This window comes from Bemisia tabaci, chromosome 3 (genome assembly GCF_918797505.1).
Source record: "Bemisia tabaci chromosome 3, PGI_BMITA_v3".
Classification (NCBI taxonomy): Eukaryota; Metazoa; Arthropoda; class Insecta; order Hemiptera; family Aleyrodidae; genus Bemisia; species Bemisia tabaci.
In genome coordinates, this window is record NC_092795.1 from 58,814,069 (window position 1) to 58,958,247 (window position 144,179).

The following is a 144,179-nucleotide window of genomic DNA, read 5'->3' on the forward strand; positions in this document are numbered from 1 at the left end:
CTCTTTCTGACTCTTTCTCCCTCCTTCGTTTTTATTTTTTATGAGTCTTTCAAATTTTGTGAAGGGTATCCCAGTGATGTCAAGTGAAATTTGTAGCCTTTTTCCATTTATCTTCTATGAGAATAAACTTGTAAATGATACTTCGTCGAGGTCAGATTTTATATCAGGATTGAGGTTAACGTTTTCAGCATGAGCAATGGGAGTGAAATTCGAAAATAGGAGGGACATTAAGGCGGTAGCCCTCCTTGTCCTCCTCAGTGACTATTTTTTTATCTCAGTAATTTTTAAAACTGTTCTTGCAGTAAAATTTTGACACCTAGCTTATCTGTTAATGCCCCTCTCACTCCTCCCTCAGCTAATAATACGCCGTCTCATGGTGATTTTGACTCGTCTATCTCGACGATGTATCCTAAATATTCAAGTTTCTCTTGCTCTTCAATTTCTCATTTCTTTCAATTCTTTCTATATTTTCTAAAATTTTATCAAAGTGCACATCTTTGATTAATGCGAATTCTCTTATACCAGTAATCTTTGTGCCACCTTTTTATTTGATAAATCAGAAGATAAAAAAAGGCCTGACTGTTTCATTGCATTGAAGTTACTTTAGATTTTTTCTTTGATTTTTTTCCTTAGTATGTTTTTTCATCTTCAATGTACACAATTTTTTGACAATCATAAAATTAATTTTGATAATTATCATTCTAATTCACCGAAAAAAAAGAAGTTATGGTCTATATAGACAAATAACTCCGTTCCGGGCTCAGGAGCTGAATGTTCCGGGTGTTGGATCCGTAGCTTCGACTGCTCCGGGTGGTAAGCCCGGAACCCTCAGTCTCTGAGTTCGGAACTCGAACGGTATGTCTATACAGCCCGTAAGTACGGCTTCCACGGCCGTGGTTTTTTTTGCGGTGTCGTAACATTACTTTTAAAGAATGATTGAGAGGAATAATTCGTATACTTCAAAATTTTCAGATATTTACAAAGTTCATACGAGGGCTTAGGTGGGATCGTCGTTCCGTATTGAACCTACCTCAGTTAGAATGGAGGAAAACATTTTAATCAAGATCTCAAGTTCTTTCAAAATACCATGAATACACATTTCCCGAAACGTAACATCAAAGATTTGAAATTAAAAGCAAATTATTAGTTTTTTCGATTACCTCAAATGTTGGAATGACCTTATACGAGCACTTCAATTTTTGCGCTTCGAAAAATGTTTACTAAAGTATATTGGTATTGTTCGTGGGTGTATAAACAGATACCGGATGAACTTATTGAATCTATGTATACTAAGAATTGCTAAAAGTTTGATTTTTGCTGTCATTTACACAATGAAGTTTTTTTGTGAGGTATCAGCCATGGGAAAATCCACACAAAAAAAAGTTCGTGGCCGATACCTAAAAAAAAAAAAACTACATTCTAAGAATTTCCTATATTTTGAACTATTATGGAAAAATGTTAGCGGTCGTGGCAACATCAGTATCAAACTTTTTTCATGAGAGCGTGAAAAATAAATTTAAAAAAGCGCTCGACGCCATCGAAGCTGGGTTTTTTCCTTTCCCATCGTCCGCAATTCTCATCAGCACTATAAATACGCGACTTCGTAGTTGAAAATTTTGCTTTTAGGGTTTAGCTGTTCTACAAGGCATACCGCAAAAGCCGTTTTATTTCCACCATGCGGGTACTTTTTGTTATGTGCAGCATCTACCTGATAGGTGCTGTGGTCAGTGATACACCTAATCGTGACTCTCCTATTAGATCGCCCTCGTCAAGATCTCCTTCAAAGCTCGACTCAAAATCTACAAAACGCTCTCGTAAGTTTCCTGTAAACGCTTATATTAACCATCGGTGAAGAAGCAGACTCCAGTTGTCTACCGTGGGAAAAGTGTACATATAAATCTCATAGTTTACTATAATTTTCACCAAGCGGGCTCTATCATCTCTTGCTAGGTTTCAAATCCGGTTAAAATATGACATTCGCTCTGAGGACCCATTATACCTAAAAATAAGATTCTACTTTAGTTCCAAAGTGTTTCACAAGAGCAAAAAATGGCATTGATATGATAGATAGTTACGTCCTAAAATTCCCCATCACGGTGTTTTTTCGCTTCGTTGAATTGTTCGTCAGGAGTGGTGAAACTGCCCTAATTTATGAGATTTACTCAAATCTGCTAAGCTTTAACAGAAACCACAAAAAATTGAAATGTAAGGAAATGAGACTAAAAACTGTAATGTACAAATTTTGAGATAACGCTGAGCTTAACGCTCCCCCTCCTCTTGTAACATAAATTGTCGCACAATCGAATTCAGATATTTTAAAAGAACCCTACCTTTCTCCCCTACCTGAAATGTTTCGCTGTAGAACGTCACTTTCCATTGACGCGACGTTAGAAAGGATAAAAAAGGAAGTTTTTACAGGGGACATTAGAGGTTCCTATCTGTTTTCAGCTCAATATGGTGGCCCAATTTGAGTTGATATTTGTAATTAAACAATTTTAAGGAATGTCACTTTAGCACGGTGAGGAGGAAGAGACTTACATTTAAATGGCGTTCAATTTCATCTATACCCTCCGTATCCAATTTTGAAAACAATTTCAATTAAGAGCCCCTCCTCATTTTCCCTGTAATAAAATTGATCTTAATGCAAACCTTGCCCAATCAACGTTTGTCCATTACATCAAGGAGTCCGAGACGATTATTCAAACTTTGCAGGCGTTAAAGTTTTTCAAGCTTTGATCGTGGGCGTAACTAGGGAGGTACAGGGGGCCCTGGCCCTCTAGAAATGATGATGGCATCATCTGGCCCCCCTAGAAATGATGATGGTATAATCTGGCCCCAGATATTCTGTCTGTTGGAAAGAAATATTCGTCATAACGATGACTCCTCGTAACTCATTGTAACAATTTTTTTTTTTTTTTTTTTTTAAAGTTTTTATTTTGTAAACTTCCAAAGGAATTATATACAATATCTTTACAATAAGGTAAATCAGTATACAGGAAACAACAGAGAAGTTTCTTACTTCTTGAATGAGAAGGCTTCTTGAATGAGAAGGTGTAACAATTTAAAAGTATTTTGAGCTGACAGTACCTAAACAGCGTAATTCATGATCAGAACTTAATGCGCCCAGGAAGCCATAAAATGTTTTACCCTTTAGACCTGTTGGTAACAGGCCAGGCCCTCCCAGCAAAGTAATCTGGCTACCCTATAGCTTAAATATTTTAGAGACGTGACTTTCAGGAATCTATAAGCAATTTTGCATTTTTTACAGTTTCTTCAAAGAACAGCAACCGCTTCATGTCAGTGGTGTCGGGAGTGTCGAAGGGTAAGTTTTCTTTTTTTCATAATCTTTCTCTTTTAATATCTTTTCTTTTTTTCTTGGTGAGAAAGAAGATTGAAGAGTTCTTCCAAAATGTCTCTGATTTTTAAGCGATTCAATGAGTAAGTACGGCCAGGCCACTTCTTCAAATCAATTCATTATACTATTGACGTCGGTTCACCAATTTAATCACAGCTAAAATGTCATATTTTATTGCACATTTCAAGTATTCGGTCTCTGCAGGAATACATCTAGACCGTGAGGCTAGCTTTCTTTTTTAGAATGGGTTCAAAGTGTATCTGGATTGAATATAAAGTAATTTTCAATAATTTAAACAATGTTAATACGAGACCCAAATTCTCTCTTCGATCAAGATTAAACGCGATGGTGTCGCCACTTCAGTGGTTTGAGAGAATGGCGCAGGGTCGGACTGGCTCGCATCTGAGGGCGTAGACCCTTGGCTGGTTAAAGGGGCGTAATGTGATATTTCCTGATGGGGCATCTCCTTCGTGGAGAGGGGTTCAGAATATTTTGGAAAAGCAGCACAAGTTTACGCTATTTTCAGGTTCAAAGTTTATTAATCGTACAGAGTAAAAATTGTAAAATTGAACGTATTGAAGAGACCGACAGACTTCTTAAATAATAGAAAACAAAAAAAATTAAAGCCACTGGACGCATCCAATTACCATTATTTTCACAAGAACTGTGTCAGTGCTGCGGTTTACACGAGCTTAAGACGTGGGTCTAAAAATCCATCCTAAAAAAGAATCAGACAAGAACCTGAAAAAAGAAGAACGAACGAGTATCAGCACAGCCGACGACAAGAAAGACGTATTCGGGCCTCTTTTCAACTTTTCTCCCGAATCTGAGCGACACCTCATTGGCAGCATATAGCAGGGCATTGAGAACTCACGCTTCGCGTCATCGCGCCTTCAATTTTTCTGATGCAGCACGGACGTCCATCAAGTACGAATAGTTGTATCTCTGCGCCGTCGTTGACGCGCATCTTTTCCCTCGCTTTATTTCCATATTGTGTTTGTTTCCGTTTGTCTTATTCGTAATGGTGCTTCAAGCACTACGTGAATAACACAGCCGAAGGTAGGAGAGATGTGTTCGGGCCTCTTTTTTAACTTTTCTCCCGAATCTGAGCGACACCGCATTGGCAGCATATAGCAGAGCATTGAGAACTCACGCTTCGCGTCATCGCGCCTTCAATTTTTCAGATGCAGCACGGACGTCCATCAAGCACGAATAGTTGTATCTCTGCGCCGTCGTTAACGCGCATCCTTTCCCTCGCTCTATTTCCACGTTGTGTTTGTTTCCGTTTGTCTTATTTGTAAAGTTGCTTTAAACTAGAGCAGATCATTGCGAGTTCACGACTCACGCCATCGCATCTTACATTTTTCATATGCAATGTGGACATCCATCTTGCGAGAATAGTTGATTCGCGTTTACACTTTAGATGTCTCTTACTTTTGAATTTCGAAATAAATTAGATTAAGTTTGCCCGAGATATGTTATGATATGTCCAAATCAATAGTCATTTTGAAAAGGAAGAAATATGTTTAATGGTCTCTCATGAGGTTTATAAAGTGTGCGTATGCCTAAAATTCGAACCGACTATCGTTTCTACGGGAGTTACACATAGAGAATGAAGGAGGGGGATGATAAAGTGCCTGTATGTCAACAAAAAGGCGACAATTTCACATATAAGTGTTTAAGATTCAGCAAGTAGCTCTTGGACCTCTGTTCACCACTATGCGTAAAAGCACCTCTCTTCACCCCTAACTTTCTCTTCTTCCGTTCATTTAAGAAATTTTCCGCATAAATTCTCGGTCGTAATTTTTTTTTCTCTTCTTATTATGCTATCTGTCAGAGGGGCGCGTTTTAGGCGCGCCAAGGGGGCGTATCTGCCAATGGCAGATTGGCCTTATGGCCAGTCCGAGCCTGGAATGGCGGGATGTTTAAAATATTGGTAAACGTGATTGTGGAGATCAAACAAGATAAATTCGTCGTTTTTCAGATCTAACGGACCACGATAAAATATTGAAATGTTCAAGATAACTGCACCTCTCATTTTTAAAAGCGAGAATAATCTAGGTCTTCTAGGCGTCACTGTTGAAGCTACAACTTGTTGCTGATGATGGGGACGTCGTATCAAGCATAGATTTCCTGAGAAAGACATCTATATTATTATTATAAGCTCTCAAGCCTCCTAAATTTTCATTTCTAGTAACGCTTGTATTGATTTGTAGTCATGTTTCTGATATCGATATTATGATTTGTTCCAGGAATGAGATCTCTTTCAAAAAGTAATAAATGGTTCGGCTTTAATTCGTTCAAAGAAAATCCTTCGAGAGTCGTTCGAAAAGCACTAAGAGGTATTCACGATTCACCTATAATTATTTTATTCTTACGTCATGTAAAGATGTTGCTTTCTCTAAAATTCTGTCGGGAATTCATGTATTCATTGAATAAGAATAGACAGGAAAGAACACGCGGGGACGATGCTGAAAAAACACACAATAATTATTACAAATCACGGGACGTTTTGAACAGTCGAAACCGCGTGACCGCGTGACGTTTTGACTGCGTGACGTTTTGACCGCGTGTTTTTTCCTGTCTATTTTTATTCTATGTCTTGGGCTGCCATAGTATACATTTATCTGTATTCATTGATTTTATTTATTTTTTTTTTATTTTGACATTCCTCCGGTTTCATAGGCTGGTTCAAAATCCAGGGGATCTCAATGGGTTAGAAAGTTATTTTAAGGTGCATGAGATGCATCTTAAGTCATTTTAAGAGCAGCGGCAATTCTTGAAATTTGAAAACTGAGTTTTTCCTCCATTCAAGTGCATATAACACACTCGATTCTCATGCTTGCAATGGATTTAAATGGTGGAGAAACAGTGTTGTCAACTCTCAAAAATCGCCACCTCGTGAGGGAACAGTAGGCGGGCTCAGTTACACCTGGATATGATAAAGTCCGGCCGCAATATTAAACACTGGGGTTTTATTATGCCATTGAAATGTTGGAGAAAGCTAATGAGACGTACGAGGATACGGAGACTACGTAAAATTATTTGCTATTACGCCTTTAATTCTCTCCCTAAGAACAAAACGGTTACTTAAAAAAGTAGAAATATAAAAGTAAAAGAGAATAAAAAATGTGAGGGAAAGTAAGAGAAACTAGGAGTAAAATCATTCTGCAGCTGGTTCCTTTGTTTAAATCGATCTCATCGAACGGGATAACTGAGAGGGAACCAATTTATTGTATACTCGATTCTTTCCCGTGTTAATTAGGGTTTTTTCTTTTTTATTTTCTGTTGAATTTAGAAGTGGATAACATCATTATTAAAGATTAATAGCAGTGAAGATTCTTGCAGGAAATTTGGCCTTATTGGCCCAAAACAAACAAATTTTGTGGGAATGAGAGAATACGCAGTGAGAGAAAAAAAAATAATAACTGACCTTTTGTGTTACTATGGGAAGTAGAATACAAACTAACTCAAGCGTCCGGATAATATCTTTTGGTTAGATTTTACCTCAGTTAGATTTTCTTTCGGTTATATTGACCAAATCTTTGGGTGGAAACTTTGCAACCTCGTTAAAAATTAGGCACAAACCGCCAGGATCAAACCTAGATCGCGTGAATGATATTCCAACGCGCTATGCATTCGCGAGCAGTAGCGTGGCGTGAATTGCGATATATCGATTACTATGTCATTTAAACCTATCAAAAAGAATCGATAAACAGGGTGTTCTCAGCGAACACCTTAATAATCGATTCTTTACCATAGGTTCAAAAGGCATAACAATCGATAGATCGCAATTCACGCCACGCCACAATTCGCGAGTCGCAACTTCTGAGTTACACCAAGAGGAACAAAAGTACATTAGCTTATTAGGACATTTTCTTCATCTCCAGACGACTCAGAGTAACCTACGATCTCGGTCTATACATCCAAAATTTATGTCGATTAACCAAGCAAGCACCTACGATTGGTTGATCTGACCGAATAAAAGTAACTTAAGGTACCCCAAAGTAACAGTTAACATGGCAATTTTTAAATGTTTAGGACACACAAATGTATGAAAATTAATATTCTAATACGAAACTTTTTTTTATGAAAAATGTAGAAGAATTATACAACGAGCAGACCTTATGTTTTTTAAAGAAAACTTGGTTACTCCGAGCCAAACTTGATAGAATCAGTTGTTGCTCACATGTATGCTATCTTTGTCGTACTTGAGTGTGCTGAGTCTATAAATGTAAATTAATGCAAGCATTCATAGGTACATACCTCTTCTTTAAATACAGGCTATATAAACTTACATGATAGATGTCAAACCTTTTTTTCAGTTTATTGCTTGATTTATTTTTTCCATGAAAATTTGTTCGTTTTATAGGTGACCATTTGGATAGAAGTCCAAGTCAAATGAGTTTTTCCTCAGATATCTCCCAGGGATCGTCTCCCAGTCGTGCTGAAACACAGCGTCAGTTATTGCGCACCGGTAAGTTCATCCATTTTGCAATGACGAACCACTCTTTCTGGCTCATTTTAGAAACAACATATTTGTCATTGGTTTCCCCATGCAGAAAGGTACTTTTGTGGAAGTGCCAGAGATTATAGTGGCTCCTTATTGCAAAATTAAATCCAGTTCATCTATTTTGCGTAGGCAATCATGTAGGTCCATCTGTCCATTTGAGTATGTGCCCAAACAGTGATAATCACTTACCTCCCATGAATTAGAGGCTTTACACGGATTCTTAATCGTTGGAATATTTACGCAGTAACAGTTTTAAAGCGAGGACAAACTTAATTTTGATCGTAAGGAGGATACCAGAACGCCACTCAAAGATGCCTGAAAATCAACGACTTAAACTTTTTAGGAATTGAAAGGAAGTAACACGAAGGAAAGAAGAAAGGTAGCAATTAAACGTGAGAAAGGGAAGGACACAATGTACGAATGAATTTGTACTAAAAGAACCTGTGAAGTACGCACATTCCATGCACATAGTCTCTTTTAATTTAATTCATTTTCCCATAATCCCGTTTAGCATAAATACTTTTAAAAATACTCGTATATCTGCAGAGAGATGAAAAGTGCAAACAAGTTGGATTTTGCAATCGCTAGCGATGGCAATATTCGTCATGGGAACGTTAGCTTCTGGGATATGAAAATGTTAAGGTACAGTTCGTTTGTAGTATCTTCTGAATTGAAGGGGCTATGTAATTTTGTGTTGACATCTCTTTTTTAACATTTTTAATCATTTTCTTTGCATACAAGAAAGCTGTTATGTACCAATTATTTATTTTCGTTGGATTATATATGGTTTTAGGAAGTTAACGCATTTAAGTTTCAGGTTCGCTTTTTCGGCGTAAAGTATACATAAGGTATCCCAAAAAACTTGTTCTGTAACTTCGAAAGTAAGATAGATACAGACATGATCTTGATCTCATTTTAAAGATCAACTCAATACCCATCGATTAAAACCAAGATCAGCTCAATCGGATAAAAATTGACCGAGTTATGGCAATTTGAAATCAGCGAGGAAAGTTTACGCCTACGGTTTTTAAGGAAGATTCTTCATCGCCGTAAATCGAAAAGTCGGCCTATAAAGTGATGCTTATTGTGTTTTTTTATTTTCGAGGTGTCATTTATCAACATTTTGTACCATCAAACACAACAGTTGACAGTGCGTATTATTGCAAAGTACTAAAGGAGTTGAGAATGCACATTTCCCGGAAACGGTCGGACTTGAAAGCTTCGTGGATACTCCATCAAGACAATGCGCGGCCTCACACATCGAGCTTAACACGTGAATTTATGAGTAAAAATGGAGTTGAAACAATCCCTCATCCCCCTTATAGCCCTGACTTGGCTCCATGTGATTTTTGGATGTTTCCTACGCTTAAAAAGGAGCTTCGCGGACGAAGATTCGTATCGAAGACCGAAATCCAGAATGCAATTCAAAACTTCTTCAACTCCATCCCAGAGGAAGAATTCAGGAAAACAATGTTGGATAAGTGGCAAGAGCGCATGAAAAAGTGCATCCGGTTTGATGGACGGTACTTTGAAAAGCAAAAGGAAGTTATGGAAGATTCGGAGGAAAGTGGATACGAATATTTACTTTTTGAATCCTGGTAAGCGAAAAATCTTCCTAAAAACCGTAGGGGTAAACTTTCCTCACTAATTTCAAATTGTCATAACTCGGTCAATTTTTATTCGATTGAGCTGATCTTGGTTTTAATCGATAGGTATTGAGTTGATCTTTAAAATGAGACCAAAATCATGTCTGTATCTATCTTACTTTTGAAGTTACAGAACCAGTCCCGGTACTTTTGGGACACCCTACGTATGATATTTTTACTCTACACATATGCCCGAATACGCATCGTAAGGGACCTATGTGCTTCCTAAGTTGCCAAGTATTAATTATTGTTAGATGATTGGTCTAAAACATTCAATACAACCAGTAAAAATTAGCTGTCCCCTACGAGATTCGAACCCCCGCTCGCACAAAAAGTAACGCTCTCCCAGAATCAGAACAGTAGCGTAGCTAACTGAGCTACCTCACCGCTCGGATGAAGATGGAGAAAAAGAGAACAGTTAAGTGATCTCGGACGCTGAGCGGGGCTTCACAAAAGACGTCCTTGAGATTTCAACAGTTCGGCCACTGGCGTCCTAAGAGACAACGGATTAACCGTATTACTCTGTGAGACATTGTTTACCTATGCTGTCATATGTCACAAGGTTCATCACACCATGCATTTGCGATCGCGGCAGTAAGCTGAGGCAATATTTCTGTATTCATGGATTAAATCCATCAATCGAGTTCTGATTTTGGCTCATATATCCGTAACGGGTCCTCCAGAGCAATTTTCCACCTTGTACGATGGTTATTATTTCTTTACATCTATGTTTAAAATTTGAGGTGGGATAATGGCGGCTTCTCAAGAGCAACGAGGTAGGCGATCTTTTGCACCAACGAACAGAAAACTGATGGCGAAAAATAGCCAATGAAAACCTCCCAAAAAAAAGAATTTGCCTAAAAACGGAACTTCGTGGTTCTGCGCAGATTTACCAGTCAGACACGACATCTCAAAGTGGAAAAAAACTCGCTGAAAGCGAATTTTAGCAATCAACACAACTTGACGTAGAGACATGATTGGCTAAAAAATACAACGGTTTTTGATACATCGGAAAATCAACCAAAAATCGGAGACTGGGCGAAACGCTCAAGGTCGCAGAGGTATAGGGAATCCCATAGCGAAAGCAACGGAACGATTGTAATATCATGGGGAACTCCGTTCCCATGACAATACCATCATGCAATGCACGTGTAAGGTTCGTAAAACGCATGTAATCGGACACTTTAATAGGGTATGCTTTACAGGAAGATCTTTGAAAGACGGGAAGGGATGAAAAACGAAAGCACAGATAGAGCGGTGCTCAATTGTGTATTCAACATGATAAAAAAAACGGTTTGCAAAGTCTTGGAAACGCATATCCTGCAGTACGATCTGATCTGACTGTGATTCATAAATTGCTGTATCTGAATCATGCAGGCACTCATATCGACGGTGTAAGGCGGCAAACACATAACTCGGTTTGGGACGTCGCAGACTTCCTGTCATAATTTATTTTTTAAACGAAAACTACTCAACGGCAATTCTTTGAAACTGCCGTGATTTTTCTTCTTTGTGCGAAGAAAATTCAGCAAAAACTTCAAGGAATGATGTCAATTTGTCCTCCTTTAGCAAATAATATGGAGGCGGAGATTTTCAGACACCGCAAACGAGATATGTGATTACGGACTTACGCCGTCGATATGTCTTTGATTTCGATGGAACACTTACAAGGGGAGGCTACCGATTGTCCACCTCAGATCGGGTTCAAATTTGGCAGAGAGGTATAGAATAGGTTAATATAAGAAACCGTATTTTTTCTTAGGTGCCAATGCCCAGCCGTTTTTGAGTTATGAATTTTTGAAGTTGCCGTTTTTTCGTGTTAGCGACGCGCTCAAGTTGAGCCTACTGTGCGCGCATCTTTTAATGCGATCCGAGTGTCCCGACGTTCAAGTGAGACAGTTGCCCAAGCGGTAGCGCGCTCGCCTACGGTGCTGCAGATTCAGGGTTCGATACTACTTCCGTGAATTACATTTTTGCAATTGATTATTTTGTTTTTTAATCGCTTCATCACAACAAATTGTAAGTCACCTTGTAGAAGTTGTGGTGCTGATTATATTTTTTCCTTTTTTGTTACACACTCATTAAAAAAATAAAAAATACATAAAATTTAATTAGAATCATAACGTCTACAAGGTGACTTACAATTTGTTGTGATGAAGCGATTAAAAACAAAACAAGTTGGATTTTGCAATCGCTAGCGATGGCAATATTCGTCATGGGAACGTTAGCTTCTGGGATATGAAAATGTTAAGGTACAGTTCGTTTGTAGTATCTTCTGAATTGAAGGGGCTATGTAATTTTGTGTTGACATCTCTTTTTTAACATTTTTAATTATTTTCTTTGCATACAAGAAAGCTGTTATGTACCAATTATTTATTTTCGTTGGATTATATATGGTTTTCGGAAGTTAACGCATTTAAGTTTCAGGTTCGCTTTTTCGGCGTAAAGTATACATAAGGTGTCCCAAAAGCACCGGGACTTGTTCTGTAACTTCGAAAGTAAGATAGATACAGACATGATCTTGATTTCATTTTAAAGATCAACTCAATACCTATCGATTAAAACCAAAATCAGCTCAATCGGATAAAAATTGACCGAGTTATGGCAATTTGAAATCAGCGAGGAAAGTTTACGCCTACGGTTTTTAAGGAAGATTCTTCATCGCCGTAAATCGAAAAGTCGGCCTATAAAGTGATGCTTATTGTGTTATTTTATTTTCGAGGTGTCATTTAAGTATCAACATTTTGTACCACCAAACACAACAGTTGAGAGTGCGTATTATTGCAAAGTGCTAAAGGAGTTGAGAATGCACATTTCCCGGAAACGGTCGGACTTGAAAGCTTCGTGGATACTCCATCAAGACAAGCGCGGCCTCACACATCGAGCTTAACACGTGAATTTATGAGTAAAAATGGAGTTGAAACAATCCCTCATCCCCCTTATAGCCCTGACTTGGCTCCATGTGATTTTTGGATGTTTCCTACGCTTAAAAAGGAGCTTCGCGGACGAAGATTCGTATCGAAGACCGAAATCCAGAATGCAATTCAAAACTTCTTCAACTCCATCCCAGAGGAAGAATTCAGGAAAACAATGTTGGATAAGTGGCAAGAGCGCATGAAAAAGTGCATCCGGTTTGATGGACGGTACTTTGAAAAGCAAAAGGAAGTTATGGAAGATTCGGAGGAAAGTGGATACGAATATTAACTTTTTGAATCCTGGTAAGCGAAAAATCTTCCTAAAAACCGTAGGGGTAAACTTTCCTCACTAATTTCAAATTGTCATGACTCGGTCAATTTTTATTCGATTGAGCTGATCTTGGTTTTAATCGATAGGTATTGAGTTGATCTTTAAAATGAGACCAAAATCATGTCTGTATCTATCTTACTTTTGAAGTTACAGAACCAGTCCCGGTACTTTTGGGACACCCTACGTATGATATTTTTACTCTACACATATGCCCGAATACGCATCATAAGGGACCTATGTGCTTCCTAAGTTGCCAAGTATTAATTATTGTTAGATGATTGGTCTAAAACATTCAATACAACCAGTAAAAATTAACTGTCGTCTACGAGATTCGAACCCCCGCTCGCAACAAAAAGGATATGAAAGCAACACTGACTTGACGTTTCAATCAACCGAGCTATCTCGACGCTCCTTCACGGACGGAGGAAAGATAACAGTTAAGTGATCTCGGACGCTGAGCGGGGCTTCACAAAAGACGACCTTGACATCCGGCCACTGCTGCTAAGAGACAGCGGATTAAGAGCATTTCTCTGTGAGACATTGTTTGCCTATGCTTTCATGTGTCACAAGGTTCATCTCAGGTTGCATTTGCTATCGCGGCAGTAAACTGAGGCAATATTTCTGTATTCATGGATTAAATCCATCAATCGAGTTCTGATTTTGGCTCATATATCCGTAACGGGTCCTTCAGAACAATTTTCCGCCTTGTACGATGGTTATTATTTCTTTATATCTATGTTTAAAATTTGAGGTGGGATAATGGCGGCTTCTCAAGAGCAACGAGGTAGGCGATCTTTTGCACCAACGAACAGAAAACTGATGGCGAAAAATAGCCAATGAAAACCTCCCAAAAAAAAGAATTTGCCTAAAAACGGAACTTCGTGGTTCTGCGCAGATTTACCAGTCAGACACGACATCTCGAGGTGGAAAAAAACTCGCTGAAAGCGAATTTTAGAAATCAACACAACTTGACGTAGAGACATGATTGGCTAAAAAATACAACGGTTTTTGATACATCGGAAAATCAACCAAAAATCGGAGACTGGGCGAAACGCTCAAGGTCGCAGAGGTATAGGGAATCCCATAGCGAAAGCAACGGAACGATTGTAATATCATGGGGAACTCCGTTCCCATGACAATAATCAATTGCAAAAATGTAATTCACGGAAGTAGTATCGAACCCTGAATCTGCAGCACCGTAGGCGAGCGCGCTACCGCTTGGGCAACTGTCTCACTTGAACGTCGGGACACTCGGATCGCATTAAAAGATGCGCGCACAGTAGGCTCAACTTGAGCGCGTCGCTGACACGAAAAAACGGCAACTTCAAAAATTCATAACTCAAAAACGGCTGGGCATTGGCACCTAAAAAAAAATACGGTTTCTTATATTAACCTATTCTACCTCTCTGCCAAATTTGAACCCGATCTGAGGTGGACAATCGGTAGCCTCCCCTTGTTAGTAGTGACGAAGAATTACTCACAAGGCGAGTAGTACCTCCAGCTTACAAATGATCGTATGTCTTTGGAACTTTTTTAGGAAGATGGCAATCATGTTATCATCAACTTTTCTCCTTTATTACTATACACCTTTTTGAGTAGGAAATGTGTACAGAATGTTGGGAAGCACGAATGTAAATCTTGCACAAAAGACAGACAAACAAACTCAGCAATAACTTTCTACGATCTAAAAGTTTCCTAGTTGTAAGTGAAATTTGAGTTTTTGAGAGATTGTCACCTTGAGTATGCACATCCTCTCATATGCCTAGTCATGACAGGGCATGCAGGAGTATTCAGAGTTCAAAAATGGTCCTTTTCATAAAACTATTGCTCACTTTTGAAATCTTGGCCCAAAAAATAAATGGAGGAAAAAAGAAAATTCAAAGGAATTGATCGCTTCCCCGAAAGTACTTTCCATACACGTGGCTGTGCAGTCTAAGGTGCTTTTAATATGAAGTTAAAAAACCACCTTAATGATAGCTTCTACCAGGCCTCCAACTGCATTCGTTAGAAAGGTGACAAAATTAAAACCAGTGCTATGCTTAAAATTGCGTCACATTCTCCTCCGTGTCTTGATAATCAAGCGTATTCATACCAAAAGAAACTACGTACAAACAAATTAAACTACAACAAACTATACACGTAGCATTTGTAATTCCTTCGCATTTAATTCGTTTGTAATTACTATCTTTTAGCAAAAATGCGTCAAGTTGGATCTAATTTGTATAGTAGAAACAAGCAGTGAGCTCCAACACAATGTGTTGATAAGGCGCGTCATTAACTCGCACATATCAACCCCTTTAGGTTTCATTTACAGAGATTTCAAAAAAGGCAAGCAGCACAACAAGAGAATTCACGATCCAACACTGCAAGGTCAACGACGCACCTTGACGAGACCGTGTATTGTGAATCTAGAAAGCTATTCGAACAAATTTAAGTTTTTTGATCTGCCTCAAGCAAAATCTTATCAGATTCTTGAAGAAAAGTGCTACGGAAAAATTTAAGCGAAGAAAGGAAAAATTCTGTCGAACTCCTAAAAGATAAAGTCGATTTAAAGGTATTTTGGGGCTAAAATACCCAAATCACCGGTATTATAAATCCCGTTATATTATTGAAAAGAAATTGACTCGATATAAATGCAATTGTATTAAATATGTCTTGATTTTGTTATTTTAAACGTCTTTTCATGCAAAGAAGCTCAACCATGTCCATGCTTTATTCATCCATGAATTGAAAGTAAGCAATCCACATCCCGAAAATCTACCGATTTGCCGTAAAAAATCGCAGAAACTTGATATACCAGGTCGATGTACCCACTCTTTGAATTTACCAATCAATTTAGTGAGTGCACGTATGTGAAAGTCAAAATGCTATAGTCATTTTGGGTGCATTCATTTTTCATGAAACAATTGTAAGTAATTTCAATCACGAAAAACCATAAATTTTCCGTATAAAATCGAAAAAATCAAAATATGTCGACTCCCTGACGTGAAAATTAAATTCTACGTATGAAAATACTTATGTATCGATATGCTGAACAGAATGCCCGCCTCTCCTCGTAATTTACAAACCTACTACTATTTACTTACCTACTTACTACGTAATTATATATTTTTCTTATTAAAAACTAAGAAAAAAATATAATTACGCAGTAATTATAAATAAATACCAAAATAATTATCAATAGATGTCAAAGACTGACTGAAAACTTTTATTAACCTCTTATGTGAAAATATACATTTTATCAGCTGACACTGACAATGTTGTCAGATGAACAGCACTATCAGAGCACGGGTACCAACTTTTGCAAAGTATAACCGAGGTTACAGATCTGTCAAAGCAACGTTTTGAACAAAACGGAGGAGTTAAATTCTCATTCCGAGAGTGCCGACCTGCTCAACCATCCTCGAATCAGTTCGCTTGATTCTGCTTATATATGCATATTTTAAATCAGCGCGTCGCATTCTTAGGCTTTTTTTAAAAAAACCAAGTAACGCAGACTCTTGGTATTCACTGCACATAAACTAGAGACCCCCAGAATGAGAAACAACTTTAAATCATAATTATTGACGGATAAATAAACTTTTTACACGCTTTGGAAAATCTGAGAAGTTCGCGGTAGTCACTTTTCGGTAAGGAACTAAGGGACTCGGTTATTGTATCGAGCAGGGTTCGAAACGATCGCAAAGGCGGTATACTACGTATACGCGCCAAAAAACAAAGCAACGTAAACTTTGAATGTTATCTGAATTACTATTATAATGGTGATTCTTGATATTTTCTGTATCCCTGCTTTCAGCCTACTCCGAATTTACCAAAGAATGCAACGAGAAATGCTCATTAGAATGGGGTTACCATTATCAATCTGACCATGAATCATACACAGATCTGGTGTTTTCGGAAGGAACAGTAATTCCCATTACGAAAGGAACAACAGTCAAAACATCCCAGGTTAGATCAGGTTTGACCGGTCTGCTCCAATCTGCTGGAGAGGTGATGCGTCTAATGAAACCTGCATACACGTGTTTCTGCATGACAACGAGTTCATTCCAAGCCGTCCTCCGAACTGCGTTAAAGACACATCCTGATGAATTTGAAAAATCGAGGAAAGAAGTGAAAAAGGATCCTGAGGGGGCGAGCAAAGTCCTGGACAAGATATACCCTGAGGGTAAGAAAGGAAAAAATTTCCAACACGTTGATCATGAAACTCTTGTCAGAGTAATTGTAGATGAGATGTCAGCTCATATTCAGGATTCTGAATTCCACGACTCGGACTTCGAGGGGCGTATCGCTAAATTGGGCTGGTGTGACGCGGACGTCGATCACGGCTTAAAGCGTTCCTCTTCAAGAACTCCACCTCCTTCCCCGCCCCGCCCTCTTTAAACCGTAAGAGCTCCTCCACCGATGACTTTTCAGCGGAAACTTAAAGAAGAGTCAACTAAATGTGAAATTCTTATTATCATATATATTCGTAAAAAGAAAAAGAAATGGAATAATTTGCGCATTAAATATCACAGTACCCCATGCAAAGTAGAAATCTACCTTACTCACCCCTAAAAAAAAAAAAAAAAAAAAAAAAAAAAAAAAAAAAAAAAAAAAAAAAATCGAGTCAGTAGGATTTCAAATAGCGTATACACGCGGAAGCCAGAATGTTCCTTACCATATTTCATTTTGACTGGTGTTCCTCGTGTTTTGAAATGTACTAAAGGAAACTAAAACTGGTACACCTTGGAACTTAATGCACTCACAAAATTTAATGCCAGAATGTTGCTTTCTTCTGTGTCAATAACCGTAATGGAGCACTAGACAAGGTACGAATTTCAGCATTCTGATTCATGTTTCTTAACCAAAATTTCACGTAAAACACGATGCGCACAACGAAAAATACCGAAATCAACTCCTTACGAAGATACTTAATGATTCCTGATGCGTAAATTCAAACCACCCGCTCATAGAAAACTCAATACTCTACGTGATTCACATCGCGCGCTAAACGTTATCATGACAGTATCTGCGATTTAAAAATGTGGCAACCGCAATTTTAACGCTTTGGCTCAGCTATAGCAAATTGCTCATAATTTGAACAACACATGGTGGGAAATGAACATTGCTCAATTGAGAAGCTTGCTGGAACCGTTGTAGTGCGCGATTTGACTCACGTAGAGCTTTGAGTTTCTTGTGAGCGGGCAGTTCAAATTCCTCGTAACCAATGTGAAATAAAAACGTTGATATCTTCGTTAGGAGTTAGTTTCAGTAATATCCATTTCGCTAATCGTGTTCTACGTGAAATTCTGGTTAAGAAACATATATCAGATTGCTTAAATTCGTACCTTGTCTAGTGGTCCATTAGTAGAGGAAATTCGACAACGTCTGATGCATTTAGGATGATCCGTTTTATCCTCCCGATTGGACTTATTCATTTTGAGCATAAATACGTCCAATCGCCCCTAATGTTCGAGAGTTATTCCCCAAGAACGACTCCACACGCGGATTGCTGAAAACATCGGTAGCCATATCCAGCATTGTCTCTGAGATATGGCGTTCCTTTACGATTGTTTCCCACCAATAACAGAAATAAGAAATATAACCCACGTGTTAAACATTACCTATTGATAACCCAGAGTGAAAAATATACCTAACTCACAGTTGCTCTTGTAAAAGATCGAGTTATGGTCTACTAAAGTATGGCATGTCCCTAACAAAACCATTCAGTGGTTTTCTCATCTCAATATGTGATGTAGACGTCTCCGCAATTGCATTTATCCACCTAGAATTATGACTCCAGAGAATTTAGTTCTCAAAGAGATCGTTTTAAAATGTAAATATTATAGTCCTTAGAGTTGTACTAACTTTTCTAGAATGGTCTAATCCACAGTTTTCATTTTTATATTGTATAAATAAATTAATTTTGCATTCGTTTACAACTTTGCATTATTTTCTTCCTGGATGCTTCTGCAGTATCTATTTCCCTTCTTCTTTCCTCTCTTGGATTTGCTATTTGGAACGCACTGCTCTAAACTAAACTTTTGCGAGAAGTACAGTTTTGTAGATTTTCCTGCTCAAAATCCACTCTTGAGCTTGGCAGACAGTTCTTAACGTTAATTCCATGTACCTAGGTCACTTTTGTAACTTTATCGAGGGCTACTTCTGCCATGAGTCACACTCAGGACATGTTTAGCATTGCTATGCAAATGGGCCAATTCCGTGAGATGTCATGAACCTGGGGCATCCATCGCGCCACACGACACTTCCAGGACTTTATGTCCACCTTCATTCTTAAAAACATTTCATTCATGAATCAAGTCATGAAAGAGTTAGTTAGTTAGTTTAATTTCAAGACATTCAGCGTCTCAGGCTATAAACGTCTTTACAGATAATTTTGGAAATGGGAGTATAAACGAAAATTTCAGACTCTAAGAGCAGATGAAAACATGTGTTCATGTGTACACTGTACGAATATGGTAAGATGAAAACCGAAGCGGGAGCCTAGGAAACGCTCCAATGCCAAATTAAACAGTTTTCAGTAACAGATGCTGTCAAAATTGAAAGTCCTCTTTAACTAGTTATTCCGTGCGCCTTCAATCTTGCAGGATACTGTGCAACGCCTCTGACGCGAAATAGTTGCTTAAAGCGTTACGGCGCGGCAGGCAACCAGCGTGACACGCGCATAGGCGCCTACAAACCTAACAAAAATCATACGGCCGGGCTACACTGAGCGATAAAAACTTAAACACCGGCTATAGTTCCTGTCGCCGGGCTTTACACTTTATCGCCTGGCTGTTGCTTTTTCGCCATCGGCTATAAAAGGCAATAGTCCAGTCAATCTAGCATTTTTCTGGGAAAATCCATATATAGAAGGTTTTTTTGCGGAAACATGTTGCATTAGGCTACCAGAACAACATATCAAAAGTTTACCAAAATCGGCCGTCCGCTAAGGCCGCCATCTTGAAAAAAGGGGGGGGGCGGGGGGCCAAAATACGCCGCCGGCGACCGGTTTTTAGCTTATATCTTGAAAAATATCGATCCCACGGAAAAATGTTACTGAACCTTTTAAAAATATCATAAAATTGCCTATTAGAAACACTATACATTTATCAAGTTGCGACTTCTGGTTCGTGAGATATGGCGGTAGTTTCCTGCGGCTAGGAAAGTCAAATCTTGCGAGAAATCACGTTTTTTCAACAAAATCCGTAATTATCTTAAAAACGGCGAGTCTGAGGCAAGAAACTGTTCTCACCGGAATGAAAGAGCATAAAATTTACATGCTAAAAATGCTTATGAATTCATTAGGGGGTCCGCCCCCGGAGCGCTATGCGGTCCGAACCAACGGCGGCTACTACGCGGTGAGGCTCGGCTTGGCCGCGCCATGAATTGTTGCGGTCCAAGATGAAACGGCTTCACTTTTTTGGTAGATTTACCGCGAGGGTAAGTCATATTATCCATTTAAATATGTGCTAATTTCCTTTCATCGTGAACCCCCCCCCCCCCCTCCCCCTTTACGTCATGCATGTTGTATAGTTAATAAATGTCAACGGTCGCGCTTGAAGATAATGTTATTATTTTATGCTTTCTTATTCAAATTAAATTTGTCAAACAACAAATCTTCTTTTTTCAAAGTAACTAAAAGGAAATGAATTAATACAAAATCTAGAAAGAGGGAGTTTAAATTCATCCTCTGCTTCCTCTTCGATCAGTGTTTCTGCTTGATTGCTGCATCCCAAGCCGGAACAATGTAGACAAATGTCACTGCATGGTAGACCAGCTCTCTTACAAGAGCAGCGGTTACTACAGCCTTTCGAACATGTACATGAGATGATTTGTAAAAGTTCTTTGGGGGGGGGGGGGGGTCAGGCGGGTTGAGCATAGGCACAAGGAGAAGCCTGAGTTCCGAAGATTTCCACCCCCATTCCTTGGGATTCCGTTTTCTTCCTCTCCAGAGTTGAACTTGATAATATACACGTAAGAAGTGTTGTTTGCACGCATCTGAAGTTGGAGGCAACGTTTGCAGTTTCACCTCAGTTTTTGCCTTGCCAAAGCACGATTAAAACATCGAAATCTGCATTTGTTCAAAGCAGTGACTGATTTTTCAGCACCATACAGCAAAAGAACGAGTTGCTCACCCGCTTGATAAAGCTCATCTTGAGTGCAGTCGGTTTCATCAAATTTCTCAGCAATACAAGAGACTTCGCCACATTTTTCCAACAGTTTAATAAATTTGCCTTTGCCCTTGCCACGAAATGCTGAAGTAGTATCACATCCACTGACAACATGGATAAACAGAATGCTCTTCTTCAAATTTACATTCGATGTTCGCAATTGATTTGAGCTAAAAATTTGGGCTGCATATTAGCCCTTACCTGGTTTGAGTAATAGGACGTCGCTTGATGCAGGTGTCAAAGCTGTCATTAGAACAAGGAGGTCAATGTCTTCACCAACGATTAGAGTACCTATATTGAGAGAGTATGGCCACCGGTGTTACCACCTCTGATTGGCTCAGCCATCTTAGGCTGAATGGAGCCCTTAGGACCCAAAAATGGCGGACGCCATAAATTAATGTGATGCAAAATGACTCAAATTGTAGTTTTCTTTGCTTACCGTAACGAGAAATTTACCCAAATGCACTATTGCGATTCTTTACATATTTTTAAGGCTAATCGTGTGCAATTTTTGAGAAAAATTATCTTAGATGTAGTAAGGTTGGCAGCAAGTGCGGTTGGTGAAAACCGTCAAAAGTTGGCAATGACCCCCCTCCTATCCACAAAAACCAAAACAAAGCACCGCCATTTTTGGGTCCTAAAAGTCTCTCCATGGGGCCCAGTGGCCACACTCTCTTAATATAGGTACTCTACCAACGATAAAAACTTGTTTCTTCGTTCCTCTCGGCAGACTGATAGCTTCATTTACGATGAGAGTATCCGCATCGTCCTCTGCTTGAGATACTTTAACTTGACTCCCTGTAGTAAAGTGTTTCGATAGCAAGCAAATCAAACGCGCCTCATTTTTTTCATTATAGATAGAAGCAAGTCCTGGGCCACGGATAGAGGAGTGTCCTCAAAAAAAATTAAGGCAGGACATTTCTTAAAGCTATAACGTCGTCACCTTTCAACGCTTTTTGTAGAATCTGTTGCGCTTTTTGTTCGTATCCATCAAAAACAATTGAACCTTCAAGACCATCATGCTTTTCAACATATAGGTATTAATAAACGATTCCACCGCTTAAGGTAATAAACGAAGAAATGCTTGTCTTATTCCTATTTCTATATTTTGTATTAATTCATTTCCTTTTAGTTACTTTGAAAAAAGAAGATTTGTTGTTTGACAAATTTAATTTGAATAAGAAAGCATAAAATAATAACATTATCTTCAAGCGCGACCGTTGACATTTATTAACTATACAACATGCATGACGTAAAGGGGGAGGGGGGGGGGGGTTCACGATGAAAGGAAATTAGCACATATTTAAATGGATAATATGACTTACCCTCGCGGTAAATCTACCAAAAAAGTGAAGCCGTTTCATCTTGGACCGCAACAATTCATGGCGCGGCCAAGCCGAGCCTCACCGCGTAGTAGCCGCCGTTGGTTCGGACCGCATAGCGCTCCGGGGGCGGACCCCCTAATGAATTCATAAGCATTTTTAGCATGTAAATTTTATGCTCTTTCATTCCGGTGAGAACAGTTTTTTGCCTCAGACTCGCCGTTTTTAAGATAATTACAGATTTTGTTGAAAAAACGTGATTTCTCGCAAGATTTGACTTTCCTAGCCGCAGGAAACTACCGCCATATCTCACGAACCAGAAGTCGCAACTTGATAAATGTATAGTGTTTCTAATAGGCAATTTTATGATATTTTTAAAAGGTTCAGTGACATTTTTCCGTAGGATCGATATTTTTCAAGATATAAGCTAAAAACCGGTCGCCGGCGGCGTATTTTGGCCCCCCGCCCCCCTTTTTTCAAGATGGCGGCCTTAGCGGACGGCCGATTTTGGTAAACTTTTGATATGTTGTTCTGGTAGCCTAATGCAACATGTTTCCGCAAAAAAACCTTCTATATATGGATTTTCCCAGATGACCCTTATTTAGAGCTAAATTGACTGGACTAACCCACTTGAGGATAATTTGAACTCACTGTACTCATTCTTGCGGGACACGCAATAATTCATGCTTTCTTACACGTCTTTGACGTCAGACTTGAGCATGTCCCCGTCAGTGACTTCATCCAATGGCGCATCTCTATGAAAACATGGCGGACGAACTACAGAAGCCACGCAGCATGCAAAATTGATGTTTTTCAATTTCAGTCGAACCTAAAATGTCATGTCAACGACTCATCTGGCATCAAAGCTCTGACAAATGTGGCAGTCTTCAGCAAGCTTTCACAGAAAAAAAGAATGCGTTCCAATTTTTTACCTTTTTAGGCCTCATGACAGATTTTGTAAATTGAAATTTTTTGTTAAAATTTAAAAAAAAAGTTCATCCGGCAAACGAGCGTAGTCAGTACGAGTTCATAGCTCTGCCGAGTGAAATGAGGTTTTCATCCATGCAGTCATGAGGCTCATCTTGGCGTCTTTGTGTTTCTCTGTGATTGTTGTTGCCGTAACTCCAGTTCAAAACGGTAAACCATTCTACTTAACCTCAAGTGGCTGAATATTTCAGAAAATTAGTAATGAATCGAAAGGAAAGGAAATACTGAAAAGTTTTACTCGGATAAAGACAATTTCCAGATCTCCTGTCCTCTAACATTCTTTGAAGTTTCAAATTGAAGAAAAATATGGATTTATCATTTAGAACCTTATGAATTCTTTGGAGGAAGTTTACCTCACTCATTTTTCTTCAATAATTATATGATGAACTTAGAATTTTTGAATTTCAAACGGTATCTGTTTATTTAGCCACGGCTCATTTAGCCACGTGGCGAACTGCAACAAAAATTGTTGCGAATTGCCACAAACTCTAAGTGCTGTGTGGCTAAATGAAACAAGAAAAATTGGTGTGGCAAAATGCAACAAAAATTGTTGCAGTTAGCCACAGTCTTTGGAATGGCCCATCAAATTTAGCGAAAAAATTGTTATTTATCTTCCCATTTTTATTTTACTGCAGTGTAAGTGATTTTATTAAGAGTCTGGAATAGATTAAAAAGTATAAATAACAAATTTTTATTTTAATAATTTTACCATCCTCCACTAGTGACCAATGCAATACTGATTCTACTTTACGCTAAAATACATGAAAATTTACTAATTGGAAAGTATTCGGAGGAATTATTGACCACATGCGTGCAGCTCGCCTTCCTTAGGTTAGGTTAGGTAAGGTTAGGTTAAGTTAGGTTAGGTTAGGTTAGGTAAGGTTAGGTTCGGTTAGGTTAGGTAAGGTTAGGTTCGGTTAGGTTAGGTTAGGTCAAATTCGTTTTGATTAGGTTCGGTAACGCTGCAATGTAGATACGTGGTTTTGTCCTTTGGCCATGTGGCTAACTGCAACATAATTTGTTGCACTTTGCCACGTTTGCCACACTAATTTGTATTGTTTCGTTTAGCCACATAGCACTTAGAATCTGTGGCAAGATGCAACATTTTTTGTTGCATCTAGCCACGTGGCTAAATGAGCTGTGGCTAAATGAAACGTAATCTTTCAAACCATCCGAGAATTTTGTACGGTCGGACAACCAAATGTGTATTTTTTATTTACTGATATTACGATTGATTCCTTAGTGCATGTCACATCAACCGTCGATGACTCCACAAGAGTATCACTTACATATACCTTATTGGGTTGGTCTTTTGTCTACATTATTACCCCTTCATAAACTTTCTCTCATCGTGGAGGAGACTATACAGGGTGGGCCAGAAGTTCCAGGACGGTCGGCTAACTTTTTAACCGTTCGAGATAGAAAAATGAAACTTTGGGAATGTTCCTATCTCAAAGGGGACCATCTTATGGGGGAGTCAAAATTTTGGTCCCCCCTAAGGGAGGGGGCGGGAGGCCCCCAACTTTTTTTTTTCAAATGGCAACCCCTATCTTGTGATACCTCATTCGAAAGACCATAAAAAACTAAGAATTTTGGCGCAAACTGCAGATCAATATCTTAATTTTTGACCGAGTTATGATAGGATCAAAGGTCAAATTTGACCTATTTTCAAAAAATCACAACTCCGGTTCAAATTATCGTAAAGAAAAAAATAAAATGGGAAATTTTACTGATTGTGTTCGCTTTTTTGTAAAAATTGCAGAAATCACTTCGAACTAATTTTAAGGGGGGGATTCGGACCCCCAAATACGTCAATTCAAAGGTCATTCAATTTTCCCGCGAAATAAGCCAATTTCCCCTAGATTTGCCTCCACATTATCTCAGTAAGGTCAAAATCAGTTCAACATTACGTTGGGCAAGTCCCCAAATTTCAGGAAAAGTTAAAAAAAACCAATTTAAACGGTCAAATTTAATTACCTACCTTAAATTGCGTTTTGATCGTTGAACTTAAATGAAGCCTAAAAAAAAACGCGCCTGACAACGGTGGTTATCATTTTCGGGAAACGAAAAAACGCGTTTACGGTTTCCTTGGTAACCTTTGTTTGCTATCAGCTGATGTTTTATTTCCATTTCCCAGCCAAGTCGACGGAGTTTATACTTCCTTTCTTCACTAAACACATTTACTAACACCTGAGCGCTTTTCTAATACGACAGTATTAGAACTTTCCCGCTTGTTTTAGCGTTACACTTGGTAAAAGATTTTATACACTATCGTATAAAACTCATTGAAACTGTTTTTTTAGGGCACAGAGCGTTTAATTTTTGCATTGAAATGCAGGTATTGCATGTTTCATTTTTCATTTAACTGTTTTTTTTTTAGCAATTTATTCCACAATAACAGACCGAGTTCTCCTCGCAAACATTTAAATCGATCTCTGGATCGATTTAAATGTTTGCGAGGCAACATGTTTGAGCACAACAAAGCCTCTTTCTTTCCGTTTCGACGGTGTCACATTTTCTTTCGTTATTAAAAAGCCCTCTCAATTTTTGTACGTTCACTTAAGTGTACAACTCATTTTATTTTCTTTCCGTTTTATTATTTAAAAATCTGTTTTATTGACAAAGCTATCTTTTCTTTTAGGTAAAAATGGAGGTAAAGCAGGTGTTGGAGAAAGAATTGGACAAGTAGTAGATTGTAAGTTTTTAGCCAAGTAGAACGTTTCTCTTTCGTTATCACTTCATTAGATATAAAACCATCTGTCGCGTTATTAAATGCAATTTTCGTGTCTAATAATTGCAGAATTTACAAATTAACGAATACTTTTTTGAAGTCACATGCTATACTAACTAATCCATTAAATTTTCCGTTCCATCTTTTTCTCCGGTTAATTGAGAAAAAATTGTGACCTTAAAAAAATAAACAAATTATAAATAAAATAAAATTACCAAACTAGCGGGTGCGTTATCTGAACTATCCATTATCAGAAATTTTACTCAAAAGAATATACTATGTTTTGAACATACCACGATCACGATTTATAACTCAATCGAAATATTCCCAATTGAATGTTATACAGCTGAGTACTGAAAACTCGTAAAAGAAAATTCGGAACAAAACTGGCGATCGTAAATTATTCATCTTGTAACAATTTAACTGGACGAGGATTTATTTGGAAACTGTTCCAACTCTCATGATTCAAAGTTTCTGAATCATCTCTCTCCCATGTATAATTACATTTTCACGAATCTGCAAATAAAATTATAGGTACAATGCGTTCCTCGGTCAAAGCTGTTGGGAATAAAGAAAACTTACTAATATTTTCCAATAATAATTTTGTGTCGAACAACAAGTACTCCTCGGTGCCTCTGAAAATGGAGAATAGGCTGAAATTGCATACCTTGAAATCGTCAAAGTCGGATTTCACACGTTTCTGTCGTTTCCCATTAGTGTCGAAAAAACATTTTAATCCACGGGGATGCGGTATTCAGCAATGTCAGCAGCCATTTTAAAAAGCTCTGTAGACATCTCAGGGACAAGAGACCATCCACTGGTCTCATAGCAACAGGCAGAAGCTTTTACTTTCGGGGATTCAACATTTCCTTATGGACAAATGAAAGGAAGCAACCGTTATCTTACCAATTAGGCGGATGATGGGCCTCGGGTGACGTCATAAGCCAAACAAGTTTCCCAAACGTCGGTTCCTTTTGCGAAACAAAACTCCCAACACGTTGTTTACCATCGACCTAGTAGGAAGGTGGACAGTTGAATGTTGAAGTCTAAAGCTTCTATCAGGATACCAATGGAGGGTCTCTCGCCTCTGAGACATCTTTTGGCCCAAATATAGCCCACTACTTCAATAGCAATTGAAACTTTGTTACAGGGTCAAAAAACCAGGGTCAAAAAATCAAGGACGCCAATATCATGGACCGAGGTAAATTCTAGTTAATATTCGTGAGTCTAATTTTCCACTCTTTTATGAGTTCATAAATGTATACCTACTATAATAGTAATAGAAAGGTCGAAATTGTAAGGGAGAAAAAGTATCGAGATGTAAGATAGTTTGGAACATGCTGAAGAACGGTCATCATATACTGTACTTTAAAAATAAAATAAGGAAGATCGATACATATATAATCTCCACGAATCCAAGATTTTCATGATTAATAAACTCCCCTGCTTTCAGTACATTTTTGAAAAATGCAACTGGAAGTGAAGAAATTTTAAAACCAGATCGCAAGGTACCTGTTTTCAAATTGGCTTTATAGACCAACGGACAATGCTATCTAATATTTTATAACTTCTACTCAACGGTAACATTCACACTGGTGTAAATGATACATTTTTATAACACTGATCATTTGTTAGCTATTCTGTGGGTGAAATGCATACATATTGTCTAAATACTGTTAGGATTCGATGGCTAAGACATTATAAAATGGGAATTGCAAGGCGGGCATTTGACGACCCGGTACAAACTAATGAGTATCCCGGTACACTATTTGAAGGCAAATCATACATTTTAAAGAGTGGTGATTCGACGGTTGCCATTTATTGTGTCAGAGCAATATATCGCACGTCGCTCTGACACAAAAAATGGCAATCGTTGAATCACCTTGACCATGAAATGAAGCAACATATGGCCAATTTTTGCGTTTAATCGGAAGGACCAGCAAAATTTTTATTCAGAAATACCCAACAAACTCCTGATAAAAATACAGTTTGCGAGTGGAAGTTTCGCAACGTTGAAATGTGCTTAATGTTCTTTTGTCTGGCAATATAAGACCATAAATTTATGCGCTCCTATTTTGAGCGCCTGACACAAAATAGCTCTAGAACTTTAATGGTATGACTCCAAGTGACATATGATGCTGTGATTTTTACCAAAAATCGTCGACGGCCTTTAATTTGTTAATTGTTCATACAAAGGAAATGTGTCATTTAATAATAATCTTTCTAGTTTCACTATAAGCTTTACCAATCATATTCAAGCTTTTCAAATTTCCTCCAATTTCTTTTCTTGTGCAGTTGTGTTGTTGTTGTGTGTTGTGTTTTGTTCAGTGTTGTTGTTAGGTATAACGTTTCTACAGATCTGGGTGTTCCCTTGGAAATTTGAAAACCACCTGGTGTGACACACAAAAAAAAAAATCCAAAATAAAAGTTCCCATAATTTATGAATTTTCAATGAAATTAGATAAATCAAATCGGTAAAGGGTGTGTTTCAACCATATTTTCAGCTTTAAAACAAGCCCCAAAGTTTGCAAATCAGTTGGGGTATCAGTGAGAAAATTCGAATTAGCGGGAAAACCTACTATTGCCGCATATCGCCTTCTTGCAGGCGCACTAAGCGGGTCGGGCCCAATTTTCCAAAAATCTTTCCTTCAAAAATGAGTGTAATAAAAACAAAAAAAGTTGGACTCGTTTTGATCCTCATGAGCTCAGTTTCAATTACGTGAATGTAATGGTTTGGCATTTCCTGTTTCCTTGTTCAGTTACCCTGATAAAATCCGAACTGATATATTTAACTTGTTTTACCTTTATTAGAAACCCCCTAAAATGATTAATAAATGCTGAAGTCCTTACTTTAATTCTCATTTCAGTTAAAGATCAAATTCCAGGCAGGCCCAAAAAAACAGAGACTGAACAACAAACAGGTAAGAATTAATCAATGTACAAATTGAGTGGAATTCTAGATCCGCAGGGGGATGACATTTTTTGGTGATTTGATGCCGTTGGATGGAGGGAGAGATGAAGCAGATGAAAAAAATAAAGAGAAAATATTCTATGTAAAATGGTCTACCATCAGAGGCACGTTTCTGCGGCTCGTGTAACTTACTCATTAGACGAATACTCTTGTGTGTAGTTACTGATACCTCCTTGTTTTCGATAATGATGAAATGTATTTCCTCTTAGAACGAGGAGAACGAGGAGGCAGAAACGGCCCCAGAGGAAGGACCTATGAAAGACCTAACCCTGATGCGAGAGTGAGATCAGGATCAAGTCCTAAAAAGGATTACTTCCTGACATTTTTCCACGTTCCATCCGAATCTATATTTTCTTAAAATAGTATCCAAAATCTCATGTAGCAAAAATGCGCTTTCATAATTCTAAAAATAGCAGAAAGTGTTTAAGATCTTGACACAAGGTCTTTGAGCATTGATTCTCACTGCTGTTAAATTGAGGGGCTTGGAGCACAAGGCGCATACGTGCAGTTTTCGACAAAATTGAGATATTGGTGATTTCAACTGGATCTATCTTTGGAATAAACTCTGTGAGAAATTCACCGGTGAAATTCATTTTTTAAACATCCAAATGTGAAACTGAACTTTTTTCCGCCATAAGGCTTCAAATAATTTAGAAAATTTAAGCACGTTTTTCTCGAAACAGCACAAACTGCACTTATGCGCCTTGTCCTCCAAGCTCCTCAAGTGATGGATCATTCTGAGACTGCAAGTACATCATGTAAGTGAGATGGCATTTGAAAATTCTGTATTTGGGGTCAACAGAAGGGTGAAATCATGACTGCACTGGTAAAAATTGGCAGTAGAATCTGTGTTCCAAAATACCATAGACCTACAGCCGACTGTAAGATTTCCAATAGCTTCTATAGCCGGCTACACAATTTCGTATAGCCTTTTATAGCCGACGACGATTAAGCAACAGCCAGGCGATAAAGTGTATGCTAAACGTTACTAATTACGGATGCTAGGATTTAGTGAGTTTTTGGACCACTGCTCTCTTTTTGGGCCGTAGTATCTTGTCATGTAAGAGGGTTTCCGATTGGCTGTCATTTTGGTATGATGAGTGGCAGTGAAGGCCAAGATACACCAGCGAATTACAAACGCTCGTTGAATCGACTGAGTGGTGTCCAGCGACCCACCAATCATGACGTCTCGAGACCTTAATCATTAGGTTCTCCGTGTTCTTCTCCTCTTTAACGGCGACACGTCATTTCTGCAGCCTGTATCTCCGCTCTTATTGCATCGATTTTCGTAAAACTTGGTAACAGAGGATATTTTGCGACGAGAAACTCTCATTATAGTCCAACTTCCGAAATTTTCAAATTCCAAGACTGTGGATGAGGCCCAAATTGCTATTTTAGCCTCTGAAATTGATATATTTATTTTTGTTAAACTTGGTCCCGTTGTCTCAAGTAGCCTACGAGTTGTGCTTAAACTCTCTCATTGCATGGGTCAGATTAATGTTCACTTTATTTGCGGCTGACCGTAAATCAACAAAACGCAAGCTGCGATGACAGAAGTTGCTTTGAACTACGAAAAATATCGATAAATTTTAATCGATTTTTAAAAAAAAAATGTTGTCTATATCTTGCGTTTTCCCGATTATAATGTTGAAGGAAGGAGAAACTTTAAATTATTGTCAATAAATTTTACTCGGCGTCTTTTATTTGGGATATCATTTTATTTTAGGCGACGAACGTTATATTTTTAGCTCATATTTACATGGAAATGTTATTGGTGGGATGAATATAACTCACAATTATTTTAAGGCGTTTCTACGATTCGTCCAGTGAGTAAAACCCAGGATAAGCCTGAATGTGACTATGCAGATATATGCTTATGACGCACTCTTCCAACACCTCGCTTTTTCGCCATTTACCAGCTTGTTTTTCCTTTTTTTGCAGGATCAAAGCACCCTCGTGTTTCGTGCATCCAGCACTGTGCTAGTCTTTTCGGTTTCGTCTTCGAATCGTTTTCAGCGGACAAGATTCTGAGATTTTCTGAGGGTACGGTCATTCCTGTTACCAAAGGGATAGAAGTCGAGGGGACCCAAGCAAACCAGGAATATCATTCAAGTTTGGTCAACGGGCACAAACGCATACCTGCGCATTGTAAATGCGAAGCAACGGAGGGATTCTCCCGTTTTTTGGAAGACCACGAATTGGATATCGAAATCTTTAATCATTTCAAAAAATTTAACAAGATACAGGATGCTGTGAATTATATATACGACGGCACCGTCAAGGTGAACGAAAAGCACGGGGCAAAGTCTTTCACTTACGTTGGTCATCAAGGCTTGATGACGTTGATACTTGCTGAGATGCAAAAAGCGAAAGTGTACGATCCTGATCGATGGATGTACCCTGAGAGATCCGCAATAAATATAGCGTAATACTTGATCGGTCTCTATTCGAACGGGTTTGAGGATCAAAAATATTCACCCAAGTCTCTCACGAAATACCTGTTTGAAAGAATTTACTGCTAGAGCTACAGGTTCAAATGAAGTCAAGTTAACAATTTAAACACTCAAAATTTTGCTAAATGTGTCAAATTCATCACATTCAAAATATTGGGAGTGACTCCGCTTGTCCTCGATGCTTAGTCCTCTAAATGTATGTTGCTCATTAGGATTTCGCTTATTCATCTAATATATCGACGGTGTAATTCGGCAATCACATAACTCGGTTTGTGACGTCGCAGACTTTCTGTCATACTTTATTTTTTCAACGGAAAACTACTCAACGGCAATTCTTTAAAACTGCCGTGATTTTTCTTCGCTGAGCGAAGAAAATTCTGCAAAAACTTCAAGGAATGATGTCAATTTGTTCTCCTTTATTAAAATAACATAGAGGTGGAGATTTTCAGACACTGCAAACGAGTTATGTGATTACCGACTCACACCGTCGATATGTTCTTCTTTGCCTGAGCGTCCTGATAAGAGTGAATCATGTGAAGAAAATCATATTGTGGAATTTCAGGATTTTACTTTGATATTTTGGATATTTTTCAATCCTTTTGGTCAGTCATTGTCAATACTATATCGTGAAGCGCCTACTGTCTCATAACCAAAGAGGCGTAGCCATGTTTCCCTCCTTTAGTTTAGCTTTTACTCTCGGTTTTTGAGTATTTTTTACCATGACGCATATTCATGGTATCACAATCTCTTTTGAAAATGTTTTTTCATCAATGCTTGTTTTCGTTTTGATATTTTTTATGAATATTTTTCGTGCCGATTTAAATATTGATGGCTAAAGTGCGAAACTTCGTATCTCTATCGCGGTGTTTCAAAATTTTCGCTCTTATTGAAATTTTTAAAAGAGAAACAAGCCAAATTTGTAGCTTTCTACAGACAGAAAAGAAAAATCAAGGAAGTTTTCAAGAAATCGCGTTGACTCGCTTTCCAAATAAAAAGCAGGGTCTGATAGAAAGTCTGCAACGTTGCATACAGATATACGTGGCTCCGCTCTGTGGCTATCGATATGTAGACTCAAATTGACAACAAAGGCGCAAACTCAATCCTCCGTTCGAAGTTTTTAAAATCGGATGTTACTTTACATTTGATGGTAAAAGCATGAAAATATAGCTCGAATAATGTTGCCCATTTAATGTTTTACCTTATTTACCCATGTTTTAATTCTCTCCCTATTAATTTGAAGGTACTTATCATTAATCGAAAAATTAGTTCTTTTGGCGTGTCACCTTCGCGTAAAAAATTCATACATCTCAACTTTAGGAAAAATTCTAAATTATGAGGTTTTAAAGCATTAAATTGCTTGATATCCAGCATTTGATGAATTCATTTGATCTCTGAGATAATCAACAGCCTAGGATTTTATATTCGACTGTATTAGTTAGTAAGATTCTGTAGCATAGTAAAAGTTGAATTTGATAGTGTCTTCTCCTCCCACCAAAAGCGTTGTCTTTGGTTCTTATATAACATCAACGTGCAGTCGTTTGTATATCTATGATCAGTGTGTTGTATATCCTATTCACCGAACCTGCACGACGTCAAATCGATTAAAATGGTTGTGTGTGTCCATTTAATTGTCTTACTTTGTTAACAGTTATTTTCCATTTTCCTCGTTTAATCGCTTAATATTTCCAATTCACTCGCTGAGAGCTCAGCTCTGAATCAAAAAGAACTTACTAAACTATCGGTTTGTCAAACTGAGGTTTTTTATGCGTGTGGTGATTTTAAGGTCATTCCTGGTGTGATCTTGTTCAATGTGATCTCAAAGAATAAAATCAAAGAATGAATATGTTGAATTCACGGTGAAAAGCAGCTTGAATCATTAACTGGAAATGAATTCTCTCGGCATAAGAGCAAAATTCATCCAAAGATCAGTAAAGGCGCAGCCCAGGATTTGTTCCTCTTTTTGTCTCCCTCCAATCGAATTTCGAGACTTTTGATCTAACACAGTATGACACTCTTCTCTTTTTTAAACCCCGCACTCTCAAAAAGGGGCCCCACTCTCACGTGCACTTTGACATTTGACAGACAGTCTGATGTCAACATTTTTTGCAGAGAACGTTCTACCTCGAATTTTGAATTACCACCGTGAACGCAAGTGCGCATATAAACAAAACGGCAGAGTGTCTCGGTTCGCAGACACCAATTTTCATATTTTCCTCGCACCGATACGAAGGGAAAAAGTCACGCAATATTCGTCAACCATCGCGCAGCTTTTTGCATTTGAGGGGATTGGAGGACAAGGCGCATAAGTACAAGTTTTGAAAACATTGAGATACTAATGATTTTAAGTTAGACCAGTCTCAATGCATATCGTTTGAAAAATTCGCTCCCAAATTCCAATTTCCAATTTTAAAGCATCTTAATGGACTTTTTACGAGGATCCATGTAATTTGAACAGTTCAAACGCGTATTCCTCGAAATTGTAAAAACTGCACCTATGGGCCATGTCCTCCAAGCCTCTCATTTGATGATTGACAGTTCAAATTCAATCTCGACGTGCAAAAAAGGAATAATTCATAACGGTGTTAATTGAAATCATAAAATTTCAATCTCATTAGAGGCCCTTCATAAAATGCGCGTAACGCTGCGCTTACTCACCCTTGTAGAGGGGGAGGCTTGAGCATGCGTCAGGGAGGTTTCAGACAGGGAGGTTTCAGACTACGTTATATAACGCTGGAATGGAAGCGTAGCGCCGATTTATCCTAATTTTAAGACAAAATATCAACATCGTGTCCAAATATTTTACCTATAAAATTCATTTAAAAACGCTAATATGAAAGATAGGTTCAAACTGGGTGTCACGTTATTCCATACGCCGATGTAGACCTGCGTTATGGGTAATCCACGAGAGGAAAGGAGGGGGGAATCCAATTTTCAATGTTACATATTTTAATAAACGGCCCCTAACGCCGATAGAGAACAAAAATTGAACGCAAATCATTTATGAGACACATTTTTTCTGGGTACTTTAGTAAAAATTTGCGATGACATACTCTTACCTACAATTCTCGATATGGATTATTTACATTAACTCAGGTTGGGCAAGAAGTGGAAATTCAGTTTCATGAACTGAACTCACCTCCCTCTGAAAATCACGTTCCTCGAAAAGTCTTATTCAACCAATGCGTACTGAGTGAGATGAATGTTCGTTCTTCGATCGGACAATAATCTGCAGGTTTGTTGCCTTTGCAGCGGAATGGGTCAGTTGCGCTGGTCATAGAATCTCGTTTTGATGCTTGATTTTTGTAAATTAGCGAAAAATAGTAAGATGTGTCCAACAGCAACTTTCTACGTTCAATATTAACCGAGATATCGCGCCTTAAAAAATTCGGTTTATGACGTCATCCACCGCGGTAAAGACACCCTTGGTATCTTCCATATTGCTTCAGTCCGAGACACCGCAATCACACGCTGAATGTGGGAGCTGAATGTTGCTTGAATGTGGAAGTCATCGGCCCGATGCCTGAATTTTGCGCGTGACGCGCAAAATTCAGCAACGATTCTCAGCAACCATCGGACCAATTTTGAATTTGTCTGAACTACTCGAGTAGATTTGATACACATCTGGATGAAAATAACTCGAATTTGCTAAATTTCAGCCGTTGGGCGATGACTGTTGACTTCCACATGCAGGTGCTAAATTCAGCGTCTGATTGCGGCAACAGTCACGTTTAGTAACCGCAGTGCAAATGTGTGTCCCACTGGTTAATGAAAACAAGGTGAAAGAAACCAAAGGTGTCACTACCGTAGTAGATGACTTCATAAACCGAATTTTTGAAAGCGCGATATCTCGGTTAAGATTCAACGTAAAAAGTGCTAATTGGATAGGTCTGATTAGTGTTAGCTAATCTAAAAATATTAAGTATAGAAGCACGATCCTGTGACCAGTGCAACTGATCCATTGACGGTGAACTTAAAATTGACGAAACCTACCAATAAGTAACATCGTTTATCAGTCCAATCGCGATGAAAATGTGTTTTTACGAATATGTAACTATTTTCGCTCACCAGTGTATTCGTTGCCTACACGCCGAAATTGAAGGCGACTCTGAAGAAACCAATAAGTACCTGCTAATAGGTTACGCATTGTGTATTGGTTGGTTGTATCAAAGTTAAAGGAGAGGAACGATACAAATGTATGATTCTCACATAGATAACTATTTTCGCTTACCGGTGGGCTTATAGCTTGTGTGGCAAAATTTAATGGGAGCTTTTAACCTTGAAAACCCCCTATTTTATTGCGAAACCTAATCTCTAAATTACTTAGTCTTACTACTAGGACTTAAGTCGGGAAAATTATATACCGTAAAATTAAGCTGAACAGGCTCGAGTCATCCTCAGTTCTTCGACGCACAGTGGATCGAGTCAATGAGAGAGGTCAGACAAAATTTGGAAACTTTAAAAGCTTATAATTCCGTTCATACAAAACTTTGAGATCTTAAAAGTGATTCTATTGGTTTCCTCGTGCAATTTTCTCTCAGAGCCACCTCACCTCCTTAAATTTAAAATGTGACGAATTAAACGTCTAAATTTGCAGTTTCAGTCACAAAATTCACGTCCGACTTCTCCCACTGATTCGATCCACTTTGGGACGGTGCGAATCAGCAAAGTAATGACAAAGTCAACATCCTTGTCTCAACTCGCAAACCTGTCAACACAATTCAGGCCCTGGTTTTCGCCGAGACTTTTCTTTTTTATTCTCTCTCTCTCGTTATCCATCGCGCAATGTGAGTCATTAAAAATAAATTTTAATTTTGGGGCTCAAAGAGGGGCGAGGAGGGGGGGGGGTCACCTTATTTTTTCGACAAATACCAATCAACCAGCACACCATTAGAAACAAAATAAAGAAAATCAGCGAAAAGATTTTCAATTAGAGGTCTCCTTCTATCACGATGCGAAGTTGTTTCATAAAATTCAACCGGCCGTCATTTTTAAATAGTGATGGCTAGAGACTTGCAACGGCAAAAATCCTCTTTTTAGTATATACTCTTTTTAATGATCTACAATCGCGTGACGATACTTCACGCATTACGTCAAACACAGTGTGGTCAGCTCAGCAGCCGTCGGCGGGAAACCTACAGCGCCTACAAGACTGCGTGAATACTTCACGCATTGCGACAAACACAGTGCGGTCAGCAGCCGTCGCGTCGGCGTGAAACGCATGGTGCCTACAAGAATGCATGAATACTTCACGCACCACGTCAAACACAGTGCGGTCAGCAGCGGTCGACGTGAAACGCATAGCGTCCACAAGACTGCAGGAATAGTTCACGCATTGTGCCAAATACAGCGCGGTTAGCGCGGCGCGGCGGCGGAAATTAAAATTATTAAATCACATTTATGTTTGTTCTTTCATAATTTTTCCGTTCATTTCTTATAAATGGAAGGCCTTGTTCACATAGAGATAAGTTTACAAAATTTAACTTTCGCGCAAAGTTCCGTGAAATTTTGCGAACGGCTTTCAAAAAAAAATATGCCCAACACGAGTAAATGCGTCTTATGCACTCCCTACCCCCTCCGGCACCTTCACTTGATTGTTTTTATTGATGTTTCAAAACGAATGAGAAGGGGGCGGCAAAATACATGCGGTCCATGGGCGGGCGGCAAGTAGGTAAAACCGGCCCTGGGGAGAGCTGGCGCCATGTTCTGGCGTCGACGAGTTTCGAGCCCGGTGTGCGCCGAGCTTCGGTCACTTTTTCGATACATTTTCGATCCGGATTGGCGATGTAGAATACGTAGTAATTCCTATTCTCTTTGTTTACCTGCGTCAGATGGCCGGGTCCCCTTGAATCGAAAAAGTGACCCGGCGTGACTCAGGACTCTCGGAATTCGACACTGGAAAATGCTGAAAACTGGCGCCAGCTTTCCAATTTACACTACGACTCTATGCACTCTATGCTCATGTAACAAAATCAGCACTGCTTTCACTTTTTTTCAGTGGATTAAAGTAGAGGAAATTATTTTTCGACAACTAATAATTTAAAAGGCAGCACAATAGAAAGAGAGTCAAAACGTTGAAAGAAAAATTACGAAATTATTGTTATTTTGCCCAAACTAGTCTCCAAAAATACCATGAGAAAATTGAGCTCTGGGACTCACTTTTTCTTCTCAATGTGTTAATGTTATTGGTGTCATAAGGTGGACGATACCCAGATATAGCGCTAAGTGGGAGTGTCGAAAACCCTGAAGAAAGGAAAATTTTAGAATAAACATACACATGATATTTGTCAACTTTTACTTTGAAAGATCGATTATCGATAATTCCCCATTTGAAGCTATAGTGAAGAATCGATCATTAAGGTGTTCGCTGCGAACACCCTGTTTATCGATACATTTCCATAGGTTTAAATGGCCAATCAATCGATGAATTGCAAAACACGCCACGCCACTGATGATCAGATGATCTACTATAAATTGAAGGTAGAAAAACAGTTTAGGGCACCTTGAGGGGCCCCATTTTTAAGACAGGCTCGAAAATGTTGGCCCTGCACAAAAGATAGTTTTTCAAAGATAGAATCACTGCCAGATTTCATTTCTCTATATTTTGCCGTTCAAAACTTAAGGGGGAAAGGGCGCCCTGTATAATCATGTCATGGACTCAGTACGTAAAAAAGTCAAAGTTTCAACAACACTGGCCACATTTTTTATATACTACAAAATAGCCTCGCACATCTTATCTTGAAAAAAATTTTCGCGCACCGCTGAAACTTGTTCACGCTCCGATACATGTATACAGCATGATTTCATACGTCATAGTGCGAACGGAACATGAAACCTACGTGAAATCGAATAAACGACCAAAAAAATTACACGAAACTTGTCATAGTCGTATAAAAGCAGTTTCGAGCCCGTCGTAATATTTGCAAAAAACATTGCCTCCTCTAATAAAAACCATGCAAATATTCAAATTTTCCTGAGCACTTAGGCAACGTACAGCAAAAATGACATGCATTCTAGGAGGTTTTCCACGCTCACCTCTTTTCCCTCTCAATGGAACCAACCATGTATAAAATGTAAATTTCTTGTCTGAAGGTTCACTAGCACTGAGAGTAAACTGTGACGGCAGAAGAGATTTGTTACATTCACTTCGCTCTTTCATTTCATCGCCAAATTATGCGGGTCGTTGTTTTTCGGTGTCTTTCCGTCATCAGTGTCGTTGTCTATTTGGAGACATCTAAACATAATGGTAATGTAATAATCCGACTAATTTCCTCTAAGTTACCTTCAACTCATTACCATTAACATACAACTTTGTACATTCATGCGACCTTCTATAATACAACAATTCTTAGTTCCATCAGTTTTGATTGAGGGTTTTAAATGAAAAAATGATCAAGGAAAAATGAATATGCTAGTTCGGTTCTTACTATATCACCTGGCCTTTAGATTATCGAACTAGCGATATGATCTTCGCGAAACCAATTTAGCTTTATTGATTTGTCATGCATCATGCTAATACAATCGGATCGTGTGACCTAAGGATCTCTTCACTGGTACATTTACAATGAATTAAAAAGATATTAAGTAAATTAAAGGAGCTATTATTTATTAATTAGTAATTTTATTTTCAAACCAAAAAAAATTACGTATAAAAATATCATTTTGTAACAATTACATACAACATAATTTTTAAATCAAGGCCCTGGCATTCTTGTAGAAATTAATACAAAGTTACGATTTAAATTTCAAATTCAGTTCATTAGTATTCAACCTACCTATTTAGTTATGATGATAATCCAATTTTACTACTACAGTATACCTTCATTTTTGTTGGTAGTATATACACCAGTGATTTATGTTTTCTTCATTTTCTTTCACCGATAGCATCCTTGCCTGATACAGTCGTCAGGTTCAATGATCACTTAGATGAATATTCACGAACACAGTTTGGTTGTTCACCTGTTTGGCTTTTGTGCTTTTTTTATTTTTAGATTGATAATTAACAGAAATTTTACGTTATTTGTTTTTGATTTCGTTCTGTTAATATTTTGGGAAAGGACTCTTGCCCGAAATAGCTGATTCGCCAGAGATTTGAAATTGGTGTGTATTCGTAAATCAGCAAATAGCCCGTCTGAGCTAACCCGTAGGATTTTTATTTTTTTTTAATGCTTATTGAGACCTCAAATTAAATATATAATCAAAATACAAAGTTAGGTCTGTAATGAAGCCTTACAAAGAGTAAATACTGGAACTAGATACAAGACAGAGTTAACATCAGGGAAAAGAGGACTGAGATATTACGAGAAGTATACTTCAAAACTTGGTGATGCTGAATCATGAAGCTAGGGAGGTTGAGGTCACTGCTCCTTCAGTTTCAACTCCATTCCTAACTAATATTCTTACTCGTATAGACAATAATGAAGAAGCTAGAACTCAGAAATTTGAATGATTCATCCGACGGAATACTATATCAAGAGCACCAATTATTAAGGGAATTTCAGCAATAATCTTGTGCCGGCTGTACTTCACAGCTGTTGCAAGCTGGTACTTTCAAAAATTCCATTTCATTTTGGTCGATATCATTGAAACCCTGTAGAAACTGCTCTCTCTAAATTCTACAACCTTCTGTGCGCTGTAAAATTGTCGAATTGTCTCTGTCCTAGGGGGCGGCGGCAGTTTTGTTTCGGCGGGAATACCAGGTCAGAAAGAAGAAGGCGGTGTGACGACATACAATATTAGTACGTTTATCATTGTTTTTACACATATTATTTTTCTTTTTTCTTTCAACAAAAAAGAGCACTCTCCGAGTTCTGCCGATGACGTGCCCAATAGCGGGTATCGGCAGCCATCCAAAGTCTATATTTATTTTTTCGTATTTTCCGAAGAAAATACACAATTGTTTAGTTATTCAGTGTATAATTTTTTTTTTTTTTTTTTTTTTTTTTTTTTTTTTTTTTTAGTATTAAGTGACCTTTTACAAGAAAATATACACTTTGTCTCTAAATTTGAATAAGGTAGAAAATACAAACGACCGAGTAGTTTGTAACTTATCTAAATATGTGAGTGTTAAAAAGTATTAAAATTAATGGTTCAAACCAAGGGGTTGGCCAGTTCCCACGGTTTCACCCATTTGAGGCGCCTGTACTCATTTGAGTTATCTAGTAATAATAATGCCTCTGTATTGGGGTGGTGATGGAGTCTTCTCTCATACTTTGTTGCAACTTTAGTTATAAATTGAGAGACAGTTTCCATCCCCAAGTCTCTATGGATATCAGAATTTCGCTCGTACCATCGTGCTCCAACTATTTGTCTCAAAGCACGATTTTGGACTCTTTGTAAAATTTCTATATTGGACCGTGCTGCACACCCCCAGATTTGAGCTCCATATGCCCATGTGGGTCGTACAATTTGTTTATATAATAGAAGCTTATTACTAATACTTAACTTAGATTTTTTACGTATTAACCAGTATATAATTTACAAAAAAAAAAAAAAAAAAAAAAAAAAAAAAAACTCAGAGTTTATGGATCAAGTCATCGAAAGCTCAAATTAACAATACTATAAAATATCAAATGTACATTGAGAAATGAGGAAATGAATGAAAAAATGAGGAAAAACGTAATTTGAGAAAAAAATTTAAAGTGTTAATCGAGTGGCGATTTAACTTCTCATAGTGCCCATCCTACTGAGTTCACCGTGACGTTCTCTCATACTTTCCGGGCCGAAACGCTACTTCAAAGACCTAGTCCTCTGGGAATTTCGAAAATGTTCCTAGTTTTGGAATTGATCCTACTCTGATGAGCCGAACGGTTGCGACACGTCGCGATTTCCGTTTCCCGAAAACGCCACGTCGAAGCAAGTTGCGATAGTGTTTTTGCTTCTACTGAAATTTCTCGAAACTATGATCATCCAGATGTAAAAAAATGGAGAATTTCAGATCTGGGACTATTGACGCGAGAGTCACCTTGAGACTTGTTTGTCGGTGATGGAACCACAAAAACGCGCACCTCGGTAGCGCTGTTTAAAACATTTCGCTCTTACTTTTGATATATTGCAGAATTCAATGGCTTTTTTACGATAAAATCTTTAGGGGATGTCCTGTACCGAGTGAGAAAAAGATCACGCACAGTTTCGTTTCATAGAGACGGGTAGCTAACTTGCAAAAAAGTATTCAGTGCTAGGAAATGTGCACTGTCGCAAAGCGAGATACGTTTCTCGTAGTTCCATCACATAGTTTCATTCCGAAAATTAGAGACGAATCTCCTCTGTTTCTGTGACGTCAAATATTCATTAAATTCGCTAGCAGAGAAAATTCGCGTGCAGATTAAAATGAAAGCACTCCCGGGATGGAGCCCTAAATTTCCCGAAGCAACGGAGAAGCCAACTGGGGATAAAAAATACCGATATCAAGTTTTTCATTTTAAAAAATTTCCATTGGTTTTAAGAGCATTGGGTTAAAGATTCAGTCGTGGTTTTGATTTCTGAATATGTTCTGAGCTTTCGAAATGAATTTATCTCAAATTTGGCAACGTCGCCACCATTTTTTACACTTTTGTGCTTTTCCCAAAGTCAATTTTTGTTTTCAATCTGTGACTCGCAAGCAAACGGTAATTTTCTAAAATATGTTCAGTGATATATTTTTGCCAAATGATATAGAAATAACTTCTCTCAGCTGTATTATAATTATACAGGGTGATCCAAAAGTCCCTTCCACCCCGTCTAACTTTTTACCTAATTGAGGTAAAGATTTGAAACTTGGGGGATATTCCGAGGTCAAAGGGAGCTACTTTTTGGCCCCCCTAAAATTTTCAGGGGGGCCCCCCTTGGGGGGAGCAACGGCCCCCAACTTTTAATTTTCAAATGAGAAGACCCCCTTTGTGATAGCTCGTTCGAAAGAGCATAAAAAAGAAAACTTTTCGCGCAAACCCGAAGTCAATATCTCAAACCGTTTCAAAATGGCGGCCGGTTAAAGTTCAAAATGGCCGAAAATTCACACCGGTTATTTGTCGATGGATTTGCGCGAAAATCGGTATGTAGGGGTATTTTGACACGAGAAAAATGAATTTGACGGTAGATTTTCAAAAAAACCGAAATTTCCAAAATGGCCGCCGGTTAAAGTTCAAAATGACAAAAAATTGATTTTTTTAGAAATCTAAGTTCAAATTTGTTTATCTTATGCCAAAATACTCTCAAAGTCCAAGTTTTAGGCAAATTCATCAGCAAAAAACCGAGGTGACAATTTTCGGCCATTTTAAACTTTAACCGGCGGCCATTTTGGAAATTTCGGTTTTTTTGAAAATCTACCGTCAAATTCGTTTTCCTCGTGTCAAAATACCCCTACATACCGATTTTCGCGCAAATCCATCGACAATTTAGGTACGAGTTAGGACGAATTAGGTAAAAAGTTAGAGGGGGTGGAAGGGACTTTTGGATCACCCTGTATCATTTTATTTTTTGTCAACCTCCAGGGCATTTTTGTCCGACCTGGGCACCTTTTATCAAGATTCTGCGCTGCCTATTGTATAAAATTCATTCTTCGAATTCAAAATTCGGATTCGCATAATGATGACTAATAACCGAAGTTTTGATCAATATATTTCGAATATATGGAGTAAGCACTTTGGCAAACATACGTGAGCCATTATGCACAAAAAAACCAGCGTCTGTCACAGCACTGTACCCTTCGATCAACAGTCTACGCCAAGATGTCTTAAATTATGCTTAGTGCCTTCTTTCATCAATGTCTCATTGAATATATTAAGTGCTAAGGTGTTCCAATCTGTTCTCATTCCTTTTATCAGGAGATACCATATCTTATTCTTCTCCAGCTAGGATGAGCCGCTTGAGTAACTGTTTGCAATTTTTTGGTAAATACTTCGTATTTTAGAACGAACAAGTGTGACAATCAGTTTAACCTTGTTCTCTTTATTTATAAGGCGAAATTTATGGGGAAGACCTGATAAGGGAACTGGAGCCCGAAGGATGGCAAGAATACGGTGCAAAAAAGTGGGGTAAGACGTCTGTTTAGTGAATTCCTATACAAAGAACCGTTAGTGCTCCTAAGTATTAAACTTGGATATGACGTTACACATCAAGTATAGATGAATCTGTGATATAAGGAATTGTGAATATGTTTTATTTTTCTCCGTTATCAATGAGATGCGATTTCATTTTTAGGATATACTTGCTGTGTTTGTCATTTGCTCTGTCATCATTACTTTTGAAAAATCATAATATATTTTAACTGTGCGCAAATTTTTGCATTTTTTTTGGCAATGAGCGCTAGTTCTAAATCTAAGTCTTGGATCTCGATGATAACTAGCTTTCATATATATCACAGTCAAATGAAGTTGTCTGCAAAATCATAAAAAAACCCATGATCGTTTCCAAAAACAATTATAGGAATTTTTTTTAAGAAGAGGTAATACTTTGCCATTCATTTAAAAAAGAAAAAAAAACCTTTAATACATTTCAACGGGTTTACCCTTATAGTGTATATGCTATAACCCTTTAATGCATGAGCTAATCGCCGATTTTGAAGTGAAAAATAGTTGACGGTATTTTTCGATTCTGGAGAAAGACGTGATTGAATATATTTGATTTTTTTTTGAAATATTGGAAATTCGAATCCTAATCTTCCCTCTAATAAAATACGTTTTTTGCTTTGGTGCAATTTAATACTACAAAGTAATAAGTAATAAAAAAACCATATGTTGCTTTCATGTAACAGTATGCGACCAAGAGACTGACTTTTTATATTTTCCAATGCCTTTCTGCTATGAGGGTTGAACAATGTCTGCACATCAAAGCGGCAACCAAGGATAATTGGCAACTGGCACGAAACGTATCTTCTTATAAGTGGATTATCCAATCCCTCCATTTTAAAGCTCAAAGTGCCTTCCTAACGGTTGGATTTTTTTTTCACAGCCAAAGGCAGAGAAAAAGTTGGCGGATTCGCAAATACAGGCCTCAAATGTAAGTTTTATTACCATAAATTTTCTTATTTTTTACAAAAATGCTTTGCAATGTAAGTCGTTAATTAGCTACATCACCAAACACATCATATCTGTGACGGACAGATCATACTTTTTTGTAAGACTCTCACACATATATTTCGAATTAGAGTTCGCCCATCATATCACACTTTATCATTTACGATCATAAGGGTAGCGTGTCACGCTAATCGTGGCACGACACGAACCCGTGAAGTGGCGCACTGGAAAAAGAACACATTGGAGTCCAGACTCTTGAAAACATCGACGAGAAAAAATACTCTTATGATTCAATCGGATTTTTACTTAAATCAAGAATCAAACCTCTTAATTTGAGCGGATTTCTTTTTTGATTTAAGCAAAAATCTGATTGAATCAAGAGTATTTTTTCTTGTCAATGTTTTCAAGAGTCTGGACTCTAGATCCAATGTGTTTTTTTTCCAGTGCGATAATGGGCCTGTTGCAAACTTTTGCTAGAGCAAAAATAAGAGTTGTTTCTTATAGATAATGCATCAAAAATCACGATGAGCGCATCGGCAAAGTCTGAAATGCACTCATAACTTCACAATCTGCGTAAGAAATTTGCGTTTTTTTAAGCTTCCCGCTTCAAAAACGATACTACGGCATAGGTGAACATTTTGCTAGAGGAGTCGCTCCATCGTCGGCGATATTCATCATGGCCGACGCTTGCACGCAGTTCCGCGCGTAATTCAAGGAGAGTTCAAGGTCAATCAATTCGGGCGTGGAAAATATGAACGTTAACACACCGATTGTTATCTGGTCTAATCCAGTTCAGGTGTTATCTCGTCCCATCAAACGTGTTTTGGCGGATTGGCGTCGGCTATGATGATTATTGCCGACGATGGAACGACTCCTCTTACAAAATGTCCACCTGTGCCGTAGTATCGTTTTTGAAGCGGGAAGCTCAAAAAACCGCAAATTTCTTACGCAGTTTGTGAAGTTATGAGTGCATTTCAGAGTTTGCCGATGCGCTCATCGTGATTTTTGAGGCATTATCTATAAGAAACAACGCTTAGTTTTGCTCTAGCAAAGTTTGCAACAGGCCCATTGATTATTCACGCTTCGTCACTGGCACAAACCGGTGTTTCATCCCCTTTCCGCTTCCTTCCTGTGTCCGCTTTCCATCACATTTACCTTATTAGATACTGGTAAAAGTAAGCACCTGTTTACCATGTGTCGTCCATCCCAGTTCGTACCTAGTTGCCTATCTGTCTTGCATTTGCAATGGCCATTAATAAATCCGAGGGTCAAAATGTTGATCAAATCGGGCTTTGAATGATACATCAAACCCTTTCCGCCCTGGTAAAAATTGGCAGTAGAATCTGTGTTCCAAAATACGATAGACCTACAGCCGGCTGTAAGATTCCCAATAGCTTCTACAGCCGGCAACACAACTTCTTATAGCCTTTTATAGCCGATGGCCACTAAGCAACAGCCTGGCGATAAAGTGTATGCTGAACGTTACTAATTACGGATGCTAGGACTTAGTGAGTTTTTGGACCACCGCTCTCTTTTTGGGCCGTTGTTTCTCGATTTATTTTGCGAGGAAAGCTCCGTACTTTTGAAGGACGCCTGCTATTCCTAATATGTTGGAGCGCCTTCAATTTCGTATGATACTGTGCAATACCTTTGGTGTGAAATAGTTGCTCCAAGCGCCGTGGTACGCTGCGGCGCGGCGGGTGGGCAGCCAGCGCGAAACGCGCATTGGCGCCTACAAATCTAACAGGGATACTTCACGCATTGCGCAATGCGTGAAGTATCCCTGTTAGGTTTGTAGGCGCCAGTGCGCCGCCGCTCCGCTTTGTGTTGGGCTCTAATATCTAATCTCGTGGAGTCAGCGTTGTTCAACTCATGACTGTTTGCACACTCTGTATGGATTATTCTCATTTTAATTGATGAAAAAAAATATGTATTAAAGGAAAATATAATATGCGTTTTGTAAATATTAAGGTGATTCCGTACAAACTCAAGGATTTACAAAGCACACGAATTTCTACACAATTTCTATAGCCTTTTATAGCCGATGGCGAAAAAGCAACAGCCAGGCGATAAAGTGTAAAGCCTGGTGATAGGAACTATAGCCCGGCTGTATAATTTTTTATCGCTTCGTGTAGCCCGGCCGTATGATTTTTTCCACTTTCTACAGCCAGCTATATGATTTTCTATCGCCTTTTTCAGTCGGCTAAAAGAACTCCTATGGTATTTTGAAACGCAGCTCCTATCGCCAATTTTTACCAGGACGCCGCGGGCAACTTTACATTGAATTATCAGGAAGTAAAGCAAAATATAATTTAAAAGCTCACAAATTGGAGAGAAATAATTCGAATATTACGTGGTTGATACATTTTGGAGTTTTGCATGACTTTTTTTATTTATAAATTTATATTCCATATTTGTGTTAAAAACGCGAAGCGCATGAGGGGGGGGGGGGAGGAGGTCGCAAATCGGCCGAGTGGCTTAGCCCCCTAGTTTCAAAAAAATTCAGCGTTGCTTACCCTGCTTTTCTTAGCAATATTTATTTTTCTATAAGTCTACAATTATAAGTAAAGGCTACATCAATCGACGTTTGGCAGCACGGTAACCGCATACTCCAATTCTGAAAATACTAAGAGATATTAAAATATAGTGAAACTTTTTTAAGGTCGAATTGATCCGACTATCTCTTCTGGGGGAGTTATGGGACCCGCCCATGAGCTTTAGATGTAGGTCTACAAAAACCTCATTAAAAAGGAATCATACATAAACCTGAAATAAAAAGAAAGAAGGTCTACAAAAACCTTCTTAATAAAGGAATCAGACATGAATCTGAAAGGAAAAGAAAGAATCGAGCACCAACACAGCCAAAGACAGGAAAGACGTATTCGGGTCTTTTTTAAAACTTTTCTCCCGAATCTGAGCGACACCTCATCGGCAGCATATAGCGGAGCATTACGAGTGCACGCCTCACGCCATGGCGCCTTCAATTTTGCAGATGCAACACGGACATCCATCGAGTACGAATAGTTGTATCCCTGCACCGTGATCAATGCGCGTCTTTTCTTTTGCCCTTTCATATTGTGTCGGTTCCGTTTGTCTTGTTTGTAGTGGTGCTTCAAAGGTTACGTGAGTAACAAAGACAAAGATAAGAAAAACGTAATAGGGCCTCGTTGTTTAAGATGTCTCCCGAATCTGATCGACACCTCTTTGACAGGACAGAACGGAACATTGCAAGTTTTTAATTCGCGTTCACGCGCCTTAAATTTTGCAGATGCATTACGCACATCCGTGAAGCACGAAAAGTTGTATCTCTGCGCCTTCATTAACGCGCGTCCTTTCCCTCGCTCTTTTTCGATATTGTGGTTGTTTTCGTTCGATGCATCAAAGGCTACATGATTGACACAGCTGAAGATAGGAGAGACGTAATCGGGCCTCGTATTTTTAAATTTATTCCCTGAATCTCAATCTGAGGTACCCCTTTGGCTGTGTAGAGAGGAGCTCTACTCATTCACGCCTCAGGCCATCGCACGTTTAATTTTGCAGATGAAACACAGACATGCGTCAAGCAAGAATACTGCCGTGCTGAAGAAGGGCGTCGTATGAACTTCTAGATGTTGCCAGATTTTCTCGGTTAAAATACGAATTTTCATATTTAAAAGTTCACAACTCTCCCCAACAATAAAAATTGTATCGGAGAAAATTTGGCAATTTTTGGATGCTCATACGGCGTTTTTCCTCAGCACGGCAGAGCAGTTTTTTCTCTGTCATCAACGTGTCTCGAGGTGCCTATTGATTTTGAAATTTGAGAAAAATCAAGGTGCCAATATATAGGTTTGCTTACAATATGCAATGATGCGTCCGAATCAATTATTCCTCAGAAAAAAAGTAAAAAGCGCCCTGAAGGGTGCACTTCTAAGAGTTGGTATTTTGGCGAGAGGTGTGTCGTGTCAAGCAATGTTTTTTTTTTTTTTTTTTTTTTTTTTTTGACAACTACCCCTAGAAATCGCAAGCCGGATTGAATTCACCCGACCATATTTTCTGGGGGAGTTACATATTGTATGTTGGATGAGAGGGCAAAAAAGCGTCAGTGTGGTACCAGAAAGGTGGAAATTTAAAAAAAAAATAAAAAATATTTATATCCCTTATATAAATAGAAAGAACAGAAGAACTTAGATAATACCTACTCCAAAAAGTATCAAAATCAATGTGCTTACGCACGGATCAGTTTGAGCCAACTTCTATATTTGCGCATAAAAAAGGTCTTGGGCATTGAAGGGTTAAGGCTTTTTACCGTTTTTACGGTATGCAAAATTGAGCGAATTGCGGCTTTTCGCAGATAGGAGTTGGGCGGAGAACTGTTACCCCTCACGGAGAGATTTCTCAAGGACTACAATGAAACTGTTTGGCTAATTTAGAAAAATAATAAAGGACTTTAATCGACCGGAGGCAAAATTCTCGGTTTCTCTTTGACGTGTACTTATTACTTGCAGATCGGAACCAAGTTATGACGAGATCAAAACGAGAAAATATATTTGAAGTTCTATTTCTCCCTGAGAGAAACACAGTGTTGGACATGAAACTCGACGTATATTTTCTAAAACGTTTGAACTTATTTTTCTGCACCACCTTTACTTTTTTTTGCTCCGTTGCTTGCGATAGAGTTCGAAAATAAATCACCTGGAAACGTCAAGTCTAAGATTCTTGAAGTTTGGAATTTTTGGCATAGCTTTTGGAAAGCCAAAGGGGCAGCATTATTTTTATACTTTCAACCACTCAATTACTCAAAAGAAAACGTAAAAATCTGAGCTCTGCAAAAAATTGTCTACAAAAGCAACAGCAATCCATTGATGGGTGTACGCATCCCAAATGTCTTGACTTGTCAATTATTAATTCAAGAATAGAGTACGGACAGTGGGAGTTATTAGCGAATTAAATTATCCTTTTCAGTGAAAGTATAACATTGCAGATAACTGACCGTTAATTTCATCCGTACGCTGTTACCAAAAATTAATTTATTCTTTCCGATTCTTTTGCTATTATTGTCACATTCTTTATTTTCTAGCTTTTGGTATTTACAGGGCTTAGGAACAACGATAAAGTTAATAGAGTGTTGAATTCTAACGCGGTGAAGACAGTCACAGGATACGGGCAGCAAGCGATCGAAAAAACAAAAGAAGGTGAGTTTAATTTCTCTAAAACCATTATTTTTATGTGATTTCTCAGCTGCGCGAACAAGTGTTGCCTCCAAAATAGATGAGCCGACTGAATGTATGACCTCATTCTACGGCCAAGAATATACTCGTAGATTTTATAATATGAGGAAATTACTTCAAAAATTTACCCCAGGAATGAACAATGAAGAAAACACTAGTGACGAATTATTACCATAAAAAATACAGTCCCCCGTCAAAAAAAGTCAAAACCCCGCGTGTAATCGGAATGGCACGTGGTACTCAAATACTCGATTTTCTAAACTGAAAACGGCCGAAAGTCCATTAAGGCACCTTTCATCACTTAAGGTTTGAAAAAGGAGAGACGTCCGATTTTATTATTTCCTTTCTTAAGTAATACATTCAATTGGCTGAGCAGATTCTCAATGATATCACAAAAAAGAGATTCTTGAGGGCTGGGGGGACAAGGAGGGGTGGAGTCGGCGGGCCAGTATTCTCCAAAACCTTAGTTTTAGGACATCCTCAGTGACTTGCTAATGGTTAAAATAAAAACCCGAACACAAGAACAATTCGGCATGCTTATATCGGGATACCCTCTGTCCCTAACTTCCTTTATTTCTTTTCAAAACTTCGTGCTCCTTTCCACAAAGAAGAGTACTTTTCTCAAAATAGGGTCACGCAAAATATCGAGCTATATTATCAAATGATTTGCATTCACACATTATTAAGTTTCACCATAGTTGATACATAAAAATAATGTATGAAGTTCATATTTTTCAGGTCTCAATAGGTGGCGCCACAGTTCAGACGACGAATCATCAGGTCAAGAGGAGGAACGTGTTAGCAGACATAAACGTAAGTCATGTTTTATTATATTAAACACTTGAGCAGAAATTCTGCTGATAATTGTTTTCCCTGAAAAAGTGCATTTATTAGGCATTTATACATGCAAGTTTTAAAGGAAAAAATCATGAATGCATGAAGACACTTTACAAGAAACTATGTGTGGTAAGATGATTATTCACCCTGAAAAAATTACAATGTGACAGGAAAATGCCACGTGGGAAACCCAGGAATGAAGTTTCGTATCTTACCTTCAATGTGTAAAATCCGTAGAAACACACCTTTTACAATCAGGCAGAAACTATACACGGAATTAAATACTCCGTGCGCACCATTCCTATGGAGCCATTTTCATTTTTCGTGATTTCCGTATGCGTGAAATTTCATTATTTTATAGATTACGCACACTGAATAAAAATAATTTCGGTAATCTATAGCATAAGCTCTCAAGCCTCGTAAATTTTCATTTCTAGTAACGCTTAGTTGTAGCGTTCTACTACGCTTATTTTCAAGACTTTTACGTCTATCGACGGGAGATTGTCTCAAGACGGGCCCGCTATAATTAGATTTTGGGAAGAAGACCCAAGTTTTTGTATATTACGTTGTAAAGTTGCGAATTCCTCTATTTAATCAATGTACATTTTTATTCTGTCGTGTGTTCATGTCACACTTCGTTCAACACTGGGCCAATATCCATGATTTTTGCGGCTGTCGACAGAAGATAAACTCTAGATGAGCACACATTATTCAGATTTTGGAAATGTGACCCAGGTTAATCAAGAAATGAGGCAATTGGCAAACTTTTAAATTCCTGGCAATGAAAAATGGCGGGAATTTCAAAGTTGACAGAAAATTGAACTGAACAAGAGATGTCGATCCTAAGAGAGCGCGAAGCGCCCTCCAGGGGCTGGGCTGCATGGCGCCCCCGCCCCCCCCCCCACACACACACAAACCTATTCAGTTCGGTTCGCTCAATAGGCGCTGTGCTCCTCAGGTGAGAAAACTGAGCCTTCAGTCGGAAGAACCAACTGCCTCAGTTCAAAGAATGAATAAATTTTAGTGAATACGTAACATGTTTCATTTTCTCTCTTTTTGAGTGTGTGTGTGCGTGTTTATGAAGGTGTATGAGTCCGTGGGAGGAGGAGGGTAGGGGGTGTCGTGCTAGATACTTTGAAAATTTCCAAGGAAACTCTAGATCCGCGGGAACGTTTTGCTAAACAACGCGACTGTACAAGAAAAATTAGTAAGAGATTAGTGGCACTGGAGGAAAGTATTGGATGACACATTTTCTGTGTTGTTCCGCTTATCTGCCTTTAAAAACAGTTAATAAGTAATGCGGATTTGGTTTTGGAACATGTTTTGTGTGAACTAAAGTTTGTCAGCTCGTTAATTTGCGGACCTTCAGCTTGTAGAGCTTTCAGTCACCAACCGAGGTTTAGTTCTGTAAACTGAATTCAATTTCTGTCAAATTGTAATTCATTCTTTACTTGTGCTTCTAAACATTCAATGCATTCCGTTTTCTTTTCATATGTTCGTATCAGGAAGACATCGAGATCATGGCAAACATCGCCACCATCACCACCATCATCACAGAGAGGGAAAAATGAAACCAGGTAACTCCTTTGCAGTACCTATTTCCTCTGTTACAATCATATTAAAACACATTTCCAATTTTCGAAAAATGAGTAAAACCTAATTAAACTATGGTTTTAAATCTTGGACGCAATGCTACATAAGCGTGTTTTAATGGCAGACCTAGTTTTTGTCAATTTTTTATTCGTATTATTATTAGTATTGAGGAAATAACTGGCTATGGTAAAAGGGGATTTCACACGGAAAAAAATAGATTGCTGATGTAACAATAAAGTTGTCAAAAAATATGTCCAACATGTTTCAAATGTACAATTTACAATAGTGGAAAGCTAATTTAACCTCGGGGGTGGTTGAATTAGCATTTTTTTATTGTAAAATCTACATTGAAAGAATTCGGACACTTGTTTTTAACAATTTCATTGTTAAATCGGCAATTTAATTTTTTCCGCACTCGGCGAGTAAATTTTTCAAGGTACACGATTACTCTCTTGAATTGTCGTAAATAAAATATCAGTAATATAATTAAAAACCAAATTTCACATTCAAAATATATTATCACCATTTCGAGTTTCTGGAAATTGGCGGTCATTAGAGCTTAAAAATTGTCCTAATTTTTTTCAATTTTGTTTGATAAGTAGAAGTTACTAATGTTCCGGACCAATTCGTCGTCTCCCGGACGAAGAGACGTAACTCCATTCCAAGGTTGCTAGATTGACTCAAATAATTTATTTATTTGACCAAAATGTACGTGTCCGGTTTTCATCCAAAAGTTGTATGATTTTTGCATTAAATGTGGAGAAAAATCCGTAAAATTATCAGTTGAAAATGCCCAAGATTCTCCTCGTTCATAGCAATAAACGACGGGAAATGTGGCAACATTGAAATGAAGTTACGTTCTTTCGCGAGGGGAACGGCGAATTTTGATACGCACGTTTCTCTCTTACTCGTTTGAATTCTTTCCAGAGGATTATCAAGGAGCGTGCGTCAAGCACTGCGCGAACATTTACGGCTTCTTGTTCGAATCTTATTCGGAGGACGGAGTCCCGCGATTCTCTAACGGAGGCATTTTTCCCATCACCCGGGGCAAGGCTGAATTGAAGGAGCATATCAAAGAAAATAGCCGAGAGCGGCGCTCCACTTATGTGTGCGATTGTAAGCCGACGAGCGATTTCGAAATGATGGTCAAAACAGCGTATCCGGAGGTAGAGAACTTATTCGAGAACTTCATGAAGCAGCAACTCTCCGATCCCGCCGGAGCGGTTCATTCCGCGTCTCGAATTTTTGAAAAATTGAACTGGGATTGGAAGGAGTTACAAAAGGAGGAGGGAATTCAGAAGCCGTTCAATAGATATTTCTATACTGATCATAGGCATCTGCTTAACTTGGCATTTCAGGAAATGGTACAATTTACAGAGCCCGCGAAAGCGCAAAAAACGGAGGAGGCAAAGCAGAGGGAGAGGTCCGCGCGTCATCGTCAAGGCCCTCGGGCGGATAGAGCGACGACCGGCGGAGCAGCCTAGGGACAGTCATGAACACACAGTTCAAAATTCCAGTGTTTTTGGTTATTTCTTTTGGTCGGATCTACCGAAGCGATTTGCTCAATCAACCGGCTTTCCGGTTAGATCAACTGAAACGTTTGGTTGGTCTAACGGAAACTTTATGTTACTTCGAGATTTATCTTAATCGGGGGGATGGTTAGCGGAGCGGTCAGGGGGCGTGCCCCTTGTCAGGTTGAAAAGAGTGTGCTCACGTGTTCCTCACTTAAGGCCTAGATACACACGGCGATTATTCGCCGCGATTGAAAGACGAAAGCCATTGGAGAACCTTGATTTCGATATATTGACGTCAATGGATCGAAATCAAGGCTCTCCATTGGCTTCCGTCTTTCAATCGCGGCGAGTAATCGCCGTGTGTAACTAGGCCTTTACGTCCAACGTCTGTTACTTACGTGCGAGCCGGTGCACATAAAGTAAACTATGATCACCGGGTTCAATCCTTGTCATCTGTGTCCAGTGTCCACGGATTTTGAAGTTTTCAACCGACAAACAACCCAATGAATCCACTCCGTCGTCACTTTGATGGTCATGAATGGAAGCATTGGCGTCTTCGGTTAAGTTTCGCGACATAAAACTAAAGAGTCTATTGGGACCGCGCGCAGAGAAATTATGTTTTTCGATTAACTGCGAAAGTCATGCAGGGCTTGCTGTCCCTTTGCTAGCTTCCTTCGATTTAAAATCAAGACAATTGGAAAGTTATCTTGAGTTTACCTCATATAGGTAATTGAGGTTTTGATGGATCTTCAGAAAGGGTAAACGAATTGAAGTACCGACCTCAAGAAATGTTCTTTCTAAATTAATTGACTACATAAGTTGCCGCATAGAGGTGTAATGAGGTGCAACTATTTCTGGCTCATTTTAACAAATGTGTGCTACCAATTTCCCCATGCAGGTAAGCGATTTTGTGGATGAGCCAGAAATTTTATATCTTTATTGCAAAATATAGTCAAATTATAAATGTCACGTCCATTTCGAGTTGAGTTTCCCCGTGCCTTGGATGAGTTACTTAGGTGGGTGTTTAATGCCCAATTGCCCATATGTAGCTTGAGAGCGCCCAAAAAATACTGCTCAAATATTAAATAGAATGCAAATTAAAAAAAAAAAAAAAAAAAAAACTTTTCACTTTAAATATTGTAATGTAATTTTCTACCATATTTACATTCTATAAATAACGTGTTTATATTTATTTTTTTGAGAACGCTCGACAAATACTGCTCAAATGTTAAATAGAACGCAGATGGAAAAAAAACATTTTTCACTTTAAATATTTTAATGTAATTTTCTACCATATTTATATTCTGTAAATAACGTATTTGTATTTATTTTTTCGTAATGTATCTATATATAAAACATGTTTTGCTTATGAACATTGTTTTTTTATTTCCGAAGATGCTAGTTTTTTTTACAATTGATTTTGCATTACAATGTTGGTCAGTAAGCTACTCTTCTTTTTGCTTTGAAAATCATTAAATTTGACATGGAACCACCTTTATATTTACAAAACACACATTAACTTTTCCTTGAATACATATTTTTTCCCCCATCAATTTAAATGAGAATAATCCATGCAGAGTGTGCAAACATTTCAAAATTATGAGTTGAAAAACGCTAGCTCCGCGATTTCATATATTAGAGCCTAACACAAAGCGGAGCGGCGACGCACTGGCGCCTACAAACCTAACAGGGATACTTCACGCATTGCGCAATGCGTGAAGTATCCCTGTTAGGTTTGTAGGCGCTAGTGCGCGTTTAGCGCTGGCCGCCCTCCGCGCAGCAGCGTGCGGCGCTTCAAGCAATTATTTCACGACAGAGATGTTGCACAGCGTCATACGATATTAAAGGCGCTCCAACATATCGACGGTGAAACTACCAAACCACGTATCTCGTTTGCGGTGTTTAAAAATCTACGCTCGCATTTTATTTTTTTAAAGTAGACCAAATCAATATCATTCCTTAAAATTTTCACAGAATTTTCTCCGCACGAAGAGGAAAAATCACAGAAATTTTCAAGACTGGATGATAAGTAGTTTTTCATTTAAAAAATAAAGTATGACAGGAAGTCTGCGACGTCACAAACCGAGATACGTGATTTGGTAGTTTCACCGTCGATATTAAGAATGCGCGGCACGCCGACGCCGTCACGGAGTTATCGTACACAGGATACATTTAAGAGCCTTCAGCTGAGGCAAATCAAAAGGTTTATTTGGTTTAGGTATAACAAGATGGGATTTTCTTGAAAGATAATTAAGTCGTGTTGCATCAAAGATGTGTAGAGAGTTTTAGTGAATTTCCCCTCATGAAATTGACGCTCCCCCATGTTTACCAAAATTATCAATTATATATTTCCCTTTGTTGGACCAAAGAAACAAAAATACAAGCAAACCTTCATTCTTCCAAGACATTATGAGCAATTGTTTGGACCGATTAACTTTGGATCTCAATTGGTACGTGGACCAAAACTCCCCTGCCGTAAAAACTCCTGGACGTAAACTATCGCAGCGGACAAAAAATCGTTGACGAAATGTCCTATAACCCATAAAGTGTGACCCTACACTACAACTGGACTGAAAAGTCCAACTCACTACTCACATATGATTTTTCACGTTTCTCGACCCTTCTTTGACTCCTGTATTTTATCAAACGTATCTCCAGGAGTTTCACAAATTTTATTTTTTCCTTAATTGTGTGTACAAAATTAACAACAGATAAACAGTTTTTGCGATGAAACCTCCTGTACGTCCCTCAACTGCGCAATTATTCAAGGTTTCAAAAGTGAAAAAAAAGAGTTTTTGACCTGAAAAAAATTGTATCAATAATGCCTCAATGTGGAAATATATTTTGGATTCTTAGCTGAGCCGTAGTTTAAGGTCAATCTATTCTGGTAATCAGTGCAATTGCAAAAGCGATGATAGCATTTCAAGGACTAGCATATTTCTCCGAAGCTAATAAATAATCAAGGAATTTGAGCAATACTTGGAAAATGTAAAACATTTCGATATCCTTACACATTTGCCATTTTTCTTGGGCTAGACAAACGGAGTCACGCAGAAAAATCGAATTAACTTCTCGGCTAAAATTAATTTAATACTCTTGACTCTTTTTTGGATAAGCGACGTATGTGCCAACAGTTTTCCTATTTAGATGGGTGGTTTTAAGGGTGAGTCAGAAACGGTAGTCTGCTATCGCTCAATGCAGTCCACACTGTCTCAAGTTCACCCCATAACGGCAGCAATGCGTTTTTGGGACAATGTTCATCAATCATCCTCAGTATTGACGCTATTATGTTCATAATTCTCTCAATCGCTTATCCTTCCCTCATGGACTCGTTGCAATTTATTGCTCAGGAGCCTCAGGGATTTTCTTGTTCCCGGCAACAAAACCCTGCTCTATCTCGTACAATGTCTTATTCTGAGTCTCTGGCAGGACCAATATCCCGAATAACGCTCCTGCGAAGGCAAATAATGCAAACCGCAGCAACAGACCCCAAATACAGAACGTTTCGACGTAGACCCATAAATTTTGAGACTGACAAAGGTGCAGAAGGTCCCGACTAAGAACGAGGCTCCCGTCATGGCACCCCTAACTTGGAGGGGAAACATTTCACCAGGCATGATCCACGGGAGGAAATTCATACCCATCGCACTGGCCACGATAGCAATCACCGTGAGCGTCACGGGTATCCACTGGAGGGGCTTCTCCGCCAAGTCGCGATACGCGTACTCGTAAACCGTCGATCCGAGGAGTGAAGCGGCCATTATGAAGCCAGAAAAGGCCGTGGTGAATTTTCGTGGGACCGAGACCAAGAAATAGGCGCCCAACGTACAGTTGGTCGTGAATCTCGCCACGGCCAAGAGGACGGTGAAAATCAACGGGTCGACCGTCAGCCCGAAAGCTTTGACGAAGTCGACGGTGTAGTATAAGACGTCGAATACCCCGGCAGCGTTGGTTATGAAGTGGAATATGGATAGGATTAGAAACGGTTTCCAGACCGTTGGCTCCAGGAACGCTCTGAGGTGGAATTTTCCGCTTCGGGTCCTTGTCGAGAGGGTCAGGAGGTCGAGCTCGTGGAGGATGTTCTCGTGGGAGCGGCCTAATTTTCGCAGACTCTTGGTGGAGGCCTCGATTTGGCCTGTTTTGAAGAGCCACGCGGGGGACTCGGGCGCGAAGCACTGGATGACGAAGAAACCGAAGCTGCTCAGGCTGAAGATGGTGGCTGCCATCTGCCACGGCAGGTAGCCTCCCACGAGGTAGACGAGAGCTACACCGAGCGAGAAGAAAGGCGCCGTCAGCGAGAGGAAGCAGCTTCTTTGCCGTTTTGTGCAGATCTCTGCGAGGTATACAACTGACGTCACTTCCAAACCTTAAACAGGAACATTAACGAAAGCTCGTATTATTATCGATGATCGAAGTGCGAATTCGTTCTCTGTTGTGACATTCAGGGTGTCTAATGGTCCCCAAAAGTCCCCACTATCCCCGATTTTGGAAAGGTGTCCCCGATATCCCCGAAATTACCCGATTTTCTTGTTCCGGTCCCAAAAAACTGACAAAAATCGTTCTGAAGGTTAGATACACACGGCGATTAATCGCCGCGAGTGAAAGACGAAAGCCAATGGAGAGCCTTGATTTCGATCCATTGACGTCGATTTATCGAAATCAAGGCTCTCCATTGGCTTTTGTCTTTCACTCGCGGCGATTAATCGCCATGTGTATCTAGGCCTTAAACACCGGCATTTCCAAATTTTCCCGCCAGCCGCGGCGGCGCGGTATAACCAGGAGTAAAAAAACTGAATGTTGCTTGGTTTTTCGTAAGTTTTCATCGGTTCAACATGACTTGTAAAATTAGTCGTATAAAGTACGCCTTTTAACGCTCTAACTAGCTCCCTTTTTCTTACGATTTATAGGCGAAAAAAGTCCCAGATTTTCTTTAAGAAACACCCCTAAAAGTCCGCGATTTTGGTTTTTTTTAACTGGTAGACACACTGACATTGCTGATTTCCTGTCATATTTTACGAAGCGCTCAGCCGATAGGGAGCCCTTTTTAATTTCGACCTGTCAATAGAATTCTATAATACTGCCGTGCTATGGAAATACGCCGTGTGAACATTCGAGAGTTGCCAAATCTCCTCTCGTGAAATGTTCATTTTTGGAGAGTTACGAATATTTTACCTCGAAGTTTTCAGATAATTTAGATCTAATTCTAAAGAAAATTCTCTGGAAACTTTAACGGAATGTATTCAGGAGTTTTTCTGAAAATTCGTATTTAACCTACGGAAATTTGATAACTGACGAAGGTTCACAAGGCGTTTTTCCATAGTGTGGCAGAATATTAGTGGCAATGCGTTCAAATGGTGCACCGGCTCAACGACAAGATGGAGAAAAGGGGCATCACATTTTCAGAATAGTTTTATCTGCTACACTTTTATTTCATGCCTCTGATATCAAAGAGCGGAGGACCATAATCGTTTTCTCTATAATTTACTTTTTTAATGGTAGCGTACTTTTCTCAAGATTGATAGTTGACATTTTGGTGTAGTGAGTTTTTTTACTCAACGTTGCTCCTCTTTCTCGGGGAACTTACAAACGCACCCTCGTAGACGGCAGCTAAGTGCTTCTAGGAACGTACCATGCGTACGTCGTTTTCATGCATGTTTTTACTTGATTTTTCCTCTCCATTCTCAGAATACATTTCAAGCTTTGTAGACGGTTTTTTTCTCTTCGACGCAATAAAAGAGGAGTGGAAAGTTTTAAGCATCGCAATGGAAATATGAGGCGTTGCGTTGGATGCAGAAAGGGCATTTCTTGGTTGCGGTGTTTCAGAATCGCCAACGCTAATTTTTATTTTAGATAGGAAACTATTGGGTGAATTTTCTGAAACGTTACGTTTTCAGCATTGTAAAATCACAAAGGATATTCAGTGATAGTAACGAAAAATTACATACATTTGGTTTAAATATAATGAATGAAACGTTAGCAGTGATTTTTAGACACTACATGCAATCATAAGAAATACCTCGTCTGCACCTAGCGCTTCGTATATGATTTTGCCCTGGTAAAAATTGGCAGTAGAATCTGTGTTCCAAAATACCATAGACCTACAGCCGGCTGTAAGATTTCCAATAGCTTCTATAGCCGGCAACGCAATTTCTTATAGCCTTTTATAGCCGATGGCGACTAAGCAACAGCCTGGCGATAAAGTGTATGCTAAACGTTACTAATTACGGATGCTAGGACTTAGTGAGTTTTTGGACTACCGCTTCCTTTTTGGCCGCAGTATCTTGATTTAATTTGCAAGGAAAGCTCCGTACTTTTGAGGGATGCCTGCCATTCCTAATATGTTGGAGCGTCTTCAATTTCGTATGATACTGTGCAATACCTCTGGTGTGAAATAGTTGCTTCAAGCGCCGCGGTAAGCTACGGCGCGGCGCGGCGAGCGGGCAGCCAGCGCTGAACGCGCATTGGCGCCTACAAACCTAACAGGGATGCTTCACGCATTGCGCAATGCGTGAAGTATCCCTGTTAGGTTTGTAGGCGCCAGTGCGCCGCCGCTCCGCTTTATGTTAGGCTCGAATATTTAATCTCGCGGAGTCAGCGTTTTTCAACTCATGACTTTGAAATGTTTGCACACTCTGTATGGATTATTCTCATTTTAATTGATGAAAAAAAAAATGTAGTAAAGGAAAATATAATGTGCGTTTTGTAAATATTAAGGTGATTCCGTACAAACTTAAGGATTTACAAAGCACAAGAATTTCTACGCAATTTCTTATAGCCTTTTATAGCCGATGGCGAAAAAGCAACAGCCGAGCGATAAAGTGTAAAGCCCGGCGGCAGGAACTATAGCCCGGCTGTTTAATTTTTTATCGCTTCGTGTAGCCCGGCCGTATGATTTTTTCCACTTTCTACAGCCAGCTATATGATTTTCTATCGCCCTCTTCAGTCGGCTATAAGAACTCCTACGGTATTTTGAAACGCAGCTCCTATTGCTAATTTTTACCAGGCTGCACTTTGATCATTGATATGTGATTGTGCATACTCGTAGGCAAAAAACTTTATGCTCTGCTCCATTTCGAAGCGTTCCTGGCCATCTGAAAATTTTGCCGGCTCAAAAAGAGGTCCTCGAATGCCTTCTCCCGTGAACGGTATGATATAACATGCTAGAAAAAAATATGTGATTATGGTGGCTCTAGTTTTTCAACATTGAGCCATTCACTCACTGCAGGGTTTTCAATCGATTTATAGTTCTATTTGAGATGAAGTAGCGTTCTTTAGTCCATAATTTTCTTAAAACCCCCCAGGGTTGGTCAAATCTCCGTCCCTACTCGGCCCACAATTTGATTCTGCCATAAGAGTGTCCACTCAATGATATGAAAGACACTATAATATTTATGGACTAATTTTAAGTTCAGTTTATATTTGGCGATAGAAAGTTGCCAACTGATATGTGGACCACATTTTTCAATGAAAATATACTACATCTGGCTCATCTATGAAAACCGTTATCTGCATGCGGAGAAAGTAATGGCTCGAATGATATCTCCAAAATGTTCCGTATTGAAAAATGGAGCCTATACATTATGCCACGTGCTACTTATCTACATTGACCGATTCCTATCTACCTGCTTCTAAAAGTCCTATGCCTTACACTGTTTATACTGCAGTAGATATTCCTATCTTTTACCTACTGTAAAGTGGATGATATCAAAACATCGAGAGTAAAAACGGGAGATAATACATCTCGATGGTAAGTAGGCGCTTAAGTTGTTTGTTGCCACTTATAGCATCTCTTCGTCCTATTCATAACTGCTTTTCCACAATCAATATCACGATTCAGTAGCGTGTGCAGTCTATTTTATAAAATTTGAAAGATGCTTGAGATAAGGCGTGTGTGGATTGACATGTTTCTCACCTATAGCGATTGCACAGATGCACCGTCCTATGTAAATGTGGTAGACCTCCTCTGCGAAAGCAACAACGCAAAAACCAAGACCCATGCTCAGAAAAAAGCTGAGGAGCCCTTTTTTTCTTCCAAATGCATCGAGGACTGGTCCAGCAAGCAAAGCGGATATAGGCGCCAACAAAATTCCAAGACTTGCTGCAAAATAAGGCAATCGCATTGACATCATCGTTTCTTGTAGCCTCATCAGCTTTACACGTAAAATAAAGTCAAAGTGAAGATTCCATTTTTCACCGATTGAGACCATCAAGGGAAACTCTGAAAATCGAAGACGCGCTAGTGAGTGGCGTCGTTTTATATCGTGTGTCATATCTTTATGGTATTTCCATAAATATTGAGTACATCAAAAATTCTTGTTTAAACGAGATTCTGACTTTTGTGCAAAAAGACTCATTCAGATTATGTATACGTTGTGCTAATAATTTATATTAGCATGAAAAGATCAATACATTACTCAAATGTATAATTTGTTTACAAGATCACTTCTTTCCCTTCAGGTATTTAAGAAATGATGCGTTTCAGGCTACCCATAAGCCCATTTCCGAGAATCGCAAACTGGAAATGGGCTCCAAGGCAGCCCGAAACGCGTTTCGAGTCAAATTATTGAAGGGAGAGAAGTGAGTTTCACCGGAAAAAAACACATTGGATGTAGAGTCCAGATTCTTAAAAACATCGACAAGAAAAAGTACTCTTGATTCAATCAGAATCTTGCTTAAATCAAGAACCAAGCCTCTTAATTAAAGCGGATTTCGTTTTGATTCAAGCAAAAATCCGATTGAATCAAGAGTATTTTTTCTTGTCAATGTTTTCAAGAGTCTGGACTCTAGATCCAATGTGTTTTTTTCCAGTGTTGTCAAAAATTAATTTTTAATCATACATCCATTCAGATTTTTAAAAAAGTCGAAGCTTCGAGTTATTAAATGTGGTTCAAAATATAATCAAGGAGGAAGGAGCCAGAGAAAAGCACGGATTTTTATGGGAGAGACAAGGATAAAACACCCTTATCCGTCTCTCACCTTTCTTATCTCTCAAGAGTAGAGTGGGAAGTGTAAGCTGTACCAATCCACGTGGCCTCGTCCGTGGTGACGGGTATGTGACTGTCCTCCTTCTTCAACTGGTGCAGGAGCACAGCAGAATGGGCCTCGGCTACTCCAGTATACAAAAACACCATCAGCGGCCCACTTGCAGCAAATAGCTGAAATACACACGTTATAATTTTAAGAATTCATTTGTCAAGGCCCCTTAGAAATTTTAAATTATTGATTGATTTATTTATTTTCAATGAAATGGTCTCGTCATATGATACATACATATAAGTCGCTTTACAGCACTCCCTCGCGCTCTACGACTCCTAACCTCCACTGCTCTCTTTCAAACCAAAAACCTTGGGGGATTGAGCACCTTAACATTCCCGCTTCAATCCCTCCCCTTCAACCTTTCATTGGGCGCCCTCTGCGTCCTCTCCCAGGAGGAATCCAGTCAAGGACCTTTTTCGGCAATCTGTCTCCTGCCATTCTCTGGACATGACCATACCAAATGAGTTGTTTTGTCATAATGTCATGCACGATGGTCTGTTTGGCATCCATGATCTCCCGTACTGTCTCATTCCTGACGCGATCCTTTCTGGAAACACCAGCGGATCTACGCCAGAAGTCCATCTCGGTTGCCTCTAAAACCTCCCGGGTCCTCATATGATTACTACCTCCGGGTCCATATTACCATATTACCTCCGGGTCGTCATATGATACTTCGTCTAAAACAAGGATACTATTTACATTGTGGGGAAAACGCCTGTGGCGAATGGTAGACCCTCACGAGGCTCATACAATTTGCAATGTTTCAGAATGAGGCTTAAAGTCTACTTATATATGAATCAGTTAGTCTCAAAATGGAACAGGTCCATTTTTCGATGAGTCTTAGTTAGTATGTCCTTTGATGCAAGTCATGGCTCATGCAAAAATGGACTTGTTTCCGTTTGAAAATAGCAGATTCATATATCCTTGAGGATTCCTGCCAATAAATTATCTCTGTTTTAAAACTTTGGACGATGATTTTCGGCACTGACATTTCACAATGATTAAACTACAGATTGAAATTTCGATTTTCTCAAAATGAGTCACCTAAATGCTAAAATTTGAAATACTGCGATCTTATCAAGAATGTATCGTGCGAAAACTTGAAATCCAATTTAAGGTCAATGAAGTATTTTGTAAGGAGCACCATGTCCCCGCCTCACGGAGGAAAGAACAGCCAAATTTAGTAATTTACATCTACCTCAAAATCTTTTAAACCTTTTGGGCCCCTGAAAGCGCTCGTAGATTCTAATGAAAACCGAAAGGGGGAAAAAAACCTTGATGTAGTCCAAAGTTTGAATGGGTAATTATACCTACTTTGATTTTGCGAGCGATATATTTGAAATGTTTCTGGTCGAAAGGATAATGTTGGGGTATGGAATACTCACTGTTCGAAACCAACAGCGCCATGAAAGTTTTTCACTTTCATCTTCATCGGAGCTTTGTATTTTTGCACAAGCAACTTCAGTATCAACCACAAACGCCATTTTGCGAGACAACGGAATGAATCAAGCGCTAATGTCACAACTACAAAGTCATATTGACCACCGATTGTTGTCACTTTGAGGATGCAACTGGGACGATTCTCAGTGTCACTAACTCATTTCTCATTGAGATCGAGTTAATTAACACGTGACATGATTAAAACGCCCGGTATGAGTAGCTTACTCTTACGAAGCATGAGAAGGTTGTACACGTAGTGAGTGATAGTATGAGATTAACTGAAGTATATACCCAGAGCTTCATGAGGACTTTATTCTACGTAACTCCGCAATTCATTTATTCAAAAGAAGTCAAAAATTAAAATAGATAAATTCTAAATTGTTATCCGTGTGGACTAGACCACTCCACTAAATTTACGAGTCTCAGGATAGTCCCTCTAAATAGTGATTTCCTTGAAGGGTAGTTGGGTCGAAATTGCAATGATTTGGTCCATCTTATTCGAAGGGGCAAGAAATGTTCAATGGGCAACACTTTATTATGACCACATTCATAATTCCTTTCCCATGAGCACTTTTTTTTTTTTTTTTTTTTTTTTTTTTTTTTTTTTTTTTTTTAAAAAAATGAGGGATCACCTTTTTTAGGAGAAACTTTTTATTTACGTGTAAGTAGAGGTAAAGTTAAAAATAGAGGGGAAAAAACACTAAAAAATTTCCCGAACTGTGTTTAACTGTGTGAACTGTGTGTGTTGTGGTGATGGCGTGGAGTCCACACCATTTCGCGGGAAACAAAGTCCCAAAAATTTTCAATTACAGTCAAAATTTTTTTGCTCTTATGAATACCAGTTCAAGCTGCCTGAGCCGAAACCTCTCCTCCCCCCTCAGTCTCGCACTGGTGCTCATTAGAGCAAAACATTTTTTGACTCTAATTGAAATTTTTTTGGAATTTCTTGGTCTAGTTTTTCCCGCAAAATGGTATGGACCCAGCACCATTTCTATACCCTGTTAAAAATAGACTTGTATTCAGGCAGTGAGGACAGAGACGCATTAGAGCAGGCAAAATATTTCAAGCCTCAAATAAAAATACAAAGAAAGAGCTTTTGTCGGGCAATTTTTTACCCTCCGGGAGAATATAAAGATTTATCCTGTGGAATTAATATTCCAAATTTTATCGACGGTCAGATTTAAGGACCGTAAAATTCACAAAACGCTCGATTAAAAACTTTTTTGATTTACATTTTTTTTTTTAACTTTTCTGACTCTTTTGCTTTAAAAAACCCCTCAACGTTCAAAAGAATTAGAGGAAATTATTTGTTCCTCAGCAATATCTGCGTCATCAAATTATTTTAGGTTAAATTATATTATATTAGTAAGTCAGAAATCGGAACCGCCAATACCTTGCAAAGCACTAATAAATAGAGTATTTTTACTTTGAAAAATCCCCAAGTTCAAGGAAAGCAATCAGGTTTTTGTGTCATCACTATACCTTCCTGGCCCATGTGAGAAGAATCCTGATTGACATTTATAAGGAACTATCGTAGTGACCATTTGAATCATTGATATTACGCTGAGGTAAGTATTATGAGCAATTCATTATTGTGATGATTAGAATGAAATCTTTAATGTGATGAAACTATGCAGGATTATTTAGGTGCGTTACATCTACGCAGGCATCCTCCGTCAACTAAAAAAAATGTTGACTTTTTTGTTGACCCGCATTATCTGAGTAGTTGACGTGTGGCACGTGCTGATTTATTTTTCCAGCCAAGCTTTTAAAATGTCACATTTTGTGCTCTAAAATTAGGAGATACCTCTTCCGATAATAATCACATAAGTGTATCGCATGCATTTGTGGAAAATATATTATTTTTGAAATATTCAGAGAGCAAAACTAATGATTTTTGTTCCACGTACAAAATCTTTCTTCTTTTTTGGTGAGTGTGTGTGTATCGCTCTAGGTTGTTTTAAAATTCCAAGTACAAAATAAGTATTTACTTTTTTCTCTCCCAGTGATGCTTTTAGTATAAAATTCCTCCACCACAGTAGACTCTGGATTATCCGGCCTCGTATTATCCCGACTCTGGATTATCCGGATCGATTTTGCAACCATGTAACTACGTACTCATTCCGATAAGTGAGCGGATCCGCGGGGAAGCGGTCGCAAGGCATATTGGCGCCTGCAAGGCTGAAAGAATACTTCACGCATTGCGCCAAACAGTGAGGTCGGCGTGGAACCCATTAGCGCCTACTAGATTGCATAAATACTTCTCGCATTACGCCAAACGCAGTACAGTCGGTTAATTAGCCTGAAACGCACATTAGCGGCTACAAGACCGTATGAATACTTCACGCATTGCGCGCTTTAATCGTTTTATTGTAATTTATCGTTGTCGGCTAACATTGCCAATCACCATCGAGTCGTTCAATTTGGCGTTAACCTTTTAAATTCGTGTTGGTATGTACATGATGTATTCATAATAAGAATACTGTGGTGTTGGTTGGTGGTGTTTGTGTTCACTATTATTATCCGGATTTTTTTTCATCCGGATCGGGCCCGGCACCAATTAATCCGGATAATCTAGAGTCTACTGTACTTTCATTTCTCTTAAGTTTTCCGGCTTTCCGATTCTTAATTCCTCTAAGTATATCTCTCGTTTTGTTCGTTAATAAAGAAAAAAAAAACTATGAGAACCTATTAAAACTATAGAAAAGGTATGCCATGGCTGTATAGCGAAAGAAAGACAAATTTGAAATGTGTGAGTAGAAAAGTAGCAGACTTTGAATAACATACAAACAAAGGTATTACTTGCATCGCAAGAGGCCATCGAAGAGTTTTAGAATTTTAGAATATCCACGTAGGAATTTATGACAAGAACGCAAAACAAAACAATCACTAAGATGGCTTTTATTATACTTGCATCACAAACATATCTAAAATCATGAAAACAAAAAGAGAAAACTATTATTTCTCGCTCTATAGCAGTATGTAAGTAACGTAACATTCTTAGATACCCCAAGCCAAATTGACGTTTCTTGTGTCAACGGGGCATCGGGTCAAAAGGGAAGGGAACCAGATATGAAAGTTTTTATTTCAAGGGTATCAGTTTTTTAAGAAAGATGTTCAGGATGATAGAGATCCCACAGGTTTTAGTTTATAAATCGAAAATAGTGCGCCTGCGAACTTTCGCCACTCTTGCGATCAACCAAAAATTGAAAAATAAAAAAAAAATAAAATAAATTGCGGGTGAGAGGCCCTTGTCGGACATAAAAATGAATGAGGTTCAGAATAAAGATTTTTTAGGTTCGATATAGACTCTACAGGTTTTACTTTATAAGTAGAAGATAAGACCTCCAGCGAACTTACGTCATCCTTGATATCGTCTGAAATGATCCACACAAAAAATACAGACACCAAAAAGTTCCAAGTGCGAGGCTCTGCGTCGAATACAAAAAATTAAAGGTAAATGAGTTTGACTTTTTGGTATGAAGAAACTGCGTCAAACTTCGCATTGCAATGGAAACTTAAAAGGAGGAGGAGAGGTCTGATTGAAAGGTCGTGATTTTTTCACACGCGAGTTTCACGCGGCAGGCTAAGAACACCTCATGCAACTTCTGCAGCAGTTGCCTCTTATAGGCAAAAAACATCTCACTGTCATAGGCTGATTTTTTCAGCAAATGCATGCGCTTGGGCACTCGTTTTTTGACTGAACTTTTCTGCTGTTTTTAACCTTGATCATGCTCAACTAAAAGCTTAGTTTTTTTTAAACTTTATTTATATAACAGGACTACAAATTGTATTAACTGTTTTTACATCATAGAAATTAACTGTTTTTACATGATTAGAAATTAACTGTTTTTACAATATTAGAAATTAACTGTTTTTACAATATTAGAAAATTAACTGTTTTTACATTATTAGAAATAAAAGCTTAGTGGCATCACGAACGCTGATGGACGAATGGACGAAATGTGCAAGTAACCACTATTTAGAGATGTTTTTAGAAACACCGCAAGTAGTATTAGTTTTCTTTTACAGATGCATGGGCGAAAATAGGATACCGGGGGGGGGGGAGGGAGGCTACCCCCACCAATCTACTCGCCTCTACTCTCTTATTAAATGTGAGGGGTTTTGCTACATAGATGCATGACAAATCCTTCATTTTGGAAATTGGAAGTGGACCAATTTTGCGGTGAGGACAGCTCATAATTGGACGTATTTCTGTCAAACGAAATTATGTGCATTAAGACATGAGCCCTGAGACCTATAAGAATATGTGCATAACAGGGCTCACGTCATAATGCACATAGTTCCGTTTGATAGAAATACGCCCAATTGCTCCTGCGGCGACTCAATTTTTCAACATTTTCCAGTCAGGCTCCTCGAACCCTCCTGCAAAGCTAGGAGAATTACTACGGAGGCTGTGTTTGGATAAAATAAATTGATGCGGAAAATGGCTCTGTCATATCGTTGGACGTTCAATTTTTTAGCGCAAAACGAGTGTTTTACGTGCAAGTGAGTTTTAAAAAAAATGTACCGAAAACAAGTGTTATACATGAGAGACTTTGTGCTGACAATTTAAGTTTGAGGACCCATACAACCCCTTACACTTTTAAAAAAGATATGAAATATGACGAAAAAAGGCGGGGACGAGGCTGAAAAGACACAATAATTGGCGAGACAATTAGGGCCTCGTCCCCACCTTTTCTTGTCCTATTTTATACAGGGTTGTTCAGAAGTCACGCACCACTGGCCATAAAGATTGACTCGCGGTTTGTGACGTTTTTCCTCATATCGAGGGGAAAACTTTTTTAGGTACTCCAGTTTTTGACTCCCTCATGGGGAGGGGGCGGGGGGCAACTAAAAATTTCAAATGGCCGCCACCCCCCCCCCCCATGGCCAGTGGTGCGTGACTTTTGAATAACCCTGTATCTATCTATATTCTCGGGCTGTCATAGTGTACAGTAATCTATATATGAGGACATATATGTAACAAAGGCGGTCTCTGACATCCGCCATTTTGAGGGCAAACGCTTTTCTCGAAATCTAGAGCCTCCAAGAATGCCTGTGCAAAGTTTCAGACTTCCAGCACAATTTTTCGGCGAGATATGAACTGAAAAACATGTTATTTGTAAAAAAAGCGGATGTGAGAATCCACTGTTTTCCCCGGCCGCCGCGGCAGGACACTGTGGAGATTCGAACCCACTTGCGATAACTGCCCGCCCACCGTCCATGGGCTGTAGCTGACACTCAAATTATACGTATCGGGACCGTCTCGCCAGAATTTTTGAATTTTTAACTGATTTTAGAATTTTTTCCTTGTTTTTGTTGCAAAAGTTACAAACGGTATAGTTTCTTGTTCAATTTTGTTAAATGACTCAGCATTGACTTGCTTTTGGTTCATTTCAATCGTTTCACCAGCCTCATCCGTCCTGAAAACTTTGTTTCATGCATAAAAAAGTGTTAGCAGTAAAAATAGCGGATGTCACATTTTTTTCAAATCGCTGTTACTCCTTCAATTTTTCACTTACATATATCGTAAAACGTGTGTTTTTTACCGGAAGAGTTGCTCTTCATGAAAATCTTTACAAGAATCCTCTCGGTTCTACGGGCGGAAAAGTGCAAAGCTTCAAAAAGTTCAAACGCGATTTTCTCACAATGTGAAAACTCGACATCCACTATTGTTACAGATAAGTCCTCATATGTTTAAAAACAGCGGATGTGTCCCCAGCTATCTCGCACTTAAAATCAGCTCAAACGCATTTTCACTCAGCTTTCAATGATCGCTCTAATGGAAATTTTACAGTTTCACACCGTACGTTCATACCCATGATGATCCCCACGGATGGATTTCCAAAACGCAATCTCGCACTTAACGAAGACTCAACTTTTTTCTGTTTCAAGGATCTTTTTTTTGGCTTGCTCTCTCTTCCCCACACATTGAGTAAAATCTGTAAATGCGTGCTTTGAGTTCAACGCAGTGAAATATGTTCTGAGCCTGCGTCACTATACGCTATGTGCGTCACTTTTAGATTGTTGGATTGTAACTTCAAGCATCGCTCAGAACTCGATCCATTACCTCTCATGAACAAGACGCATCCCTAAAAAAACCATTTTTTACTAGGTTTTTATAAACCCTTGGTTTATAAATAACGCACACGGTCATATTTTAGAGGCCCCACCGTAACGAAAAAAAAATCTAGACTGTTGCTACACAAAACATGCAAGCGCTGTCATTTCTGGATACTTTCTCTCGGGATTCCTCAAATCAAATTGTCTCTCAAAAATCTTTTTAAAGAATTTTCGATCTTTTCTTGACCGGATCGTAAACATAGGCAAGAGTATACAGCAGTTTTTGGAAATAACCAGGTCATCACTTTTTTTAGGAGGATAGGCATATAGGTATTTTTAGTACAAATAATGGTTTTGATGGGTATTCCAATAGACATACACTGAAAAAAACAATTCGGTTATTCAATCGAACGTTCGGTGTTCCATATCATCCCAAATATTCGGTTTGTCAAACTGAACTTTCGGTTCGTGGAACCAAACGTTCGGCACATATGACCAAACTTAGTTCGCCAGTTGACTTTACCGCACAAGTTCGGCTACACGAACTGAATTAGTTGGGATGATATGGAGCACCGAACTTCGATACATACGATCGAACTTTGGTACATACGACTTAACTTTTTTTTCCAGTGATTTCAAGGAAGCAGACCTCTCTAAGATGCATTAAGAGGCTACTCTCTCGCAAAAGTTAGCCGTTATGCAAACCGAATGTTCAACTCTACCAATTATCTTCTTCGCGCAATTCTCGCGCAAAATGCAGCAACGATTCTCAGCCACCATCGGAAAATGTCTGATTTGCCTCAACTATTCGAATAGATTTGATATACACTTCTGAATGAAAGTAACTCGAATTTGCGAAATTTCAGCTGTTGAGCGATGACTGTTGACTTCCATATTCAGCTGCCAAATTCAGCCTGTGATTCCCGGTATCACTTTTCTGGAATCTTTACCAGCTCTTTGTCTACCATCCTCTGCTCTTTGGGCAAGAACCCTCGCTCGATCTCATAGAGCGTCTTGTTCTGGGTCTCGGGGAGCACGAACATCCCAAAGAAGACCCCCGAAACGCCAAAGGCGGCAAAAAGCCACATGAGTCCCCAAATCTTGAGAGCCGCGATGCAGACCGCGTAGACCTTGATGGCGAAGAACATGAGAACGGCCCCGACGAGGAAGGCGGCGCTGGACATGGCACCGCGCACGCGCAGCGGGAACACCTCGCCGGCCATGATCCACGGAAGACACGTGATCCCGATAGAGCACGCTGCAATCGACACCAGGAGCAAGGCTATCGGGAACCACGAGAGCGGCTTGTCCTCGACGTCGCGGTACACGTACGCGTAGGCCCCCGCCAAACCGAACGTGACGGCCACCCAGAAACTTGAAAATGCCGTCGCGGACTTCCTGGAAGCGGACGCCGTGAAGTAGACCCCGATGGTCGAGGTCGTCACGAATTTGATGATAGACATGAGAATGGACACATTCAAGGGATCGTAGCCCGTGCCGAGGGCTTGGACAAAGTCCACAGTGTAATAGAGTATGTCGAACACCCCCGTTCCACTTTGTATGAAGTGGAAGAGGCACAAGATGAGGAAGGGTTTGTAGACTGTGGGGTGGAAAAACGAGGCGAGGGTGAATTTGTCGGTGTTTTTGGTGGTTGTTTTGAGGATTTCGAGTTCCCGTTGGATGTCGGTGGGAGAGCGGCCGAGGCGCTCGAGACTCGCGATGGAGGCGTCGACCCGACCGGCGTTGTAGAGCCAGGACGGAGACTCGGGGGTGAAGGCCTGCAGGATGAAGTAGCCGAAGCAGACGAGGCTGAAGATGGCCGACGCGATGGGGTACGGCAGGTAGCCGAGAGTGTTGGAAAGCACGATTCCGAGGGAGAAGCAGGCGGTCACCAAGGAGAAAAAGATGCTGCGCTGGCGTTTCGTTGAGATCTCGGCCAGATACACGACCGGCACCGCCTCTAGACCTGAAATACAGATTTTCAATATTTTTGGTCGGATATATGAGACCGTAAAGAGTCAAAAAACTGAGTTGTGAAAATCAAAGTTTATGGAGTAAAACAACTTTGGTTCATTTGGAGCAGTAAAGTTTTCATTGCGGGCAATGGAAAATTTGCATGCAAATTTTTTATTGCTTCATCTGAAAGTGCTTACAGAGCTGATTTCACAGTATTTTTTATAATTTTTTTCTGATAGGGAAATAGTAAAAAAATAGATTTAAAAGTGAGAAAATGCACCGCCTAGTGACGTTATCTGGCAGCATTTTCCATTTAAACACATGTATTTTAGCAGATTAGATAATTTTTTCATATCTTCTCCAATAATTGTTCAATTCATGAACCAAGGGTATCCTTGTGTTCAGTTCACTCAGTAGTTGCCACTTAAACACGAATTTCATCAAATTTAGACAACTGCAAATTCTCTATTGAACGTATTTCTGCCGAATAGAACCAGAGACACAGTGAGAAAGAAGGGGTGTGCAGGGTGTGCTCGTTGGTCGAGGGCCGTAGAGAATGAATGGGAATTATAAAGCGCCAGTGACGTCAGCGGCAACGAAGCGCTTCGTTGACGCTCTTGGGCGGCATTAACTCATGAGCCCTGCCCACGACGCTCTTTTCCCATACCCACGGCTCATGAGTGTCGCATTCAGTTTACACAAAGTTCCGTTTGCAAGAATGTAAAATCCCACTTTTCCATTTCTCTAAAGGGAATCACGCCCACTTAACGTAGTTTCGTATGCAGCTTTCTAGAGCACATCCCACCTTCCTACTCGTGTATGGTTCCGTTTGGCAGAAATACGTCCAATTGAATTTTACATTCAAGTAAACCAAACTTCAGTTCACGGGACCGAAGTTTTTTTTAAATATAAACTAAGACTCGTATTCTTCACGCAAGACTTCAGGTCTCTGGACTATAGTTCGGTCCCTCGGACTTATAACTTCGGATACATAGACAGAAAACTTTGGAGTTCCATATAAACTGAGGTTCAATTTATGTAACTAAGTGGTTTTTCTTTGTGTTCACTCACAAGTATTAAGGGCACTGAAGATGCGCAAATCTACTGTGCAATACGGCAACCGAGGCGGTGCGACGCAACTATTCGTTGTAGAAACTTGATACGATTTATTCTTGATGGCACGTTGTGCCACTTTCTGCCACCGACTTCCTGCTTTAAGAGCATATTGTCGCAAAATTAAAAATATTATGTTTTATGTGTTATATTTATAAAATAGCAATATTTTTTGTTCAACTTTCTATATTTTTTCTAAAAAAAAAGTGATTTTGTGTTTTAATTTTCAGGCTAAAATGCAATTCCACGCTCTTGAAATGGCACGAAAACAAATTGAACTGCTTGTAATTTATTTTTTGGAACATCAGAGAGCGTTTTTTCCATAATCAAACTTCGTTGCATTCTGATCAGCGATTACAACAATGCAGTTTTGAGTTTACGTTGGAAGGTCGATTTAAATCAACAATTTCATCGGAGAGAATTTCGTTTTGGGTATACACTGTGGATGGCATAGTCTCTCATCCCTGGTAAAAATTGGCGATAAGAGCTGCGTTTCAAAATACCATAGGAATTCTTAAAGCCGGCTAAAGAAGGCTACAGAAAATCATATAGCTGGCTGTAGAATGCGGAGAAAATCATACGGCCGGGCTATACGAAGCGATAAAAAATTATGCAGCCGGGCTATGTTTCCTATCGCCGGGCTTAACACTTTATCGCCTGGCTGTTGCTTTTTCGCCATCGATTATTAAAGGCTATAAGAAATTGTGTATAAATTCGTGTGCTTTGGAAATCATTAAGTTTGATACGGAACCACCTTAATATGTACAAAACACACGTTATATTTTCCTTTAATACGTATTTTTTTTCATCAATTAAAACGAGAATAATCCATACAGGATGTGCAAACATTTCAAAATCATGAGTTGAATAACGCTGACTCCGCCAGATAAAATATTAGAGCCTAACACAAAGCGGAGCGGACGACGCACTGGCGCCTACAAACCTAACAGGGATACTTCAAGCATTGCGCAACGCGTGAAATTATTTCAAATTCTTCTATAAAATTATCCATTTGCAAGACAATCTAAGCTTGAGCACACTAAAACTATGCGATCAAAATTGCAACAGAACCAAAAGGAAACCCGACACGACCGACGTGGATGGCTAAATCAGTATTCATCATCCATCAGAATGCTAAGGCGCAACGATACAACTATTCGCATACTCCGGAACGGGTTAGGTATCACGCCAATATTGAAGGCGCTTTCAAAACGTTATCGGTTCAAAACGATACATCGTGTCGTATTAAATTCGGAGCATGAGATAAATGAAATGACTGATCTCGCCAGTTTGTGCGGCAGATATGCACACATCTCCTTGTTTTAATTTTTGGTCGATAGTTTTTCTGCCGTGCTAAGGAAGAACGCCGTATGAACATTCGAGAGTTGCCAAATTTCCCTTGATGAAACATGAATTTTCGACCACATTTACGCACATTTTTCTTTGAAATCTTCAGATATTTTAGATTAAATTGCGTACAAAATAATCTGAAAATTTTGGGGAAAAATATTCACAATTGTCCTAGAAAATTCGGTTTTTATCGAAGGAAACTTGGCAACGTCTGAAGGCTCATACGGCGTTCTTCCTTAGCATGGCAGTTTTGTTCCCGTTGGTAATGAGCCTGTATTTTTCTCATATGTTTTTCTCTCTATTTAAGCTTTTTACACACATTTCTTCGCTGTACATTCATGTATATTATTGTTGATTTGAGTTCCTATGATTTCGGTAGCTATAATTCTTACAGCTTATTTATTTTAAATTCTCCTACAAAAAGTATACATTTGCTAAATACAATCCTAGCTTGAGAACACTAAAACTGTGCGTTCAAAACTGCAACGGAAAACCGACAAGTCTAGCGTGGAGGCTACCTCAGTACTAAATATTCCATCGCATCATGCTCAGGCGCAGTGATACAACTATTCGTACTCTCCGGAACGCGTCAGGTATCACGCCACAATTGAAGGCGCTTTCAAAACGTTATCGGTTCAAAACGATACATCGTGTCGTATTAAATTCGGAGCATGAGATAAATGAAATGACTGATCTCACCAGTTTGTGCGGCAGATATGCACACATCTCCTTGTTTTAATTTTTGGTCGATAGTTTTTCTGCCGTGCTAAATACAATCCTGGCTTGAGAACACTAAAACTGTGCGTTCAAAACTGCAACGGAATTCGACAAGTCCAGCGTGGAGGCTTCCTCAATACTAATTATTCCATCGCATCATGCTCAGGCGCAGTGATACAACTATCATCAGCGTTTTGCTCTGGCTGCTCGCCTGCCGCATCGCAGCTTGCCACGGCCCTTGAAGGAACTATATAAAACCAGAGGTATTGTACAGTATCATACGAAACTGAAGGCGCTATGATATATTAGGAATGGCAGGCATCCATCAAAAGCACGGAGCTTCCCTCGCAAAATAAATCAAGATACTACGGCCCAAGAAGAGAGCAGTGGTCCAAAAACTCACTAAGTCCTGGCACTCGTAATTAGTGACGTTTAGCATACACTTTAGGGATAGGGGCAATGGCGATTGGCGTCGCAGAGCGCGAGGCGGCGCTATAAAAGCGGCTTTATGTATGTATGTAGCATACACTTTATTGCCTGGCTGTGAGTTGCTTAATCGCCATCGGCTATGAAAGGCTATAAGAAATTGTGCTATTGGCTATAGAAGCTATTGAAAATCTTACAGCTGGCCGTAGGTCTATGGTATTTTGGAACACAGATTCTACTGCCAATTTTTACCACGGATAGTTGATCTTGAAAATGCATCGTATGTTTTCAGACAGATTATAGGTACTGAAAGCAAGAAAAGTCAAAATTAAAACATGATTCTGTAACTTACAAAGCTTTGATAGTGATGTTCTTCTGGCGGGTATAAAATTATCGTTGGGATTCCTATCAAATCCGTTTCCTAGTCTAATTTTTTGGCGAAAGAGATTTGGTCATCAGTCATTTCATGCGATTGCTCACTGTTTCATCTCTTAAAACATACCTCTTCGAGCACGAATTGTATGAAATTGGCAAAAATCTGCTTACCTAACGCAAATCCGCAAATGCTACGGCCGATATAAAGATGGGACACGTTTGTGGCACAGGCTATTATACCGTAGCCTAATCCCATGCAAACGTAATAAAACTGTATCCCCTTTTTCCTTCCAAACCTGTCGATTCCTGGGCCACCTACTAGAGCCGAGAGAGGTGATAAGAGAATTCCCAGACTAGCTGAAATAAAGGTAACATATCATCAGCCGTGGAGGTATGATTCAATTTCAGGAACTGTTTATTCTTTTAATTATTTTGCATCGTCAGGCACCGTAAACAGATCTAATGTATCATCATGCTAAAAAAATAAACCACTAATATTACAATTTTTGCGATGCATCAATGATTTTAATTTTAATTATTTTTAATTTATTTTTTTATTTTTTGTACTTCCCTATTTTCAGCGGTTGATAATGGTGTCATGCTCGTCAGACACCGAATCTTCCCGTATAACTTTAGGTATTTTAGTCTTGTTTCCGCTGTTTTTTTTTGTTTTGTTTTACAATTTTTGTTTATATTTGAACAACTCACAATAACAGAAAAATAAAGTTTCCAATGAAATATTATAAAATTATCAACCGTGTCCTTTTACCCCCAAAATTTAACGTATATAACGTTGCGTAATTGGCCTTATTAAATGCAACAAATTCAAATTGAATATTAACATTCAACGTATAAATTATTTCATTCGACTTTCCCGCGCACAAAGTAAATCAAAACTGACTTGTGTTGTTTCTCTCTCGTGGGCACAGCATTTTAAAGTAAGAGGAGATGGTGAAACGCCTTCAAACCACGGGGAATACAAATATTATTGTTCCACAGTTATATAAATTGCCTATCTCACGGAATGAAGGCGTTCCAAATTTTTTCAACAAATAAAACTGTCTTGAAGTAAGAGTCGATTTTTCTCTCGCCAACTCGGTCTAGCTATACGTTATTGTTATTACCATGAGGATGAGCCAATAGAGGTGATTCGAATGACATATTTTTAGGGTAAAAGCACATACCGATCCACGTTTCTTCGTCTTGAGTGACACGAATGTGGCTGTCCTCTTTTTTCAACTGAAGTAACATAGTGGCCGACTGAGATTCAGCTACTCCGTTGAAGGCAAAAATCAGCATTGCACCGCTAGCCGCAAATAACTATGAACATAAAATTGTTTCATAAAATTGATTTTTCGATTTAGAATATGCTTTCACAAAACTTATTTCATTTAAATCGTAAATTTTAACGCTGCCCCTCTCACAAAAAAACGAAAACTTTTAACATATTGTTAGCCATAAAATCATTCATTCAATTAATACAATTCTGCGTTATACAGAAAATATGATTGGGAAGTACAACAATTTACCCCCCCCCCTTTTTTTTGGGGGGGAGGGGGTAAACTACTCTCTACAAATAAGTTTGGAAAAATAAAGTGATAGTGCAAAATACTTGTAGCTTCCTCCAAAAAAGAACAATTAACGACTAGTGATGAAAGAATAAACTAGATCACGAATGCAATGACTCACGCTTCACTTCTCCTTAAATATGCAATGCTTCATGAAATGACGAGTAAATAAATAAATGGATTAATTGAACTGAATAATTCGAACCCAATAGCTACGGATAAAATGATTTAGCACATGCGTAGATCATTATTCATTTATGATTCGTTAAAATATCTGGGCAAAAAATTGACGAGCAGTTATATTTTCAATTTTGGGTTGAACCCACATTTAAAATCCATGAAACGTGAAATCAAATGGCCAAGTAATGATAAGAAAATTTCAAGTATTCGTGATGTGCATTACAAATAATTATTTTTAGTCCCACTCAGATTTATGATAATAGTTGTGATTCGTCTGATTGTGAGTCTTGGAAGTTCTTCAAACGACTCTTGCGAACCTTTCAAAAATTTTCAATTCATAATGCTGATTACTACGATGACCGGCATAAAACTTGCCGGAAGTAATACATTTCGTCTGATATCACACATCTTACGGTTCCGCATGTCTTTCAGGAATTATTTCATTCATTCATATTGATTTTATTTCAAAATGATGAGGAAATTCCTCGAAAGCATGAGAATCCTGGCGACAGAAAAAATGCCTGCGCAGTGTTCATATCTCATCAATTGAATGAATACTCGTATTTCGCAACCTCATCTAGCACATGTACGATGCATGAGTAGTGCAAATCAAGAGACAATACCGTCATCATCAGGGTTTAGAAAGGGTGAAAAATTGAGAGCTCTTCAGTGAGAAGATGGTCTTGAGTGTTTCATTTTTTATTTATTTATTTACATCGATACATGCTGGCAGTAAAGTAAGTCTTACATATTAATGAAGATGATGAAAATGAGTGCTGAGTGAAACTTTGGATCAATGTACCACATAATTATACCACAGACAAGGATTAATGAACTACAGGCACACCTAAGGCCTTGTCCAAGCGAGCACAGTTTGCGTCAATTAGTTCTACGAACTAGAGGATTCGAGGAACAAGTCATATAAGTCATGACAAGTTCCCGGAACCGTGCTTGCGTGAGGCTTAAATAGAGGAATTGTTTAAGAGATGTAATTTTTTTCCCCTCATTCCTCTCTTCCTCCGATTTAATGAGGGAAGTGAAATTAATTTTGAACAGGATTTCGATTTCCCTCCTCAATATGCTTTGAGAGCCCTATTTTTCTCCTCATTGGTAAAGCTAGGAAGAAACATTTTTCAATATAGAACCAAGTACTGATAATCTCAATGTACGCATTGATTGAAAAGTATCAAAAATAAATCATCATGGGTGAATTTCCGCGGGTGGATTTGGTCAACTTTTTCATCGATCGACAGGGTTGCAAACCAAAGGAGAAAAACGCTCCGATGCAGTCAAGAAATAAACTCAGCTGCTTGATGAATTTTGGCCAATGTTTGTATCCATCCTCTTTCCAACCCACCTCTCGGGAGGTTGGGTCGAGAGAATTTTGGATGTGGTCGTCATTGCAGCCAGCATGGAAACCTAATGTTGTAAGCGCGCGGAGGGAATTTCGTTTTGTTGTAACGGAGGTGGCAGTAAGTTAAAAACTTCGACCAAATCGACCCGCAAAATTTGCCTCATGATGATGTTTCACTTTTATTGTAAAAAAAAATCAGAAAAAATCTCGAAATCATTTGAATCAGTGAGAACGAAAACACACCAACTCGGTAACTCGAAAATGCTCACTTTCATAAAGGACAGTTAATTTACAAAAAGGTCATTGAAACTAGCGCATCCGTTCCAACTTGGTCCTTTAAAGTGTCCACAACTACTTGTCTTTCAGCATCAAAAATCTCTTTCTTAAACTAACTTCTTCGCCTACTATGCAGTTTTGTGTGTGTCTTGATTAGCTTCATTTTTCCGAGTTGGTGTGTTTTCGTTCCAACTGATTCATTTGTGGATGACCCCTGACCCGAGAGTGTCCTCAGTCCTTCGCTCGCCATTCCGCCGCCGTTCCCTCTTCGGCAAGAACCCCTGCTCTATCTCCCAGAGCGTCTTGCCCTGCGTCTCCGGCAGGAGGAACACCCCGAGAAGCACACACAGCACAGAGAACACGGCGTACACGAAGAGCAACCCCCAGATCTGGAGGGTCTGCAGACAGAAGGCGTAGATCTTGACGACGACGAACAAGGCCCCCAGCCCGATGAGAAACGACGCGCCGGTCATGGCCCCTCGGACCCGGAGTGGGAAGACCTCCCCGGACATGAGCAAGGGTAGACTCGTCACCCCCAGGGCGCTGGCCACGATGTTGATGAGCATGCAGACTATCGGGAACCAGTCGTACGGCTTCTGAGTTGTGTCCCGGTATACGTAAGTGTACACACCTGTCCCAGCTAGGGTCACCGCCATCCAGAACGCCGAGAAAGCCGTCGCGAACCTCCGCGAGACTGATGCCGTGAAATAAATCCCCAGGGTTGCCGTCGTAACGAATCTGAAATACAAATTGGGTTACTCGATTATTGAAATCATACAAATAGATGTATACGAAATTTTACGGAGCAGTCCGGGACAATGGTAATAGGAGAAAAGACAAGGGGGGAAAACGGAAATGTATGTATGTAAAAGTCGCTTTTACAGCGCGCTATAGGGCGCTCTGCGACGCCAACCCGCCACAGGAATTGGTCATGGTAGAGATAGTTCCGGAAACTGGCATCCCTCCATCTCTTTCACGGATGCCCTCTACCCACCGTTTGGCTGGACGCCCTCTCCGTCGCCTACCTAAAAACGGAGAACAAGGCTAAAATACAACACCAAAAACCTGAGACGTTTCGACTCAAAACTGGGTCATTTTCAGTCGGGAAATAAAATATAAATGAAAAAATATCACCGAAGAAGAAGAAAAAAAAACATCACAGATACATGGATCGCATTTAGCAAAAAGGAACCAGCGTGATTACAGTGTTGTAAAAATGTTGCTTCTTCATGATTATCTAAAAAATCTCCCAAAATAGCAAATTGTTTTTTCTTCCCACCAAACAAATGTTACCTCTAAAGAAAAGTAATTGTGTAAATTTGAATACTGTACATATATTTTAAGTGTTTCTACAAGAAAAGAAAAAGTTGCACGATTTCAAAAACACTGTAATTGCGATGGTTCCTTTTTGCTAAATGCGATCCACATGTAGGTGTCAGGTTTTTCCTTCGATATTTTCAATTTTTAATTTATTTTCCGACTGAAAATGACTCAGCGTTGAGTCCAAACGCCTCGGGTTATTGTGTTGCATTTTAGCCTTGTTTCCCGTTAGCCCCCTTGTTTTTCTCCTATTGAAATCACTGGAAGGATAAGTTTTCCTCTTAGGAGAAGATTATTCATTACTGAAAAGTCGAGTCGGAGGTGACACACAGTCGGCAGATCCAGCATTTTAACCAAATCATGGAAAGGGAAAGGAATCTGAGTTAGAACTTTCAAAACTAGTCATAGGTAGATCTTGCATGGGCGGAACTAGAAACACTTCGTGGGGGGGGGGGGGCACTAAGGGGCACCTCATCAAGAGGGGTCATAAGAAATTTGATCCAATTACTAGTTGGGCCGCGTTAAACAGAAAGGAACCAAGCCGCATCAGCTATTGCCAAATTCAACTGGGCAATTTAATTTTTTACATGAAAACGGTCGTGCAGATTTTCAAGCAAATTTCAGGGAATTTTCTCCACTAGAGCGAAGCGAATTCCTAAAATTTTCAAAAGAATCCGCACAAACGTTTCCTCGTAAAAAATTAAATTGCCCAATTAAATTAGGCATTAGCTGATGTGGCTTGGTTCCTTTCTGTTAAACGCGGTCCATTTAAGAGGTGAAAGATGCCGGGCTCCTGAGCGCTAATCCGGTCCTGCAGTTATTGTCGAATCTGGCTGAATTATATCTTGCAAATGTCGACATTGACTAAGCATTGTCGAGATTTGCCGTATTTCATTCTTGTTTATAACATGTATTGGTGCTCTTCGGATCCAACAATTTCAACGTGTGATCGGTTGATTTATGTCATGCTTCTTAAGATAAAAGTTGTATCCGCTGTCTAGACTTTAGAGAACGTCAAAGTTTTAATTTCACCTGCTTTCGTTCGAGAATCTCCTTATCGAGACTATGCTGACGAGCAAAAATCATGACGTAATCGTGGTAAATTTAACGGAGAAAATGTAAAACACTTAAACTAAAGTTTTAGTTCATTAGCGCACGGTTTACGTGCACGATAATGAGGAAGGCTGCACGTTATCATGACGGTTTACAAACCCTAATGAGGTAGGCTAAACCCGTCAGTTTCCTCTCGTTAATTATCGTAAGTTTTCACGTGACTTTTCTGGAATTAAAAAAACGTTATCAGGTAAGTGTGAGCTTCTTAATCGCAATAATTATTCGATTAGCTTTACGCTCTGAAGTTCACGGTAATCCTCAACTTACTTTGATGAAGTACTCTTAATGATGCAACAATAATCATGCACAGCTAATATCACTAAGTGCAACTCAATCTCGTCCAAATTTGGAAATAAAAACAAAAAATTAATAATAAAAAATAACAAGGACTTGACCGATTTGCAAGATCTAATGAATTACACGTAACATTTTATTTTAAAAAATAAATACCTTGCAACGGAGAGAAGAATAGAAACTGGAAGAGGGTCGTAACTTGTTCCTAAACTCTCAACAAAATCAACTGTGTAGTACAAAATATCGTAAACGCCAGTTCCACATTGGAATATGTGGTACATCGACAGAATAACAAACGGTTTCCAGACCGTAGGCTCCAGAAATGCTTTAAATTCCAGCTTTTCATCATCTTCCTTTGATGAAAGTTTCAGATTCTCAAGCTCGGCGACTATCCCGACATGTGATCGCCCCAGCCGCAGGAAGCTCTTAGTTGAAGCGTCAATCTGAAATAAGTACAAACCACTTAAAAATCTGAAAGACAATCCTACTCTACGCAAATTATATAGCGCTAAGGGCGCTTGTCGTGAAAATAATATGTTGTAACCATTTGGAAAAGTTTCACAAAAATCGATAAAATATGAGCCGCATATCGTACGGTCAATTTACACGGTGGTAAACGACACCGATCAACTTTCATGCGGCACACGGTGGATCGAGCCAATGGCAGAGGTCCGACATGATTTAAAAACTTTAAAAGCGTATATCTTCATTGATATGAAATGTTGATGCTTTTAAAGCAGTTTCATTGGTTTTTTCGTAAACTTTTCGGTGAGAAGCACCCCTAAAAATAAAAATTGTGACTAGATAAACGTTAAATTTTACAATTTTTGTGAAAACATGTCTTTCTGGTTGTCACTTTGGTTGCCACGGAAAACTTTCAGGGCACCCCCGGAAGTTTTGCTTCCGAACAATTACGTATCACAATGCTGAAATTCGTACCCTGTTGCCTGGGCCAATGATTTTCCTTCAATTGACCGGCTATGCAAAATGACTGTCTAGACGTACGAATAGTGGTATCATAATTTCGCATTGAGATTACGCAGTGGGTTGAAGGCGCTCCTCTGTATCGTTCCTGAGTGGCCCTGTACAACTATGCTGACCAGAAATTTTCAGAATTTTGGGGTCATCAGTCGAGCCGTAAATTTGAAAAATGTCTGAAGAACATTGTTTTACGTTCTAAGATTTTTTTTTTCTGGTCCATTTGAAAGGCGTAAAGCGTGGATGGTTGGAGCATGGATGACTTTCGTCCCTTTTTCGAAATTCGATTCGACCCTCGAACCAAGGTTTAAGTGGAAGCTTATAATAACAGAAAACTCAGAAAAAAATTTCAAGATGAGTATAGTAACCGTTTTCGAGTTACGGGGGGGGGGGGGGGGGGCAAAGGGGTCAAACTCCGGCCTTATTTTTCGCTATTTTCTTGTTGAATTGATGTGTCTACGGGGTTGTTATCGTTGTTTAAACATGTTATACACACCGGTTCCTACGAAATTTTTACACGTAAAATCGAGTTTTAATGTTGACGAGTCGATATATCGATCGGATACATCGAATTTTCAATATTCTTTACGGAAAATCGACGATTTTTTTTAAAATTGAATTTGCTCAATTTTGATTCATGGATGACTAAATGCACCTAATATGACTGTAGCACACCAACCTCTACGTATTTTTTCTTGTACAATCGATTTTTATCGAATTTTTGCGACTTTTTAGGAAAATCAATGATATATTGGTATTGGTATTGAAATTGGTTATCCTCCATCCGAGAACAACCAAATTTTGGGTTTGATAAATTTCCGGTCGGGTCGATTTCCAGTTCAGTCAAGTTTTCGATTGGGGCACATTTACGTTAAGTAGAAATTAAGATTTTCGCTTTCCGGTCAAGTAAAATTTCGGGTGGATAACGAATCCCGTTGATTGTGGTTTCGGCTCCTTAGTTCTCAGGTGGGATGCCCCTGGCTTTGCCTCCTTAGGGGTCACGTGGACGGCCCCCGGCTCTGGCTCCTTAGGCGCCAGGTGGGCAGTCCCCGGGGGGGTTGAGCCTTTTGGATGTGAGGGGGGCATCGTTAGGGTGGAGTTGCAGGTGGGTCACCTCCGGAGTTTTTTCTCGCTAAGAATATCGAATGAAGTTGCTGTAATTCGTACCCCGTTGCCTGAAGTCAATGAATCGCCTTCAAATGGCCGGGTATGTAAAATGACTGTCTAGACGCACGAATAGTGGTATCAGAATTTCGCATTGAGATTACGCAGTGGGTTGAAGGCGCTCTTCTGTATCGTTCCTGAGTGGCCCTGTACAACTATGTTGACCAGAAATTTTCAGAATTTTGGAGTCCTCAGTCGAGCCGTAAATTTGAAAAATGTCCGAAGAACATTGTTTTACGTTCTAAGATTTTTTTTTTCCGTAAATTTCATTTAAAAAAAATGAGAGTCCAAACGCTCGGTTCAGATTGTGGTTTAAAGTCTTCTTGCTTCGGACATCGTATTCTCATGCAAAACTAAAAGAGTCTCCGTTTACAAGATCGCAACTTACTCAAAAGCGGCTGTGAATTTAAAAAGTTTCACACGGATAAAATGAGCTTTCGTTGATTAACTGTGTATAATCAAAATTGAAGAAAAGGTACTTTGTCCACTGGTCCATTAGGAAAGCGTAAAGCATGGATGGATGGAGCATCGATGACCAATTAAATCTTATCTGATAAGGAAATTTAAGTGTGAAACCCTTTTTTCAGTCTTTTAATGATCCAAATCCGCAAACAATAGGTTTAAAACACTCATTCCTAAAGTGCGTTTTTCATGATGAAGTGTCAATTCTAAGTGCCGAAAACGCGAATCTCGGCATTTCTGCCGTATTTTCTAACAATTTAAGAAGTTATTTAAAATACTGATGGAGTCTGAAAAAAAATCTTATTCCTGCTATCCTTAAGAATTATTACCCTTCTACTAACAATAAAGAGGAATGTAGACCGTTTTTTTACTCTCCTGGAAAATCGTGTTTTCTGAGATACGCACTTCTGTAATGTCATCACCGTAATGCCGAGGTAAGTTTGGATTTATCTTTTTCTTCTTCTTCTTCTTCCTCTTCTTTTCTTTGTTTTTGAAAATCTAAATTCCAATAGTAACTGACCTGCCCAGTTTTGAACAGCCACGCAGGTGACTCTGGAGCGAAGCAAACAACAGCAAAGTAGGCAAAACACCCAGCGCTAAAGATGGCTGAAGCAATGTACCAAGGCAGATAGCCACCGATCAGATAAGTGAGAGTCACGCCTCCAGAGAAGACGACCGACATCATGGAGAAAAAGCCACTACGCTGACGTTTTGTACTGATCTCTGCCAAGTATACCACTGCTACCACTTCTAGTCCTGCGACAGTGCATTTTATTATGATAAGAGTTTTTACAAACCCTGGGATTTCCCTGGAGTTGTGCTAAGATAATTGAGGGGTTTGGAGAATAGGCGCGTAAGTGCAGTTTTTGAAAAATTGATTTCAATAATTCCAATTAAAACTATTCTTGATACGCATTTTGTGAAAATTCTCTCCCAAATTCAAATTTTTAAGCATCAAAAAGTCAGCTTGAACTTTCTTTTCGTCGTAGTAGTAATTTAAGTAATTTTTTATTTTTTTGGTTAGTCAAATAATTACGAATATTGTTTAAATCGAAATTAGTATTCAATCACTACATTGAAATTCCCAAACATTCAAGCGGCTTGAAGCTACCTATAAGGCTCTTTTTAACATAACATTTATGAAAGAGAGGAAAGGAAGGGTTAATAAAGAGAAGAAGGAAAAGAGAGGAAAGAAAGGGATGAGTTAAGGAAGAGAGGGAGTTAAAAAGGGGAAAGAAAAGGAAGGACGATTGAAACTAAATAATGACCAATTAAAGTTTCTAATTCTTTAAGCAATTTGAAGCAACTCAATGTGTCCTTTTTCAATAATTGTCCGTAAAAAAAAAGGAAATCAGGAGAGAGATATTGCGAGAACTAAGTAATTAATATTGTCCTAACAGTTCCATAGTTGCATATTTTTTTAAGCCTAAGAGTAGGGCGCGCTGATTTAAAATATGCATATATAAGCGGAAGCAAGCGAACTGATTCGAGGATGGCTGACCAGTTCGGCACTCCTTGAATGAGAATTTCACTCACTCCGTTTTGTTCAAAACGTTGCTTTGACATATCTCCACACCACTGTTATCCTTTTCAAAAGTTGGTACTCCTTGCTCTGATAGCCGGGGCCAGCAGGATAGTGGTAAGTGCAATCTGTGATGAGCCTCGAGACTCATTAGACCATTTGCTAAACCTGGCTCATACAGGAGTCCACTTAGCCCTCTCGTCCCCACGCTCCTGATCACTGCGTCGGCGTCACGAAGAACAATGGGCCTTGGGCCGCCTTGGGTCCCAACGCGGCCGATACCCGTACCCCAATTACTCACGCTTCATTAACCATTTCACCGTCACGCTAGGATTCGTCCAATTTTCAAAAAAAATTGTTTCGCGTGTATTTAGCAATTTTTTCCTTACTCTCCGTTAAAATTAATTTGGCTTGTTACCTTGTTATTATTCAGAATAATCAGTTTACAATTATAGGTCTCCATAGGTTTTACTTAGAAAATAGTGTCCAAGTGACACGATGCATTTCCACGTACCGACAGCGAAGGCGCAAATGCATCGCCCAATGTAGATATGATAGACTTCGGTTGCACAGGCGATGACGGCGAAACCTAGCCCCATGCAGAGGAAGAAGAAGAGGAGACCTTTCTTCCTACCGAAGGCGTCGATGACTGGTCCTACCAGGATCCCTGATGGTGGAGCCAGTAGAATCCCCAGACTTGCTGGAACAAAGTCCGTGCCCGGCATTAATTTCCAAAGCAAGTACTCAATCAGAAGCGTAGCGTATTTGCGATTTATCGAATGATCTAAAGAAAACCTAAATAATCGATTCTTTACCATAGCTTCAAATGGCGAAATATCGATGATCGATCATTCACGCCTCGCCGCTGTTCTCGAAATTGGAATAAAGGAGGAGTAACGTTTTGGGCCTTTTCCGGCCCCACCTGGATTTTGCTAAATGTTTCATATTTTCAAAGTACTAGTCTTAGGTAGACTCTGTGCCAAATATTAGACCGAACGGAGCCCATGCAAGGGCGCAGCAGCGCCTCAAACCCAAAATCCTGGAATCGAAAAACAATTATTTTCGTCGACTTTTTCGACTGTGATCACTCTTCCAGCACATGATTCTTATGTATTTTTTTGCGTACTTTTCGTTTCTGGCCTTTTTAAAGGCCTCCGATAAATTTTAAGGGGCCTTATGGCCCATTGTTGCCATTTTTGGCCCATTTTTAGGGATTTTTTCCATTTAACACATTCAAAACTCAATTTAATCCAAAAACTGTGTACATTTTTGAAAAGTACGTAAAAAAATGATTAAAAAACGTTCAGTAAAATTTTTTCCTACGTTGCCAAATTTCCGAGAAAATTGGTCCCAAAGTGTCAAAAACGGCAAAAAATCGATAAATCGCCGCGTCTAAGGTTCAAGAAAGTGGAGTACATTTTTCATACTGTACCAGATAACAGCTCTTATCCATCCATACAACATACTAAAATATCATAGTTGTACCTGGATTCCCACGATGTGAAAATTGACCGAGATGTCGATTTTAGCGGCCTTTTTATACTTGAAGGCAGCTCTTTTGAATGTTTTTCGACCTTAGTCACCCTCTATGGGTGTGTACTATATGTATTTCTCTACGTACTTTTCATATCTGGCCATAAAAATGGCTTCCTGTGAATTTTAAAAGGCCTAACGGTCCATTGTTGCCAATTTTCACCAATTTTTAGGGGTTTTTTCAAGTTTACGTATGTGAAACTTAATTTAATCTAGAAACCGTGTACGATTTCGGAAAGAACGTAAAAAAATACATAAAATGTGATTTGTAACTTTTCCCTACGTTGCCAAATTTTCGAGAAAAATCGTCCTGAAGCGCCAAAAACGCCAAAAATTGGATGAATCATCACGTCGAAGGTTCCAGGAAGTGAATGTCAAGTTTTCTTTCACTACAAATAACGCATCGAAAATAGAAAATTGCAATGCATCTCAAGGAACATGTAATGGCGCAGATGAACGTGACAAAACGGGCCCTCAAGGTGCTTTTACTTTATCCTTCACTCCAGTTCACCTCTTTATTCCTGTAACCTCGAGATAATCCTTGGTTCTCAAGATGCTTGCTACAGGCCAAATGTACCGAACAACAGAAAATGCGTGGAGAAAGTGTCCCACGATCTGCATGAATGTCATAATTCACTTCCTGGAACCTTCGACGTGATGATTCATCCAATTTTTGGCGTTTTTGGCGCTTCAGGACGATTTTTCTCGAAAATTTGGCAACGTAGGGAAAAGTTACAAATCACATTTTATGTATTTTTTTACGTTATTTCCGAAATTGTACACGGTTTCTAGATTAAATTAAGTTTCACATACGTAAACTTGAAAAAACCCCTAAAAATTGGTGAAAATTGGCAACAATGGACCGTTAGGCCTTTTAAAATTCACAGGAAGCCATTTTTATGGCCAGATATGAAAAGTACGTAGAGAAATACATATAGTACACACCCATAGAGGGTGACTAAGGTCGAAAAACATTCAAAAGAGCTGCCTTCAAGTATAAAAAGGCCGCTAAAATCGACATCTCGGTCAATTTTCACATCGTGGGAATCCAGGTACAACTATGATATTTTAGTATGTTGTATGGATGGATAAGAGCTGTTATCTGGTACAGTATGAAAAATGTACTCCACTTTCTTGAACCTTAGACGCGGCGATTTATCGATTTTTTGCCGTTTTTGACACTTTGGGACCAATTTTCTCGGAAATTTGGCAACGTAGGAAAAAATTTTACTGAACGTTTTTTAATCATTTTTTTACGTACTTTTCAAAAATGTACACAGTTTTTGGATTAAATTGAGTTTTGAATGTGTTAAATGGAAAAAATCCCTAAAAATGGGCCAAAAATGGCAACAATGGGCCATAAGGCCCCTTAAAATTTATCGGAGGCCTTTAAAAAGGCCAGAAACGAAAAGTACGCAAAAAAATACATAAGAATCATGTGCTGGAAGAGTGATCACAGTCGAAAAAGTCGACGAAAATAATTGTTTTTCGATTCCAGGATTTTGGGTTTGAGGCGCTGCTGCGCCCTTGCATGGGCTCCGTTCGGTCTAATATTTGGCACAGAGTCTACCTAAGACTAGTACTTTGAAAATATGAAACATTTAGCAAAATCCAGGTGGGGCCGGAAAAGGCCCAAAACGTTACTCCTCCTTTGCGTCGGAGACTTCGAGTTGTGAATGAGCGGCGCACGGTGGATCGAGTCAATAGAAGAGGTCGGTCAAAATTTGGAAACTTTAAAAGTTAAAAACTCCATTTATACAACATTTTGAGGATATTGAAGTGGTTTGGTTTCCGCTTGGAATTTTCTTCAATAAGCCCCCCTGCAATTTTAAAATGTGACAAAATAAACATCAAAATTTGCAGTTTTAGTCAAATATTTCATGACCGACATATCAAGTTGACTCTATCTACTGTGCGGCGGCTGACGTCCATCTCACTCTAAGAGAGAGGAAAGCCAGAGCGCCTTCAAATGTTCGTGTATGCAACACGGACATCCCCTGAGTACGAATAGTTGTATTCGTTAGTTGCGACCCAATTTGCGTCGAGTTGATCGTCATGAAACATTGCGTGAAGAGGCTGCTGGGCGATCACGCAACTGTGCTTACCTATCTTTTTTGTACAAGTTATTATAAATTATCAATCTATTCTTTTACTCTTTTGTTTTGGAAGATGAAATACAATGCTAGGAAGTTTAAGGAAGTTTGGTTTACATATATTATTTTGAGTGACAGAGAATTATCATTGACGATTACATGCATGAGTTTCTGACGCAAAGATTTTATTTCCTTTTTTTCTGTAGTCAATGAGTGAATTAAATATCGCCATAAACAGAGAGTGAATAGAAAATAAACTGAAAGAATAGAGGGAAAGAAAATGTGGGAAAGAATTCTAGTGGCTCATTAAGAGCAGTCCCTTATCCAATTCATTTCTTGGAGGGACTTCTATAATTTGATGGGATTTCATCTGCTCCTGTTGTTCAACATTAAGTTTGAAGACTTACATCGTAAGCCGAAATTTTCTACCTCCGTTCTCTCTGAAAAATTGACAATAGAAATGTATGACACCACAGGGCGCCGTGTGTCGTATGTGTACCATGTATTTCACGCACTTCTCTATTTTTAGTATTAACTCTTTGTTTCTAATCACCATTATGTACATCATTCACACGTCTCAATAACTTGTTTATCATATCCAATTGTATTCATTTTTCTGATTCAATTTTTACGTACCTATCCATGTTTCTTCGTCTGGACCAACGCGAATGTAACTATCAGGTTTTTTCAACTGCGGCAACATTACGGCTGATTGTGCTTCAGTCACGCCTGTAAACACGAATACCATCATCGCACCACTCGCAGCAAATAACTGGAAAAAATAAGCCTCGTCAGAAAAAATCAAATTGTAATCAAGCGACTTACATGGTGAAGTCATTCGCAAAGTGTGATTAACTGGATACCCCCATAGGCAAAATACCTCCGATTTTTCTCGGATTCCCTCTAAACGCAGACGTTACTTTACACAATTTTTAAACGAATAAAAACTGGCGAATATCATGCTGATCATTTTTCAGCAAAGGAAGCCACGTAAACAAGCTTTCTTTTCAAACTGCCCGAAATTTTGCTAGTTAGCAGTTATTGAATTTATGAGTGTCTCTTGCCTTGAGGTTACTGTTGAGTATCCTCGAACGGGATTTTTGCTTTACTTTAGTATATTGCAGTATAGTTCTGCCGTGCTAAGGAAGAACGCCGTATGAACATGTAAGAGTTGCCAAATTTCCCTAGATAAAACATGCATTTTGACGACATTCACGCACATTTTTCTTTGAAATGTTCGACATTTTATATTAAATTGCGTACAAAATCGTCTGAAAATTTTGGGGGAAAATATCCACAAGTTTACCAGGAAATTCGTGTTTTACGAAAGGAAATTTGACAATGTCTTATGGTTCATACGGCGTTTTTTCTTAGCACTGCAGAGTTGGGGTAAGCAAAGTAGGGCGATGCACGGATTGACGGGTGGATTGAGTCAGTTGAAGAGATCGGACATGATGTGGAAACTTCAGAAGCTTAAATTTTCGTTAATTCGAAACGTAGAGGTTCAAAAAGGTATTTCATCAGTTTCTCTCGGTAACTTCCCTTCACAAAGCATGCCTAATTACAATGTGTATAAGCATCAAAATTTGCAGTTTTAGGGAAATTTCTATGTCCGAATTCTTCGTAAGATTCGTTTCACTGTACGACGTCTTCCTTTCATCATTTTTGTTTTTGTGAATATCTTCAAGTCAAAAATTTTAACAAGAACTATCGATGACACATGCAATCTAAATACTGTAATCGGAGCCCGATACGTGTTTTTTTCAAATTTCGATGCATATTATACAACTTCCTTTACTCTAACCTCATGTAAAATTCTCGACTTTTAAAGTTACTTTAACCTTAAAATGTTTGGTACACTCACCACAGGCGCAGCATCCAAGTTTCAGAAGCAAGCATACGTAAAGGCGGGATTAAAGAAAATCGGTCCAGTCGCTCGCTGATAAGGTTTAGTGGACCAAAGCTGGATATGAATCTTTCTCCACAAATGATGCACGGTATATTAAAAAAATATTTATATTTATTGCAGCTGCTTAAACAATCACAAAGCACAAAAACAAGTAGGAGAACTCAGCGATGAAGAGGTCTCATCAAGATGGAAGCGGCTAAGCACTTTGCACCATTTTACATGTCCAAAAATATAACAAATTACCGAGATGCAGTCAGTTAGAGGGAGTTTTAAGGGTCTCAAAATATTTTGTCACTCCGAATTTCCTTCTAGAATAGAGTTTTTGTATTTTCAAGAATTTTGAAGAATTAGACACCTCATGAGTGATTTCTGACAATGAACACATCCAGAAAAAATGTGAATGTTCATTGTCAGAATCAGGGTTGGACTGGCAGCACTGCGCGTTCAAGCCTCGCGTTATCGCCATTGCGCCTTCAATTTTACACATGCAACACGGACATCCATCAAGCATGAATAGTTGTATCTTTGCGCCGTCATCAACGCGCCTTCTTTCTCTTGCTATTTCTCCGTACTTTGTTTGTTTCCGTTTGTCTCATTTGTATTTGTAATGGTGCCTCAGAAGCTACGTGAGCAACACAGCCGTAAATAGGAAAGACGTATTAGGGCCTCGTCCTTAACTTTTTCTCCCGAATCTGAGCGACACTTTATCGGCAGCTTAGCGCGCGGAGTGTTGAAAGTTCACGCCTCGCGCCATCGCGCCTTCAATTTTTCAGATACAACACGGACATCCATCAAGCACGAATAGTTGTATCTCTGCGCCGTCGTCAACGCGCGTCCTTTCCCTTGCTTCCCTTGCTATTGTTCATATTATGTAGGTTTCTTTACTCTTACGTTCTCTTCTCTCGTTCATTTATGAATTTTCCGCATTTTTCTCGGTCATAATTTTTCTTCTTCTTATTTTGCCATCTCTCAGGAAAGCACGTCTTTTGCACGCCAAGAGGGCGTATCTGCCAATGGCAGACTGGTTTTATGGCCAGCCCGGGCCTAGTCAGAGCAGGTAATAGAAAAATGAAAGGTTACCATCAGGCTTTACATTAACCCCCAGTCAATAAAAATAGCACGCTTTACAGGTTGTTATTTTGTTGTCATTGGTGGCACAGGGCAATTTTGCAATTGGAAACTACCATTTCTAGCTCAGCTTAGAAACATAGTGCTTACCATTAGTTTCTCTATGCACATGAGTGTTCCTATAGATAAATTAGAAATTGTAGTTCCGAATTGCATAATAAAGTCAAATTAATGTAGATATGATTCGGCGTACCGTTGAACCAATTCAGTAGATCATTTCATACCATTCCTTCTCGGTCACGCCATTAACGTATCCAATACTGATTCAATGTTATGTTTTTGGCCCAGCCATCCATTTCTAGTTTTCATATACACACTGCAGATGAGTTCATAAAAAGTTTTAAAAAAAAGTGCCACGAGGAGAGATTTTGTTTAGTGCATAAAGGCTGTATGCACAGAAAGTTGGGTCGTGTGCAATATTTTTTATACCAGCTCGTGTCCACAGTATCGAAAAGTCATGGATTCACCGTGACAAAGGTCAAGAGTTAATGGACTGTCAAGATTTCATGGCGGGGATGGAAGCAGAAAATGGAAAAACGACTAGAAACACATGGGATATAAAAAAGAAGAGGCGAATTATCGTGTGTAATATTTTTTATACTGACTCGTGTTTAGTATATCGAAAAGTCATGGAATCACTGTGACAAAAGTCATAAAAGTTAAATTCCAATGGGCTGTCAAGATTTCATGGCGGGAATGGATGCAGAGAATGGAAAAACGACTGGAAACACATGGAATATAAAGAAGAAGAGGCGAAGTGGTGTGGAAATTAAGTAGACGAAGACTATTGGAAATCGTACTGACTGATGTACAGTTTCTTAAACAATTTGCGAAATCACAAATCTGAGATGACCCAATCTTCCGCATAAGGAGCCTTCATACCGATGTTACCATACCCAAGTAGCATTTTTCAACGGGAAAATCGCGATTTGTTGCGATTTTGTCGGCGATAAAATCGCTAAGACCATTAACATCTGAGCGATTATCCTCGATCTTGTTGCAACAAAATCGCGCTTTTATCGCCCGGCAATTTATCGCGATATATGGCGCTTTAATTTCGATTTTATCGACGAAAATTGATCGCGATTTTATTGAACGAAAAATTGCGATGCAAAGCGATTTAATCGCCATAAATCGCAATTTATTACTCGATAATATTGCGATAAATTGCCACCGATATAATCGCGATAATTAACCGATAAAATCGCTATTTATCGCGCTCACTGCTACTTGGGTAATGTCTCCCTCGATCGGCATTTAAACAAACGGAAAACAAATTAAATTATTTCTAGTGTTGTTTAAATATTTATTGGACAGTTGTTCTAATTTACTTGCCGCATCCCGTACAATCGATCAATTCTTGAAAATAAACTTACGGTTCGAATCCAACACCGCCAGGATACCTCCTCTCCACATTCTTCATCGTTCACTGGTTTTGCACCGATTTCTGTGTCACTCACTGTTTTATCCTTGGTTTCCTCGTTGCTTGATATTTTCCCACCGGTCTCCTCGTCGCTCACCGATGACGTCATCGTGGGATTGACCGAAATAATCAATGCCGTTTACTAAGGCGCGAGGAGTAACTCATTTCACAGTTACGCGAGAACCAGCATCCTTGACAATGGAAGTGAAACTGGAGCTTGTACATTTGGAAAACTTCTTGACATCAGACAGTATGATTTCAAGTGGAGGATTAACGATAGGTTAGGAATTATGAGACACTCCAACACAATAATGAGGTGACGTAAAAGTTGCAATTTTTTCGTAATCCGATTTATTCCATGGCGTTTTACATTAAGGTGCTTTTTCTTCCGTGAAGCATGAGTCTATGATAGAGATAGTTCCCTCAATTTTTAAGTGAACGGCTCCGTCTGAATTTTAATTTTTTTTCATTTGAGGAAAGAGGGGTTATTCAATAACATTCACGTCCAATGAATTTCATAATTTTTTGCAAAAACTACAATCAGTGCATATTTGGCAACATTCGATAATTAATACAGCGTTTCTTGTGGTTCACGGATGTGAGAAGAAAACCCTGTATGATGAAATTTACTGACTGCTGTTACAAATAATAGAAGAAGTATGAGCTCACTTCGTCGAGTGCAGAGTTGCAGGGCACTGTTTTGCTCTTTGTTTCTCGCAGTAATTTTGGAGTTTTTAATTTTTTTTGTTATCTTATCTTACTGCTGAAATTACTTTTAGACAGGGAATTGACGAGGTACGAAAACATCACACGTGCACTTTACTGAAAAAAAACTTTATCCGTGGGGACAAATTGTAACAGGTGATTTGGCTATAATACCGAGCACTTGACCACATGTGCACTTGTGTTCTTCTGTAAGTAGGGATTTAATATGCCCTCGCCAAATATTTTTCAACAGTTTATTCGGTTCTAAATTCTTCTTCTTCGATAAAAGAGGTGCCGGTGCTTATTTCAGATGATTCCACTCGAGCGACTTACATCATTTACTAATATAGACACAGCTATTTTCCAATTTGTCTTATCTCCTCATAATTGCACTGCTTTCCAGGAGCAGAGGCATTATGTATTCTGGAGCGCTTTATTTCAATATATATCAAAAATATTCTGCTCGATAAAATTTGACCACGCATATAAACGAAGATGCATTAAGGCTCATACTGTCTGTAGTTTATGTTAATACTTGTTCACCGCCTCTTGCCACTAAGCTATTCCATATTGAAACTTATTGATTACATTGGGGAGCATTGTCAATAATCGATTTTTCATTCTAGCCCCCCTGGGTTTCCTCCGAAAGCAAGGGAGGCAAGGGAAAGGACGCGCGTTGACGACGGCGCAGGGATACAACTATTCGTGCTTGATCGATGTCCGTGTTGCATCTGCAAAATTGAAGGCGCGATGGCCCGAGACGTGATCTTACAATGATCTGCTCTATGCTGCCGATAAGGTGTCGCTCAGATTCGAGAGGAAAAGTTAAAAACGAGACCAAAATACGACTTGTGACGTATACGATCGACCAAATACGATCCTTGATCGATTTTTAATTCTAGCCCCTCTTTCAATGCGGGTAAAAAAAATCCATTTGGGATTTTCCCCTGATTGCGACCCCAACTTCGGCAAAAGTTGGATAAAAAACATGTTAAGTTAATTACGACATTATTCAAACATCAGATTGATGCCATTTGTGCGAAAGGGTCATATTCGCCGTACGTAAAAATTTTAGAAGATGTGATTCTGGTTATGGATTCTGGATTCTGGAGCCATGGATTTTTGGAAAAGAGATGCATGGGGGGGGGGGGCTAAATGGTGTATTAGATGAAGTTTCCAGAAAAGCATAGTGTCCAGAAAATTGCGTTTTCTGCATTAAGCTCAACGCAACGGGCGTTCCCCTTGTGCGACAAGTAATGACCAAGGAAATGGAACTATTTGTTGAAACGGATAAGATTTTCCTCGGCGTGATCTTCCCGTGCTTAGTCAAAAAGCGATTGGGAACCCTTCGCAACCACGCGAAAAATTCACCATCTGGACTCCCGCTCATCCAAATCCTAGCGCCGCGACGCCGATGCGGGAAAGATTTGTCGTTTCCCCGGACGAAGGAGCGTAACTCCATTCCAAGGTAGTAAAATTGACTTACGTAATTCAATTTTTGCAAGGACGCACTCGCGAAATTTTTGTCCGAAATTAGTCTGATTTTCGCATGAGATCGGACAAAAAATTAGGGGCCGTTCAAGTTTTACGTAACGTACTTATGGGAGGGGGGGATTTGAGCCAGCGTTACGGTGCATTACAAGGGGGGAGGGGGAGGGGGGAGGTTAAGCCCAGCGTTACATGAAAAATCAAAACCGGAGAAAAATGACTTTGCGAAAAACCTGCAAAAAATTAAAAATCCCGCCCTTTTTTTTGAAAAATTGGGAGAAGGGATGTCCGGCTACCGTTGCGCGATTCAAGAAGGGGGGGTGTATGGCTGCGATACGGGTGCATTACAAGGGGAAGGGTATCAAACATCGAAAAAAGTGCGTTACGTAATACTTTAACGGCCCTTCAAGGAAATTTTTCGCTGGAAATGCCCGGTATTCTCTTAGTAAAACTTCAACTTACGGGAGGAAATTTAGCAACATTGAAGTGTAGTTACGCTCTTTCACCCGGGAAACGACGGATCATGGGAAAAGGTCGACGCGCGGCGCGACGCGATGGACCCGGCGAAAAGAGCATTAGGTAAATAAATATTTTTAGCGTCGCGGAGTCCGGAGCCCGGAGTCGCCCGCCTTAATGAAAAAATGAAAGATCATTTTTGAGCGTTTTCCGCGGGACATGCGCCCACCATTCGAAAGTGCCCCGGGGGTGGGGGGTGGGGGTTGCGGGGGGGGGGGGGGTGGCGCCCGGCGACGGGATGTGATTCAGTGGCTGCGGATCCGTCCCCCGAGAGCGACGCCGAATCTGCACGACCGTCGACGCGCTCACGCTCAAAATACGCGCGCGTCCGAGATTCATCGCGCGAGTGAGGATAAGATTTCGCCCCGCAACGCGTCCACTGCCAACAAAGTGGTCCGCTGTGTTTTGAAATTTTTATGCCCGTATATTAATCGTTTTGGTTCCTCTACGGTTAGTCTTCGCTTCCTTGAGCCCCCCCCCCCCTCCCCCATAACCCTCCTCTCACTCTTTGCATAATTTCCCTTGAAATACTCAATTTTTTTTTTTTTTTTTTTTTGTAATTTTTTATTACAAAAGCCTGAAATTCTATCTTTGGTGACATGCTGCTGGAGACTAGTGATAACTATTAAATATTCGAACGATTCTAGCTTTTGATTACTTGAATTATCTTTTCCAACCATTCGTTTGCCCTGGAGGAAACCCTCGAATTGATGCGAAAAGAGATTAGCCCTTGACAAACCATTTGGAAGTTCAATTTGTAAATTTTGAAAAATTTTCGGCCACTATCTCTTTTGGTGGTGAGAGTTTCGAACTGATATGATTATTTTCCGAGATTTTCTCACCAACATATGACAATTTAAGAAATTTTCCGCGACTCCCTAAGTTTTTCATGTAAATTTCGAGCTATTCCAAATGCCCAGCTCCTTTTTTTAGAATTCACTTTTCTCTCTTTAAGTTTTACATTTTTGTACCCAGATCCCATTATTTAATCAATAACACAGTTCTCTTCAATGTTTTTCTCTGAAAAAATCAATCCTTTGCTTTTCACTAAACAACGATCATACCGAGACCGAACAGGAATTTGCTCAAATAGTACTTAGTTTCATAATTATACCTATCTTCCTCTCTGAAGAGCATCAATCTTAGCTGTACCGTGCCGCTCACTCACAAAATTGGCTTTGTTCCCACATACCGTCCGAGGATTAACCCTTCGGAGATTTACAAAGCAGCAAATCAACTTAAGCTTCCTCCGGTTGGTTTGCTTCTATTTCAGACCAGAGTATAGTTGAGACCTCTTAAAACCGGAAATGCGCCCCCATTCCTCCCTTTTAAGTAGTATTTTGAATTTTTCAGTAACGCAGTGAAACTTGTTACCAAGCCTCAATACTCAAATCAACTAAGCTTCCTCTAGTTGGTTTGCTTCTATTTCAGACCAAAGTACAGATGAGACCTCCTAGAACCGGACATGTGTCCCCTTCCCCCCTCCATGTCTCTCCTTTAAGTAGTTTTTTTTTTTTAATTTTTTCAGTAACGCAGTGAAAGTTGTCACCAAGCCTCAATCTCAAATCAACTAAGCTCCCTCTGGTTGGTTTGCTTCCATTTCAGACCAAAGTACAGATGAGACCTCTTAGACCCGGACATGTGACCCCCTCCCCCCCATTCCACTCCTTTAAGTAGTTTTTTTTTAAATTTTTCAGTAACGCAGTGAAAGTTGTTAGCAAGCCTCAATATTTGGGAACTTTGGAAGTGCCGAGGTTCTGTGGTTTTGATGTGCGCTCTTTCACGTTGGATACGCGGAATACGGGCCTCACGCCTTTCGACGACGGCGAAAAGTCCGGGGAAGAGTGAAGAATGCTGGTGCGGAAGCCGTGAAACAGGTTGACAGGCCCCCGCTCCGAGGCGGAAAGTGAGGTTATGCCGGGAGGCGAGTGGCGCGACGCTGCGCGTGTGGAATGTGCGTCTGGCGAGGGTGCCGATGCCTCGTGCGTGCGGGCTTTTGAGCTCTAGTTCGCGTTTCTCTCGAGTGCGGCCGCGCCTTGCGCCGGGGCGAGCGCCGCGACATTGCTCGCATTCTAAATGCCCCATATAAATGGTTCCAAATCTGCGTTTGACAGACTGCCAATCCTCGGTGAGTTAAGCTGAAATAACACAAATATAAATATAGTTTACTCGGCTTCGGCCGTTTGTGGCACACTTTGCCCTCCCCCGGCTCCCGAGATCCTCCCTTGCCAAATTGTTTTTTTTTTTTTTTTTTTTTTTTTTTTTTTTTTTTTTTATCCGGGACATTCCCCTTCTAACTTTATTCAACAATTTACATAATATAAGTTCTTATAGTAATTAATATGAGACAAAAGATAGAAATTAGTTACAAAAAAGAAATAGAGATAATTTACGTATAGTTGCCAAATTGTGCGAGACGCTTTCTTAGCCGAAACACGTGACGATCGAGAGGGAGAGCGGTCTGCGGGTTGATCATTGGAATTGATGGACAGAGTAATAGACAAAGAAGATAAAAATGGATCGAGTGGTTAAAATGGGCACTGAAAAAAAACTTCGGCCGTGGATGCCGTAGTTACGTAGTTATATACATATACCGTCCGTGTTCCGGGTTCAGGAGCTGAAAGATCCGGCTGTGGCATCCGGGGTAGTAGAAATTACGGCTCCAGCAACAGGAACTTTTGGCCTCTGAGCCCAGAACGGACGGTATGTCATATAACCCGTTTTTTTCAGTGGGTGGTTTCATTGCTCGGACAGTTTGGGAGCTAGTTCGGTCTCTCTGTTTTAGAGCAATATCGTCCGATCCTTCATCCTTACTGCTCTCTCTGTTTGCTCGGAAATAACTGCTCCTGCGAGCTGTTTATTGAAATTGATAGACAAACTACGGACGAAGAAGATAAGAGGCTATGGAGGGGTCCTATTGGTGGAAGCGGGTGGTTGCAAGGCGGACGGTGGACAAAGGCGGTAGGAAATAGACTAACTAACGGCAACCCACGAGAAACCCTATTCTCAGTCCATCATTTTCTCTCTTAGTCTATAGGAACCACCCACTTTAAATAATAGGATCGCTCCATACTCCCAATGTCTTCTTGTCTATTACTTTGTCTATCGATTTCAACAATCACCCGGCAGGAATGAGCAGGATTCACATAGGGTCCTTATCACAGCCCGTTGCTTTGCATTGGGAAAAGAAATCACAAGATTTTAGCACACAGCGGGCTGCTTATCGGCATTTTTGAGCAAAGCAGTAGACAAAGATGATAAAAGGAAAATTTAGCCATCCTAGTGGTTGAAACGGGTGGTTACTGTAGACTATGGGGAAAATGATGGACTAACTTTGGGGTCTCTCGTCGGTTTCCGTTGGTAAATTCATTACTTAACACCTTTGTCCATGGTGACCACACGCTTCCACCAATAGGATCGCTCCTTGTTATCTCCTTAGCTTCTTTATCTATCTCTCTTTTTTATCAATTTCAATGATCAGCCCGTTGAGCGGGAGTAGAGAGTTGCCTTTCGGGGTATGTTGCTAGGGGAAAAATGAGTGCACAAGTACGGTACGTAAGACGTTTTTCGAAAATTTAAAATGAAGCGTAGCTTAACTTAAGCTTAAGCTTAGCTTAAGCTAACTTAATGAGGTAGCGATTAGTCATCAAAAGTGCATTACGAAACACACATTGGACATGCTTATTGCTTATGCTAAACGGAAGAATGTGAATATACATCTAATGAAAATGAACTGTGTGCGTAGGGTTTGCATGCTTCACAGTTTCTTTTGATTTAATTAATCTGCGTACCGTTCGTTTCAGTATAAAGACGCCAAATATGAGAGAGAACTCGAACAGAGCGTTTCTTAATGTCTTTACGGGGTGCAGTTCCTTGTTCTGAGTGCGTTATAAGGGAGGGGCTGCAAAAAAAAACCGATTTTAAGCGTTACGTATTTTATGAACGGCTCATAAAGGCACTATTAACGCTAACAGTGCACATAATGTCTCAGGGATAAACCGCCGGTCTGCAGATGAGCGTTTTCTACGGGTCATAACAAGACCTTTGTGTTGAATAATGTTTTTTCAAAAAGTTCCTTTCAATCCTACGCCTTACATCTCAAATTTGTTAGGAAATTGTCTTTTGCTGACTTTTGCAAAGGTTTTGAGTCAATGAACCACAAGACAGGGTCCGAAATTCAGCACCACCATACATGCTTCCTGATTGAAATTTCACGTAGCATATTATGGATATGTTCATCAAACATTTTCAAACTCACTTTTATTAATTATTTATCGAAAATCTGTGCAGTATTTGACACCGCTGCAAAGCGAGCCGCGACTCTTAAACTGTCCCAGCAATGTTGCCAAATAATGAGAATACTGGGATGAATGTGGTTCCTTTTTATCCACGCATGGGTGTGTGGGCGGAGACAGAAAGAGAACTTCAACCAGCCGGCTCGCGAAAAGTGGAGACTCTGGCTTGTGCAGCACCACCGCACAACCCTTGAAAATCGTTTGGTAAATAAGTCAATGTTAGATGAACTTGTTGAGCGCATAACTCATCGCGTATAGCTCAACAGCCAATACGAATTTAATATGGGCGCTGTTGCCCTTTGAGGACTTTTCATAGTTCGAGTATGGACTCCACGGGGTCTATTCCTGATTGGCTCAGCCCTTAGAGCCGATGATGCGATTTGATATTTAATTCAATTTTTTTCATTAAACCGCCCATGTCCATGAATTCGTTTCAAACAGACGTTTATCTCATAAACCGAACCAAAATCAGCCTGACTACATCAGACGCTTGATCATGCTCTTTCATGTTTCATTTTTTAAACAGAGAGCTATGTATCACAGTATCACTGAAACGTGTAATCAGGGCAGCGGGGCGATTATTGAAATTGATAGACAAAGCTATAGACAAAGACGACAAAAGGGATTCGGAGGGATCCTATTGGTGGAAGCAGGTGGTGGCAATGGACATAGGAGGTAGGTAATGGACTAACTAACGGCAACCCACTAAAGACCCGACAGTTAGTCCATAATTTTCTTCCTTAGTCTATAAGAACCAACCATGTCAACCAATAAGATCGCTCCATACTCCCTATGTCTTCTTTGTCTATAGCTTTGTCCATCAATTTCAATAATCGCCCCGCAGAATCGTGGTGTGATTTGCGATATATCGATTGATCTGCCATTTAAACCTATAGGAAAGGATCGATAAACAGAGTGCTGGCAACGAACACCTTAAAAATCGATTCTTTTTCACATCTTCATGTGGGGAAATATCGATAATAAATCATTCACGCCTCTCCATTGATCTAGGGTGAATTCAAAGAGAGTTTAAGGACTTCTCAAGTAGTTTGGTTCTCTATTTACAAAAATAAGATATGAGAAAAAATTAAGCAAAGTGAAATACAGATGGACCGCATTTAGCAGAAAGGAACCAAGCCACATCAGCCATTGCCCAATTTGACTCGGCAATTAAATGCTTTAAAAGAGAACGTTTGTACGGATTTCTTTGAAAATTTTAAGGAATTTGCTTTGTGATATGCAGAAAATTCACTGGAATTTGCATAAAAATCTGCACGACCGTTTTCATGTAAAAAAATTGAATTGCCCAGTTAAATTGGGCAGTCGCTGATGTGGTTTGGTTCCTTTCTACTTAACGCGGTCCTGAAGTTAGGCATCTGATTTCTATTAAATCCGTCCTATTCCGATCAAATTTTGAGGAACAATTTTCGCGCCTGTTACTGTACATCGGGAGTTGGAAACCGACAAAAATCACAATAAAATGTAAGATAAATGGTCGGCGCCTCGTATTTGTTTATACTAACGTTTACTCCAAAGGTTCATTCGAAACCACAGTGAGTAATGCCCGAATCTCATTACGGCGACTAATTTGCCGGGAATGAACGTGCTGGGATCAATGATGCGAGAGAATAATGTCGGAGGCATGCAGCGTGCCTTCAGCCCTGGATGTGTCAAATTGTGCATCAAATTAATGGCGGGTTATGCATCAAATCGCCCCCAGCAGAAAGGGGTCAGAGTGCGGCGCCAATTAGGCCACGGCGATAGCTGACCTACTCAAGCCTATCTTCAACAGATGTGCTCCGAGGCTGAGACCCAATCCGAGGCACCCCGTGAATATGAAGTTCTCAACTCCAGGGTCGACCTTGGTACAAATTTAAAACTCGCGCGCCTCGCCGAACGCGGGGCTGTCAAATTGTAAGGAATTCCCTGCGTTTTCCCAGAGAACTAAGCGCCACACGGGATTTTCAAGTTTTTTATAAAATTTGGCAGCCGACAAAGTCTACAGGGATGCCAAAATGAGGATGGTTTCCCGTTTGTATGTGAGGAATGATCCATAAAGTAGCATGGTCGCAGTGAATAATGACGATCTGCAGTTACTTCAGAGACTTTCAAAACTTCTGTTAAGTATTTATGGGCTTTCCATAAATCAGGTAACGCTCCAGAGGGTGGGTGGGTATTCATAATTTGGTGATCGAGCGTGTCAAGAAAGGAAGGGGTTTCAGGCTCAGCTTCACGTAACTGCATGTTAACTGGATTTCAAATTTTTTTGTCATTTTACTTTTATTTACTTTTTTCATTTGGTGCTTAAGTATTTTTTCCTTTTTATTTTCATCTTTCTTCAAAATTTATGAAATTTTAATTACCAATTATCGTCCTCAGCATCCAATTTTTCGCCGCATTTCTTTTTAACTGTAATCATTCCTGAAATACACATATCGACGGTGTAAGTCGGCAATCACATAACTCGTTGGTACACGGACTTCATGTCCACTTTTACGTCCACAGACTTTTCGTCCACAGTTCTAAAGTCCACTAAGTTAAGTCCACAAATGTAAAGTCCACTAAAATCAAATTCAAGCGTCATATTTTAGTCCGTGTGTAAAATTATATTGACAATGTCGAAATGAGAAAATTAAGAGAGAATGAGATGTTGTTATCGTAACTCATAAAATGTGAATGATCATAAAATCATGAAATGTTAATTTCTTCTTTTGATTCATCTTTTCAAATCGTTTTTGGTAAATACTTGGTTTCATTTCTATCCTTGAAATTTCTGATATAAAATATGCCTTAAATGTACATTCTTTTTTTTAAATGAAATTGATGCCCAAAATGAAAGCCCAGAACATAAAAGAATACATTTGAATGCTTTGGAAATCATTAAATTTGATACGGTACCACTATTATATTAACAAAAAACACATTATATTCTCCGGTAGTACATATTTCTTTTTCATAAGTGTAAAAGGGAATAATCAATGCAGAGAGTGCAAACATTTCAAAATCATAAGTTGAAAAACGCTGACTCCACGAGTTTAAATATTAGAGCCTAACACAGAGCGGAGCGGCGTGTTAGCAGCGCAGAACGCGCGCTGGCGCCTACAAACCTAACTGGATACTTCGCGCATTGCGCAACGCGTGAAGTATCCCGTTAGGTTCGTAGGCGCCTATGCGCGTGTCACACTGGTTGCCTACCGCGCCGCAACGCTTTAAGCAACTATTTCGCGTCAGAGGCGTTGCACAGTATCCTACAAGATTGAAGGCGCACGAAAAATTTAGTTAAAGAGGACTTTTAATTTTGACTGCATCTGTTCCTGAAAAATGTTTAATTTGGCATTGGAGCGTTTCTTAGGCTCCCGATTTGGTTTTCATCTTATCATATCCGCACAGTGTACACGGTGCACATGAACATATGTTTTTATCTGCTCTTAGAGTCTGTTTTTTTTTCATGACTTGATTTATGAGTGAAATATTTTTAAGAATGCAGATAGTAGTAGTATGCATTTATTTTTGAGGTGGTTCCTGTCATTTAAATGAGAAGAAAAAAATGTGGACATAACATGTCCACAATTTTGGACATATTCATGGTTGGACATCAAATCATGTGGACTTAATAAAGACTGGACTTAGGCGCAGAGGGCGCCCAAAGAAAGGTTGGAGGGAGGGGATTGAAGCGGAAATGTTAAGGTGCTCAATCCCCCAAGATTTGTGGTTTGACCGAGAGCAGTGGAGGTTAGGAGTCGTAGAGCGCGAGGAAGTGCTGTAAAGCGACTTGTATGTATGTATGTACTTGACTTTTAGTGGACATAAATGGCGGTGGACATTTATTTAATGGACGAAAGGTAGGTGGACATAAAGTCCTGAAAGCAACTCGTTTGCAGTGTCTGAAAATCTCCGCCTCTATGTTATTTTATTAAGGTAGAACAAATTGACGTCATTCCTTGAAGTTTTTGGAGAATATTCTTTGCACAGAGAAGAAAAATCACGGCAGTTTTAAAGAATGGCCGTAGAGTAGTTTTCCGTTTAAGAAATACAGTATGACAGGAAGTCTGCGACGTCGCAAACCGAGTTATGTGATTGCCGACTTACACCGTCGATATGTCTTCATCTAGTGCTCCCAATATTTACATTTCCAATCATATTTTATTTATTAATTGCTAATTTTTGCCAATTTTGGAAGGCCATACTCGCACGTCAGCTTACAATTCACCCCTCGGCAATTCATCTGTTTGGCAAAATTACCTAGCATTAGAATTTTCAGCTCAGATAAATAAGTTTCAAAGTCACTTTCTCGCACGCGCGCGTGTGTGTGTGTGGGGGGGGGGGATGCATGATGGAAGTAAGCGTGCCATTTCACGGCGATACAACTATTCGATTACGAAAGAGCTCGTCTTGCCTACACCGAAAATTGAAGGCGAACTGTCAATGCGTTACAATCACCTCACGTTCGATATTAGGATAATTTTGAGTGTTCCAGATAGGTTTTTCCCTGAATGCGCATTCAACTTTGCTCTTTAAAATAAGTGCAAGCACATTTTGACTTTTTGTGCTGAGTTTTATACCCCTGAAAAGATTCCTCAGGTGGAATTTTTACCTATACCTTTAATTTTGAAGTGGGATACGTGCAAAGAATACTGCTTTCAGTATTTTCGAAGCCTCATTTTCTCCCTCTTTCCTGCGGTCTCCTTCATAACCATCGAGCAGATCACAATGAAATGCATTAAGAATGCGAAATATACCGGATCGTCGCGCGAACTTCGTGGCAAAACTCATTGACGAGTGTCATGAAAGTTAGGTTTATTTGAAAGCCACTTCCATGGTGTAGGCGATCGGAGAGAATTCGTGATTCGATTGAGCGACGACACATTTCGTCGCTTTTTTAGCGCGAGGGCGTATATGGATTCCCGTATAAGCTCCAAAAAGCATGGATTTATGCGTAAAACAAGGCTCACGAGGATAGTTAGATACGCCCCTAGGTCGGAGGGGCGACGATTTAAGTGCGGTTTCCGCGAAGCAGGCGGGAAAGGGGCCGGATTTAGCTTGGGTCTCTCAAGATTGCAGTGTTTACGGGCGTTGGGATATTTTTGCTACCGACCAGCGTTTACTCAGAAAGACTTTTTTCGGACGCTCCACCAAGACAGTCTCCGTGGAGAGGCGGCGAGTGAGCGGTTTGGACAAGAAGTTGGCAGTCGCGAAAGCATGCCATGTCGCGCTAAGCTTTGCTTCTCGCAAGTTCATTGACTCATGGCCGTATTCATAGTCACTCCTCGGAAAAATTCTCACCTCAAGGAGGGCCCTGGGCCCTTTCGTTCAAATTGCTACGAAGGATAGTGTAAGGGGCTCTTTGCCGTAGGTTTGTGATTTTTGAGTGAAAATTTAACGGGAAAATAATTTTTTACATGAAAAAAGTTGTGCGGATTTGTGTGCAAATTTTAATGAAGTTTCTACACAATACGAAGCAAGTTCCTTAAAATTTTTAAATGAAGCCACACAAACGTTCTCTTGTGAAATTTTAAATTTCCCATAGTTATGACAGATGTGGCTTGGCTCCTTTCTGCTAAACACGATCCAATTGAGCCTCAGAGGTAAGGACGAATGTTTAATAATTATACCGACAGTGTTGCCGGGTTGTTACATAGCTCGTCGCTGTTTTCGGTACATGGAAACTTCCTTATTCTGATACACACGACTAAACATGTAAAGGAACAAAAACAGACCGTAATACAATACGGCAACTCTGCCGTTATGGTCATTGAAGAGCTTTCTGCGCCTCTGAAGATCATTTGGATTGAATTTTGCAAGAAGGAACCAAGAGCATTCCAATGTTGCCAAGATTGTGCAACTTGTTTCCCCTTGCAAATATAGACTGTCATCGAAACAAAGTGTATCTTTACTCCCAATACACTATAAATTCAAGACAAAAATTACCTTTGTAAAGTGCTCTTAGATGTCTTCAAATTATATGCGGGATTCTCATTTTTCAATCAAATTATGTGTGGGATTCTCCATTTTTGATTATTCAACGGAACTCTACAGAAATTGCTCCACTAAACATTTTGTTTTCGTCGACTAATGTTTCGCTTTCTATTGACGGTTACGCATTGATAAAAATCGGAAAAAGTCTTCAATGTTTTTTAATGTTTTCAAGGATAACCAACCATTAGATCCTGTTGAAATTCTCTGTATATTTTCATAGCTTTCTCTAAATAAATCAAAGCCAATTGCAATGAAACATTTCAATTAGTTTCCTTTGATTAAGATCGAGTCGGACGTTTTTTAAGGTGATTCGACGGTTGCTATTTTTTACCAGAGCAACGAAAGATATATCGCATCAATTCGTTTCATAATTTAAGGTACTTATCATTTTTTTTGAATTTTGAGATCGCACTGCTGTCGTCATTATGAGGCTAAAGAATTCTAAGGAGACTAAGAAAAATATAGCATTCGATACTAATATCGAAAGTGCAGTCGAATGCGATATTTTTCCTCTAAAAAACCCACGCCTTTAGTACATTGAATTCCTTTGTGAAATTAGCATGACTTAGTCCATGACAATTTCTTTTTTTATTTTTTTTTTTTTTTTTTTTTTTTTTTTTTTTTTTTTTTTTGGTCTCATGACAATAGAAGTGCGATTTCAAAATTCGAAACGAATGACAAGTAGCTGAAATTATGGAACGAATTGATGCGATGTATCGCACGTTGCTCTGACACAAAAAATGACAACCGTCGAATCACCTTAAGCGTTACAATTGAGGTTTTACTTTTTCGCCTTTAGCCATTGATACGTGAAGAGTGGAAATTCAAAATCTGGAAAGTGTCATCCGGTATTGCTAAAATTGTGCATCTTGCTCCGTAGCGTAAAAGGACCTGAATACTTCCCTTCATTAAATTTTAGTGAAGAAATGTTCTATGAACTTTGACCTTATAGAAACTGGTGCTCAATCGTAGCAACACCTGGGGGCACTTGCCAGGTTTTGAATTTATGCTCTCCCTATAAAAAAGATAAAAAAGCACTTGATGAAAAGATTCTCAGGTTTTGATTTTACTTACTCAGAGGAGGAATAGAGGAACATATTTTGACAAGCTCGTTTCCACACCACCTTAGGAAAGCCCGATCAGGTAGAGGATACGGTGCTGCTCCTGGAGGTAGAGCTTACGGCGCGTTTTTTTTAACGTGGTGTCGCCAAGAGCCCTAATCCACGGGGAAGGGAAGAAGAAAAGGGAGAGGGAAGAGGAAAAGGGAGAGGAAAGAGGAAGAGGGAAAGGGGAAGAGGAAACAAAAAAATACACTCACCAACGCCGATGCATCTCCACCTGTCACTTCTCCATGCCGTTTTTGATACTCCTAAAAACAGCTGTGCCCGCAGAAGACGAAAGTAGCGCCCTCCGCAACTGATTATGGAGGAGGAATAAAACAGTATCTTACCTTCGGTTGCGGGAAGATCCAGCAGCAGCAGCAGCAGCACCTGGAACAGAGAATAAAAAAAAGAAAAGAAAGAAAAGAAGGAAAAAAAAATAAAAAAAAATGCGACGATCCCGGTACGATGGCACCCAGCAGCAGCACCTGAAACAGAGAATAAAAAAAAGAAAAGAAAGAAAAGAAGGGAAAAAAAAAAAAAAAAAAAATGCGACGATCCCGGTACGATGGCACCCAGCAGCAGCACCTGCAACAGAGAATAAAAAAAAGAAAAGAAAGAAAAGAAGGGGAAAAAAAAAAAAAAATGCGACGATCCCGGTACGACGGTGTCCACCAGCAGCGGCCTCCCCCAACCCCGGCTTCCAGCGTCCCGGTTCCTTTCCCACCTCCTCCCTTTTTTTTTTTTTTTTTTTTTTTTTCCACTCGTGGCTTGCTGAGATCCTCCGGGGCGTAACGCCCCGGAGCCGCCGTCGCCGGCAGGGGCGCCCGCCGGGACCCCATAAGGGTCCGCTGGGCGCCCCCACCCCCGACCCCCCGCGAGGGGGGTCAAAAAGCCCCCCCTTGCGGGGGGGCAAAGTGACCCCCCTCGCGGGGGGTCGGGGGCAGGGGCACCCAACGGACCCACGGGGTCCCGGCGGGCGCCCCTGCCGGCGACGGCAGACCCCGGGACGTAACGCCCCGGAGGATCTCAGCAAGCCAGTCGCGGAGAAAAAAAAAAAAAAAAAAAAAACCCTAGTCCTCCCCCCGTGATCCTACTCCGCGGCCCCTCCCCCCTTGGAAACCCTGCTCCGCGATCCTACATAAACCCAACGGAGTCCCCCCTCTCCCCGGGAACCCCCTTTGGGAAACCCTACTCCGCGATTCCGCCCCCAACCCCACGAGCCCCCCTTTCCCCGGGAATCCTCCCCCCCTTGGGAATCCTCGTCTCGCGGTTCTTCCCAACCCCACGAACCCCCCGTTCCCCGGGAATCTCCCCCCTCAGCGAGCCCTCCCCCAAAACCCCCGCTTCTTCTGCCGCATCTTCTGGAACAAACAAGATAAATCGAGAGTTATTAGTATGGTTTGCAATGGGTGACAAAACTGGCTTTTAGAATTCTCTATTAAACCCCTCATTATAATTAGAAGTTTTCTTGTTATCAGCAATTAAATTAGTTGGACCCATGTATGCTAAAAGGAACTATGTGCTTAGGATTTGCCTGCAACATAGTTGCTTCTAGCCTAAATGTGTCCAGTTCTCTCTCGCCAAGATTTTAGTCGATGCATTATGCCATAATGAATCAAACGTTATTTTTCCAAATTTTAATTTGAATTGCAGTTTCATACTCTCTTTGGACTTGCAACATCATTGGATCACATTTTGCAATGAGAAACCACTATCTCTAGCTCTCATAAAAGCACATATCTGAATAGGGAAACCAATGGCATGTGTGTTATTTCTAAAATTGGCAAGAAATAATGGTTCCTTATTACAAAGTGTAATCCAATTACAAGTTTGCATTCAGTTGTAGTAATTGAACTGCATTACGCAAAAAGGAATTAATATTCTTGGCTCTTCAAAATTCACCTACTTATGTTGGAAAAATGAAACTCGTGTTTTTTCTACGGTGAACCGAAAAAGATAATTTATTTTTGCGTAATGCAGTTTAATTTCTCCCAGTTAAATGCAATATTATTTGACTGAATTAAATGAGAACCATGCGCAGAACTGGAAGGAATAGCAAATACTTCTTATATCCCTTTAAACAGCTGAGGGCATTCAAGTTAAGGTGATTCGACGGACGCCATTTTTTGTGTCAGAGCGACGTGCGATATATAGCATCGATTCATTTCATAATTTCAGCTACTCGTCATTTCTTGCGAATTTTAAAATCGCACTTCTCTTTTCATGAGACTGAAGAATTCATGTACCAAATTTCGCAAAGAAATTCAACTTCACAAAGGCGCGGTATTTTTAGAGGAAAAATATCGCATTCGAGTGCAGTTTCGATGTCAGTATCGAATGCCATATTTTTCCTCTAAAAAAACCACGCCTTTATTACGTTGAATTTGTTTGTCAAATTTGGAATATGAATTCTTCAGACTCATGACAACAGAAGAACGATCTCAAAATTCGAAAAAAATGACAGGTAGCTGAAATTTCAGAACGAATCGATTCGATATATCGCACGTCGTTCTGGCACAAAAAATTGCGTCCGTTGAATCATCTTAAGGATACGACACGTTTAAAATATAATTATTTTTATGGATTTTATGAATGAAATTAATTAAAAATTGATTGGATAAAATTTCAATCATACTAGTAATTACTACTTTCTAAATTATATGGAAATAATACACATTTAGGAGGGCACTACTTCCGTCCTCAATGACTCAACATGCGGAGCATCCATCCTCTTCGTTTCTTTCCGACCTGAAACAGACTAAGAAGAAAAAAAAAGGAATGATTAGTTCTTAACCTAAACCTAACTTGAAAATAAAAACTTTTATAACAAATTAGTTTTGATTTTTGCTTAATATATTTGTCAAAACTCATACCTCCTCTTTTCTAATGCTAAATTCATTCCGTGCAAATATTTGGAACTTAAGGTGATTCGATGGACGCCATATTTTGTGTCGCATCGATTAGTTCCATTTTTTCAGCCACTCGTCATTTTTCTCGAATTTTGAGATCGCAATTCTGTTGTCAGGAGACTGAAGAATTCCCTCACCAATTTTGACAAACAAATTCAACGTAATAAAGGCGTGGTTTTTTTAGAGAGAAAATATCGCACTCGAGTGCAGTTTCGATATCAGTATCGAGTGCGATATTTTTCCTCTAAAAAAACCACGGCTTTATTAAGTAAAATTTGTTTGTCAAAATTGTTAAGTGAATTCCTCAGTCTCCTCACAACATTATTGCGATCTCAAACTTCGAGAAAAATAATGGGTAGCTGAAAAAATGGAACCAGTCGATGCGATATCGCATGTTGCTCTGACACATAATATGGCGTCCATCGAATCACCTTAGTGCAATTGTTTTTACGCTATTTGTTCTCCTGAGCTATTTATTCTGTGAGCAAATAATTAGTCATTTCAAGTGGCTTTTTGAACGCAGCATAATTGGACTGCATTTTGCAATTTGGAACTATAAAGTCTGGCCCGGTTTAAAAAGAACGTATGTGCCATTAGTTTCCCTATGCACGTAAGTGTTTTTTCAGATAAGCTAGAATTTATAGTTCCAAATTGCAAAATGCAGTCCAATTATAATTGTTCTGATTTTAAATACTTAAAATATCAAACATCATTAATGAGCGATTCAATGATCAAAATGTGACTTTATGATACGTCTAAATTGGACCATGCTGTACAGTAGAGGAATTGATAATTTGTCTTATTTCAGAAATATTAGCAGTTTGCAGATAAGTGCTTTTGTGAGGGAAAAAGAATTAGTAGTTTCAATCGGATGTATTTCTGTTAAACGGAACTATGTGCATTATGACGTGAGCCCTGTTATGCATGTATTTTTATGGGTCTCAGGGCTCATGTCTTAAGGCACATAGTTCCGTTTGACAGAAATACGTCCAATTACAATATGTACTTCAACTGCAAATGGTGTAAAGTGGCAGATACACTTGCAAGTTAGAAGCGCTTGTTAAAAGTGAAACATCAATAGGAAACCGGGATTTCAATCGCTCGACGTCTAGCTATCAAAATCTTCCTTTCCTATTGGTGTTTCACTTTCAACAAGCGCTTCTAATTCGCAGGTGTATCTGGGTCTTCAGAGGAGACGCTAATGAAAGATGGAAGAAAGAATAAATAAAGAAAGAGAAATTAATAAGAGGTAGTTACGAAATAAAATGAAGAGAGCAAAATAAAATTAGGTATGAACTGCTTTCACTGCACCCGTTTCTTGCCAATCTGAAAGAAGAAGAAAAAATGGAAAATTAGTTTGAGGTATTTAGAATATATAAAAGAAAAAAAAGAAAAATGAAAGAAGATGAAACAACTTTCACTGTGTTCGTTTCTTATCGATGTAAAAAGAAATAGATAAAGAAAAAACATGATAAAGATTTGAAAAAAACACGGAGAGAAAAAGTAATATGATGTTTGAGAAAAACTACCAATTCTGTAAAGCAATTTTATCCGCGATCAGTATGCTGAAAGTAGCTTGTGCTCTGACCCTGTCTCTTGTCAATTTAGAAGAGATAAATACACGAGAAAGGAGAAAGAAAAATTAGCATGAAGCCTTTGAAGAGGAAAAATAAAAATTTAGTCCCATAAAATAAGTTGATTTCATTCAAAAAGCAAAATGCCGGAAACTTCATTACTGTTTTGCCGATCTGGAAAAATAGAAAAATGAAGGAAGCAGAGCTGCTAAAGATCTAATGTAAATTAAAATTATAGCCTGTGCGCAATTTTTTTTTTACTAAAACTTTAACGAGAGTTCGAATATCGATAGCTGAAGGTTGAAAATACTTATCTTTGACTGTGACGTCGCAAATCTCTGCTCTTGTTTTATTATTTTCAACCAGAACTAATCAGCAGTTTTTCATTAATATGAGTTTTTCACTCATTCTATAATATTTACGGAGAATTTGAGGGAGATTCCTCGGTTACTTTTCTTTTCTGAAAGTGGAACACCATCGGAGATTTTCAAACGTGGAGGTGTAGTTGCGCATTTTTTATTTAATCAATGTATTTTGATGCGATTCTGGATGCAAAATAATGACCTGAAACAAACAAAAATAAAAAAAAAGAATTATTAAAAGTCTAAAAGCATGAAAATAATTGGGAAATTAATGAATAATTGAATTGATTATTAATCAATTTTAACCTAGCAAATATGACCTTCTTCTAAAAATTCTGGGATTTTGATTTCGTTTATTTTTTTGACTAGGCGCTAAAAATTACTCAAGATTCAAGAATGCAAAAAAATGACCTAAAAGAAAAATAGCAATAATATAAGTCAAAAAGCATGAGAGCGATTGGACAATTCGACTACATTTTGCAATTTGGACCTATAAATTCTGGCTCATCTGAAAAAACACTTATGTGCATAGTGCACACTAATGGCACATACGTTGTTTTTAAACCGGGCTAGAATTTATAGTTCCATATTGCAAAATGCAGTCCAATTAATAAATACTTTGATTGATTACTTTTAAACTTTAACCAAACGAATGTTCACTTCTATTAAAAAATCTGCGATTTTGAGGGTTGATTCTCGTTTATTTTTTCAGAATAAGCGCTGAAAATTACTCAAGAATTCAAGAAAGTTTTCACAATCTAAGGGTTTTTTTGGTTGTGTAGATCTGTGCAAATTGCAGGAAAACAATGAAGGTGATTCGATGAACGCCATATTTTGTGTCAGAACGGCATGCGATTTATCGCATCAATTGGTTCCATTTTTTCAGCTACTCGTCATTTTTCTATATTTTGAGATTGCAATTCTGTCGTCAGGAGACTAAAGCACTCACTTACCAATTTTAACAAAGAAATTCAACGTAATAAAGGCGTGGTTTTTTTTGAGAGAAAACATCGCATTCGATACTGATATCGAAACTGCTTTCGAATGCGATATTTTCTCTCTAAAAAAAAACCACGCCTTTATTACGTTGAATTTCTTTGTTAAAATTGGTAAGTGAGTACTTTAGTCTCCTGACAACAGAATTGCGATCTCAAAATTGGAGAAAAATGACAAGTACCTAAAAAAATGGAACTAATTGATGCGATATATCGCATGCCGTTCTGACACAAAATATGGCGTCCATCGAATCACCTTAATATACTGTTGATCCATAGAATTCGAATGAATTGGAATAAAATATTATTACTTTCCTTTTTCCTTTTTTATTTATTTACCTTCTTTTTTCCTTTATCTTTTTTCTGAGAATACGAGTACCTAAAACGATGATTAATAAAAATTTAAACCTGGTACGGCCGTAGTAATGATAAAATACTATAGAATATACCTAAAATTTATAATTTATAAGCGAAAAAATTTCAATTTGAAAAATGACTGCTTTATTTAACTTTGAAAAATAAAAATTAAAAATTTGAAAATTCAAAATTTGAAATTTGTAAATTAAAAATTTAAATTTGAAATGTTTAAATTGGAAAAATAAAAATTTGAAAAATAAAAAATTTAAAATTAAAACTATCAAAATTTCAAGTGTATAAAAATAGAAGGTATGAGTAAGCTATAAGGTTCACTTACATATTAGGAGCTTAATCCAAATTGAGTTACTACAAATGTTGGAATTCCGGTTGCTGACTGCAGTGTACCACTAAATCACTACCACTGAAACACTGAAACACTGAAACACTGAAACACTGAAACACTGAAACACTGAAGCACTGAAGCACTGAGCACTGAAGCACTGAAGCATGAAGCACTGAACACTGAACACTGAACCACTGAACCACTAAACAACTAAGCCTGACCACTGAACCACTGACCCTCTGACCTGTTCACCCATGGAACTTCTTCGCTTTCTAAACTCACACTGATTGAACTTTAGGGAAGGGGTCTCCCTTTTGTAAGCTCGGTTGGTCTGTAGCCACCTCCAAAATTCCCACCCCCCTCTGCTGACCCCTCCTGCAATTAGGATGTAATTTAGAAACTATTTCCTCGTTGTCCTGTGGCGGGAAACCCGAATTTTACGGAACAAAAGGACAAAAATGCATCCCTTTTGTTCCATTGAGGTGGAGGGACCTCTTTATTGTAAACAGGATTTGAAAATCCCTGTTCTGTTCTTCGAGAAACTTCGAGACTACAAAACAATGAAAAAGGATTAAATTGTGTAAACAATAAGAAACGAAAAGAACGCTGTGAGGATGTATTTTTTGGGGGAAGGGAGGGGTAAAAGTCCGTAAAAGTTCCAAACAAAAGAAAAATACTTAACCCAAAACCCTTTGGGGAGGGGCGAAAAAGAGAGGAAATTTCTAAATGAACTGTTCCAGAATGTTCCAGAAACAAGAGCGTCTATAATGTGATGATAATGGGGAAAAATTAATCAACGCAGAACTTTATTGTGCGTTCAAAACAACGTAGTTTTTTCTCTGTTCTCAAAATTGTCACGGAATCACCATGCGTGCACTGAAATAAGAAGCAACTTGCAACAGTTTTTGCTCTAAACTGGGAGATGTGACTTGCAAAAAAGGTTAGGTAATTCCAATTGGACTTCTTTTTTTTCGCAGAATAGTAGTTCTAATGAGTCTCTACAAAATGCAAAAAAAATTGGTCAAAATATCTTTCAACGTAAGAAAAATATAACTACTCAAAAATCGAAAAATCTTAAAAAGGCAGAAATACATACATATATATACACATGAATTTGAATGGCATATATTTTCGTGATCTACGACCCGTGATCGGTGCTCTTCACAATGTCTCAGGTCTGGATTCGACATCATGGGAGAATGCAATAGTGTATTTCCTTCGGAAAATACACTAAAAAAAACTCTATTTCTATTCTTCACAATTTCATTCTTAGTGCTTTTGTCTTACCCAAGTTACAGCTACTTACTAGTTCTGTTACGAAAACATCTTGCGTCTAACTAAATAAATATGCGTAAAATATAGGCAAAAAGTCAATTTGGCCCCTAAAAAATCTTCAATGGCGCCTAAAAATCGGGCTTGATGCGCCCCATGGCTCCTGAAACTCAAAAGTGAGTTTCGAACACTGATTGCACTTCAATCGCAAACAAGTAATTGTTTGATCAAAAGGGTCAAATTTGAATCACACAATTAAACGCAGAAAACAAGAAGCGGCAGCTGAATACTTCACTTTAAAGCTGTATCCGCCCTCACTTTTGTTCTCTTCTCACGATTGTGCGCCTTCAATTTGAGCGCGATACCAGCCGCGCGCACTGGCGTTAAAATAGTGGTATCATACAAAATCCTCATCTCTCGCGGAAAACGGAGTATACCGAACCTCACAGTGGCGTGGCGTGAATTGCGATTTATCGATTGTTATGCCATCTAAACCTATGGTAAAGAATCGATTATTAAGGTTTTCGCTGCGAACACCCTGTTTATCGATCCTTTTACGTAGGTTTAAATGGCATAACAATCGATATATCGCAATTCATGCCACGCCACTGATTCCGTTGCGATGAAAAGGAAGATTGTAATGTTACGTTTTCCCTACTTTTGAATATTGTCGTTCTCAATTAATACGTATAAATATCCATTTCAAGTTACGCTAATAATCTTCATCGATATCCATCATTTTAAAGAGCTTCACAGAGACTATAAGTTTCGTTCAAGAATAGATTTATGTAATTACATTATCATTTTTTCGAAATAGAGGTCTATTCCTGACGACATTATTTGCACTATCTGCACTGCGAACTAACTTTTGTCTATCTAATCCCAGATTTCTAATCGATCCAAAGGTAATTAATACTTCCTAATAACCCCGCAGGTATGCTTCTAATATCCCTCGCTAAATAAACGTCATTCTGGCATGAGGTACCATAATTTCTGACCTATCCGTAAAAGCACTTATTTGCATAAAGAAACTAATGGCACATACGTTGTTTCTTAAATGAGCCGATAATTCTAGTTCCTTATTGCAAAATGTAGCCCAAATATCAGTTCTCTTTCCGTCACAGCTTCGAACAGTCACTACTTATCTCAGTCATTTTCTACTTATTCTACATTATTCGTTTGCCTGGATGGTCTCTGACACTTAGAACTGGCTATTAACTATGGGTTAGAACAACAAATCACTGGGCACAAAAACTTTATTATTACAAATTATCTCTTGAGTAAGTCAGTTAAAACTAAAAAGTTGAGTAAAGTCGATGAACCAGTCGCTATAGGCCACGCGGCGAGGAGCCCAGGACGGCTGTAACGGTGCGTAATGGGTACGGCGCGTCGAAACCCGCGTATAAAAATGGTCATAACTTCTATACCAATCGTTTCCCCGCCAAGTATGACACATCGATAGATGCGGAATCAGACGAGAAATCGATTGGACATATTTTTTTTAAAATCAAAAAATGGCTTTTTTGGGTATTTACGAACACGTAAAATTCGACGGATCAAAAATCCAAAAAAAGAGGTGAATCATAAGTTTAATGTTACGTTCTATCCAAAAACCATACATAAAACAAAAGTTCATAATTTTTAAAGAATTTTAGCGCAAACCGCAGATCAATAACTCAATTGGTTCAAAAGTTATCGAATTTTTAAGGTTGCAACTTGGCAACGCCGCCAAAGCGCGGGAAATTTTTTTTTGGACTTGAAATTATCAGAAACGGGGCCCTTTGTTATGGTAAAATAGCATACTAAAAAATGGAAGCAATCGGAGCTACGGGGGATTTGGCCGTTTTTGCATAAGGCTCTTTAATTGGTTGCGTGTTTTCAGTAATTTTACTGCAACGAATGTGAGTTGCACAATTCTAGCAACATTGGAATGCTCCCGGTTCCTTTTAGCAAAATGCAATCCATTTGATCATCATTATGATCTGTTATTTTTACCCGGTAATACTCTCTCTATATAGATGTTGTAATTGTGCGAGACTGTTAAAGTGTAATTAAAATCAGAGTATGAAGTTTTCTTGGAGACATTTGACAAACGTTCGACGAGGAAAACTCGGATGCATCTTGACCGTCTTGAGTGGTGCATCGACCTGTATCATTTGCGAACATCGCCGAGAAAAGAGGGGGAGCTCTGAGCCCCCCTTAGAGTTGGAAGGGGGATGCGAGGGCGCTAAGATTGGAGAGATAAGGGACAGACATCGGGGGCTTGATGAAAATCTTGGCGCGACGACGCGACAGTGACGCACAGTGGATCCAAAAGATGACTCAAAGCAGACGGAGATGAATGTCTTCGGCCCACGGCCGACATAAAGGCGTAACTATACTTTGAGATGAGCCAAGGAAAGCATTGGGTTTTATAGACGACAGGGTTTATTGCAAAGTGAAGTTACGCCGTTGTGTCGAGAGGCAACGTCTTATCTTCAGAATTCTGATAGGTACGCTGCATTCCGATACTTTGGGATTCATTTAGTCACATCCCTGGTAAAAATTGGCAGTAGAATGTGTGTTCCAAAATACTATAGACCTAAAGCCGGCTGTAAGATTTCCAATAGCTTCTGTAGCCGGCTGTACAATTTCTTATAGCCTTTTATAGCCGATGGCGACTAAGCAACAGCCAGACGATAAAGTTTATGCTAAACGTTACTAAATACGGATACTAGGACTTAGTTAGTTTTTGGACTACCGCTCTCTTTTTGTGCCGTGGTATCTTGATTTATTTTGCGAGGAAAGCTCCGTACTTTTGAAGGATGCCTGTCATTCTTAATATGTTGGAGAGCCTTCAATTTCTTATGATACTGTGCAATACCTCTGGTGTGAAATAGTTGCTTCAGACGCCGTGGCACGCTGCGGCGCGGCGGGCGGGCAGAGAGCGCGAAACGCGCATTGGCGCCTACAAACCTAACATGGATACTTCACGCATTGCTCAATGCGTGAAGTATCCCTGTTAGGTTTGCAGGCGCCAGTGCGTCGCCGCTCCGCTTTGTGTTAGGCTCTAATATTTAATCTCGCGGAGTCAGCGTTTTTCAACTCATTATTTTGAAATGTTTGCACACTCTGTATGGACTATTCTCATTTTAATTGATGAAAAAAATATGTTTTAAAGGAAAATATTAATGTGTGTTTTGTAAATATAAAGGTAGTTCCGTATCAAACTGAATGATTTCCAAAGCACACGAATTTCTACACAATTTCTTATAGCCTTTTATAGCCAATGGCGATAAAGTGTAAAGCCCGGCGATAGGAACTATAGCCCGACTGTATACTTTTTTATAGCTTCGTATAGCCCGGCTGTATGATTTGCTCCGCTTTCTACAGCCAGCTATATGATTTTCAATAGCCTTCTTTAGTCGGCTATAAGAACTCCTATGGTATTTTGAAACGCAGCTCCTATCGCAAATTTTTACCAGGGATACTCTTCTTTTTCTAGGGCAGAGCTCTGTTCGTCAAACTCTCGACCACTGAGTACATATAAATCACGAGTAAACATAAAATATTCGTCAAGCCAATAAAAAACGGTCGTCCGAGTGAAGTATATTGTCACATCAAATTTTAGATATCTAAACTGTCCAAGGTATCCCAGCATAAAGAAAGTGTCTGCTGAACTGATATGCTTTTGTTTCTCTCGATGTCACGTAGATATTGCGACTTGCGAGTGGTTAGCGCATTACGATTCTGGCGGTTCGTGCCTGATTTTCAGCGAGGTTGTAATTTTTCAATCCAAAAATTTGGTCAATGTAACCCAAAGATTTGGTTAATATAACCGACAGAAAGATTAACCCAAAAATATCTGTCGCGCGTTTTGGTTACTTTGTGTTCTATGTTTCTAACGCTTTTAAAAATTGAGGAGTAAAATTCGGTGGTAGAGTCTATATAGAGCCTCCAAACCCGGAGTGATACGAATGTGAAGTGAAATTAGCACCATAAAAGCGCATGACACTCCGCAAAAAGATTGGATTCCACTCCGTAACAGTGGAAGTCACTCCGTGAATAGAATAAATTCTGCTCCGTATTCATCTCACCGGAGATTTTTGGGCGTTACATAGACTTCAATGCAGAATTTCACCCTAAAATTTTCCACAATGTCTTTACACAAAACCCTGTTATTTTACCTTACCAGTGCGGTGCGAGCTCTGGGGAATACAAGTCGACGCAGAAACTACCAGACCACGTATCTCGTTTGCGGTGTTTCAAAAAATCCGCTTTCATTTTTTTTTTTTTTTTTTTTTTTTTTTTTTTTTTTTTTTTTTGAAGCAGAGAAAATCAATATCATTCTTTGAAGATTTCACAGAGTTTTCATCACGTGGAGAGAAAAAATTACGGAAGTTTTCAAGAATTGACAATAAGTAGTTTTCCATTTAAAATATAAAGTAGGTATGAAAGGAAGACTGCACCGTCGCAAAACGAAATACGTGGTCTGGTAGTTTCACCATCGAAATGTTTGAATAACTTGAACTTGGACTATGATTTTTTTGCATTCAATTTGAGAAAAAATTGGGAAAGGATGACGCTAAGTAATATTGATTCGGAATTCCGGAAGATGTCAACGGTGACAGTACCAAACCACATGTGGACGTATTTCTGCAAACGGAACTATGTGCATTAAGACATGAGTCCTGAGACCAATAAGAATATGTTCATAACAGGGCTCACGTCATAATTCACATAGTTCCGTTTGATAGAAATACGTCACTAACTCGTTTGCAGTGCTCAAAAATCTCCGCTCCCATTTTATTTTTTTGAAAGAGAACAAATCAATATCATTCCGTGGAGTTTCCACAGAGTTTTCTTCAGGAGAGAGACATCACGGCAGTTTTAAAGAATTAACGATGGGTAGTTTTTCGTCTAAAAAACAAAGTATGACGGTAAGTCTGCAACGTCGCAAAGGGAGATAGGCGGTTTGGGGGTTTCACCATCGAAAGGAAAAGGGATGGATGGGATTCCTTGTCCTCGTCTAGAGATTGTTGGATCGTTTGCACGTCGAGGTTGATGCGTCGCGACGAGCTGCTCTTGAGCTGCTCCGATCACAAGATTTGCGAGGAGCTGCGCGGGCTCGAGTCCCTGTCATATTGTTACCGAGGGGATTAGACCGGATTGATAGCATCATTGCCCGTGCCCCAGCTCCCCAGGCTCCCGGTGCAGGCTTCCAATCCCGGGTCCACCCACCAAGTCCCGCTCCATTGTAAAAACTGTCTTCCGGGTCATGTTTGTTTCTGTAAACTCCATGCTTCCGCCGTTCATACCGGAAGTTTTCGCTGTAAGGGGATTCCACTGTCCTGTGCTGAAGCATGTAAATCTTCGCCACTTTATTCATCTTTTTCTCCAGAACCATTGAGGATATTTGACCGGGCTTTATTTAGTTTTGTATAGGTAATAGCATTTTACATTAGGTGGACCAGTTTTCAAAATTCTGAAATTTCAAATTTTTACAGTTTTTTTTTAAATTTTTTTTAAGGAAAATATGATTTTTTTCGACTTTGACAACCTCTATTCTCTAACACACAATGCTCTATTAAAAATTCTGAAATTTCAAATGTTGACAATTTTTTTAAATTTTTCTAGAAAATATGAATATTTTTTCGACCTTGACAACCTTTAAAACGTCAATCGTACAAAATTATGAAAAAATTTCAGTGTGTTTGTGTAATTGAGAATCAGAAGTCTGATTAAATAATTAAAAATATCTTGATTTGATCCAGAGAAAAAGGTACATAACATGAGTGTTAAAAAAGTTAACTTTTTAGGAGCACAATTGAATCAGTGAGAACAAAAATACACCAACTAGGTATCTCGAAAATTCTCAATATCCATTGAAGACAGTTAATTTACATAAAGGTCATTGAAGTTAGCGCATCTGTTCCAACTTTGACGTTTAAAGAGTCCATAAGTGTTTATCTTTCGCAAAAATCTTTTTCTTAAACTAACTTCTTCACCTACTGTGCAGTTTTGTGTGTGTCTTGATTATTTTCATTTTTCCGAGTTGGTGTGTTTTCGTTCGCACTGATTCAATTTGAAAGTTCACAACCAGTAAAAATTAAGAGTGAGGTAGAGGAAGTGAAGGGAAAAAGAGGCAACTTGGCAACGCTGCCATTACGGGCAACATTTTTTTGGGACTTGAATTTTCCAGAAATAGGGCTCTTTATCATGGAAGAACATCATACTAAAAAATGAAAGCAATCAAGGCTACGCGGGATTTGGCCGTTTTTGCAGAAGACTCTTTACAAATATTTAATTCCCCGGCCTGAACAGTGTACGGATTATAAATACTGCATCCCCATACGACATCTCTGTACGATACCACTACAAATACGGGTGAATATTAGATACGGAAATCACATTTTGAATTTCGCCGGGAAAACTTGGCAAAGAGCTTTTCGCGATTCACAGTCAATAATGTAGGTTAACGTCAGATTGTATCGACCCAATTCGGGAGCTGTCTCCAAAAGATGAGTCAAGGAAGTTACCCGGAATTAGCGGATGTTTACAGAGTCGTAAAGCTTGGCTTAGTATTTCTTGCAATTGATACTAATCCTGCGATGCCCGCCATTGTTCGCCGGGACAGTTTACAAGTATCGAATTAATAATCCAAGTTGTGGCTGCATGTCGGGTGGCGTCATCTCCCTGTAATAGACCCGAGTGTTGTCTGCGTTTCGCGAAACCCCTCCATCTCGAGCAGTGTAACTTCGCAAAACATGTATAGCCTCGGCGACGGTGGAACATGCAGGCTTGGCAAATCTGGAGGCAAAAAAATCCCCGCGAATCGCATTCAGCGAGGGATCGCGAACGATCTGGCATAACTGGTCCAAGATAATCTTAGCTCGAGACGGTGCGGGAGTCATTGACATGCTTTAATGAGTGATGGAATTTAATGGTTTCTGGGATTATTTCAGTCACAATATTTTATGCGAGGCGCCCCGCAGTAGGATGACGAACTGAAGAATAGATCTGAGCGTTGAGGAGAGGAGGGAATACAGCAGTGCTAAAGGAAGAACGCCGTATAAACATTCAGGCGTTGCCAAATTTTCCTTTCATAAAACACGGATTTCCTGGAAAACTTCTGAATATTTTTCCTTTCAGTTTCTCAGATAATTTTGTTCGCAATTTCACCTAAAGTTCCTGAAAATTTCAGAGAAAAATATGCATATCTTTACTCAAAAATAAACATTTTATCTACGGAAATTTTGCAACTCTCGAACGTTCATACGGCGTTCTTCCTTATCACGGCAGAATAGTTGAGGGGATTTTGAAGAGTAATTCAAGCACTTATTTAAGGTGCTTTGAGATGGAAACTCTGGGTTGCATCCTTGAGCTATACAATCCAACGTTGGGATGTCTCAGGTTACAGTGAGGAAATTGTAATTCCTAATGATTAAAATATAAAAACGCTCTCTGATTTTAGAAGATTGACAGTTGGACGTATTTCTGCCAAACGGAACCAGAGACACGTGAGAAAGGAGGGGTGTGCTCGTTAGTCGAGGGTCGTATGAATGAATGGGAATTAAAAAGCGCCAGTGACGTCAGCGGCGACGACCGAGACGCGGAACGACGGTCGGGAGTCATTAACTCATGAACCCTGTACTCAACGCTTTTGTCCATGCCCATGGCTCATGAGTGCCGCTTTGAGTTGGCACATAGTTCCGTATGACAGAATGTAAAATCCCGCGCGTTTTTCCATTTCTCCAAAGGGAATCACGCCCGCACTTCAACATTTTTACTTAGGCAGCTCGCCACGAGCACACCCCATCTTTCCCACTCGTCTATAGTTCTGTTTGGCAGAGATCCCTTCAGTTTTGAATTTGGTAAAGTAGCTTGATATGTCTATTGATCAGATGACCCAAAGTAAAGTCCTTCAAGGAATTTAAAAAGGAACAAATTAAAAGCAAATGTGACGGAGTGTGACTTAATGTGTTTTTACAAAAGAGAATAAATGAAATAGCTATACCGCGACTTAGAAGGTTTAATTCTGGATCATTTGTTGCATGGGACACTCAAAAATTCTTAAGAGCTGTCCCTTTGGGAGCAATCAAAAGTTCCAGGACAAAAAACGGGTAATTCGAGAAAGCAATTGTTGAAGTTTTCCAGCGCTATTGCCAGTGATAGGAAAAATTCGTTTCGAACGCTTTAAACGTGATAAGTAGTGAAAATTATGGCTTGAAACTTTGACCCAATAATCGATATGCAAAGTGTTCAACATCAAAATATGAAAATCGAAAGTTTTTATTCCAAAAGTGGTTTTTTCTCTGTGTCGCACAACCTGAGTTTTTAAATTAAAGTGCATTTTGATTGACTCGGTCACAAATTTAATGTAGAGGCGAAAGGAGATCGTGTTCAGAAAGATGCGAAAGTGCCTGTCCGAAATTTGGCAGCAGTTTGAGAAGAACAACCCGCATCCTCCATATTCAAACGCGAGTGCGATACCTTAGCCGAGTGAGGAAAGTTCTGGGAACTTTCACCTCCTACGGGGACGAAATTCCGATGACTAAATGTATCACGGAGCATTCATGCTTGTTGGCAGTGCGGGACCGGCTGCCAAAGAGAGACTTTTATTCGGCCAAGGACATGCTGTATTCTTCTCGTTTTTTGCGTTTCCCGCACACCGTACATCGTACTCCTCTTCTGTCTTGGCTCCGCGCCAATGAATATTTTATTCATTTACAGTATCTTACTTGTCGTTTTTCTCCGTTATTTAATTTCGCCCCGGCTTTTTTGCCCGCACCGCCCTCGAACGTTTACTCGGATTTCCCGTGTCAATTTGCACTTGGTATGATTTACGCGTTGCGCCCGCAATATTGAAGACTCTCAGGCCGTGCTCAGCCCAGAAACGTTGCCAAATTTACGACACGCTTCGAACAGAGACAAACGGATACCTTAAAGGGGATAATATCGCCACCTTCCGGCCAAAGTATGACAAGCGCCATGCGACGTTTAAAAATTTCCGCCGCCATTTTATTTTTATATAGAGAAACTGTTGGTTAAATTTGTTTGAAAATTTTGCTGAATTTTATCGGCAGCACAAAAAAATGCAGTGAAATTTTTAAACAAATTTAACCAACAATTTCTCTGTAAAAAATAAAATGGCAGCGGACATTTTTAAACGTCGCATGGCGCTTGTAATACTTTGGCTGGAAAGTGACGTTATCATGGCTATAAATTACGAAAGTGTGCCTCTTTCCCTACTTTTCATCCAATAAATGTCATTTAAATTTTGACGTTTTTTTAAACGTAGGTATAAAAAATCGGATTCAGAAAAAAATTGCAAACGAGAAAAGGCAACAAAATCTCTCATTTCCTGAAAGTATAGTAATTTCTAATTTCGTCGTCTTTCGGCGATACAAGAGGCAGCACCTTTAATTAGTCGAGTTAAGAGAGAAACCAAGCACCCACTTTGGCCTGGAACGGCGCGGCGCAGAGTGAAATGATGACGAGGACTTGAGATTGAAAGGAAAAGCCCTCGGCGCGGCGGTCGGCGCGTTACACATATCAGCGCCTACAAGACTGCATGAATACTTCACGCATTGCGTCAAACACAGTGCGGTCAGCAGCGGTCGGCGGGAAACGCATGGCGCCTACAAGAGTGCATGAATACTTCACGCATTGCGTCAAACACAGTGCGGTCCGCAGCGGTCGGCGGGAAACGCATGGCGCCTACAAGAGTGCATGAATACTTCACGCATTGCGCCAAATACAGTGCCGTCAGCGCGGCGCGGCAGCGGAAGTTAAAATTATTAAACCACATTTATGTTATGCACATTTTGTTGCAAAAAATGTGTCCAACACGAGTAAACGTGTCTTATGCAACCCGCCTCCTCCGGCACGTTCACATGATGGTTTTTATTAAGGTTTCAGAACGAATGAGAAGGGGGCGGCAAAATACAGACGGCCCATGGGCGGCAAGTAGGTAAATCCGGCCCTGACCAGTATTGCACAAAAACGGGTGTTTCATAAATTTGTTTGCGGTGCACCGTAGCATTTACAGCTCATCAGTTGTCAAAAATGTTGTCAACAGCCAATGATAGAGCACTCCACAGCTAATTAGGAGGCATATGACTTTTTCAATCTCATAAAATTGCACGTGAAGAAAGGTTGTTATTTTACGATCGCACTCCTCGCGGGAGATATCCTCCAGTCTCCTCCAGTCTAATCTTAGCTATTTAATGTTTTCACTTAGGTAGAAGATTCTAAAGGAAAGGCAGATTTACAACCTTTCTCGTAAATCCGAATATACATCGAAAGCTGAATCAGGAGTTGGTAATCAATTGATCCGCGACGAGAAAAGTAAGATGCAGGCGCAGGAAAAGTTAACCAGTTCGACAACCTGTTGATCGAATTACAAAAGTTAAGTCCGTTTATTTGAAAAGCTGGAAGTATGGCCAATGAAACTTTCGTCACCATTTAGAAACCTAACTATCGTCGACGAAGAAATATGAATCAGCTGTTTTCAAAAAGGAACCAGTCCATTTTTGCATGAGCCTTGAGTTGCATAAAATGACATGCTATCTAAGACTCATCAAGGAATGGACTTGTTCTCTCGCGAAAACAACTGATCCATGTGGTACCTGCGGATGTAGAATTTGATAATAATTTACTTCACAGAAAAATGCGTGACTTTTTTATTTTGAACAAATTAAAGGAGCTTGAGTAAGATTGACAGGAAGACGACAATCTTCGTTTTATAATCACTCTTTTGGATTATTTTAGTGGATGGAAATTCATATCGTGTGAGTAAGATTTAAAATACTTAATACTCAAACAGGTCAATCCGTCGAAGAAAATGACTGACTCTCTTCCAAAAAAATCCAACAGAGGGGGAAAAATTGGTACAAATTGATTTGAATACTGTTTCAAAGTGCTCCAAATGTTGAAAATACACTTCAAAGTTTGACGCATTGCAGAGTTCCCCTCAAAATAAGTTGCGAAAACCGGGCGACTTGAAGATGCATTGAACTGTCGCAGAGAACGAACGCATTGCAGATTGAAGTTCATTCGCACTCGCTTATCCATCGCTGGAAGTATACGCTTGAGGATTTTCTCGTGATATCTGGATAAGGTCTCGTAAGGCCGTCTACGCTATCAAACTAAACTAAGCTCCCCCAGAAATGAAGGTTGCGTGAGGGCAGAGGTGGACCCAGCAGTTTGGCAACTCTGGGTTTTCCTCCCTTGCAACCTGTGTAAATGATCGATTATTGTCGGAGCACATTGCCCTTCCGAGAATCGATACATTTCCAAAGGTTTAAATGGAGAAATGTTGCGACTTATATGCTGTGGGGCTGTTGCAAAATTTCACCGAAGTAAAGAAAAGAGTTATCTCTTACGGAAAATACCTCAGAATACAAGATGATCGAGGCGGGAAAGTCTTGAATTCACCACTTGCTTAACAATCTACGTAAGGTATTTGAACATTTTTGTACCCCTCGCTAAAAAAAATTTACGGGAAAAAACATACATTTTGATACGGGTAAGTCCTTTTGGTTTTATAAATACACTTAAAACTAAAAAAATGATCGCCGTCATGGACACAGTTCACACAGTCCCACAAATAAAAACAAACGACAATAGTATTTCTACGCATTAGATCTAACTCTTGAGCCACTCACATTGCTTACTTTAATATTGAAGGCACTCTAGTCAAAATGAGCGCAAAACAATGCGGGAGGGCAGCCGATAGGGACAACCCCTAATGTCTCTAGCGGAGAGCCGGCTTAAAACGCTTTGCTTGTAGTACATTAAATGTTGCATTAGGGTAACTATACATTTTCTAAAGAGGGGGGGGGGCAAAAAAGCCCCTACTCCCGCCCATGGACGTACCCTTAAGACAGTTTATGTGCTGGACAAAACTAAAGTTTATTTTGTTGTTTTACATTACAGGTGATCAGCCGGAAGCGATTGGTGATCCTCTCCAGTTTCGGGATGTTCTTCTCGATGCTGAGTCTGTTCGCCTACGGGAACATCGCGAGTGACGACGCGACAGCTCGGCTGGTCCCGTGGTTCCCGGAGATGTGCCTGCTCATCAACATCAGCTTCAGCATGTTCGGGACCCTCCAACTCCCTGGATCATGATCGGCGAGAGCTCTACCCGCTCGCCTACCGCGGCATCATGGGCGGCCCTCATCTCATCCGTCGGCTACGCTCTGATCTTCCTCCACGTCAAGATCTTTCCCGGCATCAGCACCGTCATGAACATCTATAGCATATTTTTGGTCTATGGCCTTTTCTCGCTGGTCGCATTGTGTTCGGGAAGGTCTATCTGCCCCCGAGACCAAGGATAAAGAGCTCCATGAGATCGAGGAGATTTTCAAGAAGAAGAAAGGGTGAGGTTCAGAAAGTTGATGAGAAGCCCAATCAAACTCCAATTTTTATCTGTAATCCCAAGCTGCCGTTTGTGCCTATGCAGGAGCAAGTTGTGTTGAGCGCACCACAAGTGTGATTGATTTTAAGGTGTTTTTTTTATGAAACCGATGGTTTGTTCTGCCTTGCTGAGTAAGAACGCCGTATGAGCCATCAGGTGTTGCCAAATTTCAAAAAAATCATAAATTTTCCTGAAAATTTGCGCGTATTCTTCCTCGATTTTTTTAGGGGATTTCGGTCGTAATTAAATCTAAAAATTCTGAACATTGCGAGAAAAAAATCTTTATAACTTTCCTTAAAAATAAATATTTTCTGGGAGGAAATTTGGCAACCTTCGAATGCTCATGCGGAGTTTTTACTCACGACGGCAGTATACGTAAAGACGGTTTAGTGTCCATATCGACGGTGATGCTCCCAAACCATGTATCTCAGTTCGCGACACTATATGGAAAACTATTCAAAATCAACTCCTAAAAACTTCAGTAGTTTTTCTCCTCTGCTCGAAGGAATTTCTGTGAGAACTCATAATTTGTTCTCCTTTAACATAAAAATGAATAGAGCAGAGATTTTGCACCGTCAATATGTTAGATGGCTTAACCTAAATTTTGAGTAGGCACTACTACTAGTCATGTCAGAATTAGTGCCCAGTCCTGTGACTCCAGGGCTAGTGCTTATTCAAAGTCTAGGCGATACCGTTCTAGGACCTTTAGAGTGGTTTTTCCTTGGAATGATCTCATCCCCTCTTAGGTTGAGTGAAGATGGTCCCGCTTAAAGGGGTTTAATTTCAGGAGAGTGTAGCTCAGCATCGAACATAGTTCTTTAGTTCAAGTTTTGATCTCTATTTTTGGGATGCATTCATATTTTTTGCCGGTGTGGATAATTTAAATTTTTCTTTTTTTAATTAAAAAGAAAGAAAAAAGAGAAAAATCTATGCATCGCCATCTTTCTGAGTCGTTTAGACGTGTGGTGTAGCGAGTTCGATTTGCATTGAAGTATCTTGAGCGATAAGCCATAGGGTCGGGAATCAGTATAACTGTGATGTATGATTCTTTATTTTCATTTTTTTGGCAATATATTCCTCATTAGATTTATGTTTTTGTACGGATATGGAAGCCAAAAATGATACAGTAATGCCTATGTCCTGTCTCAGGCAATTAGGAATTGCCAACAAATTGCAATCTACTTGCGTTGAATAAATACACTTTGCGAAAAATACACTGAAAATGTAAAAATTCAGAAGTAAAGAAATGAAAAAGAAAGTGCATATCATTATGCGTGGCATGCAAACATACACCGTTTACCTCTAACTAGCAGACTTGCGAGTGCGTGAAGTGAAATCAGGGACTTTAATTGGCTTTGGTCAGGATAGGCAACTAAACTAACTGCCTGGCAAAGCGGAGAATATCACCAGGCTTTGAAGGCACTCCGAGCCGAATATTTTTCGATGCCACCTTTACTAGGTCATGTACCGGTGCAATATGACGAGTTAGTACGCACACCACGTGTGAATTTCCGGCAATTGCTGACAGCTTACGACAACTACGTTAACAAAAATATGATAATACGTTTTTTTTTTTTGTAAAGTTTTGATTTTCAAAATAAGTCTCTGTTCATTATAAATTGGGTATATTTGACAATAATCAAAACATCTAATGAAATAAAATCAACCACAGCTCTAAGGTTAAATTTAGGGGGACTTGCTACGTGAAAAAAATCACTCTTTTTCCCAGACCATCATCAGATCGGCGTAAATCTCTAAATCCTTTCCACTAAAAAGGATCAGTAGACACGGAACATTGAATTCACAATCCGGATGAAAAAGTATATGTTCAAAGCCAAGTATGCAAGTAATGAATTTTTCACGATAAGCGTTCCCTCTTGCCTTGCTGTGGGACAGGTTTGAATATTTATCATTTCGTGTAGATTATTACAAACTTATTATTTAAAGTCATTGATTCTAAAATTGTGCCTTAGAAATCCATTTAATGGTCCTTTTACAGGGAGGCATATTTCGTGTTTGACCGGGAATCTTCCCTCAACTAGAGCCTAAAATTCTCCTCGACTGCTACAAAATCACCGATTATCATGCATATAAATATGTATATAACATTATGTGATTAGTTACCAAATCCTGTAAATTTTAATTCTCACTGTGATAAACTGTACATATGAAAAGATCCCTTGAGAAATTGTAAAATGTGATGTCTGCGTTGATAAAAATAACACTGGAAAACTCATGAATTCAATTGCGGCGTAAAATTGATTTTAAAGAAAATAAAAAAAGGCAGAATTCACTCATACAAAACGCCTGCTGTAAACTTAATGTGCTATTTTGCGGTATATATTATTGCATTTATGAGAATTATATCACCACTGATCCTCCCACACCTCCGCATCTACAAAACATTTTTAAATTTCCCGATATGGTCTTCTCTCAGATTAAATTTATGAATCCTTGTTCATATTTTTTCGTTATTCATGTAATCTTTATTGTTAAATTGAGCTTTGATGTGATAATAGTATAAGTTATTATATTATTTCAGTGGAAAATTGGCACAGAGGCCTGATTTCTAGTCAAGGTTAAAACTCGTCAAGTTTTATACCACCTGATGAATATTCAGAATTACTCGAACCTTTTTCCACCAATTTTGATACGAATATACTCCTGAATATTCGGTGATTCGTTTATAATTTTATCAAGTAGGTCGTTTGTTTAATTTATAATATTGTTACAGAATTTTTGAGTTGAAAGGTACGCTCAAATCCAAAGATTTTTTCTCTATCGTTCGCGCGTATTTTTCATAGTCATAAACCCTTGTGATTTACCCTCTTTGAAAAATATGTTTTTATTACTTCTGCTAAATTTTTCCTACGACAAATTCTCTTGATTCATATTATTATGTGTCAATGATTCATTGTACTGTAATTGTTTACTGGAACTGGCTTGTTTATAATCGTTTTGTTCTTCTTTCTTCGAAGTGACTAATTTGTTGAAAGCGTCTGATACTAGCTCTAGAGTAACCTGAACTCCAACGCGCCAATATCTGCTTTCAGAAAAGTATATTAATGACTTGAGTAAAAAAAATACATATTTTCCATCGCAACGTTTCCAGTTTTTCCTTATTATTTATTATATTTGGCCGTATTTATGCTAAAAGGAACTATGTTGCACAAAAACCCTATGCACATACTTCCTTTTACCATAAATACGTCCATTTCGAAGAAAATCAAGTAGGTCACGGTTTTTAGTGAATTTTCTTCTTTCAGTCCAATATATTCACAAAACATTTTAAACGGATATTTCTGTTCATTTTCTTTTATATAACAGTGGAACATAATCCAAAACTCTTAAACATCACTGTGTAAAAACGCGTTTCTCGACTCTGGCCAGTAGTGTACAAAACACATATCATTGACTGTCCACCGGAAAAATAAATTATGATGGGTTTATCAAGGGGATTTTTAGAACTCCCAATGGGTTTATCAAGGGGATTTTTAGAACTCCCAATGGAGTTTATCAAGGGATTTTTAGAACTCCCAATGGGTTTATCAAGGGGATTTTTAGAACTCCCAATGGGTTATCAAGGGGATTTTTAGAACTCCCATGGGTTTTCAAGGGATTTTTAGAACTCCCATTTTATCAAATTTTTAGAACTCCCAATCCCACCGTCTTTCAATTGTACTATTTGCCTTAAATTTGTTTTGTACTTTCGTGTTTTGCATATTTATAAATGCTTATACGTTTTTCTCTTGTTCCTGTAAGTGTCTTTGGTATAACTTTTCTATTCTGTTTATAAAAATGCTGTTGTTTTATTTCTTGTTTCTACATTGTTTTATGCTATTATATTTATTATTATTCAATAAAACTGAATTTATAATGTCCTTAATGGTGTTTTTTAGATTTACCTCAGTTATTTTGGTTGCCCATCGGTGTATGAATCTCAATGAAAGGGGACAAATTTGTCAAATCAGCTTGAAAAATCGAAAATTAAGTTTTCCCTGGTTCCGTAATGGACAAATAGGCGTAAATACTCTCGAACTGGCTTGCTGTGACATATTTGACTATGAAATTTTATTCTTCATTCAAGAGAAAATGAACCGCCTGAAGCAGAAAGGAACCAAGCAACATCAGCCTGTGGTGCTCTTTAAAGATGTCTTCAAATTATATGCGGGATTCTCATTTTTCAACCAAATTATATGCGGGATTCTCCATTTTTGATTATTCAACGGAACTCTACAGAAATTGCTCCACTAAACATTTTGTCTTCGACGACTAATGTTTCGCTTTCTATTGACGGTTACGCATTGATAAAAATCGGAAATGCGTTTTTCAGATTAATGATAAAAGTCTTCAATGTTTTTTAATGTTTTCAAGGATAACCAACCATTAGATCCTATTGAAATTCTCTGTATATTTTCATCGCTTTCTCTAAATAAATCACAGCCAATTGCAATGAAACATTTCAATTAGTTTTCTTTGATTAAGATCGAGTCGGACGTTTTTTAAGTGTGATTCGACGGTTGCTATTTTTTGCCAGAGCGACGAAAGATATATCGCATCAATTCGTTTCATAATTTAAGGTACTTATCATTTTTTTTGAATTTTGAGATCGCACTGCTGTTGTCATTATGAGACTAAAGAATTCTAAGGAGACTAAGAAAAATATAGCATTCGATACTAATATCGAAAGTGCAGTCGAATGCGATATTTTTCCTCTAAAAAACCCACGCCTTTAATACATTGAATTCCTTTGTGAAATTAGATACATGATTTCTTTAGTCTCATGACAATAGAAGTGCGATTTCAAAATTCGAAACGAATGACAAGTAGCTGAAATTATGGAACGAATTGATGCGATGTATCGCACGTTGCTCTGACACAAAAAATGACAACCGTCGAATCACCTTAAGCGTTACAATTGAGGTTTTACTTTTTCGCCTTTAGCCATTGATACGTGAGGAGTGGAAATTCAAAATCTGGAAAGTGTCATCCGGTATTGCTAAAATTGTGCATCTTGCTCCGTAGCGTAAAAGGACCTGAATACTTCCCTTCATTAAATTTTAGTGAAGAAATGTTCTATGAACTTTGACCTTATAGAAACTGGTGCTCAATCGTAGCAACACCTGGGGGCACTTGCCAGGTTTTGAATTTATGCTCTCCCTATAAAAAAGATAAAAAAGCACTTGATGAAAAGATTCTCAGGTTTTGATTTTACTTACTCAGAGGAGGAATAGAGGAACATATTTTGACAAGCTCGTTTCCACACCACCTTAGGAAAGCCCGATCAGGTAGAGGATACGGTGCTGCTCCTGGAGGTAGAGCTTACGGCGCGTTTTTTTTAACGTGGTGTCGCCAAGAGCCCTAATCCACGGGGAAGGGAAGAAGAAAAGGGAGAGGGAAGAGGAAAAGGGAGAGGAAAGAGGGAAAGGGGAAGAGGAAACAAAAAAATACACTCACCAACGCCGATGCATCTCCACCTGTCACTTCTCCATGCCGTTTTTGATACTCCTAAAAACAGCTGTGCCCGCAGAAGACGAAAGTAGCGCCCTCCGCAACTGATTATGGAGGAGGAATAAAACAGTATCTTACCTTCGGTTGCGGGAAGATCCAGCAGCAGCAGCCTGGAACAGAGAATAAAAAAAAGAAAAGAAAGAAAAGAAGGAAAAAAAAAAATAAAAAAAAATGCGACGATCCCGGTACGATGGCACCAGCAGCAGCACCTGAAACAGAGAATAAAAAAAAGAAAAGAAAGAAAAGAAGGGAAAAAAAAAAAAAAATGCGACGATCCCGGTACGATGGCACCCAGCAGCAGCACCTGCAACAGAGAATAAAAAAAAGAAAAGAAAGAAAAGAAGGAGAAAAAAAAAAAAAAAAAAAAATGCGACGATCCCGGTACGACGGTGTCCACCAGCAGCGGCCTCCCCCAACCCCGGCTTCCAGCGTCCCGGTTCCTTTCCCACCTCCTCCCTTTTTTTTTTTTTTTTTTTTTTTTTCCACTCGTGGCTTGCTGAGATCCTCCGGGGCGTAACGCCCCGGAGCCGCCGTCGCCGGCAGGGGCGCCCGCCGGGACCCCATAAGGGTCCGCTGGGCGCCCCCACCCCCGACCCCCCGCGAGGGGGGTCAAAAAGCCCCCCCTTGCGGGGGGGCAAAGTGACCCCCCTCGCGGGGGGTCGGGGGCAGGGGCACCCAACGGACCCACGGGGTCCCGGCGGGCGCCCCTGCCGGCGACGGCAGACCCCGGGACGTAACGCCCCGGAGGATCTCAGCAAGCCAGTCGCGGAGAAAAAAAAAAAAAAAAAAAAAAAAACCCTAGTCCTCCCCCGTGATCCTACTCCGCGGCCCCTCCCCCCTTGGAAACCCTGCTCCGCGATCCTACATAAACCCAACGGAGTCCCCCCTCTCCCCGGGAACCCCCTTTGGGAAACCCTACTCCGCGATTCCGCCCCCAACCCCACGAGCCCCCCTTTCCCGGGAATCCTCCCCCCCTTGGGAATCCTCGTCTCGCGGTTCTTCCCAACCCCACGAACCCCCCGTTCCCCGGGAATCTCCCCCCTCAGCGAGCCCTCCCCCAAAACCCCCGCTTCTTCTGCCGCATCTTCTGGAACAAACAAGATAAATCGAGAGTTATTAGTATGGTTTGCAATGGGTGACAAAACTGGCTTTTAGAATTCTCTATTAAACCCCTCATTATAATTAGAAGTTTTCTTGTTATCAGCAATTAAATTAGTTGGACCCATGTATGCTAAAAGGAACTATGTGCTTAGGATTTGCCTGCAACATAGTTGCTTCTAGCCTAAATGTGTCCAGTTCTCTCTCGCCAAGATTTTAGTCGATGCATTATGCCATAATGAATCAAACGTTATTTTTCCAAATTTTAATTTGAATTGCAGTTTCATACTCTCTTTGGACTTGCAACATCATTGGATCACATTTTGCAATGAGAAACCACTATCTCTAGCTCTCATAAAAGCACATATCTGAATAGGGAAACCAATGGCATGTGTGTTATTTCTAAAATTGGCAAGAAATAATGGTTCCTTATTACAAAGTGTAATCCAATTACAAGTTTGCATTCAGTTGTAGTAATTGAACTGCATTACGCAAAAAGGAATTAATATTCTTGGCTCTTCAAAATTCACCTACTTATGTTGGAAAAATGAAACTCGTGTTTTTTCTACGGTGAACCGAAAAAGATAATTTATTTTTGCGTAATGCAGTTTAATTTCTCCCAGTTAAATGCAATATTATTTGACTGAATTAAATGAGAACCATGCGCAGAACTGGAAGGAATAGCAAATACTTCTTATATCCCTTTAAACAGCTGAGGGCATTCAAGTTAAGGTGATTCGACGGACGCCATTTTTTGTGTCAGAGCGACGTGCGATATATAGCATCGATTCATTTCATAATTTCAGCTACTCGTCATTTCTTGCGAATTTTAAAATCGCACTTCTCTTTTCATGAGACTGAAGAATTCATGTACCAAATTTCGCAAAGAAATTCAACTTCACAAAGGCGCGGTATTTTTAGAGGAAAAATATCGCATTCGAGTGCAGTTTCGATGTCAGTATCGAATGCCATATTTTTCCTCTAAAAAAACCACGCCTTTATTACGTTGAATTTGTTTGTCAAATTTGGAATATGAATTCTTCAGACTCATGACAACAGAAGAACGATCTCAAAATTCGAAAAAAATGACAGGTAGCTGAAATTTCAGAACGAATCGATTCGATATATCGCACGTCGTTCTGGCACAAAAAATTGCGTCCGTTGAATCATCTTAAGGATACGACACGTTTAAAATATAATTATTTTTATGGATTTTATGAATGAAATTAATTAAAAATTGATTGGATAAAATTTCAATCATACTAGTAATTACTACTTTCTAAATTATATGGAAATAATACACATTTAGGAGGGCACTACTTCCGTCCTCAATGACTCAACATGCGGAGCATCCATCCTCTTCGTTTCTTTCCGACCTGAAACAGACTAAGAAGAAAAAAAAAAGGAATGATTAGTTCTTAACCTAAACCTAACTTGAAAATAAAAACTTTTATAACAAATTAGTTTTGATTTTTGCTTAATATATTTGTCAAAACTCATACCTCCTCTTTTCTAATGCTAAATTCATTCCGTGCAAATATTTGGAACTTAAGGTGATTCGATGGACGCCATATTTTGTGTCGCATCGATTAGTTCCATTTTTTCAGCCACTCGTCATTTTTCTCGAATTTTGAGATCGCAATTCTGTTGTCAGGAGACTGAAGAATTCCCTCACCAATTTTGACAAACAAATTCAACGTAATAAAGGCGTGGTTTTTTTAGAGAGAAAATATCGCACTCGAGTGCAGTTTCGATATCAGTATCGAGTGCGATATTTTTCCTCTAAAAAAACCACGGCTTTATTAAGTAAAATTTGTTTGTCAAAATTGTTAAGTGAATTCCTCAGTCTCCTCACAACATTATTGCGATCTCAAATTTCGAGAAAAATAATGGGCAGCTGAAAAAAATGGAACCAGTCGATGCGATATCGCATGTTTCTCTGACACATAATATGGCGTCCATCGAATCACCTTAGTGCAATTGTTTTTACGCTATTTGTTCTCCTGAGCTATTTATTCTGTGAGCAAATAATTAGTCATTTCAAGTGGCTTTTTGAACGCAGCATAATTGGACTGCATTTTGCAATTTGGAACTATAAAGTCTGGCCCGGTTTAAAAAGAACGTATGTGCCATTAGTTTCCCTATGCACGTAAGTGTTTTTTCAGATAAGCCAGAATTTATAGTTCCAAATTGCAAAATGCAGTCCAATTATAATTGTTCTGATTTTAAATACTTAAAATATCAAACATCATTAATGAGCGATTCAATGATCAAAATGTGACTTTATGATACGTCTAAATTGGACCATGCTGTACAGTAGAGGAATTGATAATTTGTCTTATTTCAGAAATATTAGCAGTTTGCAGATAAGTGCTTTTGTGAGGGAAAAAGAATTAGTAGTTTCAATCGGATGTATTTCTGTTAAACGGAACTATGTGCATTATGACGTGAGCCCTGTTATGCATGTATTTTTATGGGTCTCAGGGCTCATGTCTTAAGGCACATAGTTCCGTTTGACAGAAATACGTCCAATTACAATATGTACTTCAACTGCAAATGGTGTAAAGTGGCAGATACACTTGCAAGTTAGAAGCGCTTGTTAAAAGTGAAACATCAATAGGAAACCGGGATTTCAATCGCTCGACGTCTAGCTATCAAAATCTTCCTTTCCTATTGGTGTTTCACTTTCAACAAGCGCTTCTAATTCGCAGGTGTATGGGTCTTCAGAGGAGACGCTAATGAAAGATGGAAGAAAGAATAAATAAAGAAAGAGAAATTAATAAGAGGTAGTTACGAAATAAAATGAAGAGAGCAAAATAAAATTAGGTATGAACTGCTTTCACTGCACCCGTTTCTTGCCAATCTGAAAGAAGAAGAAAAAATGGAAAATTAGTTTGAGGTATTTAGAATATATAAAAGAAAAAAAAGAAAAATGAAAGAAGATGAAACAACTTTCACTGTGTTCGTTTCTTATCGATGTAAAAAGAAATAGATAAAGAAAAAACATGATAAAGATTTGAAAAAAACACGGAGAGAAAAAGTAATATGATGTTTGAGAAAAACTACCAATTCTGTAAAGCAATTTTATCCGCGATCAGTATGCTGAAAGTAGCTTGTGCTCTGACCCTGTCTCTTGTCAATTTAGAAGAGATAAATACACGAGAAAGGAGAAAGAAAAATTAGCATGAAGCCTTTGAAGAGGAAAAATAAAAATTTAGTCCCATAAAATAAGTTGATTTCATTCAAAAAGCAAAATGCCGGAAACTTCATTACTGTTTTGCCGATCTGGAAAAATAGAAAAATGAAGGAAGCAGAGCTGCTAAAGATCTAATGTAAATTAAAATTATAGCCTGTGCGCAATTTTTTTTTTTACTAAAACTTTAACGAGAGTTCGAATATCGATAGCTGAAGGTTGAAAATACTTATCTTTGACTGTGACGTCGCAAATCTCTGCTCTTGTTTTATTATTTTCAACCAGAACTAATCAGCAGTTTTTCATTAATATGAGTTTTTCATTAATATGAGTTTTTCACTCATTCTATAATATTTACGGAGAATTTGAGGGAGATTCCTCGGTTACTTTTCTTTTCTGAAAGTGGAACACCATCGGAGATTTTCAAACGTGGAGGTGTAGTTGCGCATTTTTTATTTAATCAATGTATTTTGATGCGATTCTGGATGCAAAATAATGACCTGAAACAAACAAAAATAAAAAAAAAAGAATTATTAAAAGTCTAAAAGCATGAAAATAATTGGGGAATAATTGAATTGATTATTAATCAATTTTAACCTAGCAAATATGACCTTCTTCTAAAAATTCTGGGATTTTGATTTCGTTTATTTTTTTGACTAGGCGCTAAAAATTACTCAAGATTCAAGAATGCAAAAAAATGACCTAAAAGAAAAATAGCAATAATATAAGTCAAAAAGCATGAGAGCGATTGGACAATTCGACTACATTTTGCAATTTGGACCTATAAATTCTGGCTCATCTGAAAAAACACTTATGTGCATAGTGCACACTAATGGCACATACGTTGTTTTTAAACCGGGCTAGAATTTATAGTTCCATATTGCAAAATGCAGTCCAATTAATAAATACTTTGATTGATTACTTTTAAACTTTAACCAAACGAATGTTCACTTCTATTAAAAAATCTGCGATTTTGAGGGTTGATTCTCGTTTATTTTTTCAGAATAAGCGCTGAAAATTACTCAAGAATTCAAGAAAGTTTTCACAATCTAAGGGTTTTTTTGGTTGTGTAGATCTGTGCAAATTGCAGGAAAACAATGAAGGTGATTCGATGAACGCCATATTTTGTGTCAGAACGGCATGCGATTTATCGCATCAATTGGTTCCATTTTTTCAGCTACTCGTCATTTTTCTATATTTTGAGATTGCAATTCTGTCGTCAGGAGACTAAAGCACTCACTTACCAATTTTAACAAAGAAATTCAACGTAATAAAGGCGTGGTTTTTTTTTAGAGAAAACATCGCATTCGATACTGATATCGAAACTGCTTTCGAATGCGATATTTTCTCTCTAAAAAAAACCACGCCTTTATTACGTTGAATTTCTTTGTTAAAATTGGTAAGTGAGTACTTTAGTCTCCTGACAACAGAATTGCGATCTCAAAATTGGAGAAAAATGACAAGTACCTAAAAAAATGGAACTAATTGATGCGATATATCGCATGCCGTTCTGACACAAAATATGGCGTCCATCGAATCACCTTAATATACTGTTGATCCATAGAATTCGAATGAATTGGAATAAAATATTATTACTTTCCTTTTTCCTTTTTATTTATTTACCTTCTTTTTTCCTTTATCTTTTTTCTGAGAATACGAGTACCTAAAACGATGATTAATAAAAATTTAAACCTGGTACGGCCGTAGTAATGATAAAATACTATAGAATATACCTAAAATTTATAATTTATAAGCGAAAAAATTTCAATTTGAAAAATGACTGCTTTATTTAACTTTGAAAAATAAAAATTAAAAATTTGAAAATTCAAAATTTGAAATTTGTAAATTAAAAATTTAAATTTGAAATGTTTAAATTGGAAAAATAAAAATTTGAAAAATAAAAATTTAAAATTAAAACTATCAAAATTTCAAGTGTATAAAAATAGAAGGTATGAGTAAGCTATAAGGTTCACTTACATATTAGGAGCTTAATCCAAATTGAGTTACTACAAATGTTGGAATTCCGGTTGCTGACTGCAGTGTACCACTAAATCACTACTGAAACACTGAAACACTGAAACACTGAAACACTGAAACACTGAAACACTGAAGCACTGAAGCACTGAACCACTGAAGCACTGAACTGAAGCCACTAAACAACTAAGCCACTGAACCACTGAACCACTGACCTCTGACCTGTTCACCCATGGAACTTCTTCGCTTTCTAAATTGACACTGATTGAAATTTAGGGAAGGGGTCTCCCTTTTGTAAGCTCGGTTGGTCTGTAGCCACCTCCAAAATTTCCACCCCCTCTGCTGACCCCTCCTGCAATTAGGATGTAATTTAGAAACTATTTCCTCGTTGTCCTGTGGCGGGAAACCCGAATTTTACGGAACAAAAGGACAAAAATGCATCCCTTTTGTTCCATTGAGGTGGAGGGACCTCTTTATTGTAAACAGGATTTGAAAATCCCTGTTCTGTTCTTCGAGAAACTTCGAGACTACAAAACAATGAAAAAGGATTAAATTGTGTAAACAATAAGAAACGAAAAGAACGCTGTGAGGATGTATTTTTTGGGGGAAGGGGAGGGGTAAAAGTCCGTAAAAGTTCCAAAACAAAAGAAAAATACTTAACCCAAAACCCTTTGGGGAGGGGCGAAAAAGAGAGGAAATTTCTAAATGAACTGTTCCAGAATGTTCCAGAAACAAGAGCGTCTATAATGTGATGATAATGGGGAAAAATTAATCAACGCAGAACTTTATTTTGCGTTCAAAACAACGTAGTTTTTTCTCCGTTCTCAAAATTGTCACGGAATCACCATGCGTGCACTGAAATAAGAAGCAACTTGCAACAGTTTTTGCTCTAAACTGGGAGATGTGACTTGCAAAAAAGGTTAGGTAATTCCAATTGGACTTCTTTTTTTTGCAGAATAGTAGTTCTAATGAGTCTCTACAAAATGCAAAAAAAAATTGGTCAAAAAATATCTTTCAACGTAAGAAAAATATAACTACTCAAAAATCGAAAAATCTTAAAAAGGCAGAAATACATACATATATATACACATGAATTTGAATGGCATATATTTTCGTGATCTACGACCCGTGATCGGTGCTCTTCACAATGTCTCAGGTCTGGATTTCGACATCATGGGAGAATGCAATAGTGTATTCCTTCGGAAAATACACTAAAAAAAACTCTATTTCTATTCTTCACAATTTCATTCTTAGTGCTTTTGTCTTACCCAAGTTACAGCTACTTACTAGTTCTGTTACGAAAACATCTTGCGTCTAACTAAATAAATATGCGTAAAATATAGGCAAAAAGTCAATTTGGCCCCTAAAAAATCTTCAATGGCGCCTAAAAATCGGGCTTGATGCGCCCCATGGCTCCTGAAACTCAAAAGTGAGTTTCGAACACTGATTGCACTTCAATCGCAAACAAGTAATTGTTTGATCAAAAGAGTCAAATTTGAATCACACAATTAAACGCAGAAAACAAGAAGCGGCAGCTGAATACTTCACTTTAAAGCTGTATCCGCCCTCACTTTTGTTCTCTTCTCACGATTGTGCGCCTTCAATTTGAGCGCGATACCAGCCGCGCGCACTGGCGTAAAAATAGTGGTATCATACAAAATCCTCATCTCTCGCGGAAAACGGAGTATACCGAACCTCACAGTGGCGTGGCGTGAATCGCGATTTATCGATTGTTATGCCATCTAAACCTATGGTAAAGAATCGATTATTAAGGTTTTCGCTGCGAACACCCTGTTTATCGATCCTTTTACGTAGGTTTAAATGGCATAACAATCGATATATCGCAATTCATGCCACGCCACTGATTCCGTTGCGATGAAAATGAAGATTGTAATGTTACGTTTTCCCTACTTTTGAATATTGTCGTTCTCAATTAATACGTATAAATATCCATTTCAAGTTACGCTAATAATCTTCATCGATATCCATCATTTTAAAGAGCTGCACAGAGACTATAAGTTTCGTTCAAGAATAGATTTATGTAATTAAATTATCATTTTTTCGAAATAGAGGTCTATTCCTGACGACATTATTTGCACTATCTGCACTGCTAACTAACTTTTGTCTATCTAATCCCAGATTTCTAATCGATCCAAAGGTAATTAATACTTCCTAATAACCCCGCAGGTATGCTTCTAATATCCCTCGCTAAATAAACGTCATTCTGGTATGAGGTACCATAATTTCTGACCTATCCGTAAAAGCACTTATTTGCATAAAGAAACTAATGGCACATACGTTGTTTCTTAAATGAGCCGATAATTCTAGTTCCTTATTGCAAAATGTAGCCCAAATATCAGTTCTCTTTCCGTCACAGCTTCGAACAGTCACTACTTATCTCAGTCATTTTCTACTTATTCTACATTATTCGTTTGCCTGGATGGTCTCTGACACTTAGAACTGGCTATTAACTATGGGTTAGAACAACAAATCACTGGGCACAAAAACTTTATTATTACAAATTATCTCTTGAGTAAGTCAGTTAAAACTAAAAAGTTGAGTAAAGTCGATGAACCAGTCGCTATAGGCCACGCGGCGAGGAGCCCAGGACGGCTGTAACGGTGCGTAATGGGTACGGCGCGTCGAAACCCGCGTATAAAAATGGTCATAACTTCTATACCAATCGTTTCCCCGCCAAGTATGACACATCGATAGATGCGGAATGAGACGAGAAATCGATTGGACATATTTTTTTTAAAATCAAAAAATTGCTTTTTTGGGTATTTACGAACACGTAAAATTCGACGGATCAAAAATCCAAAAAAAGAGGTGAATCATAAGTTTAATGTTACGTTCTATCCAAAAACCATACATAAAACCAAAGTTCATAATTTTTAAAGAATTTTAGTTCAAACCGCAAATCAATAACTCAATTGGTTCAAAAGTTATCGAATTTTTAAGGTTGCAACTTGGCAACGCCGCCAAAGCGCGGGAAAATTTTTTTTGGACTTGAAATTATCAGAAACGGGGCCCTTTGTTATGGTAAAATAGCATACTAAAAAATGGAAGCAATCGGAGCTACGGGGGATTTGGCCGTTTTTGCATAAGGCTCTTTAATTGGTTGCGTGTTTTCAGTAATTTTACTGCAACGAATGTGAGTTGCACAATTCTGGCAACATTGGAATGCTCCTGGTTCTTTTTTGCAAAATGCAATCCATTTGATCATCATTATGATCTGTTATTTTTACCCGGTAATACTCTCTCTATATAGATGTTGTAATTGTGCGAGACTGTTAAAGTGTAATTAAAATCAGAGTATGAAGTTTTCTTGGAGACATTTGACAAACGTTCGACGAGGAAAACTCGGATGCATCTTGACCGTCTTGAGTGGTGCATCGACCTGTATCATTTGCGAACATCGCCGAGAAAATAGGGGGAGCTCTGAGCCCCCCTTAGAGTTGGAAGGGGGATGCGAGGGCGCTAAGATTGGAGAGATAAGGGACAGACATCGGGGGCTTGATGAAAATCTTGGCGCGACGACGCGACAGTGACGCACAGTGGATCCAAAAGATGACTCAAAGCAGACGGAGATGAATGTCTTCGGCCCACGGCCGACATAAAGGCGTAACTATACTTTGAGATGAGCCAAGGAAAGCATTGGGTTTTATAGACGACAGGGTTTATTGCAAAGTGAAGTTACGCCGTTGTGTCGAGAGGCAACGTCTTATCTTCAGAATTCTGATTGGTACGCTGCATTCCGATACTTTGGGATTCATTTAGTCACATCCCTGG

At 39.1% G+C, this 144,179-nt stretch overlaps 6 protein-coding genes across 15 annotated transcripts in view; 4 read left to right on the plus strand and 2 right to left on the minus strand.

The window, feature by feature from the left end:
* Positions 1 to 1,594: 1,594 nt before the first annotated feature.
* On the plus strand, positions 1,595 to 18,661 carry LOC109030724 (uncharacterized). Its single transcript, XM_019041822.2, has 5 exons — positions 1,595 to 1,814; positions 3,269 to 3,322; positions 5,608 to 5,697; positions 7,728 to 7,832; positions 16,557 to 18,661. The coding sequence occupies exons 1-5, from the start codon at positions 1,676 to 1,678 to the stop codon at positions 17,138 to 17,140; spliced, it is 972 nt and encodes a 323-aa protein (XP_018897367.2). The 5' UTR covers positions 1,595 to 1,675; the 3' UTR covers positions 17,141 to 18,661.
* Positions 18,662 to 22,898: 4,237 nt separating this feature from the next.
* LOC109030730 (uncharacterized) lies at positions 22,899 to 32,562 on the plus strand. Its single transcript, XM_072298906.1, has 5 exons — positions 22,899 to 23,372; positions 25,864 to 25,917; positions 27,104 to 27,154; positions 28,821 to 28,874; positions 30,866 to 32,562. The coding sequence occupies exons 1-5, from the start codon at positions 23,306 to 23,308 to the stop codon at positions 31,351 to 31,353; spliced, it is 714 nt and encodes a 237-aa protein (XP_072155007.1). The 5' UTR covers positions 22,899 to 23,305; the 3' UTR covers positions 31,354 to 32,562.
* Positions 32,563 to 42,686: 10,124 nt separating this feature from the next.
* LOC109030729 (uncharacterized) lies at positions 42,687 to 55,898 on the plus strand. 3 transcript variants are annotated; one of them, XM_072298909.1, is made up of 6 exons: positions 42,687 to 43,385; positions 44,302 to 44,349; positions 49,426 to 49,540; positions 50,315 to 50,389; positions 51,919 to 51,990; positions 52,934 to 55,898. In XM_072298909.1, the coding sequence occupies exons 5-6, from the start codon at positions 51,981 to 51,983 to the stop codon at positions 53,488 to 53,490; spliced, it is 567 nt and encodes a 188-aa protein (XP_072155010.1). In that variant the 5' UTR covers positions 42,687 to 43,385; positions 44,302 to 44,349; positions 49,426 to 49,540; positions 50,315 to 50,389; positions 51,919 to 51,980; the 3' UTR covers positions 53,491 to 55,898. The 3 variants fall into 3 exon arrangements, with proteins under 3 accessions (XP_072155010.1, XP_072155008.1, XP_072155009.1); XM_072298907.1 differs by having other exon boundaries at positions 49,442 to 49,540; XM_072298908.1 differs by lacking the exons at positions 42,687 to 43,385; positions 44,302 to 44,349 and having other exon boundaries at positions 46,193 to 49,540.
* LOC109030768 (facilitated trehalose transporter Tret1) lies at positions 55,616 to 64,338 on the minus strand. Of its 2 annotated transcripts, none has more exons than XM_072298905.1 (4): positions 63,942 to 64,338; positions 62,540 to 62,675; positions 61,433 to 61,738; positions 55,616 to 57,886 (listed from the first exon to the last, which is right to left on the minus strand). In XM_072298905.1, the coding sequence occupies exons 1-4, from the start codon at positions 64,038 to 64,040 to the stop codon at positions 56,913 to 56,915; spliced, it is 1,515 nt and encodes a 504-aa protein (XP_072155006.1). In that variant the 5' UTR covers positions 64,041 to 64,338; the 3' UTR covers positions 55,616 to 56,912. The 2 variants fall into 2 exon arrangements, with proteins under 2 accessions (XP_072155006.1, XP_018897434.2); XM_019041889.2 differs by having other exon boundaries at positions 55,620 to 57,886; positions 61,433 to 61,618; positions 63,942 to 64,311.
* Positions 64,339 to 68,814: 4,476 nt separating this feature from the next.
* Positions 68,815 to 94,438, minus strand: LOC109030767 (facilitated trehalose transporter Tret1). Of its 4 annotated transcripts, none has more exons than XM_072298914.1 (6): positions 94,270 to 94,438; positions 90,493 to 90,628; positions 86,745 to 86,930; positions 85,229 to 85,464; positions 82,261 to 82,547; positions 79,130 to 80,115 (listed from the first exon to the last, which is right to left on the minus strand). In XM_072298914.1, the coding sequence occupies exons 1-6, from the start codon at positions 94,423 to 94,425 to the stop codon at positions 79,575 to 79,577; spliced, it is 1,542 nt and encodes a 513-aa protein (XP_072155015.1). In that variant the 5' UTR covers positions 94,426 to 94,438; the 3' UTR covers positions 79,130 to 79,574. The 4 variants fall into 4 exon arrangements, with proteins under 4 accessions (XP_072155016.1, XP_072155015.1, XP_072155018.1 ...); XM_072298917.1 differs by lacking the exon at positions 94,270 to 94,438 and adding an exon at positions 91,721 to 94,221 and having other exon boundaries at positions 86,745 to 86,926; XM_072298916.1 differs by lacking the exon at positions 94,270 to 94,438 and adding an exon at positions 91,721 to 94,220.
* Positions 94,439 to 95,120: 682 nt separating this feature from the next.
* Neto (Neuropilin and tolloid-like) overlaps positions 95,121 to 144,179 on the plus strand; it is a 289,241-nt gene continuing 240,182 nt past the window's right edge. Inside the window, exons 1-2 of one of the 4 annotated variants that reach the window (XM_072298913.1) lie at positions 95,121 to 95,230; positions 98,723 to 99,153. In XM_072298913.1, coding sequence (XP_072155014.1) covers positions 99,102 to 99,153 — 52 coding nt within the window. In that variant the 5' untranslated portion in view covers positions 95,121 to 95,230; positions 98,723 to 99,101. Of the gene's footprint in view, positions 95,231 to 97,282; positions 97,476 to 98,722; positions 99,154 to 144,179 lie in introns of those variants that run through there. The other 3 variants (XM_072298910.1, XM_072298911.1, XM_072298912.1) reach the window with 3 other exon arrangements.

Bases quoted from the DNA above. Each gene is read 5' to 3' on its own strand.
- LOC109030724 (XM_019041822.2), top strand. From the start codon at position 1,676: ATGCGGGTACTTTTTGTTATGTGCAGCATCTACCTGATAGGTGCTGTG. The intron at 1,815-3,268 runs GTAAGTTTCCTG...CATTTTTTACAG, and splicing joins AAAATCTACAAAACGCTCTC to TTTCTTCAAAGAACAGCAAC. The intron at 7,833-16,556 runs GTAAGTTCATCC...CCCTGCTTTCAG, and splicing joins GCGTCAGTTATTGCGCACCG to CCTACTCCGAATTTACCAAA.
- LOC109030767 (XM_072298914.1), bottom strand. From the start codon at position 94,425: ATGACGTCATCGGTGAGCGACGAGGAGACCGGTGGGAAAATATCAAGC. The intron at 86,931-90,492 runs GTACGTAAAAAT...ACTTTGTTCCAG, and splicing joins AGACGAAGAAACATGGATAG to CAAGTCTGGGGATTCTACTG. The intron at 85,465-86,744 runs GTACGTGGAAAT...GCACTGTCGCAG, and splicing joins CATTTGCGCCTTCGCTGTCG to GACTAGAAGTGGTAGCAGTG.
- LOC109030730 (XM_072298906.1), top strand. From the start codon at position 23,306: ATGAGGCTCATCTTGGCGTCTTTGTGTTTCTCTGTGATTGTTGTTGCC. The intron at 27,155-28,820 runs GTAAATTCTAGT...TTCTCATTTCAG, and splicing joins CGCCAATATCATGGACCGAG to TTAAAGATCAAATTCCAGGC. The intron at 28,875-30,865 runs GTAAGAATTAAT...CTTTTTTTGCAG, and splicing joins AGAGACTGAACAACAAACAG to GATCAAAGCACCCTCGTGTT.
- LOC109030768 (XM_072298905.1), bottom strand. From the start codon at position 64,040: ATGGCGTTTGTGGTTGATACTGAAGTTGCTTGTGCAAAAATACAAAGC. The intron at 62,676-63,941 runs GTGAGTATTCCA...TGTGTATTTCAG, and splicing joins GGCGCTGTTGGTTTCGAACA to CTATTTGCTGCAAGTGGGCC. The intron at 57,887-61,432 runs GTGAGAAACATG...TTCCTGTTTAAG, and splicing joins CATCTGTGCAATCGCTATAG to GTTTGGAAGTGACGTCAGTT.